The sequence below is a fragment of the Equus caballus genome, chromosome 7 (assembly GCF_041296265.1).
Source record: "Equus caballus isolate H_3958 breed thoroughbred chromosome 7, TB-T2T, whole genome shotgun sequence".
NCBI lineage: Eukaryota > Metazoa > Chordata > Mammalia > Perissodactyla > Equidae > Equus > Equus caballus.
In genome coordinates, this window is record NC_091690.1 from 39,769,099 (window position 1) to 39,913,277 (window position 144,179).

General features: G+C 43.4%; 1 protein-coding gene and 1 long non-coding RNA gene across 7 annotated transcripts; both read right to left on the bottom strand.

Moving 5' to 3' along the window:
* Positions 1-50,623: 50,623 nt before the first annotated feature.
* On the bottom strand, positions 50,624-108,402 carry SNX19 (sorting nexin 19). Of its 6 annotated transcripts, XM_001917928.6 has the most exons (11): positions 105,410-108,402; positions 103,558-103,696; positions 102,341-102,441; positions 102,105-102,224; positions 99,422-99,552; positions 98,081-98,177; positions 97,147-97,327; positions 94,562-94,691; positions 71,151-71,335; positions 70,194-70,281; positions 67,323-68,892 (listed from the first exon to the last, which is right to left on the bottom strand). In XM_001917928.6, exons 1-11 carry the CDS (start codon positions 107,099-107,101, stop codon positions 68,760-68,762), a joined length of 2,997 nt encoding a protein of 998 aa, XP_001917963.4. In that variant the 5' UTR covers positions 107,102-108,402; the 3' UTR covers positions 67,323-68,759. The 6 variants fall into 6 exon arrangements, with proteins under 6 accessions (XP_023500917.1, XP_001917963.4, XP_023500915.2 ...); XM_023645147.2 differs by lacking the exon at positions 71,151-71,335; XM_070272990.1 differs by lacking the exon at positions 105,410-108,402 and having other exon boundaries at positions 99,377-99,552.
* Positions 58,963-62,885, bottom strand: LOC138925002 (uncharacterized). The gene is made up of 2 exons (XR_011440571.1): positions 62,691-62,885; positions 58,963-60,033 (listed from the first exon to the last, which is right to left on the bottom strand). It is a non-coding gene; the product is annotated as an uncharacterized lncRNA (long non-coding RNA).
* Positions 108,403-144,179: the final 35,777 nt, after the last annotated feature.

Below are 144,179 nucleotides of genomic sequence, written 5' to 3' on the forward strand. Positions count from 1 at the left end.
AGATTAGAATGATTGCCATTAGGGTGCATCCAAATTGGATTGGGGAGAAATGAAGACCAGAGATGGAAGGGGAAGGCCAGAGAGTGGTAGGGTCAATAAGTTTGAGGTTTCATTGAGGTTGAAGGATATTTATCACTGGGGGTATGTGATCAAGTGAGCAGAAAGCTGGAAGATGGCTTCCCAGAGTGGGATGTTTGTGTTCATGAGTTTGAAGGTGGTTGCTCTGCTGACCCCAAGGTCCCGAGTGTGACTGCTGTGTGTGGTTGAAGTGAAATGGAAGAAAGGTCAGCGCATAAAAGACCATGAAGAATCAGAAAGGCCAGAGCGTTGGATCAGTAGTCTACATGCATGTTTACGTCCCAGAATGAGGACAGGAGTGAAGTGGGAAAGACGGTGGGCCAGGTTTAAAGACCGAGGGGCAGCGACCAGGTCTTCCACGGACGCGAGCACAGCGTGGAGGAGGTGGTACTGCGGTATGGCGCCATCGGAGGAGCAGGAGTGTGTGAAGGAGGGCTTCCCCCTTGTCGCGAAGTTGCGAGGATGTTCTTCCAAGCTTGTCATCCTTAATTTGTAGTTTGTTATGATATTTCTTTCAATGAGGACCATTTTAACCTACTTCCTTTCTAAGACAGTTTTCTCATAGGCAAAATAGAGAAAATAATACCCAACTTATAGAATTTTTGTGAGAATTAAACAAGATAGTGCAAATAAAACAACACAGTACACTCAAGAAATGTTAGTTATATTATTTTCCTCTATTTTATAATAAATTCTGTTTTTTTAGTTTGCTTTTATATTCTCCATAAGTGCTTCTAGCATAAATCTTTATTTTTCACATTGAGTCATCATCAGGCAAATTACTGATATTTAAAAGGCAGTGACCTACTGGCTTCAATAAAATTAAAAAATAAGGTTTGTAACCAGTGAGGATCTCGACTTAAGCTCCTGTACAATTATGTGTGTTTGGCGAAAGCTGAATGCTTTCAGTCCTATTTTGTTTAGGTATATATTGACTTTTCCTTTAGACTTTCAAATTTTGCTTTCACATGTAAAAGTCCCATGTACTTTACATCTCTGTTTTATGATGAGTTTTAATATTTATTGTGAATAATGGTCAGAAAATCATCATTCTTAAAGAGATTATTTTCCTATTACGATGTATTCCGCCCTCCCTCAGCCAAAGACTTCTACATCCTTAATTGGGGCAAAATATTTCTAGTAAATTCTAGAAGGTCGAGGACCTTCTGAGAATGCATCTATGTTGAAATGAGTCCCTGATAGCAAACAGCTTCCTAGTTACATTGTTGGCACTGAATCATGGGGGCGAGAGAAAAATGTTCCTACCATTTTCTGAAAGAGCCTATATTTATTGAGCACCTGCCAGGTACTAGGTATCGCAGAAAATCAAGCAATCTCTGAGGTGGAGGAGGTGGTGAGAGGCAAATGTTTTGAAGCACAATGTTGTGTTACAAAAGGAGTACTAAAACCAGGGGTGGGCAGACTGTATCAAGGTGGTAAACTGAGCCCATGTGGCTCTGTTTCTCTCCTGTCCTAGAACTGACAGAAAAGATGCAATATCACTGTTAGATAGTAGGAAAAATATAGATTGGTCTCTCACCCCTGGCACAGAGCTCTTGAAATCCTTGCAATTTCCTAAGTGATAAGTGATAAGAACAAGTAGGATCAGTTCTTATTCTAATATTTTTCTTTGATGGTGTTCCTGACACCAGCCTCCTAAACCCTTGTAAATTCCTGAATGAGAAGAGCACAGGAGCATCCTTTATTCTGTTGAAGTGACTCCAGGTGGGCTCCTGGATGGCTCCTGGAAGGGGGCTGGTCCCCAGAAAGACCAAACCATGATGAGAAGCCCCACCTCCCATCCTCCAGAGAGGGGAGAGGGGCTGGAAACGGGTTAATAATTGATCCTGCCTACGTGAGGACGCCTCCATAAAATGCCTGATGGAGAGGGCTCAGAGAGCTTCCAGGCTGGTGAGCACATTCCCGCCGGGAGGGTGATGCACCCCAGCGCCGCGGGGACAGAAGCTCCTGCGCTCGGGACCCTGCCAGACCTCAGCCTAAGTGTTTCTTCATCTGTAGCCTTTATCGTATCCTTTAATAAACTGGTGATTGTAAGCGACTGTTTCCCTGAGTTCTGTGAGCCACTCTAGCAAATTAATTAAACTTGAGGAGGGGGCCATTGGAACCTCCGATCAATAGCCAGTTGGTCAGAAACGCAGGTGATAACCGGAGCCTGTGACTGGCATCTGAAGTGGGGATGGGGAGGGGGAGTCTTGTGGGACTGAGCCCTTAACCTACGAGATCTGACACTACATCTGAGTAGATAGCATCAGAGATGAGTTAAATCGTAGGACATCCAGCTGGTACTGGAGACTTGCTTGTTGTTGTCAGGGAAACCTCCACACATTTGGTGACCAGAAGAGTCAGAAGTGTTGTGTGTGAGTAAGACCAAGGAGACTCATAGGGAAGAAACTCACAGTAGGGAAGAACTAGGTTTTTCCCAACTCAAGAAGGAAAAAGCCTAAGATTTTCCAATTTAATCACCAACTACAAAAATTCCTAACAGAACTTCAAATTAAAGAGATGACTTTAGTTAAATAGAAATTATTAGGAACTCCTAAAAGACAATTGGTAGATAGGAGCAAACTAAAGTGAGATGCCAGAGCCCCCAACATTCTCAGGAGAGGTGTCTAAGGAAAGATGGTGCCAGCATGGAAGAGGCAGCCAACTGGAGGAGCAGGGCCTGAGACAGCCACGGGGCGGCCAGGCAAGTTTCTGAAAGACATCCCAGCAGAGGCTTGGAGAGAGAAGAGTGTCCCAAAGGGACAGGCTCAAGTTGGAAGGATGTGAATTCTCTCCATATATACCGTCGGCACGTCTCTACAGCGGTTTTTAAAAATGAGGTAGATGTCAGGTGTAGACATGGGAGGATCACTGACATTTCTGCAGCACAGGTGGCGAGTCACATTTTAGATGCACCTCTATGTACATAAATGCAGCAGAAGGGGACTGGAGTTGGGGGCCTGTCAAGGGGGACTTAAGCTGTACTTTAAAAATTTTCTTTTACATTGAAAGTTTATAAGCATAACTGAAAATATGAAGGGGGAATTTTTCAAAGTGTCTTTAAGAAGGAAGCAATCACACTCAGTTGAAGGGGTTCAAGAGGGGCTGCGTGGAGGAGGCTGGATTTTCGTTAGGACTTGAAAGCAGAGACGGGAGGAGAAGAGCATGAGCGAGCACGTGGAGATGGGCGAGTCCAGGGCCTTCCTTGTCAGGAAGCCGTGGAGAGCCAGGGTTCAGACATGTGATGGAATATGGCAGTAAATGCAGATTGTGGAGACCCCGGGTGCCAGGTTTGCTTGCTCTAATGGTATTCTGTGAACGATGGAGAGTTTATTGAGGATTTTTGAGCAGGGCAGTAGCTTTATCATAGGTCTGATTTATGAACCCTAATCCCTCACAGGCGTCTCAGGTGGTGCGAACAGAAGCACAACTCTACATGGAACTAGTCAAAGGCTATGGCAGCACTTTGGCTCGATCCCCTAATGATTTGCTCTCCATAGCGCCAACAGGAATAAGGAAGGAGGAGGGACACTTGCAAAAGACTTTGACAGACTTTGGCCCCTGATTAGATGCAGAGAGTGACAAAATGGAGAAAGGAAGGACAGAGACAAACGATGTGTCAAATCCTGCAGTTGCATCCGGAAGATGAAGACTGAGATGTTTCTGGAATTTAATTACCAGAAAGTGGGAGGCGACCTTCGGCAGAGCGATTCCGTTGGGTGGGTGGGAGTCAGAATGCCAGGGCAGGGGAGGAGCCAGCGTCCTGAGGGCTCAGTAGGCTGGCTGCTCTGTCAGGGAACTTGGTGGTAACAGAAATGAGAGAGATGGCACTCAAGGGAAAATCCGTTTTAAGAATACTTTTATTTTTTAAGCAAGAGAGCTCCTTTTTGAAAGACCCTTGACCTCTGAGCCAACCCACTTTCCTGGTTTTCTTCTTATCTCACTGGACACCTTTGTTTTCAGAAAAAAACCAAGGCTGGAAGAGACTAGTGGAGGGTTGGAGTGACATTGTGAATTTCCCCAAATCTGACTCCCTAGCTTATAGTCTGGCCTGTGGACAATTCTGGGGCAGAATGGGACCAGAGGCACAGAAAAGACACAGGAGATGGAGAGGTGGATGGGATGACGTTCTGCATCCTCGCTTCCTCCTTTCTTCTCTCCAGAAGCCCTGCTCTGAAAAATTATCTTTAACATAACACACAGTAAGTCCGCTGTTTAGAGTACAAAACTACTTTAATGTTTCAAAATAAAATAAAACACAATAGAACAAAATGTTGGATTGAGAGTTTAGATGGGGGAGTTAGGAACTGAGATTTGTACCCCAAATTCCTTGCCACATTTCTTACAACATCCAAACTGGAGTCCAGACCCCCAGGAGCTAATCGTAATAACAGAGGCATTCAATTGTTTAGATTCCAAGTAGTATTTAACAGTGCAGCAAATTTGGAAATTGTAATTTTTTCTTTATAGAGTAATAAAAGGACTGCTTTGTTATGAGTGGATTGATGAGTACAAACCAGCAAATAGAAGTATGAAAGCAGGACAAATAAGTCTGGGCCTCATTTTAAAACAGTCTGAAGGTTATACACACCTGGTACAGGAGCATCATAAGAAGAAGCAAAGTCATTGAAACGCTAAATTCTCTGAAGCGGGCAGCAGCAGCTCCCTCATGAAGCTTGCCTTAGGACTGAAGGGCACACATAGGGTGGTCAGTCACATGAGGTGAGTGGTACTTAAGCTGTACTTTCTTTTGTGATAATTTTATTTTACTATTTTTTTTTTTTTTTTTTTGGGTGCAACCTTAAGCAATGCTGACATACAAATTGCATAAGGCAGAGAGTGAGGGAGAGAGACCCACTTCTTCCTCTCCGCCTGTCCTCCTGACTCCTGCCGTGCCCCTATGGCCAAACCCAGCCAGAACCCAGCTGCCACGGGAGTCTGAGAAATACAGCCTGCGGGGTGGCCCTGAGAGACAGAGCAGATGGGGAGGAATGCATGAGTTGGCAAATGGGCCAGGACTGGCACGAAGATGCCCAGTGCCACTGTTTAATCCCATTTAGCACACTTTAACAAATTTGAGTTTTCAACAGATTCTTACTCTGTCTTTCATTTCCCCTATCCTAAGGCTCAGCCTTTCTTCACTTGTGTTCCTTCTACTTTTGTTGCTTTCAAGATTTCTTGGTTAATGAAGCAAAACCCTTGTCTTCTGGGACACAGGCTCATTTCTCAGTTTCTGGGGAGAGTCGCTTTGTCTGGAACTAAAGAATGGACAGAGAATGCATGGGGGTCGTGGGGGGAAAGCCACCTCCACCCTAAGGGGGCTGTGTTTGTGCACGATGAGCGGCGGCAGCTCAGGTAAGGCTGACTCAGGAGATGAACCAGGAGACGGTCAGGAAGGAAGAGGGTAAGCAGAGGAGACTTCACCAACATCGTGAGAAAAAGAGCCTAGTCTCCCTGTCGGCCCCCTTTTTAAACATCCAGGGCTCCTTGGCTCTTCTCTCATCCCACCCCTCAACCCTTCTCCCAACAGGAACCCAAAGCTAACCCAAACAGGCGTGCAAGCAACCACACACAAAATCACTGCTTTGAGGGGAGACCATGAGCCGTTCCTGCCTAACTGTGAATTCACTTCAGTGTTCCTTTCCCAGGGGTACTTGCATTTAAAGTTTCGTCTCAAATTATGAAATGTAGTGCCTTGTATGCTATTGAAGAAATACTAGGTGTGGGGAGTCTATTTCACCCTCTAAGGTGTATCAGATGCTTGTCTGCAGGCAGGTCCTTGTATGGAAGGAGGTCAGCTGAGAAGGAAAACAGAGCGAGAGGGAGGCGATGCTGGCCATCAAAGGAGTGGGAGTCAGGCGATAAAGGGAGGTCATGTTGGCGCCTGGGGACTATGCTCCGCACTCTCTCTGGCCTTTTGGTTTTAAGTCAGAGGTCTCTTAAGATCTGAAAGTCTAGATGGAGTAGGATTTCTGCAACGGATAAGACAATGAGGTCAGTGAAGCCCTTGGTGACACTTCAGTGATACTGGAGTGGAGAGGGCTAGAAACCACGGCACTCAGAGTGCCCAGAGAGCTGAGTCTATCCTGCAGAACCAGAGCTAGCTTGGGAGCCAAGAAAGGCGGAGGGGAAAGAAAGGAGCTAAGCGATAAGGTTATATAAAGAAAAATAGAAGGGAAAAACATTGCATAATCCAAAAAGAACACACTTACATTTTGATTTCATGTAATATACTTCCTGCTCCCCAAGAAGAATTCCCTACCTCCCTCATGCTATGTGATACCAGGCAGGGCTAAACCCCGGAGCCCCGCTCAGAACAGCTCTCAGAAAAACATCTGTATGGATTTGATTTGCTGGCTTTCCTTAACAGAAGGGCCAGCTCAGCTCCTCCAGGGCCTTGTGCAGCAAAGTTGCTGACAGGCTCTGCAAGGAAACGCAAGAAGGGTCTCCCTCTGTTAAAAATGGGCTCTATTCTTCCAGACCTAGGCTGCAGAGTATCCAATGGGTTGGGAATGAGGGACTTGAGTGGTGAACACATTAAACTGGACGCTGCCCTAGAGAGAAGTCCACGAAGCACCGAGGGCCTGCCCCACGCTTGGCTCCCCCAAAGGAACGTGACCCAGGTGGTTCTTTCTGCAGGAAGTGGCTGGTGGGAAGGGGAGTTGAGTGAGACCAACCCTGTTGCCTGGGTCACGGTTGAGTCAAGCAACAAATTCTTAAATTGATGAAATAAACCAATCACACTCTCTCTCGGCCAGTGAGAACATGTGGTACACGCAGAGAAGATCAGGGCCAGACTCTGCCGCACACATCAGTGGGCTATGCTTCCAGCTCCCCATGAAGCCCTCTGCTCATCTCAGGTGTGCCAGTGCTCAATCCTAGCGAGTCGTACAGATGCTTAGAGGACTTCCTATGCTCTAGCCACACAATAATCCTCATCCCCAGAGGTAATCTGAGCATGAAGCATCCTTGCAATTTAAAGTCCACTAATACGATCTTTGTTTTGAAATTTCCACTGTGAGGTGGCCTTCAGCTACAGTGGCTTCTTGAGATCACCTTCCTCTCCCTATATGCCTAACTGGTTAATGTATCTATATCAGCTTCTACAGTGCTTTTTTTTTTTTTTTTTTGCTTTAACATCTTAAAAGCAACAACTGATCTGGAGCAGAAATTCTATGGCACACTCTAGATCATCCTCTCCAATAGGTGGTACTTTACAGAGAACCGCCATCTTGTTGACATGGAACCCTAAACCGGTAATTGCTTGGCCCAGCCCACTCTGTCTTGAGTGAGAGCCCACTAAGCAAGTTTCTTCCTTTAGCCTTATATCATCCTCCCTCATGGGAGTGAGCAAGTGGGTGTGACAATCAGAGGTACTGCATATTTGTAATCTTGACCTAAGTTTGCCTTGATATGACTTAGCCACTCGTGCTTTGGAAGAAAAACAGCCTTGGTGAGAAAGCCAGCCATGGAGATTGGAGATATTTACTTTGAGAACTTGTCTGGTGTGATGTCTGTTGCTGGCTTAAATGCTGGTGGATCTCAGGAGCTAAACTCCTCTCATGCTTCTTCCTATTTCCATCAGTGAGGAAAACATAAAAGTTTTGGCCATATTTATACAGCATATGAATCACATTTTAAGTAATAATTCTAGGATACATGACTAGAAGACTAGTGATAGCAAAGAAATCCCAATTAAGCATAAACAATAGATTACAGACGTGGCCGTGAGCTGGGCTCCTGAAGGTCGCTTCATCCATTCCCTATTTCCACCTGTCCTGAGATTTCCACACACACACACACACACACACACAGAGGGAGAAAGAGATTGGGAATGCATATTGCTTTTAAATGAAGAATCTACTTTTCTGTAAGTCTAACTGGTTAGAGCTTAAAGGAAGGATTTATGTTCATATGAATTGTGCAGAAAGGAATTTTAACAATAGAGAGGCAGTGAGGGACAACATAGACTGAGATCATAATTCAGAGAAGGAAAGGCTTTCCAGAAGGGATTAGCATACACTGCAAATTCTCCCCATCACAAGAAAGCACTTCTGTATGCTGGAATTCTCTAGTGACTGCACTTAGAGACACTTATTCATCCGGTTAATAAGTAATCCATTGCTTGCCCTTCAGTTGATAATAATAGAGATCTGAACTGCTGTGAATTCACATCTTGCTGGACTTCCAGTCAACCTCAGCACTAGTGACATGCTGAGCTGGATCGTTTAGTGTTGGGGGAGCCCTGTCCCATGTAGCACCCCTGCCTCTATCCACGGGATACCGCTAGCACCCCTCTCCCAGTCACGACAACCAAGAAGATTTCTGGACATTGCCAAATGTTCCTGGGGGAGAAAATCGCTCCTTTCCCCGGTGCTGAGAACCATGATGTAGAGGAATGACATTGTTTCTCTCCAACGTTTCTCAACAATTAAGTTAGCTCTTTGGGGAGCTGCAGAGGGACAGAAGACATCACTCCCAATAATGCTAATCACCAGCAGGCTAATGGGGGAGAAGTGCTGACCACGTGTGCACCCTGAGTTAATGATTCCAGTCTGGAGGGGTGGAAGGTCACCATGGCAGTGGTCCCTCCCACTCCACCCCGAACACCTGGGTGTCCCACCAACAACCCCAATCAAGTGCTGAGTGGGCCAGAGCTTGCTGAGGCTGTGGGAAAATAGGAATCCTGGATCCAAAACACTAAAACGACTCTGGCAACAGGCAGTGACTAGAGCAGAGATGAATAATGACACTGTCTCCCTAGAAGAACTGCTCTTATTTTTGTAGGAAAGCAATCTCCATGTGCGGAGGCCGAGCACGGGGGAGACGCCGTCTACATACAAAATGCTCCCCTAACATATGACGTGATCTCAAGAACTCTGAACAGAGGGATATAACATCAAAAAAACACTCTTGGCTATGTAGACATAGCTGATGCTTGCTCCACGTTTGAAAAAATGCTTCTGTGGTCAGTAACATCTGAATGTTGTTGGGTGAGGTAACCTAGGGTTGCCATGGAGACAGGTTTTCCGGCTGTGCCTGCATCATGAAACTTCACTGAGTTGCTTCTCATCTGCAGCTGAACGCCTGGATATTGAGGGAAGAGGGTCATGCACAAATCCCAGACACATCCTGAAAGAGAACAAAGCTGTGGCAACAGGAGACTCACCAAGCCCTTTCCATCGATGGACCTCAAAGTCCCATTTGTGCCTAAGGAGAGCAATCTGGGGACAGAAGTGGCTTCTGAGCACCTACGGAAGGTAAGACAGAGATGGGGTGGAGCAGACTTTGCGTGAAAACTGGGTGTGTGGGACTCCTCCCACTGGTGCTCAAGCCCAAAGAGGCATCTGCTTGGAACGCTGCCTTTGAAGTGGAAGCTGGCCCCCGATGCCAGAATGCTGGGTTCCCAAAAGACGAGACATTTCTGTTGCCACAAATAGACTAGAAAATGCTTTTGAGAATAATATTTGGCCGGATTAGTGAACTCTGAATTCTACTGGAATAAGATTCATAAACAGCCAGGCCATGATACATTGCCCATAAATATCATGTCAATTGTAATAAGACTCAACAGCAGTGTTTTTCACAAGGAGCGATGTCTAAGGTGACCCAGGACAGGTGCCTACACATTTTTAGATGAAACTCAGGCTCTCATTCCTAATGGCTTTCTTTCTAAGGACAGGCTCATGTCCAGGATAGGCTGGATCAGTCTCTGACAAGTGATATCTCATGGTTGATGTATCTGTTTCCAGTAAGCCAAGTTTTATAGACTGTCAGTGGGCTGACTACAAAGTTATAAAAGTTGGTCTCATAAAAGAGGAGCATGAATGGTTGACATATCACATTGTGTCTGTGTCACTCTGTGCTCTGGCAGATGGGCTGGACCTCCTTTACAGCAAAGGAGGTTCCATAAAAGCATCATAATAGGACTTTAATTATAACGGGGGTTTCTGCACCCCCTGGGGCTCTGGAGGGCAAGGATGATTGTGTAACTTCTGGTTTCCAGGGAAGTACATTTTCCTGGGCCACTGCTGAGAAGTGCTCTGTAAATGTTCCCAAAAGGAATGATGCAGAAGGGAATGGCTTCGGGTTTCTTTAACAACTGGAGCAAGAACTGATAAAATATTTGAAAGAAATAATACCTAAAGAAATAGACTTCAAACTAACATTCTTTAAACTTTCAAGACTTCACCTAACCGTAGAATGTTTCTGAAAATGTGATGGCTTCAGTTTTCACTTTATGGTATATCTAGTTGCCAGAAGAGATAGAGAAAGAATACCTGTAACTCATTTTAAGAACAACTCCAGTCTTGAATACCACCTTATCTGGGATTCAAGCCTGCTTTGCAACCTGCCCAAGATAGACTTCCATCTCTGGTTGCTCTGCCTCTTTTCAAAGTTTTATTCCAACCAATGTTCTAGCCAGGGACTCAAGGGAGAGAATCACTCAGCCCCTGACACAGGAACAGAACTATCCATCACTTGACTCAGGACAGTCCACCCAGCACCTCAGGCAGGGACAGAACTGTCCGTCACCTGATGCAGGACAGGACCACCCGACACCTGATACAGGACAGACCACCCATCACTTGATGGAGGGACAGGTTCATTCAAAGCCTGAAGAGAAAAAGAATTACTTGTAATGATGAATGGGAAAGTCATCAGGACCTGAGCCTGCTCCAGGGACCTGTCTTCTCTCCTTGTGTCTATTTCTCCCTTGTCATGTGCTCCTTCTCCTCTCTCTACTAGCTGGCTTCCTCACCCTCAGCAGCCACATGGCCAATTTGAACACGGCTTTGGGTGCTCCAGCTTTGACTTAACTTCCATGAGCCCTTCATTCACCTCTGCCACTAGTGCCACAGTCTCCCACATGCCCCAGCCCTTTACCACCATCCCAACTCACCTTTTCAGGACAGGCCACCACAGAGCTTTGGCAGTCTATAGACCGGCTACCATAGATCTTTTGCCTGCCCCTCAGGCCAGGATAGGGCGGACTCTGCAGGAATAAGAGAAAGGTGCTCCCGCGGCAGCCAGGCTTGTTGGTGGAGCATCTCCACTTGGAGGCGCTGTGCTCTGCAATCAGAGATCAGCCTCTTAGCCAGCCATTGGATACCAAGATCTTAAAGACATCACTCCATCCCCTCCACGGTTCAGTTCCAGTGTACTCTTCCAGCCTTCCTTCTAGCCAAGTGAAGCACCTGCCAGTCCTTGTGGACCCTGAAGCTCTCTTGCCTCTGTTTTTTTTCTCCAGATATGGGAAAACTGCCGCATTCCCCAGCCCTAGTCATCTTTCAAGGTCCATCCTTTCCGCAAAGCTTTCTCTGATCCTAATGAGAAAAAAAAGACAAAAAGACTGCATATCCCTCCCTCCCGCCAAGGATGTCTGCTTGCGATGTGGTATTGCGGCTCTTCCCATCAAAGGGTGGAGTTTCCTCCTCCACCTCTTGAATCTCAGGCTGGACCACCTGGCTCATTTTGGCCAATGGAACATTAGCAAATGTGACTCAGGGAGGGGCTGGAAGAGTGTCTGTGCATCAGGGCTTTCTCTCTCCTGCTGCTAGGAAACTCATTTTTTCCCCCAGGAGAGTGAGGCCAGACTATGCACCTGGAGGACAACACGTCATACAGAGAGAAGTCCCCACTGTCCCAGCCATCCCAGACAGGTGTGTGAGGCCATCCCAGGCCACCCAGCATACTGAGCCGACCCCAAATGGAAGAGCCGCCTGGCCACCACAGAACTGTGAGAAATAAGAAATAGGCGTCTTCTGAGCCACTCAGTTTTGGAGTGGTTCGTTACGCAGCAAAACAAACTGAAGAGCCAACTGGTCACATTTCCCCATCTTGGAATCTCTCTCCTTTTTTGAATCCCCATGGTATTTTATCTATTTTTCATTAGACATCTGTTACTTTCTGTATTTTCTCACAATCGCTTATGGAAATGCTTACCGTCTACGGGAGAATAAGTTTCTTGAGAGTTGAATTCACGCTTGATTCATTTTTGTACTTTGCCTGCTCCCACAGTGTCTAAGTACACCCTGACATGGAGCAAGCACCCAGAGCGTTCGCAGAGTGAATCGGTGAAGGAGGAGCATGACGGGACAGTGAGTTAAGAACACAGATTTTGGAACGCCTGGGTTAAAACCCCAGCTCTTCTACTTCTTCACTCTCTCTCCCTGGACAAGTTATTAAGCCATTTTATTTTGCCTCAGTTTCCTCACCTATAAAAGGGGGATAATAGCAGAACCTACATCATAGAGTTGTTATAAGGATTTAATGAGTCGACGTAAGTTGTTTGTTAAATAAATAAATGAGAGGCATCCAGTGCTGTCTCTAATCCATCCAGCACACCAAGGCCACACTCACTGGCATCTCTATTCCCCACTTCCACCAAATGTCATCTTTTTTCCTTTTTTTTTTTTTTTTTGAGGAAGATCAGTCCTGAACTAACATCCGCTGCCAATCCTCTTCTTTTTGCTGAGGAAGACTGGCCCTGAGCTAACATCTGTGCCCATCTTCCTCCACTTTATATGTGGGACTCCTGCCACAGCATGGCTTGACAAGTGGTGCGTAGGTCCGTGTCCAGGATCCGAACCAGCAAAGCCTGGGTCACCAAAGCAGAATGTGCGAACTTAACTGCTGCGCCACCAGGCCGGCCCCCAAATGTCATCTTTTTTAAAAAAATTAATTACTTATTTTATTGAGCTATAATTGACATATAACATTGTGTAAATTTAATGTGCACAGTGTGTTGCTTTGATACGTTCCTATATTGCGCTATGATTACCGCCGCAGCACACCAGTCTCACCTCGAGCCTCACCTACCTCCCAGCAGGATCGAATTGACAATCAGGTAACGCAACAATCCAGCATAAACAGAGAAGGCTGGGCTCTCCCTGGCTCGCTCCGCACTTTGGAGCACAGGGACATTTAAAAGGAGAGAGTTGTTAAAGGCATGGCCTTTGGAGCCATTTGGACCAAGGCGTGAGTCCTTGCTCTGTCACTTCCTACTCAGCGACCCTGGGAAGATTACTGCACGTCTCTGAGTCTCCGTTTCTTCAGCTGAAAAGTAGGGGTTAGGATACCTCCCTCTCAGAGTTGGTGTGAGCAGACATGTGCATGGCTCAGTACAGAACAGCTGTCACCACGCCTCCTCTTCCTCCTCCTGTTATTACTGCTACTTCCGTCGTCCTGGGTATGAGATCTTGCCTGAAGGAGACACTCATGCCTGGGACATCTGCCAAAGGCCTCATTTTAAATTCGACTCAGTTAAGGACTGCCTGGAAATACCATCTTTACCTCCTGTAACCTGTTTTGCAATGGCTGTTGAGTTCTACCTCCATATATGGTAGGCATTTGCACAGCTGTCAAACATGGGCACACCTCCTCCATCCCAGACTTAGCACAAGCTGTGAGCCTGGACTGGCTGCACTGAGTGTCGAGGGGAGTATAAAAGAGAGCGGCTTTGGAGAACATGGCCTCAGACTCTTCATTTAACCTTCTAAATATCTTTCAAATCTGCCCATTTCCATGGCCACCACTGTAGTCTAAGCTCCTATCATTTTTTGCCCAGACAACTGCAATTGCCTCCATCCGCCTTGGGATACACCGAGAAAACAGAGCCTACTAGGACTTCCATGCTGGTCGTTTATTTAACAGGTAATCCCAGGGATCAGAAGTGAGGGACAGGCAGGGTGGGAGGAGAAGGACAGTCGCGTAAGAGTGTATTAGTCAGGTCCCCACTGTGGGCACCTAGGACGCATCTGGGACTTTTGAGGAGGGTGTCCTGCGGGCTGCCCAGGAGGAGCATTTACCCACTGGCTCCTGGTCTCCACGAGCTGAGGGTTGCTCCTGGAAGCGTGAACTCCCCTGAACTCCCAGATCGTACTTGTACGTGCACCCACAGTTTCCACCGGCCTTGGTGTCTTTGGAGAAGCCCTGGGCAAGGACATTCTTGAGGTTGGGGCTGTTAGTGTGAGGTGAGGTAAAGCCCAAGTGGGAGCATCTGCCATTGCCATAGCCGGACTCAAAGGAGATGCTGAACAGGTGTGGGCCAGGGCACCCAAGCTTTCCTGTACAACCTCCTAACTGCTCTAGCCTCATCAGTACTGGCTCCTTGCTCTTCTCTGCACAGAAGCTACAGTGATTGTGTTTTTAAAATGTGGAATGGATCTGTCTCATATACCCTCTCAACCGTCAAGGCTTAAAGATCACCATCTTCATATGGCCTTTGCCCAGCTCTGCGCACTGCTTCTGCCTCTTCTCCTCCTACCCTTCACCTCACTCTCCGCAATTGGGCCACCCTCCCTGCTTGCCATTTCATCAAAAGTGCTGTGCTACAGTGACCACAGGGCCTTTACATATGCAATTCCTTCTTTCACTAGGGTTCTTTCACTAATTCCTATTTGTCCTTCACCTTTTCGCTCAAGTATCACTTCCACAGATGAGCCGTTCTAACCCCATGTCTAGGATGGGCCAGCGTCCCTTGTCAAGTGTCTTCGAAAGCCACATGATCTCCCTTCAGATATAAGGAACTGATGTCAGCATTTGCCTGGGGTGGGGCGAGGGGGACGGTAGTTGGAGGAAAAGGCTGGGAGAATCACTTACTTCTCACTGCATACCCTTTGGGACCTTGGAAAATTTATACCATAAAAGCTGGTTCTTGTGTTACTAGCTAAATATATTAGGTAATTAAAAATAAATCAAAGTAATAAGACAACTGCAAATATCCTAACTGGTTGATTGATCTTTCTGGTTACTGCACGTCTGAAAGACTGCTCCTGTCGGATCCCCGCCTTTCCCAGGCTTCCTCTGCTCCCGGGTCGCTTCCTTGTCAAGCCGCCTCTTGCTTTCGTGGGACATGTAGTATTCTCTTCCTGAGACAAGATGGGTTGGGAGAGCTTATTTCCCTGGTTCTTGGAGTGTATGTTTGCCCTTTATTCAAGATTTATGCTGCACCCACTGCCCACAGGGCTTGCGCCGGCCAAGAGCCTGCAATGCTGCGCAGGGCGAGGCGTCTGAGGATACAGCTCCCAGCACCCTCTCAAAGACACAGATGTAGATGTTTCAGTCACCTGATTGGAACGGATCGCAAAACTTAGGCAATAAATTTGACTTATAAACATTCTGGCAACTAAGACAAAAAAAAAAGGGACAGTTTTCTCATTTGGAAAAATTACATCCAGGAATGTGTCTGAGTTTCATCGGTTCAGGAAGAGCTGCCAATTTTTAACTTTTCTCTCAAAAGACTCGGCCTGCCTTCCTGAATCACAGTCCATTTCTTCTTCTTTTAAAACAGCTTTGTTGAGGTATAATTGATGTACAATAAATGGCACATACTTAATGTATTTAACGTACAGTTTGGTGAATTTGGACATTGCACACACCCGTGAAACAATAACCACAGTATTGAGGTAACAGATGTCCCTGTCACCTCCAAAGTGTCCTGGTGTCCCTTTCTTTGTTTGATTGTTTTGTGGGTGCAGTAAACACACTTAACATGAGATCTATTCTCTCAACAAATTTTTTTTCTTTTTTTTTGCACCGTTTTATTTTTTTTTTGAGGAAGATTAGCCCTGAGCTAACATCTGCTGCCAATCCTCCTCTTTTTGCTGAGGAAGACTGGCCCTGAGCTAACACCCATGCCCATCTTCCTCTACTTTATATGTGGGATGCCTACCACAGCATGGCTTGCCAAGCAGTGCCATGTCCGCACCCAGGATCTGAACAGGCCAACCCCAGCCGCCAAAGCAGAACATGCAAACTTAACCGCTGCGCCACTGGGCTGGCCCCTCTCAACAACTTTTTAACTGTGCAATACAATACTGTTGACTCTAAGCCCTATGCTGTGCAGAGCATCTCTAGAACTAATTCATCTTGCATAACTGAGACCGTCTACCAAATTGAACAACTTCCCATTTCCTCCTCCTCCTGGCCCTGGGTAACCACTGTTCTCCTCTCTGCTTCTGTGAGCTGGACTATTTGAGATGCCTCATGTGAGAGGAGTATGTGTCCTTCTGTGATTGGCTTATTTCACTGAGCATAATGTCCTCCAGGTTCATCCATGTTGTCACAAATGGTACCCAATGTCCATCAGCAGATGAGTGATAAGGAAAATGTGGTCTATACTTACAATGGAGCATTATTCAGCCATTAAAAAGAAGGAAATCAGTCTCTTTCTTCTCTACTCACTCCTGGTTTTGAGCTCTCGCCCCTCAAGACACCCCATCCTTCTTTTCTGTCCCCTCACTCTCCTTTGTCTCGGCGCTCTCTTGCTCTCTCTCCCCTTGTCCTGTCCCTCCTTTTCCTCAGCCTCGTCCTCTCTCCGTTCTCTTTTCCGTGACCTTTTCACACACACTTCCACAAGCTTCCTACTGCTTTAAGTTTCAGCATCCCAAGTGCTTCCAGCAATCTGAAGGACTGGAAAGGGAACAGAAAAGAACTCAGCTGTCACTGAACATTCCTTCTCTTCCCCAACCGCTTTCCCCAAGGTCGTCAGAATATTTCAGGCCCCAGTTCAGCTCTCCGTCTCTGTAAACGCGCTTCCGTTATCCCTACAAGAGCACGTGAGCAACTTCCCCTCGGGCTGCTTGGGGAAGGGGAGTTGTCCATCCCATCTGTCTGCTTCCCCTACCCCACCGTCCTGTCGGGCACCTCCCAGCGGGGCACACCAGGGGCCAAAGCCAAGCCCAAGTTCCCGGCTGGCCCAGGTTGGATGAAGCACCTCCCTCCTGCTCCTGCACCCCGGCTTCAGACAGCTGCTCCCCACCAAGAGCACATGACTGAGGAGCCTCTCCCACAGAAATCTGCCTTGGCCCACGTTCTAGGCAGAGAAGTCACTAATGATTGCAGTTTAAATGGCTTTGGCAGCAACAGAGCACAGAGGTCTTTTAAAGAAAGTCATCCCTTATCTGTCAGAGAGCAGAGCCAGTTGTTAATACTTTATTATAGTTTATCTCCAGAGGTGGGGGTGGAGCCGGGAGCCGGGGGAGTTATTTTCCATGTGTAGATAGACTCAGTCCTGAGGCTTGCGGAGGAGTTGATATGTTACCGACGGCCAGAGTTGCTTCTCTTTTTACTCTAGAGAGGAAATGTAAAAAATGAAACTGTCCACTTACAGATCAGTTGCATCTTGTGCTGTTCAATAACGTGGCCTAGGATGCCTGTGAACGGGCCTCGGTCCGAGAGAGCTCTGTGCACACGGCCTCAGACCAGGCAGCCCCCAACGTGGAGATTTCTGTCCACACAGCCAGGGCAATGAGCACTTGCTTGGGGTCCTTCCCAAATTATCCAAGGCCAAAGGATACCAGCTGGTGTCCCCAAATCCATACAAAGTCTTCTGCCATTTTTCCTTCTTGCTTGGCTCTCTTTGGAATATGTGTCCGAGAGGAACATCCTGGGACCTTTATAGACAAGGCCTGTGGATTGCGAACTTGGGGAGAGAAGTGAGGAAACAGGAAGAGGTCGGTGTGGGTGCAGGGAGAAGGAGGTGATGGTAATTTAGCGGAGTGATGAAGGATGGAAGGGGGGTGGTGTGCATAGCTGTGGGCAGAACTTAGCCTTGGAGCCCAGTGTGTCGGATCTGCAGGGGCTCTGGGACCGGGCAGGGGATTCAGGACATTTGAGGTAAAGATTTTCCAGTCTGCCGGAGTGTTGCTCTCTCTCTGCACCTCATCCCAGCTGGCTGTCCTTCATTTCTTTGTGCATTCATGCATCAGAAAATAGGAGCATCTGTCAGGTGCCAGCTGCTGGGGACACAGCAGAACAGAAGACAGGCATATTCCTCTCCTTTAGGAGCATTAGGTCCTCTTTGCCTCTCTAAGGAAAGGCACTCCGGGTGAGTCACTCTACTCCGGAATCTAACTCTGCCCTCGTGCTCCGATGGAGGCTGCGCCGAGCTGCCAGTTGGAAAGAGTGCTTGTTCCTAAACACAACTACCGTGGGGCACAACAGAAGGTGGGGATGGATGCGGCTGGGGAAGGGGGGGCTACAGTAACCACGACCTGCCAAAAACTACCCTTAAATGGAAAAGATCCAGGCAGCTAACGGCTTATTAAGTCAGGTTGCTTGACAAACCAATGAATCCAGCCTGGAGAAGAGAAGGCATGAGTGGGCATGGCATGCGCCAGCTGTCTTCAGAGATCTGAAGGACGTCACGGGGGGAAAGGGTGGAGGTATTTATAGTGATTCCAGAGAACACAGTTTGCAATCCTGGCTGGAAGCTATAGGAAAGTTAATTTTGGCATAATGTAAGGAAAAATTATCTAAAACAGAGCTGTCCAGAAATGCGTGAGCTGCCCCTTGGGAGAATGAGTTCCCCGTCCCTGGAGGCAGACAAACAGCATCTGCAGCCCCTTCTGGTCATGTTGCAGAAGAGATGGCTGCTGGGTAGAAGGTGTGCCCACATGATTTCCAATGTCCCTTCTAATGCAACACTTTGAAACTCTGTGAAACACTGAGCAACTTTGTTTTAAAAACCACTGCCACTTATTTTCAGTTTTGGGGTTCCCTTCACATACGGTTTTCTGTGGAGTGGGAAAAAAGTTCCCAAGGCCTTTTCCTTCTTTGCTGCCTCAGAAAAACCATCCCAGGGCCTCTTTCACTTGAGCGTTTCCTCAGAGTAACTGTGCAAACAAGGGCCAGGGCCTTATAAACAGGGAAAAGGCACCAGCTTCTCAGGTCCCATAAAAGCACAGACTGTCCGTGTCCCTGGTTTATTGTTCATTTGTGGAAGGTACTCTGAGGTCTTCATTAATTCGCATTCTCTTTCTCGGTTTGAAGAGGCAGGAATTAAAGGCCAGTGGGTGAGTTGCAACGAGACTTGTGCAACCTGCCCTTGAGGAAAGGCTCCTGGCTCAGAGAGAAGCTGAAATTACTCAGGGAATCGGGGGCTGCCCTTTGGGTCTCCAGGGGCAAGCCCAGGCCATCCTGGGAGGGCAGTGATAACAGCAGGGGGCTGACTCTGGAGCCCAGCATCCGGCCTGCTTTTCTGGAAGTTGGCTGAGCCATGTACGGCCACTCTGGAACGCAGCCTCTGGGCCCCTCCGAAGAAGGCATCTCCGGGCACCACGGGTGTGCTGTCTCTCGGGGCTCGCCATGGCCAATGACTCTGATTGCCAACTCTCCTAGGCAGCCTTTTGGTACGGTGCTTGTCTCTAGTCCTGTGTGCTGGGCCAGATCCTACACACGGCTGCCACCTCCTGGAATTTGCCAGAACCCCTGCAGCTCCCCAGAGGCTAGGCCTCTTCTCGTGAGGGCAGGGATGGGCACTGCATAGCAGGGCGGCGAGGAAGGAACGGGCCATGGTGCTCTTTCCTCTGGAGCCTGACGCTGGCGGTGGCTCTAGCTCCGGATGGCCATAGTTCACGCCAGCGCAGCCTTGCCCGGGACAGGCTGGCCTCCCCCTGGGATAGACTCTCTCTGCCCTAGAGGCTTCCAAAACCAAGCCAGACTGCAGGAAAGAAATGGCGCCCTGACTGTCACCTTTGACTTGTCACGCCCCTCCTTCTCAGGCACATTATGCCCCAAGGTGCTCAAACCACTGCATTGGTCCAGAGTCGAGGTGCTGTTACAGCTACTCACAAGGCACGTATGCACCCCGACGCCTGGAACCCCCGGGATGGAGGTTCCCCCATGGAAAAGGAGAAACACTGGCCCTTTAGCAAGACTCTCAGTGACTCCAGAGCCACAGGTGAGCAGCGAGGCTGACAGAACATCTTCTCCAGCTCTATCTCCAAAGCGCAGCTGTTTTTCAACAGTTCCCCAGGAGGAGATCCAGCTGTTGGTCAACAAACTGCTTGGTCTCCCATCGCCCTCAGGAGTGGGCTCAATGCTCCGGAAGGAATCTTGTACCTCGTGGGCCCTCTGGGCGTGTCTCCGGCCCCCTGGTGTCAGGCTCCTAGCCCTGCAGCCTTAACCCTCAGGCTCTGGATGAATCCTCACGTTGACTTTTGCTAACTTATCACACACAACATAGCCCCTGGGCCCAGATGGACTGGATCTCGGAGCAAACACCAAGCACTGTCCCCCAGACCCACAGGTGAGTGTAGTCAGAAAGCCTCTCAAATACCCAATGACCTATTTGCAAGTGGGCAGCCAAAGGTGACCTGGCCAGCGCAGCTGGTCCGGGCGGGCTCAGGTGGCCCGGGGAGGCTCGTTACTCTGCTGTTTGACCCGGCTTATGTTGGGCTGGGGCTGCAGCCCAGGCAGCAGGCCCGACCCAGCTGCATCCTCTGGCCTCCACACAAGCTTTGTCATGAAGCTTGGCAAGGTACCGTTGAATTCTTCTGTTGCTTCAGAGCAGTGGTCAGGGAAGGCAGGCGCTCCGGCTGGCCTGTCTGGAACAGGTTGAGGCTCACAGGTAGAATCTCAGGAGCTGTCGGGGTTTGATGTGCGGGGAAAGGAGAGGGGCTGAGCACGGTCTAGCAACTGCACTGAAGTTCAAACACTCGAAGACGTATGCAGAGGTTAAGGAATCCAGCTTGGGCAGGAGATGTGTCCAGGCCAGTCTGGAAAGACTGCTTAAGCCTTGGCAATGGTGAATTCCCTGAGGGCAGTGACCACATCATATATTTATTTGAATTCCCTCACGTAACCCAGCATGGTACTTTGCTCATAGTAGACAGACTAGCACAATGGTCAAGAGGGTGCAGCCTGGACTCAGGCTGCCTGGCTCAGAGTCCCTGCTAGGCCATTTAGCCTTGTGGCTCGGGCAGGTCCATCGCCCTCTCTGTGCCTCAGTGTGCTCTTCTGTTAAATGGACGTAATAATAGTGCCTGCCTTACAAGATTGTTGTGAGGATTAAATGAGATGATAAGCAACTAGAACAGTGTCTGGCACATTTGCTATTACTATTAAGCACACAATAGGAGTTGGTTGAACGAACGGCTGAAATTCAAATCGACTTATACTGTAAGAAGGCTAAGTTCTTATTTCGGGCCCCTTATCTCTAGCACTTAACTTTACCCTTACCTTTAAGCACTTACTTTACCTTAAAACTCCCCAACTTTTTTACACATTGGGGAGTTTTAAAGTTATTTACATCATGTAACCAGGACAGCTCCGAGGAAACGAGCCCAGGTGTCAAAGGCTCTCCCGGAGGCGGCCAGCCAGCACCAGCCGGTTCCTTCCGCAGCTCCGTGCTCGGGGGCTGACGGGCTCAGTTCTTTGCAGTTGGTGGCCTGTAGATGCCCGGGGTGCTGCATCACGATGCCTGGCTTCTCTTGTGACCAGAGAGTTTGTCAGGGTCGGAGCAGCTGCCTGGGGCCTTGGACCAGAATGCAGCTCAGGTAAGTCTGCTTGGGAGTTCGTAGTTAGCCCTCGGCCTTGCTGGCCAAGTGCTCTGGCCACCTGAAAAAGCTGGCTGAAGCTGACAGGAAATCATAGGCTAGGTGTCCAGGGAAGGGCCCGAGAGTGACCATCCTGCACTCATGTGGAGGGGAGGACGTCCCGCGGAGGCCCCCCCTCCTCAAAGGGCCCATGATAAGAATCGTGACAAAGGGGTCGGGGGCATGCCAGGCCTCCCTGCCCCTTCTCCCTGCGCTGAGCTCCCCATGGTGCGGGCGCTGGCCTTGCCACTCCTCTGCCAAGTCCCTTGGCTTCCCTCAGCCCTGAGCCGCCTGTGGAACACGAGCAGGATGATCGCTGGCCCAGCTGTTAGGAATCATTCTGAGGATGAAACAATTAAGCTGGGCAAGAAGCCCACCACTGAGTCCCGGCCCCTCATTTGCACCATCGCCCTTTCTTCTACTTTATCTCTTTCCTGGTCACCTTCTCTGTCCATTCATGGGCCGGCTGAGAACACTGACCAACAGTGTACTAGGGCCAAAGGCACTGGCTCAATCCTGCAGATTTGGAGATTCCAGGGTGCTGGGGGAAGGCATAACTGGATTCTAGAAGCATCTCTCCCATGGGAGGCTGGGCCAAATTCAGCCAAAGTCCAGGCCATCTGTGCAAGGAACAACACAGCCAAACAGCGTGCTTTCCCGGAGCTGGCCTCCCTGCTCTGTGCAACAGACTCTTGGTGCTGCGGCAACAGATGTGGAAACTGAGGCACTGCTAAGGAAGGCTATGGGCAGCCTGGCCATCCACCCCCAGCAGCCCCTCAGGCTCTGTGGTCTGGTGGGCTCAGCACTGCATCTGAAGAGGTTCTTCGGACAGCTTGGCCCTCCCTGCAAAGGCAGGACCAGCTGGAGAAGGATGTGGAGCTAGAGAGCCCTGGGGCTCTGCCTTCCAGCTGCGGGGCCGGGGAAGGGATGACAGGGACGCCTCTTGTCTCTTCTGGTCCCATGCCTCACACAGCTCCTGAATCCCTCTGAACAGCGTCTGTCTCCCCACAGCCCCTGCCCTTCCACTGCTGTGCCCAGTGTCTAGAGCTGAGCCTGCACACAGTGGCCACGCAGCAGGTACTCCTCGATGGGGCTGACAGTGCCATCCCTGCTGGCATCGTGGGGAGGAGCAGGGGGGCTGCCAGGGCTCCAGAGCCCTTCCTGTTTCAGTTCCAGAACGGCTGGGGGTGGGGGTGGGGGATCTGGGAGGTGAATGCAGGGTGTCTCCAAGGTTCTCAGCCTCCCTCCTCCCATCCCCGCCTGTTACTCCACAGTGCCACCCCAAGCCCTGCGACCCCGTTACCACAGCTTCCCTCTCATCTTCCATCCTTTCTTCATGTTAAGATGCTCAGTTTTGGTCTCACCTCAGTTATTTGCCTTAAGTCTTAAAGTCTTAAGCTGAAGAAGTAAATCTCTAAGATGAGTGATTTCAGGCATCGACAAGGGAGAAGAAGGCCTGTCCTGGGCAAGGGGTGACAATGGGGACTTCCAGGGTTATAGAAATGCTCGCGAGACCCAGCTCCCCAGCCCCCCAACCAGCCCCACCCAGAGCTTCCTGTGTTATCTGTGGCACTGGGGGGAAGTGACTCAGAGGCCCAGACAGGGTTTCCAGGGAGGCCCAAGCTGAGTGTGAAAGCTGAGGACAAGGGTGCAGGGGGAGCTGGACGAAAGCAGCCCAGAAGTGAAATTCTTCTCAGCATATCACCTTACTGCAGCCGTTCCACTGGGCAGTGAGGGAGGGCCGTGTGCCCGCTGCTGCCGCAGCTGCCTGGGTGTGGCCTGGGGAGGGGCAGGCGGGACTGCGAGAACAGATGCTTTCAATTTAAGGCAGCATTTGGGGAGAATACTGTTCCACATGCTTATTTTTTTTGGTCTCCCCTCACCCCCAACTTGATTCAATCAGCGGTAGACAGAAAGACCTGTTTCCATAGCAACGCCACTGTGAGTGAGAGAGAAATCAGCCACACAGAGCAGGCTGGGTTTTCATCTGGAAGAGGACACTTGGTGGGTAAAAATACGGAGGCCTAGCAAACGCTGAGTGGGCTCTGAGCCCCCACATTCCCTAGCGGTTGACCTTTCACCCACGTGGGACCCCGGAAGAGGCATGGAGCAGAGGCACCAAAGAAGATTACGCCAGTGAAACACACCTGCTCGTTACCTGGTTTCTATTAAACCAGCCTGGGCTCCTTGGGCTCTAGGCCTGCTGGCTTGTGTTTATTTTCATGGCTGATTAACCCAACCAGACTGATGAGTCTGGATCTTTTTCTTTTTCTTATATTGCTTCCTGTTTAGTTGAATGTGTTCAATATTTCTGTGCATATTCATTTCCCATCGGATGCTGCCAAAGAAGACTATGGTTGTTACTTCATTGTCCAAGGCCATGGCCTGAACATTGTTCACAGTCGAAGGATTCAATCCAAGGGGAGAGAATCTTTGGAAGAGATGCGCGGTTTCAGTTCAGCCTCTACACCCTGTTGGACTTGTAGACGTTGAGTTTCTAAGGAGGAATTGTGGGCTGGACCTGGTGTCACAGTCCTTGGCCAGAACGAGTGTTCAGAAAGATGTTTCCAGGAGGCATGCTGCTTCGAAAATTTGGGCTTGAGGATTTGGGATAAAGCGACCCTCACAGCTCTCCGAGGATCTTGTCCTGCTGGTTTCCTTGGAGATCCATATACCAGCCTCGCTCTGGGCCAGGCAAGAACTAATGGCCCTGGGTTTGGAAATATCCCCAAATATAATCTCCTCCAAGAGTTTTGCCCTTCACTCAGAACTCCACTGGGCCCTTTAAAGCAGATTGAATCCGTATGTTTCTGATTCATTTACACTTAACTCATCAGAAAGTTCCGTTTTTTTGTGAGTGATTTGTTGTCTTAAGATGCCTTTACAGTCTTGTTTAGAAGCATTTCTTTTCCCCTTAGAAACTAGAGACCGTGTCCTGTCAAGGCCTGGGGGTAGGGAGCAGTGGTGGCCCACCCGTACCTTCAGGTCTGAGTTTGTTTTGGTTCACGAGAGGAAATGCAATATTTCAGCAGAGTTGTTTGGTTTCAGTGTCAAAAGTTTTCCCTTTTTGCTCTGAGGATAGGCTTGAGAGCAGATACACACACCCCTCCTCCTGGGTGGAACTTGTGAGTGCTGTCTCTGAGTAGCAATGTAACCTTGGGCAGATAACTTAGTTTCTTTTCTCCTTCATCTGTAAAATGGGGATGATAACACTCCCTGTCTCACAGGGCCGTTACGGTAAGAATGCGTTTGAAGCTGTTATAAAACCATGAGTCATCAGAATTAGCTCAAGTTCCTTTAAACAGTGCCAAATCCAGGCATTGCTCTGTCCTTTCTTTCATATGCCATCCCTCTGATCTACTTAAGTCCAATTAATCCTTTAAGACTCAGTTCAGACGTCACCTATTCTAAGACCTTCCCTACCCACCAGCCTTGACCCCCCCAAGAACATTCCATCAGTTTCTCCTCTGCGTCCTTGTAACATCTTATACAAGCTTCTATCATCAGACTAATCACTTGTTAGCTGTTTGTTTATATAAACTGAATTCCCCTTTATGAAACTGACATGTCCTTGAGGACAATAAAATGATATTCATCTTGTTATTTCCAAAGCCCTGGGCAGAGTCTGACCCACAGAAGGTGCTCAACAATAGTCTGAAATTAAGGAGATAAAGGGAAAAAGGGACACACTGCTGCCCATTCTTTTTGTACTCAGAATGAATCCAGTTAACTCTATCTAGCTTTGTAAAAAAGTGAAGCTGAGTTGAAAGTGATTGGTAAGATTTCCCTTTTTGCTCTGAGTACTGCTAAGTTAATGCAAATCAGAGGGTAACTTCCAAAATCCATGAGCAGCAATACGCTTCTTCACTATCGGCTTCTTTGGTCACTTTCAGTCTTTTGAGACAAAACCAGGGTTCCCCAATGCACAGGCTCAGATGTAGTGATCAATATCGTGGTCCTACAATAGAACTCCAAGCTATCCCTCTCTTTAAGGTTTATCAGGTATAAAGGGAAAAGGAAAGTCCTTTCCCATTTTATGAAGGGTTTATTGTCAATACTGACCCTTCTTCTTCTCTCTCAATCCATGTCCTACAATTACAGCCCTGGGGAAATAAAAAGTAAGTCCATACGGATTCAGCATCCAGTGATTGAATGTTGGATGTAAGAGTCACTGAATGTGGAAAGTAAGGTGTGACTATGCTAGACACTGTGGGTCTTGGGGCATATAAACAAGAATTGGAAAAGATAGTTGCCTTTAAGGACTGTGGCGGACACAGGATTAGGATGCACAAGTAACTGCAGGACAAAGAAGATTGTGGTAATTGCTATAACAAAAGAACAAAGTATGAGTACGGAGGAGGGGGAAATTAACTATGATCACTGTAATCTGGGAGGGAGCAGAGGGGATGACATTTGACCTGAACTTTGAAATAGAGCTAAAGCTTGTCATATGGTGACGGAGAAAGATTATAGACAAAGAGACCAACCTGAGCATGGCTTATGAGGCAGACATGTGCAGAACATATTTTATGAACATCAAACAGACAAGAATGGCTGGAGCATATACTGTCTGGGAGGAACATAGTGAGAAGTAAGGCCAGAAAGTTAGGCTTGAGCTTAAAGTTAAGGAATCAAGACTTTATTCTGCAAGCAATGGGAACTATTTTTGGTCATGGAATGACTTTATCAGAACAATGGTATAGAAACATAACTCATGGCAAAACGTAATAATAATAGCCAACCTTTATTGAATATCTGCTATATTGAAACACTGTTCTAACTGCTTTATATGAATTAATTCATTTCATCCTCATTTCAATCCACAAGATAGGGCCAATTAGAGTCCATTTTACAGATGAGTAAAATGAGGCACAGATAATTTAGGTGACCTGCCCAAGTTCAAACTGCCAGCAATCAATAGAAGCAGGATTCAGATCTTGATTTTTCACTGTGGAACTCATGTTCTTAACACTTAATACACACAGGAAAGAAGCAGGAAGCAGGGAACTCAGTTAGAAGTGATTTCAGTCTCCATGTGAAAAGCCCTAAGGGCCAGAATGGGAGCAGTGATTTTATAATAGAAAGAAGACTGATGCAGTGGAGGCATTGACCCAATTTGATGTAGGGTAGTGGGTGGGGGGTGGTGAGGGAGAGGAAGGAACCAGAGAAGACTTTTCAGGCTTGGGATTTGAGCCACGAGAGGCAAAGCAAGTTTCACGGAGAAGGTGCAGAGTTCAGTTTTGGATATATAGAACATGACACTTATGTGGAAATATCCTGCAAAATGCTGAAAGTGTGGGCTGGAGAAAGTTTGGAGCTACCGACATTCAACCACTGAGGGGATTGTTGAAGCAAAGTGGGTCATACCATAGGGGAAGCATGGACTCTTTGAGGCCTTGGAGCATAAACTGTCCGCCATTTTCATTTTCCTTTTTCTACATACTTAAGGTATCAAGTTAGGTTGTTGATTTGAGATCTTTCTTCTTTTTAAATGTAAGCATTTACAGCTATAAATTTTTCTCTTAGCACTGCTTTCACTGCATCCTGTAAGTTTTGGTATGTTGTGTTTTTATTTTCATTTGTCTCAAGGTATTTTCTAATTTCCCTCGTGATCTATTCTTTGACCCATTGGTTGTTTAAGATTGTGTTGTTTAATTTCCACATATTTGTGAATTCTCCAGTTTTCCTTCTGCTATTGATTTCTAGTTTCATTCCACTGTGGTTGGAAAAGATAATTTGTACAATTTCAATCTTCTTAAATTTGTTAAGATTTGTTTTGTGGCCTGACATATGGCCTATCCTGGAGAGTGTTCCATGCGCAGTTGAAAAGAATGTGTACTGTGCTGTTGTTGGGTGGGTGCTCTGTAAATATCTTAAGGTCCAGTTGGTCTCCAGGTTCATTCAAGTCCTCTGTTTCCTTATTGATCTTCTGTCTGGTTGTCTTGTCAGTTACTGAAAGTGGGGTATTGACGTCTTCTACTATTATTGTAGACTCTGTTTTCCCCTTCAATTCTGTCAATGTTTGCTTCATATATTTTGGAACTCTGATTCCTGGTGCATATATGTTTATACTTGTTGTATCTTCTTGATGAATTGACCCTTTTATCAATATATAATGTCCTTCTTTGTCTCTTGTAACAGTTTTTGACTTAAAGTATATTTTGTCTGGTATTAGGGTAGCCACCTCAATTCTCTTGCAGTTACTATTTGCATGGAATATCTTTATCCATTCTTTCACTTTGAATCTATGTGCGTCCTTAGATCTAAAGTGAATTTCACGTAGGCAGCATATAGCTGGATCATGCTTTTTTGTCCATTCTGCCAATCTATGTCTTTTGGTTGGGGAATTTAAACCATTTACATTTAAAATAATTAGCACTAGGGAAGCATTTGCTTATGCTATTTTGTTCTTTGTCTTCTGTATGTTTTGTAGCTTTTTTCTCCCTCATTTCCTCTATTACTGTCTTCTTTTGTGTTTAGTTGATTTTTTGTAGTGATATGTTTTGATTCCCTTTTCATTTCCTTTTGTGTGTATTCTATAGCTGTTTTCTTTGTGGTTGCCACAGGGATTACAATATAATGATCGTAAAGTTTTAACAATCTATTTTTAATTGATACCAACCTTACTTCAATTACATACAAAAACTATACTCCTTTACAACTCCATCGCCCCCAACTTTATGTTATTGAGGTCACAAATTAATCTTTATATATTGTATATCCATTAACATAGATTTATAATTATTTTTATGCATTTGACTTTTAAATCCTGTGAAAAATAAAAAGTGGAATTATAAAACAAAATTAGAATAATACTGGCTTTTATATTTGTCCATGTATTTCCCTTCACAAGAGATCTGTGTCTTCCTAGGGTCTTTAGTTACTTTATGGCATCCTTGCATTTCAACCTGAAGGACTCCCTTTAGCATTTCTTGTAGGGCACAACCAGTGGTAATGAATTCCTTCAGTTTTTGCTTATTTGAGAATGTCTTAATTTCTCCCTCATTTGTGAAGGACAATGTTGCTGGATCACTTGACAATTTTTTTTCTTTCAGTACTCTAAATATATCATTCCATTGCCTTCTGGCCTTCAAGGTCTCTGATGAGAAATTGGATGATAATCTTACTGAGAAACACTTTTACATGATGAGTCGCTTTTCCCTTGTTGCTCTCAAGATTCTCTCTTTGCCTTTGTAGTTGTCTTTCAATAGTTTGACTAGAATGTGTCTTATAGTGTGGATCTTTATGATTTTATTCTACTTGAAATTCATTGAGTTTCTTGAATTTGTAGATTCGTGTCTTTCCTTAAATTTGAGAAGTTTTCAGCCATTCTATCTTCAAATAAGCTCTCTGACCCTTTCTCTCTTCTACTTCTGGGACTTCAGTAATGCATACATTGATCTGCTTAATGGTGTTCTGTAAGTACCTTAGGCTCTATTCACTTTTCTTTATTCTTTTTTTTGTTTTCTGCTCCTCAGACTCAATAATTACAAATGTCCTGTCTTCAAGTTCATTGATTCTTTCATCTTCCTGTTCAAGTCTGTTGTGGAACTCCTCTAGTTAATTTTTTAAAAAATTTTTTGTGAGGAAGATTGTTGCTGAGCTAACATCTGTGCCAGTCTTCCTCTGTTTTATGTGGGATGCTGCCACAGCATGGCTTGACAAGCAGTGCTAGGTCCACGCCCCGTATCCAAACCTGTGAACCCTGGGCTGCCAAAGCAGAGCACATGAACTTAACCACTATGCCACCAGACTGGCCCTTCCTCTAGTTAATTTCTTCAGTTCAGTTATTGTATTTTTCAGCTCTGGAGTTTCTGTTTATTTCCTTTATATAATTTCTATCACTATATTGATATTCTCATTTTGTTCATATATCGTTTTCCTGATTTCCCTTAGTTCTTTGTCCGCGTTTTCCTTTAGTTCTCTGAGAAAATTTAAGACAACTGTTTTTTCCTAGATACAAAGAGCAGACTGGTGGTTGCCAGAGGCAGGAAGTGGAGGTTGGGTGAAATAGGTGAAGGTGGTCAAGAGTACAAACTTCTAGTTATAAAACAAATAAGTCCTGGAGATGTAATGTACAGCATGGTTATTACAGTTAATAATACTGTGTTGTATATTTGAAAGGTGCTAAAAGAGTAGATCTTAAAAGTCCTCATCACAGGAAAAATGTTTATGACTACGCGTGGTGATGGCTGTTAATGAGAGTTATTGTGGTAATAATTTTGCAATATATACATACCTCAAATCATTATGTCATATGCTTGAAACTAATATGATGTTTTATGTCAATTATATCCAATATCAAATCAAATCAAATCTTTGGTACACACATTGGACAACCTTACTAACATCTGAGAAATTCTGAATTCCAAAACACAAATGGTCCCAAGAATCAGATAAGGGATGTGGACCCATATTAAAAGCAGTTGTCTCTGAGTACTAGAATCATATACTTTGTTTCTTTATACTCTTCTATATTTTCAATACTTTCTATATAGTACATATATTACTTTAACACACAAAAATATCTTAATAAGATACCTATTCATCACAGATATTGCAGGACATCTACCTACCCATATTCTTTTAGCAGTTAATCCATTATATATACGTGAAAGAAATTACAGTTCTCTAAAAGTTGTACTATAAATCAGACTTTGCACCAATAGAAACTTTCTTCCACTTTAATTATTCCAAATAAGGATGAAGTATTGCATCTGATTTTTTCTCCTCCAGTCATTTATTTCCTTTAAGGAAGAAGTTGAAGCCAGCATGCTTGTTTTAGAAGGAAGTCATGTATCAGGTGACAATGCTTTTCAAACTTTTCTGCCAAGAAGAAGAAAATGAACAGTACTCCCAAGGGCCTGAGGGCATAAATTCTATCTACTTGGTTCTCCATTGTAACCTAGACGCCCAACTCAGAACCTGTCAGGAGTGAGTAAATGAGTGAAAAAAATGAATAAGCTAATAACTAATTTTCTTTATGGAGCATTGTCCAAAAAGAATCTTGCTTGCAATACTTTAAGGATCAAAGAAATTCCTCATAGACGCACATCTTATTTACATATCTCTCTGGGAGTTAATCAGTAACTCATGGAACCAGTAATTTTCTCACTGGTTAACCTAGCAAAAGAAAAAGAAGAAGACAATTGTTTTAAAGTCTTTGTCTTGTATCCAATGCTTGTGTTTCTTCAGGGATTGTTACGCTATTTTATTGTCCTCTCTTGAATGAGCCATGTTTTACTGTTTCTTTGTATGCTTCTGATTTTCTTTTGTTGAAAACCGAGGATTTGAAAAAACAACCACTTCTTCCAGTTTTTGCAGACAGGCTCTGTGCTGGGGAAGTCCTCTAGTAATTAGCCAGGCATGCTCTGAGCCTCTGTATCAGCCCAAGGAGAAAGCTTAAGGTCTTCTCTGCTCTTTTCTGAGCATGTGTCTTGTCTGGGCCTGTGTGTGGCTTTTCAATTTCCCCATATACACAGCTGCTTATAAATGTCTTAAATGCCCCAAAAGTCTCACCTGAGTTTCTACTTGGGGCCTTAAATGGTGTATTGAGTGTCTCCACCTGTAATGTCTTGCTCCAGACATCTGCAATTCTGTAGTTTACCTGTGACTTTCCCGAGTAGCACTCATGACTTCTCTCTGCCTCAGATTCAACTTAGGCAAAAGAGACCCGTCCTTCAAGCAACCCCCAGATAGGTTAGAACATTGCAAATAAGGTCTGCTCTGCTCCCTCCAGTTCGCAGGAGGGGACTCGGAAGTGCTGTGTGCTCCAAGCCAAGACCACGTCACACCAGGGAGAGGCTGGAGAAAAGCAAACAAAAGTACTACAACATTTTCTATTGTTTTTAATGTGGCATTTTCTTAATTGGGTGTTTGTTTGGTTGCTATAGACCTTTGACTGTTTTCCCATAGCTCATGCAAGGTTATTTTATCCAATTTTTGGTTATTTTTTTGATGTTTCCATGAGGAAACAAGGGCTTGGAGCTTCCTAATCTGCCACTTATTTTGCTGAAGTAATTCTCCATTATCATTTTTATGGCTCCTTTTCACAGCCCCTGGCTGCTGGATACCCTTGACGGACCAGAAGGAAGGCAGACAAGAGGGTCAAAGTCTAGGTCCCCTCGTATATGTTATAACAGATGAGTTTCTCCCACGAGCAGTGTTTATACTTCTCAGGAGCAACAAGCTATGAAGAAAGAGCATATTAAACAGAGGCTTTGGGAAGGCCAGCTCTTCCAATCCCAACCACTACTCTCAAACATCAAACAACTCTATCCTGGTATAACTGGACCAGGTGATGATTTTGCCATAGCTGGTACAAAGCATGTCTTATTCTGGACAGGTAGCTGTGAAAAGACTCACTTTTCCTGAAAGCAGAGCCTGAGACAGGGGCATTTATGCAGGAAACTCATTTGGGAGATGATTCTAAGTTGCAGAAATGAGAGATGAGAGAGAGTGACGAACAGAAGAAGGAAAAGTCAATGTAAGAATGTTGCATCAGTGCTGCTGCTGTGGACATTGGGGACTCAGTTCTGTTGGACTTCCTGAGGAGCATTCAGAATCATCCACCCCCAGGAATTTCCCGCGGGAAGGCTGGGAAGCCAAAGTATTTATCAATTGTGAAGAGTTGCCCTCGAGGGCACTAACTTCTCCCCCAACTCCTCCTCTGAGCTGCATATCCTGGGTCAGCGGGCTCCTGTCTATTTCTGAGGTATTGTCCAGTGGATATGGCAGCCGTGGACTCTGCCATTGGTCAAGGGTGTGTGTGAGCAGGCTAAAGTGTTGTTCTGTGACAACTGGAGATGCTAACGTGCGTTGGGCAGGGTCAAGGGTGTTCACAGCAAGGCAGTCAAGCTACGGACTCATATATATGTTTGTGTATTGTTCTACCAAACAAAACTCAAGAGTATAAATGTAGAATCTCTTTTCTTCCTCCTCTCTCTTTCCCTTCTCTCCTTTATCTTTGTTGAATTTCATCCATTTAACAAAGTCTCCATAATACAGAAAGCATAATAATACCATAATTATACCATTATCTCCCATAATAATACAGAAGTGAATCCCATGCTTTTCCAAGTCACTGCTATTATTTGAGTTGTCCCCTTATTTTCCTAGTTTCCTAGGGGCTCATAATCAGAGATATATATCTCAATCCCAGAGGAAATTCCTTAGCTTTTCTGGGTGATTTTCTGAATGTTGAGAAAGCAGGGGATCAGGATTCTCCAATAGCTGTGGGGCTGACTGGTGACTCTGCACTGGTTTGCATTAGCTCCTATATGGGAAATGCAGTACAAACGAGGTGCCCAGCAACCCTGTACATAAAGTGCAGCCATTCATTCTGACTCTCTTCCCTTAGGATTACTTTTGGCTGAACAGCAAGCTCTCTGGGCTCTGCAACTAGAGAACATCACTAATGTAACATAAACGCTGGGCAGCTGTTGGGAGCTGGAGATAGCTCATGATGAACAGCTGTGTGAGGTTTGAACTTTAGGGAAAAGCACCGCCACAGGCTGGTTTCCATTTGGATTTAGTGCAAATGAGGCATAATAACAATTAAACAGACGTATTTGGAGGGGAAGGAAATTTAAAAGGCATTTATTTGGTAAAGGAGAGAGGAAATTTTATGGGTGACAGTAGAGAGAACCTTTTCTAGAACTCAGAGAAGTATAAACTATTAAGAGCCATTAGCTTTATGAGAGGAGGGACTTGCACTTTTCCTTATGCGATTGCGTACTGAGTAGCCTACCCCAGCAGAACACAAAAACTCCTGTAGTTGTATGAGTGCGGCTATGTGGAAAGAGGAGTTGAGAGGAGAGGCTCTTTCTAAAGACAACTGGAGACACTGGGTTAGAGAGTTTAGGATGCTTGCTTGACTTGGATATTTAGTGGTAAACATCTAGGCTAACATGTTCTGGGAAAGGTTGTCAGGACTTGGGTCATTAAATCTTTGGAAAAGATTTTTTTGTAGGATCACTTGAAATTTCCTAGAAACTGCTTATATCACTATAATACAAGGAACAAAAATGATCCATGTGAAAACATTAATCATAGGAAGTTGGAAAGGCAAACACATTTGTGGCTGTAGACAATTGCAAATAAATTTTGGTTGCCTTCTTTAAGCAATGACAGCTGTGGGTCTGCTTTCTTAAACCCAAGATGGACTCTAAGAGAAGAAAGGGGAGGAAAAGTTTCCCTCAAGATTCTAAGTGTGTCTGGGGTAAGGCAACTATAGTCTAATATTTTCCTCCTCAAATCACTATAGTAATTTGAGGCTCATAATAGGGCATAATGAATGTGTGTTTAACTAAATATCTCAATAGCCCAAAGTCTACTTGGATTAAGCAAATTAAAATTGTGTTCAATCTTTCTATGGTGTTTTTACTAAGCTTTCCCATTGTGCTGAAAATTAATTTATAAGAGAAATTGACCAAAAATCTTTAAACAGTGAATGTGTATGCTTTATGGCATTAACTTAGCAAGAGAAAGCATGAGCTTTAGTGTTAGATTCCAAGTTTCTGGCTCCATCATTTACTAGTTGTTTGTGGAAAATTGTGTAGCCTCTTTAAAGCTTAGTGTCTTCAATTATAAAATGGGTACAATAACTATACCTAACCTATGAAATTATGGAGATTAAATAATACTGGTGGAAAACATAGCACTGTATTTTGTATAGAGAAAGCAATCAATGTGAGTTGTAGTTGATGATCAATATCCTCTTCTTCTTCCTCCTCCTCATCATCCAGACAGGGGTGAGTAAACTATTGCCCACCATTAGTTTTTGTAAATAAAGTTTTATTGGAACACAGCCATGTCCATTTGTTTACATATTTTTCTGTGGCACCTTTCACACTACAGGGCAGAGTAAAGTAATTGTGACAGAGACTGTATGGCCAGCAAAGCCTAAAATCCTTACTATCCGGCCCTTTGCAGGAAAAGTTTGCTGACCCCTGCTCTAGGAGCAAGAAAATGTGGGGAGGTGTATATTCTTTTCTTGAGCTTAAATTACCAGGAAATCATAGCTTTGATTGGAAGAAACTAGATGAAAGAAGCCATAAAGTGACAGAATATTATGTTTTCCAAAATATATTAAGGGGCAGAGATGAAAAAGTGCTAAGAGAGAAAGGTAGAATATTTCCACTTGAACAATTTATTCAAAGAGAAAGAACAGAGGTAAGATCTTTCAGCTTAAAAGAAAAGCCACAGAAGCAAGCAGAAAAATCCTGACGAGTACGGGGACAATTATTTCCATGGGCACTGAGCATGTCTTAAGTTATTTTATTGAAACAGAAAGTCCCGTTTCTGAGTCCCGAGGTGTAATACAGAGAGGATCATGGAGGATCCACAGCTGGGAACTATTTGCACACAGTAACAGATACGGTATTTGTTCCCAGTAATCTTTTTTTCTTTAAATCTGAGCATTAACACAGTCAAATACAGAGTACAGTGGAATTCCAGGTCTTCTAAAACTGTCCTTTTGGATTCACAGGAGAGCGAACAATCTTAAAACTCACTTGGAAAAAAGGAGTCACTAAAGGTGCAAACTTAACAACAGATTGCAAAGAGAGAATAAACAAGGACCAAAAACAACACCTTAAAGATTAGATAAAATCTGCTCCATGAAGATCAGCTGAGACGGGGGAAAAACAGAGGGGACTTACCTAGGGAGAGGGGTCTCTCAAAATGAGAGACCAGGCCAGGAGGAACCACAAAAACAAGGTTAGGGTTAGCATCAAGAAACTGGCCAGCCTTAGCCTGGCACCTCCATCCTTGCGGCCCTGGGAAGTCACACAAGAATTGAGCCAGGATCCTACTGCCCTTTGATTACAGCGCACATCTCCTGGCCCGAGAAGCCATGTTAGATGACCTTCTTGTTTCCTCTTGATCATCCAGAAGGAAAGGTGGGCGACCATTGATACCGAACTTCTTAATCTCAGATTCGTGTGCCTGATGCCCAGCAAGCCAAACGCTGCCACACTGGTGCTTGGAGTTGGAGAAAGATTTATTTGAATTGGCCCAAACGAGTAGGTGGGAGCCTGGGTTCACTCAAATCCACCTCCTCCAGAACAGAGAGCAGGGGGGTTTTCTGGAGCTAAGGGGTGTGGCAGGAGGAGCCTCAGGGAAACAAGGGGTCACTCCCGATAAGCCCCTGGGCAATATGATCTGTGGGCTTCATGGGCTGCTAAGGGCTGGCCATCCAGTGATCGGAACCTTCCCAAGGCATTCTCTTTCTTCTGCAAAACAACTCACAAACACTCTGGAAAACAAGCTCACAAATCCTCGAGACCACTGAGTCACCCCTCAAGTTAAACAGGAAAACAGCAAATTGGTTTAATATGTACAGTACCCCTCAGGTACCCAGCTTCACCAATGAAGCCCTGAAAGTTTGCTCCTCTCTTTTCAAACTAGCCCATATAATCCTACTTTTAAGGGCTAAGGACATGGGTAAACAGAGAGTAGGGGCCTGGACCACCATGGGGTTGGAAGTGGCGTAGAAAGAAAAGTTCCCAGTGTCTGTACTGGTACTGAGAGGTGGTGCGGGGTAGACATCAGCTTTAGATCTCCCCCAAAACTAAGACTGCGGTAGGACACACCCTGTGGGCACATGGTAATTGTTAGGAAGTTATTAAGAAATTGATATCTAGAAGCTCCCGAGGATTCTTTTCGGTCCCTTAGATTGCTCTGAGTGTGTAAATGTCGTCATGTTAAGCACCGAGGACGATGCCTGCAGTGCAGGTGCTCAACGCACGGTAGCTATGATGATTTTCATTGGTGAAACCCAATCGGAAACTTCGGATTTTGCTGTTTAATAAAGAAATTCTATTTGTTTCTTTACAACAAACAAGCAATAAGCACTTAGTCTGAAAAGTTAGTGTAGCTGTCAGATTCTTATCCTTGTTATTATCCTAATTGCTCCCTTTTCCTCATTCTGAGATGAACATCTCACGTGGCGATTTGCAGATAGGAGCCACTGCCCGGGAGCATCCGTGAGCTAAACGTGTGCTACCTCAGTCTGCTTTTTGTTCCTGATTCTTGAATGTCCGTCCTAAAATTCCCTTCGTGATAACTCCCTCCACCAGTTCTCTCTTTCTCAGAAACACTGTGCTTGCTCTTTTGTACATTTGCAGGATAAAAGAAATGCAAACGTTTAAATCACAATGCGTTTTTAAAGGCATAATGGGGTTAGTTTAGGTAAAATAACCCATCTCACATCATCTGCAGAAGAAATCTAATAAGTTTTGGAGTTCATTGGGGAACTGGAGAATATTCAATTTTACGAGAGTATTAAGTTTTTATTGAATTACATCTTTATTCAAGGCGCTTCCAGTTCATCCTCTGAAATGAGAAGTTTAACTCAATGATCTTTGGGCTAGTAAAATTTAAACCATGATGAGAATCTTTCGATGAATCAGTTATTTTAACAAAGATTCTGTTGGGCCAGATATTGGGTGTTCCCCAGAGATGAGGCTGGCGATGGCTATTGACTTCTTTTACAAATAGCCAAAGCAATTGTGCCCAGTGCCCCTAAGTGGCCCAGGTGCAGTGGAATGAATAGTAGAAGAGGACTCAGGAACACTGGGTTCTGGTTCTGGTTTTGCCCCTAATAGTTGAAGCTCCCAAACTTCTTTGAACTTTAGTTTTATCATCTGCTAAAATAAGGGTATAAGACTATTGGTAATTACAAAATGCCAGATCTGATGTCAACTTAGTTACTTAAAACTCTCCAAAGGAGATTGTTAAAAACACGTCTTCGCATAAATCTGAAAACAATTGTCCATCAGTAGGGGACTCGTTAAATGAGCTATGGTATGTGTAATCATAAGTGCCTTTTAAAATGCATGAAGTAGATCTGCATGCGCTGATATAGAAAGATCCCTAAGTAACATCATTAAGTGAAAAAAGCTAAGTGTGGAGCAACGTGTATAGCAAAATTCCTCTTGTGTAAGTAAAAATGCATATGTGGGGCATAGACTTGTTTCTGGTTTTGGTTGCCTGGAAGGTACACAAGATCCTGTTAGCCAGGTTTATCTTTGTCAGCTCTAACAGCCCTTCCTATTTAGGGCATTACTAATAACAAGGATAACGTTTCCGCTAAGGGCTGACTCACCTCGTCTGTTTTGATGTCCTGTTGCCTTTGTGCTCTTCTATTATCTCTAATAGATAAATTAATAGCATTTACCTATTAATAGGTTATAACTAGTAGGTAACTGGGTACTGTGGGGAGAACACTGACTGAGCAGTAAGTGGATCTGAGTTTAAATTACGTACTAGTTGAGTGGTCTTATGCAAGTAACTTCACTTCTCTGCATCTCAGTGTTCTCATCTTTAAATGGGGTAATAGGACCAGCAATAAAATTTCGTGGTTCTATTTTAACTTGTACAGAGTGTTATAATCTATCTAGGGAGATACAGACACATAGAAACACACTCAAACAGAAAAATGAGTAAAGAATGTGCACGAATGCTCAGCAAATACGTTAAATTACGTTCTTTGCTAGTACTTTTCTATGGGGAATAGAGAAGGAATAAACTGTTCTTGAGAAAGCTTATGATCTTGTATGGGAGAGAAAACATATTTGCATGAAACAACTAGAGGATAATGTGAGGCCACATGTGAAAATCCCTGAGCCTCTCATTGTGATGGAGCTCACTTTAAAATGAAACTCACCTGAAACTCAAGAAAACCAGATTCAGCAGTAAAAGGAAAACCCAAGTCCCTCGGCCACATTTGCACTGATCTGTAAAATAAAGGTTAGGCAGAGGATCGCTAAGTTCCTTGGCAGCAATAAAATTCTATGATTCTACAATCTCTGAGAGCGGGTTCAAACTGAGGGAATTTTTCCCCTGACACCAGATTCCTCCCTGTTTAGTAGAGTCTCCTTTTCCAATTTAGGACTCTGATAACCCTGTATAACTCCTGTGCGCAAAATTCCCTGAAGACAAAGCCAAAGAGAAGGCCCTACATTGTCAGCCCCATTGCCTCTCTTGGCTTGGCTATGTCTGGGCAAGGCAGTGGGAGAGGGAACTTAGCTGGGGGCAACCATGTGGCTGTCTGGCCTGCCTAGTCACAAAGGCCCCAGTGAGCGTAGGGACCAGCACATGACAAGGGCTCTGGGCAGGTCAGACTTGACGCCTAACTTGACCCCATTGGCAGCTGGAGTCTGATAAAGAAGTGATTGAGTTTGGGATTTCTTCCTGACAGCTTAACAGATGGCTATAATTAGGGGCCTGCACTGAGGGTGTGGAGATACATAGACTCCATTGTAGGGAGGCTAAATGCTAGAAAGGTCAAGGCCAAACTATGGTATGAAAGAAGCTCAAAGTTTTCCAATACGTAAGAGGGGTGAGTCTGTAGGGGAGTGGGTTTACTGAGCATGACCAGTATACCCATTTCCTGTTGGTTCCTGGCCCTAGAATTGTCATCAATGGTGGGTCTTCACAGTGGAGCTTCGATCCCTCAAGTTGTGGTTTCAGAGACCAGCTCCATGAAGGTGGAGCAGAGATCACCTTTCCAGCCTGGGAGGTTGATGTGGAAGATCTCAGAAAGCAACGGATTTTCTTTTCTTCTTCTAGAACCATGTCCCCCATGTATAATAATAATAGCAATGACAGCAATAACCAAAACACATGCATAGATTTTTTAATCTTAAATTTAGTCAATATTTGTCAAGTCTATTTATGCTTCATTGTGAAAATGATGATTAATGAAAGTGGCTTTAATCCACTTTCCGAGACTTTTCAGGCCTTTTTCTAAGAAGCAAGAAGTCACAGTGTGCCAGCCATAATAAGATCCAACTTATAATGATCAAAAATACAGTGAGTAATGGCAATAATGTTCTCAGAAAGGAAAACAACGGCTCATGATTTGGACAGAAACCCAGGGAGTTAGTGAAACTCCCAGCCGTGTTGCGGTTACAGGCTGGACTTGGACACGCTCTTACCTGGTCTCAGCACCGGGGAGTTCATTTCCTTCTTAAGTTGGTGAAGTAGACAACTTGAAGGAGATTCACTAATCGAAGGATTAGATAATCCCTAGTTGGAAGGGATTTTGGAGGCCAGAGAGGCCACAGCTTGAAATTTCCCTCTGATGTTCTTGTCAAGCAGCTGACGCTCCTCTGCTGTGAGGACCCTTGCCGTTGGAAGCTCTGCCTCTGTGTGCAGCCTACTCCAACCTGGGCAGCCATGAGTTTTTAAAGACCCCACCTAATATTGAGCTAAAATCTGTTTCTTTCTATCTCCCACTGATTGGTCCCACTGTACCCCTTGGGGTCACACAGAACACAGCTAAGTCCCTGCTATATGTACCCAGGACTGGATACATGACTTTTAAGGCCCAGTGCAAAATGAAAATGCAGGCCCCCCCCCCCTCCCCCGTTAAAAATTATTAAGAATTTTTAGATGGTGATGGCAGAGCAGCAAGCCAAGCATGGACCCTCCTGGGTGCAGGCTGCACAGGTAAGCACACCTGTATTGTTTTGTTTCTGAATGACTGGACTTGGCAGAGTGCAAACAGAAAGGAACTTTATTTTTCCTCCACTTTGTGTAAAACTTTTTCAATTCCTTCTTCCTTCCTGCAGGTCTTAGAGAATATTCTAGTCATTTTCAGATATTAACAAGTCCAGAGCAGTCTTTTATCAAACTCCAAACTCTCTTTTGATGCTGACCTTTGCCCTCCCCTGCCAAGGCCTGGTTGGGGCTGGGAGCCTGCAGAGACCTGTTTCTCCTCTTCGTCCTCCTCGCTGGTCTCCCTGTCCCTTCTCCGTCTTCATGTTGCCAAAGGCAGTTGGCAGAAAAGGTCTTCCTTACTTGGTGGGTACAGATGTGATGTGGCACGAGTGCCCACTCTGTTGAGATCCCATGTGCTGCCTCTTTCTCTCGTGGGCACGTTGCTGGTTCCTCTGAGCCCTTCCCACTGAGGACTTCAACTGCAGTTTTCTAGCAGTGCCTCCCTTGGCTGGTTGCTCGTGACATTCTCCCAGCCCTTGGCTGCTGGTTCACCTCAGCCTCCTTCTGCCGGGGTCACCCACCCTTTGGGTGCACCCCCACTTTAGTGGCTCCCTCAGGTAGAGAGCGCTGTAAGCTATTTCATAGCTGGGCTCTCCCTTGGGATCCATATTTGGACCTTGGGAAAAGTGTATGCTTGTTCTGTCTTTGGTATAGCTCACTTCAAGGCACCTTTCTCTTCATGTTGACGACACAGCCCTCTCCCACCCTGAGCCATAGCCTCTCTCCTTCAGACTTTCTGCCAAATGTGAGTCAGATACCAGCTCCACAATCTGCCCTAATTCCAAGGGACATATGTCAACCCACTGGGAAGTTCTGTAAAGCTCATCTCAGTTGGCCTAAGCAGTGGGGAATTAGGAGGGCACTTCAGCCCACAACTGTTTTTTCTAGAGAAACATCACCATTTATTGCTGCCTCCTAATGGATTCTCAATCTTTTCTACCATCTGGAGATGGGTGACAGGCTAATGCAAGCAGAAAAAATTCTTGGCCTAGCACCTTTCTTCAAATCTGGGGTGTTGATACCTCTTGTACACAGTGTAGGGTTTAACAGAAACTGAGACAATAAGAGAAAGTCCCGCTTTACCCTCCGGTTACCAAGTTACATACTCTGTGGCCTTTGAGGATAACACCTCTTGGGCTGAACCTCTGTGTCCCCCGCAAATCCCTTTGCTGAAGCCTCAACCCCAGTGTGACTGTATTTGGAGTCAGGGCTTTTATAAAGGTAATTAAGGTCAAATGCCATCATAAGGGAGGGGCCCTCATCTGCTAGTTTTAGTGTCTTATGGGAAGAGACTAGAGAGCTCGCTGTCTCTCTGCCATGTGAGGATACAGCCAGAAGGGGCATCTGCAAGCCAGGAAGAGAGCTCTCACCAGGAACACAATCAGCCAGCACTTGGATCTTGGACTTCCAGCCTCCAGAACTGGAAGGAAATAAGTGACTGTTGCTAAAGCTGCCTGTCTGTGGTGTTCCATTCTGGCAGCCCGAGCTGGCTAAGACCGCGACTCCTCACCTTCCTGAGTGCTCCTTGTTAGTTTGGGCATCTTCCGTTCCTTTAGCCTCTCCCAGCAGATCAGAATCTGTCTGCTCACCTCCCTGAATGGCTCCAGTTTGTTCACATGGTGTAGTCACATCTCCCCCAGGACTGTGCTCTAGCCGAGGTGAAAATTGTGTTGCATCACCTCCCCCTTGAAACCTTCTTTAATTGCTCATAAAATGTAAATATGTGATAGTAGATAAAGGAGAGCTATGAAGATGGGCTGGGCGCAGAAGCAGGTAACTGGGCTTGCCCTCTTGTTGCGGTTATTCAGATGGTGGTTTTCCTCTTTTGCTGAGGTTGTGTGGTAATATTTGTGTAAATTTGATGCGATGTGACCACATCCAGCATTCAGGGTGGTGCCCAGGTCTCAATATGCTATAACAGGGGGATCTGATGGGCTGAGGGGAAACAGGTTTCTCAGCCCCTGAACCCAGAGGCTGTAGCTCTGTGTGTGTTTCCTGAAAGTGCATTGACTCTATTGGCTTAAATCTGTCCTGCTGACTCATTCATTTATCATCTCATTTTCTCTCAATGCTACCTTTTCTAATTCTCAATGCTACCCCCCTTTTTTTTTTTTGGTAAGGAAGATTGGCCCTGAGCTAACATCTGTTTCCAATCTTCCTCTTTTTGCTGGAGGAAGATTGTTGCTGAACTAACATCTGTGCCAATCTTGCTCTGAGATAACGTGTGGTGGACCCAAACTGAGGAACATTCTGTAAAATAACTGACCAGAATTCTTCAAAAGTGTCAAACTTGTGAAAGACAAAGAAAGACTGAGGAACTGTCTCATAGATTGGAGCAGACTAAGGAGGCATGTCGCCTAAATGCAGTGTGGAATCCTGGGCGAGACAAAAGACGTTAGTGGGTCTGATTCTGACACCAACTCTGATGTATGTGTTTTTTCCACACCACCAAGGAGTTAACTCAATCCTGACAGTATCTACCTGGAGAGAGCATCAGATCCCACAGGTGAAGGGCTCAGTCCTACAAGACTGACTCCTCCCCACCTTCAGATGCCAATCACAAATCCAGGTTGTCACCTGTGCTCCTGACAGGGGGGCTTAGATCTGAAGTTCCTGGGACGCTCTCCTTGGGTTCCATTGATTTGCTAGAGTTGCTCGCAGAACCCAGAGAAACATTTACTTACAGTTAGTTCTATGCTGGATACTTTACGAAAGGATATAACTCAGATGGAAGAGATGCACAGGGCAGGGTGTGTGTGAAAGGGCACGGAGCTTCCATGCTCTCTCTTAGAGCAGCACTCTCCCAGCATCTCCACGTGTTCACCAAGCCAGAAGCTCTCCTAAGCCCATCCTTTTCCATTGCTACAGAGGTTCATTACATAGGCATGATTAATTCAATCATTGGCCACTGGGGATTGAACTCAATCTCCAGCCCCTCTCCCTTCCCAGGAGGTGGTGGTGGGGAGACTGAAAGTTCCAAGCCTCTAGTCACATGGTTGGTTCCCCTGTCACCCAGCCCCATCCTTAGGTTACATAGGGGCTTCCCGCCCCGCGCCCCCCCCCCCCCCGCCCTCTCCACCCCCCCCAAGAAAGGCAACTCATTAACATGACAAAAGACACCTTTATCACTTTCCTCAGAGGAAATGTCAAGGGTTTGGGGACCTCTGTGCTAGGAATAACCAAATAAATATATATTTCGTATTATAAATCATAATATAACCGTGGAAAAATTGATGAAATTGAAATAAGGTCTGTAGATTAGTTAAGAGTATTGGATTAATGATATTATCCTGGTTTCAATAATTTTATTATGACTTTTAATTTTTTTTAAAAGTATGATTTTTGGTGAGGAAGATTGGCCCTGAGCTAACATCGGTTGCCAATCTTCCTCTTTTTTTTCCCTCCCCAAAGCCCCAGTACATAGTTGTATATCCTAGTTCTTCCTAGAACTAGAAGTATATCCTTCTGATTCTTCTATGTGGGATGCTGCCGCAGCATGGCTTGGTGAGCGGTATGTAGGTCCACGCCTAGGATCTGAACTGGTGAACCCCAGGCTGCTGAAGCGGAGCACATGAACTTAACTGCTATGCCACCAGGCCGGCCCCCATACTATGATTTTATAAGATATTAATACAAGGGGAAGCTGAACGAAGGATATATGGGAACTTTGTATTATTTTCGCAATTTTCTTTCAGTCTATCATTATTTCAAACAAAAAGTTTAAAAAATACATTTAATGAATACCTGTCCTGTGCCATTCTCTGGGCTGGGGAGACAGTAGTGAACAAGACACAGACCCTGCCCTCAGAAGCTTAGAGCTTGGTCTGCAGAAGGACAAGGAAACCTGCATTTCTAGTAGAGACTTGAGTTAAGACAGGTGTATGCACACAATACAACAAAGAGCATGTAAGGGGGCAGAGAAAGCGGAAGTGACATCCAACCTAAACCCCAAAGATTAGGTAAGACCTGTACAAATAAAAGGAGGGAAGACTGATCTGTCACTGTGGAAGACACACCTGGGGAGTCACCGAGGCAAAGAGGACGAACTGTGCAAAAGCATTTCCTTTGGAGAAATGAAGTCCTGAGGACGCTGGAGGCAGGAAGGGTGGGTGTGTGTTTGGCCTTTATGGCAGTGACATTGAGAGTGGAGCAGTAAGCAGGACCAATTCATGAGTGGCCTTCTAAAGCCCTGCTGAGGCTTTGGGAATGGGAACCCATGAAAGGTTTCAAACAGGGTTTAGAAGTGAGATTGAAGATTTAGTAAAGGCGCTCTGGCAGCGGAGCGGCTGATCGACTAGAAGAGGCAAGACCAGAGTCAGAGAAACTAGAAAAGACTGAGAAGTCATCCAGTGAGAGGACAGCGGCCTGAGTGGGCGTAGAGATCAGCAAATGATTCAGTATCTTTGTGACTTCCATTTCTCTTCTCGGAAGAGGAAAGGAATTAATGTGAGTGCCTACTATGAGTTGAGTTCTATGCTGGGTACTTTACTCACATCATTCACTTCTGTTCCTATAAAAAGCAAATGTGGGGGCCGGGCCTGGCGTAGTGGTTAAGTTCGCACACTCCGCTTCAGCGGCCTGGGGTTCGTAGGTTCAGATCCTGGGCACAGACCTAGCACGGCTCATCAAGCTGTGGCGCCATCCCACATAAAATAGAGGAAGATTGGCACAGATGTTAGCTCAGTGACAATCTTCCTCAAAGAGAAAAGAAAGCGAATGTGAGTGGTACAGTCGTCCTTATCTTATTTGAGGTAACTGGAGGGTTTATGAAGTTCAGCGGTGGACCCGGTCATAGAAGAGTGCACGACAGAAATGAGATTTAGCCTGGGTTGAGATGACTGCAGAGCTCATCCTTCTTTATGGGAAACATCACATGGAATCTGATATACTATCAATCCTGCCAGCTTCATGTCACTGGCAAACTGTCACGTGTAAGATTTACAACCTAAAGAAAACTTGTCTCCTCTAGTACCCCTTTTGGGGGTCAACCATGCTACTAACACACAAAGAGCAGGTCCCTGTCACTCCTCTGGAATGCCTGTTTACCTGGCACTGTGCTCGGCACATACAAGCAGAAAGTTTGTTCTGCCCCTTTCACATATTGTTCCAGTTAGGGATTTATTGAATGACTTTAAATTATTTCTTATTCATATTTGTGATACAGTTATTCTTTTTCACACTCATCTGTGCTTCATGTTCAACTTAGTCTGGGTTCAAAGTATTTCACAAGACGGTATTTCACTTGGATGATAAATTAAAGAGACCAAAAGGCAGGAACATGCAAAACAAATTAGGCCTCAAATTATACAATTTCGTGTCACGGTTAAGTCTACGAAGACATTCTTGTGTTGTCTCTCCTCTCTGCTTGAGGTCATCATAACATTTTGGTTTCTTAAGTGAGGTTCTGGAGAATTATTCACAAGACGGCTCTCTTTGAGTTCTGATGACTCACCTTCCCTACCCACAAAGAAAGCCCTCTTTCCCTCTGATCATTGAAGCCTCCCCTCCAGGCCACACCTTTTTCCAGATCTTTTCATTACTCATACTTCCGTAGGTCCACACCTCTCTCTCTCCACAAAGGTGCCCACCACGCCTCACACCCTCCGCCTTCCACTGACTCTCAGAAAGGAACACACACCTCTCTCAGCACAGTTTAGATCCAAGCTTCGGGAATCCACTTAGCTCCCAGAGCCCATGATGGATACAGTTGCAGGTAATTTGGATTCTGTCCAGCACGGCAACAATTCCGGTCAACTTAGTCTTCATGAGAAGATGGGACCCTGTCCTTCCCCAACCCCAACTGCAAGCAAACAATAACAACAAATTCTACATGGGTTCTCTTGGGACAAAGCCAGTTATAAAGAGAATGCCCTGGTGGACATTTTAATCCTCATAAGTGAGGTATTTATCACCCAGAAGTACAGCCATCCTACGTCGCCACGTTCTTTGGGTTATCTCAGCAAGACCCCAACGCTGAGGTGACTGTTAGTTCATGGGCCAGTCATTTGGGTGCACGACAAAATAAGATTTGATACAACAGTCTGGGCAGGTCCTAGGCAAGAGGAGAAATCTGTTTTAACCCTCCAAAAATCGACTTTTAATGGTACAAACATTAGGTACCAGGTCGGCAGTAGGTGGGCAATTTTGTGCGGGAGGCTCCCACCTTCGGAGCATTCCCGTTGTTGTCCTCATGCGATGTAGACCTTCAGAGTTTCCTCTCACCTCCGTGTGGTTTGGTACAGGTGGGGATATCACAAGGAACTTTGATGTTTAGCAGGGAGTAAAGTATGGTTTTCTCAAAATTTCTTTGTTCTTTTGTTCCATCATTCATATAATCAGTGAACATTTGTTGACTTGGATACCAGGCATTCAAATGGAGGTGAGAGTCGTGCCTCTCAGTAGTTTAGACTTCATCAGAGGGAAACACATTTTAGCAGTAAACAAATAATCACAGTACACTTTATTACACGCAACTGTTGAGTTACATAACAGGTGCCACAGAGACGAGCACGTTCTGCTCAAGGGATCGTGGACAGCTTCCTGGAGATTGACTGATTGATCTATGTTTTGTGAGGAAGGTTGTCGCTGAGCTGGCATCTGTGCCCATCTTCCTCTATTTTGTATGTGGGACGCTGCCACAGCACAGCTTGACGAGTGCTGCTAGGTCTGTGCCTGCGAGCTGAATCTGTGAACCCCAGGCTGCCAAAGCGGAGCACTTGAACTTAACCACTACACCACTGGGCCGGCCACTGGAGATTTTTTTAAAGTAGCAGTTTGACACATTCACCAAGAGATAAGGTGAGAGGCGAGGCATGAGAGGAGGGTATCTTAGGCAGAGGTAGGGTGATCAGCCATCCTGGCTTACCTGGGACTGAGGGGTTTCCCAGCATGCCAGACTTTCACTGCTAAAACCAACACGGTCCCAAGCAAACCGCGAAGATCCATCACTATGGGAGGGGGAAAGAGATCCTCTTTTCCTTTTATCCTCTGCTCTTTCCCTCTGACTTCCTCCTCCTCCCCAGTCTTCATCTCTTTCTTCTTACAGAGGAGCCCATCTGATCCAGAGAATTTTGTTCCTGGGTTCTGGAAGCAGTGATGCTACAACTAGCCAAAGAGGCATTAAGCAAGTCCATTTAGACTCTCCCGAGGGAAACATCGGACAGTATAATAATAATAATAATAATAAAATAATAATAACAATGATACTCTACAATGATACAATAATAACGATGATACTATTTGCTTTCTTCAGAAGCACTCTAAGTGCTTCACCTTAGTAGCTAATCCCGTATGGTGTGGAGGTGCGATTATATCCAGCCCCGTAGTTTATTTTCAAAACCCATCAGCCACAAGAATTCAGTGTGGTCACAGTATTTATAGTGGCTCTTTTTCAGTGTCTGATTCGCTACCTCTTCCTCTTAACGAATCTTAGTGTTGGTGGAAATACATTTATACCCTCCCTCTTTTAAGAACTAAGTATGGAGTCAATGAAACAGAGGGTCTCTTTAGTCCCAACCCCCCATTTTCATATTTACAAAAACACGTCTCTCTATTGTATTTTCAGATGAACTTTTCCATCTTTTCACCTATCAAACCACATAAACAATAGAGTTTTGGGCAGATGAAGAATGCAGCCACTCAGAAGTTTCAAAAGTTGTGCCAAAGCATATAACGAGTCTATGGTGGAGCTCAGCTTTGGCCTCCAATAACTCTCACAGCAAACAGCTGACCCATTATCCTCGGCAGGAGTGACTATTTCCTATTGAGAAACAGAAGGGCGTGGGATCAGCTGGGCTGCCTGTAGGTCCTTGAGAGCAGAGGCTTGAGGGCTGGATTCATGGGGGCCTCGAGCACAGGCCTGGCACGAATGAGTCCTCACCAAGTAACTGTTGACGTACTGATGAGTCTGCAAGGAGAAAGAGTCAAACTAAAGACCAAGGTTTCTAACTCTTCAACAAGCAAACCATGAGCAGGGAGAATGCTGTCAACAGAGCTTCCCTTTTTAGACCAACAGTTTTTATAACAATTTTCCCAGGATCCCGGTGCCTTCTTGACTCCGCAACACTGTGGTGCCCTCACGAAGCTTCCGTTTTCCAGGAAACAGAAGGTATTCCCATTTTCCTATTCCTTATTTATTCAGTAAAGATTTGGGGAGAGAGTAGATAAAAGTTATGAGTTCTAGCATCAAATACACTTCGGTTCCACTCCTGGCTCTGTCACTTACTAGCTGTGTAATCTTGGGAAAATTGTTTAATAACTAACTCAGAGCCTCTTCTTTATCTGTAAAATAATGACAACACGGACTACCTCAAAAGAGTACTACACAGAAACTGGGGGCTTGGGGGGTCCTCTGTTCATCACAGCCACTCAGGAACCAGGCGGAGGGAGCAGCTACCACCTCCAAGGTTGCCAGTTGGCTGAGCCAAAAGGAAAAGAGAGCTCTGAAGGGTCTCTCATTAGCACTTTAAATGGGCAACAGGCCCACTTACATCTGACTGGCTAGAACTGGTCACATAGTGCCACCCACAACAAAGGGTCTGGGAAGTATAATTCCCATGGATGACAGGAAGGCAGGGAGCTGGAAATATCTGGCAATTAGTGCAATGGATAAAGCACCAAGCACTAGGTACCTAGCATGTCCTAAGTGCTTCATCCATGTTACTTGGATTTTGGATCTGTTATATATAAAATATTGTACATGTATTGTTTTAGTATATTCAGAAGTGTTAATGGCTGATAGTTAATGTATTATGTTTTCCTTTTTGGAAGTAACTACAGTTTAATAGAAGATTCTCGGAGACATGATGTTAAATCTCAAGGAAGGAATCTTGCCAGTAACTCATGGTAGAAAGATTCCGAAGGTTTCCCGGAGGAGGCAGGCTCTGGCCTGGCTCTGGACACTGGGGAGGATCTCAGTAACATGCAGGCACGGTGATGGCTTTCGGCACATGGCAGAGAGCACTGCGCTCTTTCCTTCGGGCCTGGGAATTTATTTACCATTTGCTCATTTATTGATTTATTCATTTACTTATTCATCAAACGTTTACTGAATGCTTATATGTGCCAGGTAATGGCGAGGTGTCATTGAAGAAAGCAAAGACGCTGCCTTCGTGGACTTGGCATTTTAGTAGAGCAGACACTAAACCACCACAACCAGAATGAGCACATGTATAGCAAGGAGACGGTGGCAACTGTCATCTGTGCATGAAGCAGAGGGAGGGGCTGCCGAGCGGGGAGGGTGTTGCTACTTTATTTGGGTGTCAGAAAAGGAACTGAGGGAACAGGCTCTGTGGACATCTAGGAGAAAACATTCCAGACAGAGGGGCCAGCAAGGGCCCAGGCTCTGAGGGGAGAACCTTCCGGGCCTCCATGAGGAAAGAGCAAGATGGTGGGGGGAATGGGCGCTAGGAACTGGGTATCGGGGCTTCAGTTCTGGTTCTGGCACTGATTTGTGCTGACTCTTGGAGCTGGCAAGACAGCAACATGGTTGTGAGGATGGGTTGGAGCTAGACTGCCTGGGTTTGAGCCCTAGCTCTACCCCTTAGTAACTAGATGAGCTGGGCAAACTACTTGACCTCTCGAAGCTTCCATGCCCCCCTCTGAAAATCCCTCTTTGGGAGATTAAATGAGTTTGGAGCACCAAAGTGAGGCCCTGACACGCTGTGAGCCCAATTTGATGTTAGCTATTTCTATTAAAGCAAGTTGTTTCCCTCTGTGGGGTTCAGTACCATCATCCACAGATTGTGAACTTCGGAGAGATGGTCTCTAGGCTCTCAACTCAAAGATTCTTTGGAAATCTGATGCTAATTTACATGTTATTCTGCGGACCATTTGCATGTCCTTGGTTCCATTCTCAGGAACTGCTAATTTTTTTTAATAGCCTGCCTCCGTCACAGTCCTCTTGCTGCATTTAGCTTCTTTCCAGAGATGTCAAGTATGAGGTCCTTCATTTGTCTTTGCTAGACTTCCACTTCTCCCTGCTCCACTGGTGGCTTTATTCTTTCCGGGAACTTTGCGCAGCACTTCAGGACACTTAGTTGATTAAAAACATTCTCTCCATAAGCTTCAGTACTCTGGCGAGGGATCTCTGCAGCAGGAACTTTAAAAAATGAAACTTCAGGCTTTTTTCTGTTTGGAGACCAAGTCTCTGGGAAGGATGCCATTTTAACTAAGGGTACACCAAGTCACAGACACTCACAGATGGCCCTCCCTGCAACATCACCCCGGATGCCAACAAAGCATCGTATGGCCCACCGAATTACTGCCCTGGCCATGCTGCCCCGTACAGTAGGACATGTGAAAACCTCTGATTTCTCTAGAACTCATGGCGTACTGTATGCTCCATCAATGTCAATGCCGGTGACCAACTGGCACTCATATTGGAAGGTCAGGGGGTTTTAGAACAAAAATTGAAACCAGCAATTGGGTGTCTCTCTTTCTGTCAATGACCGCCTTGTGTGTGAGACATTCACCCCTATCTTTAGGCCTTCCAGGTCACCGAGTGGGTGAACGCACTGAGTACCAACGATGCTGGACTTGCCTTCCAAGCCCAGCGGCCAGGCCCGTAAGGACCCAGAGTGAAGCCGCCTGGTGAGGAGGAGAGATCAGAAAGCCCAGACGGGAGTGCCAGTGTCACTGCTTATGAACCGTGTGACCTGTCTCATGTTTCTCACCTATAAAATGTGATGTTTTGATGAATAAATGACAATACACACTTTTATAAATCCATTATTAGTTATCTTACATAAATAATGTGCATAAATATCTCGCTAAATATATGGTTGTTCTTCAATTTTAGATCTTAACAAGTCCGTATCCTAATGAGTTTATTGTATTTCTTGCTTAGGGAGGAAAAGAGAGAACAACAGTGCCTGGGGACCGCTCCTTGTCAAGGCGAAGCACAGCCTAGGGTGGATATCGTTCCAGCATCTCCCCAGTTCTTCTTCGCCCTCGCAGACTACTTTATTTAGCTCCAAGTGAGTGCAGATTTATGTACCTATAAATAAATACACACGTTAAGGACACCAGTGTTTTTGTAATGCTCCCTTTTTTAGAGCATGTTGACTACAAAGCCTGGAGAGGGACATCTGGACAAGGTCTGCAATCCCCACCCATTGGGCCCCTGTGTCTTCATCCAGGTCTGTTCTTACTACTGCACCCTCACAGGAGAGCCTCACTCACCCACCACGCTGTGTCTTACCTCGCTGCGCTTCTGCCTAGACTGCCCTTTCCCAAGCTTCTTTACCAACGTGACTCCTCCTCAGTTCTGAGACTCTGCCTAGACTCACCAAAAACCCCCATCAGACTGGGGGAAATCTCCTCGCGTGTGCATCTGAATGTGCCTGTCTCTACATATCCCTCTTCACTGTGACTTTCTGATCGTGCGTCTGCCCCTCCCTATCCTGCAGACAATGAGTTTGTCCAGGACTGAAGTTTTGTCTTTTTTATTCCTGAGTCCTAAGCCCACCTAGCACTACAAAATATGTTCTTAATTTATGTCGGTTGAGCACATGGAAGGTCAAAGAAGCTGTGGGGTAGAAAGAATAAGTGATTTCCTTGCAAAGTAGCAGTCCCAGAAAGAGAACTCAGGAATTCTGGTTCCTCACCTAGAGTTTTTCCATAGAAGAAGGCTAGCTGGAGCTTGATTTTGCTTCTCGGGGTGGGGATGCGATGTTTGGCTGGGACAGCGAAGCATCCTCTCCAGCGATCACCCTCTGCACGCAGCGGCGCTATCTGCCGCCCAGCGGGATGGTCACAGCCCACCCTAAGCCGGAGCCACTACCTTCTTGATAGTTAAGGCAACAGCGCCACCTCCTGGCCTCGATGCCACCTGTTGTGGCTTGACTTGGGAGGTCTTGGGCGCCCTCTTGTGGACTTTCAAAAGACCCAGCGCAAAAGCGACTTGGTTATAGCAATGTCACAGCTAACAATGATGCCCCCAGGGACATTTCCACCTTTGATGTTTGAGTCATATTGTGGACCTGTGCACTGGAACCAAATCTAGGCTTTATAACAACTTAGGATGCAGATGATCAGAGGCATATGATGTAATAAGTTGCCAGGCATAGGTGACATGGCATGCTCCCTGGTGACAAAAATGCCCAGAGAGCCCCTCTAAGTGGCACATACAGCAGTGAAAACGGTGGTAGGTGGTGAAGAAAGAATTGTGGAGAACGATGGAAAGGAATTGGGTAGCGAAAAGAAGTGGAAGGAAAGGAGGGGGATGCTCTTCTGACCCACACGCCCCTCCTCCAGAACTGAAGTCAACAACAAGGCCATTTAGGAACAGCAGGCAGGAGTGTAAAAAGCCCTTCCCCCAAAGGAGTCCTATGGCATTTCCAGTTACCCCTGTTTGAACTGTTCAGCGACATACCAGGCTCCTGAATCTTCCCTCGGCTCTGTCGTGTTATCGACAGTCATTGACAGCCCTCCAGGGCGCTCGCCCTCGGCTCCTGTGTCAGCCGTACAAGAATCTCAGTGTCTTGGGAATGCGAGAGCCCAACTTGAAATACACTTCCCTGAAAGGCTTATTTTGTTTGGGAAAAGTCTCATGCCAATCTGTCCTGCCAAGAAATTATTGCTGTTGAACTATTGGTTTTCATGGCTGTCAAACACAATCTTACAAAGAGAGCAAGGGGGCAGTCACTCTCAAGGGCCAACTCATAGAGAAGACTGTGACTGGGTGGGGTGGGACTTTCTTAGAACTCTCTGGAGAATTTTTTTAAAAAGAGGATCATCTAGAATGGCTGTTTGATGAACACTGACATCCACAGTGCAGCTGACCCATTCGCAGCAGCACTGAGTGGGGTCCACCCCATTTTCAATGACCCACAGTCAGTATTTCACAGGTACCCAGGGAGAAGGCCAAGTGAAGACCTGGAGCCCTGGCTACAGCTTAGTTTTGGGCATATGTTTGGATTTCCTCTTTATTCCAAATGCAGACAGTCCTGCTGGGTCCTGCCTAACACACAAAGGTTGGGAAGAATGAAGAAACAATGTCCCAATATTTGTACACATCTAGGCTACTGAAGGGATACTGGACAAAAGCAGAAAAGGCTTCCTCTTCAGTAATGATGCTCAAAACACGTGAGGCACAAAGAATTGAAATTTTATGCTACTGGCCTTTTCTCTTGTTTGTTTTGCTTTTGATTTTAATAAAAATTATTCTAATGCAAAACCAGTAGCAAATTGATAGCTCAGAGTCTGTTCAGATTAATTGTCACATCAGACCTTCTAGGAAGATTAGATCTTCTAGGAAGAAACTATTAGAAGTCGGAGATACTGATTTTCCAAGTGTTCATTCCATTCATTTTCTCTCTCTGGGACTCCGTTTCCTTCTCTGTACAGTTGGGGGTCAACCTACTTTCGAGGACCTTCATGGTTCTACTGCTCTTCAGTTCTTTGGAAGGAAGCCTAGTATCATCCCATAGTTGACTGCATGTCACATTACCGCCCATCATGGTCCTTACTTTACAGAGGAATGTTCATTTGCTCATTCATTTTCCCATGCCTTCATTCAACCAGTGGTGAGCACCCCCAATACTCCTGTCACTGCTGGAGACACCAGGACAAGCTGGGAATAAAGCAAGGTCTTGGTCCTCATGGAGCTTGCATTCTTATAGGGTTCACACAGAATAAAAAGTATAAATACATAGTGTAATGTGATCTAGTATAATATCAGTTAGTAATAACTGCTAGGATGAAAAATAAAGCAGGATATGGATTATAGGATAAGGAATGCTATTTTTTAGATAGGACAGTCACCTGAGAAGGTGGCATTTGGGCAGAGACAATGGAGTGAGAGAGTGAGCCACTGGATATTCAAGAAAGGACCATGCCAGGCAGAGGAAAGAGCAAGAGCAAAGGCCTGATGCACCATGCTCAGTGTGTTGGAAGGAGACTAGGAGACCGGGGACTTAGGGAATGAGTCTGTACCACTGGATTCCATCCTAAGTTTTGATGCTAAGTGTGATGGGAAGCCATTGCAGAGTCAGTATGTTGTTAACAGTCAGTGTTGTGAGCACGCTGCTAGGCACTGGGTGTACCCAGAGATAAAGTACAGCCTCTGCACTGAAGGACCCTTTAACCGAACGTGTGCTAATCCACATGTGTGATGGTGATGGTGGAAGGAGTCGTGTGACAAGGATCAAGTGCCCAGTGCAGACTTGTCCTGGAGGAGCTCCAGAGACTGGAGGCTGGGGCCTCAGACACCTCGCCCAGCAGGAGGATTCAAATCTGGACCTTGAAGAAAGGGCAAACTGAGCAGAGGAAGACTCCGCAGTCAAGGAAGGAGTGAGCAGAGGGGAAGATAGCAGTGGTCAGGACCTATTTGGAAAATGGCTTGGTTGTAACAAGTGTCTCATAGCAGAGCCCTAGGAAACACGTGGTAGAAACAGGCTAACCAAGGAGGCAAGGATGAGGCATGACCTCTCTTTCTAAGGCTGGATGAGAAAGTGCTTCTCTTCGTCCCCAAGATATTGCGTGAGCAAAATGTTTAGGACTCTGATGCTCTCTATTCCTCTAAGAAATGGTTAATGGTTTCTCCTTGGGACCTCATCCTCTCCAAGTGCCGAAAGGGATGGTTACCTCACAGGCCACCAGGCCCTCACCTGTGCTGTTGGTAAAGCCATCCTGCCCACAGGGGCCCAGCAAAGGAAGGATGGCAGCCTAGCACTACATTGAGCATGTCTTTTGTGGTGTGAATGGCTGCTCTGCATTCTGACCAAGCCCTCTAGATGCTCAAAGGCCTGTCCACCAGGGATCACCTGTCTGCAAACCAACATGACTTGTCCAAAAATGAGCCTATCTCCATCTCATCCTGTGTTTTCCTGTGTCTACTCCTGGGCAGGAAGATTTGCAAGACCTTAATTTACTAGGGCAGTGATTGGAGTCTGGGGCCTCAGACCGTCTGTCCACTGAGAAGTGTGGATGTGGAATACTCTCAGGGCCGGATTTTGAGCTGTGCCTGCCAGCAACACACTGGTGCCCGCCTGCTGCCACTGTCTATGAGATAATGTCTCTCCATTTTGGGATTGTGACATAGTTACAACAGACCTCAACGGCCAGTGCTCACATTCCAGGCCTGAGACCAGTGTGACAGCAGAGAAACCTGAGCCCGGAGGGGACATTCTCAGGCTCAAAAATCACAAACCCGACAGGGAAAGGCATTTGATCAGAAAACGACACCATTTGGGTTATTTTAATGTCCTGGATTTGAGCTGCCCTTTAAGTGGAGCCCCTTCTGTTGCAGGACTTTGGTGCCAAGTGACCCTGGCAGATGCCTTTCACTTGTTTTTTACTGTAGAACAAGGTCATGTCTGGTTTGAGGGCACTACAAAGGGTACAGACGGTGGGCAAGCGGGCAAGCCCCAGCTCAGGACTGTGTTTTCCATGCACACGATGTGAGGTCAGACAGTGGCACAGACCAGGTTCGGAGGCTTTGTGGCAGACGGCCTGGTGGGAGTGCAGGATGAACTTTCTCCCTCCCCAGTCCCTGTTCCTCCCCGCACAGATAGCTCCTGAAACTTCTACCCTTCTTCAGGCACTATGGTGTTGAATGCCATCCAGGCAAGTTCTTTGATCATCCTGAACTTGCACCTAAGAAGTAGGGACAATGTCAACCACTTGGAGAGCCCACTATATCAGCCCGTTAAACAATCAATCAATTCATGAATCAAGAACCATTTATGAACCTACCATTTACTGAGCATTTTGCTATGTGCAATGGAGAATACAAACCTACACACAACAAAGTCTGTCCTCTGAAGGAGTGCGTAATGAAGGTGCAAAAAACAAGGCTTATACTCAGGGACCCATAAACAAATGGCCAGATATTGAGTGGTTTGGCACTGATGATAATTGCAATAGGAAGGAAAAGAAGAGAGACTATTCCAGCAGACAAATAGCATGAGAAAAGGCCTCAAAGTAGTAAGAAGCATGCATCATCCTCAGCATTTTTCCCTCTGAAAACTGAAGGTAGAAGACCCTTTCCCCAGAAGAGTGGGAGAATCTGCCTTTAGGCTGTCTGTCATATTGGATGAGAGTGCTTGGTTTATAAATTTTAAAACTTAAGATGGATCAACTTAAGGTTGATACTCTGCTCAGAGCAATGGCAGCATGGTTTAATGGTGAAAGGACTACGCAGAGTTCCGGGACACCTTAGTTCTAGACCTAATGAACAGAAAGACTTTGGATGAGTTTTTCACTTAAACGTTGAAGATTAACACTGAAGACTCAGGTTCTAGTCTTGACTTGACTTTGTGAATGATAATGACCAACATTTATTATGCCTTTTGTGCTACAGCTTGTTCTAAGGATCCTAAAGATATTAACTCATTTAGCCCCTTCTCCCACACAATCTCTGTGAGGAGAGTACCATTATCATTCCCATTTAATGGATGAGGAAACTAAGGCACAGAGATTTGAAATCACTTACCCAAGGACAAGGAACTGACCAATGGCAGAGCTGGGATTCTAACCTGGTTGGCGCAGAGCCAATTTCTTTTTTCTTTTTTTTGAGGAAGATTAGCCCTGAGCTAACATCTGCTGCCAATTCTGCTCTTTTTGCTGAGGAAGACTGGCCCTGAGCTAACATCCATGCCCATGTTCCTCTACTTTATATGTGGGACGCCTACCACAGCATGACTTGACAAGCGGTGCCATGTCTGCACCCGGGATCCTAACCAGCAAACCCAGGGCCACCGACGCGGAACGTGTGAACTTAACCGCTGCACCACTGGGCCAGCCCCCAGAGCCAATTTCTTAATCCTGTGCTGTTGCCCCTTGAAAAAGTGGGCAAGTGATCTTGGGCAAGGTGCACACTCTCTGCATTTCAGTTTCCTCTTCAGTAAAATGAGGATACTAATAACGTCCCAAATTACCTTAAAAAGTGATTGTCAAGATCTAAATAAGATATTGGATATGAAATACTTTGTAACTTAGAAAGTCCTATGCTTTTGTAAAGTATTACATTCCTCGAGGGAATGATGGAAAGATAAAATGAGATGATTGATGGAAAATACTCTGGAAAATAAAAAATAAAAGTATATACTTTGATTATCAATACTACTATCATCCTGAGAAAGGCTAATTGGAGGTGAAAAGGTCTTTGAACTCCATGAAAATTTGGAGATGTGGCTTATTCTTCAAATCTGTATGGCACGCTTAATCAATTTGATTTTGGCAGGCTTAAAGAAGGAAAATGTAGGATAGGAACTTTTTATCCTAGGCACTCAGAGAAAGTCAAGACACTCTCTCAGCAAGAGTATCTCAAAGCTTCTTTCCTTCCTCACTTTCATAGGCTTCCTTCCTTCCTCAAATTCAGATCCAAATGAGGTAGAAGAAAATTTCTACTGAGATAAAAGTCAAGATGAAATATAATCATTTTCATGGCAAACATTCAGAGAGCATCATCACAGGTCCGGAAACTGGCCAAGAACTGGAAGGCACAGCTTTTGCTCTCTGATGTTATGGAGCTGACCAGGTCTCATCTGTTATCCAGTGCAGCCTCTCTGTACGGAAGGAAAGAAACCAAAGTTCAGGGAGGTGAGGAGATTTGTCCAAGATCACTGTGACCCATGACTGGAAGCTGGCTCTTCTGATGCCCAGGCGAATGTGTGCTCCTCCCCATTTCAGTGCTCCCCTTCTGGCTGAGTTTGGGGTGAGTGGAAAGTTGTTAAAGATCCATATCACGCCCCTGTGACAATTACAAAGAATGTCAGGTGATTTTTTTAAAGCTTATCTTTGAAATGGTCTTTCTCTGCCTTTATGTGCCTAAAGAGTTAAATAGGTACACTCTATATGGGTCTCATGGATACTATTAATCATCTGCTTTCCTGTGGCAAGGCCTACCTTCCTTTAATACTGAAATTAGCACCCATGTATGGTGCTGTGTGTCCCTGTGAGCTGAAACAATCAATTACAGCCACCAACTCCTAACAAGCCCCCACGAAGCTGACTTCCTGCTCCCCTCCCTCCCTGCCTTCCCGGTTCACATACTGGTGGCAGAGATCCTCCCCTCCTGACAGGAAGATAATCCAAATTCTTCAGTGTCCTTGCTCCCTTTCACTTTAGCTTATCATTATAAACAACACAAAATGTAATAAAAAGGGGAAAAAACACCTCTCACCAGGGTTTGGGTTGGGGATTGGAGAGTATGTCTGCTGAGGAGAAAAATCAGCACCATTTTTTGAACCCAGAATTCATCAGATTTCCCCTGTGGTGTTAAAGAGGCCCTTTCACCCCAGCAACCAAGAGGTTCCAGCTGGATATGTGCTTACGACATGGGTCATAGTTAAGAGCTGCCAGCTGGGGTGCGCTTCTGGGGACATTTCCACCTCAGATTAGACAGTCAGTCTCAAAAGGCATTAGAGTCAGGAGCTAGCTGGTTACTGTGGCAACAGGTCCATCAGAGCTTCACCATTTCAGATGAAGGCTGCTGTAGCGAGGAAACTCGCTCAAGATACAAATTGAGAAGTTGGTCTATTTTCACAGCACAGGTATGGTCTGGGGAAGATAAAAGCCTAAAGATTCACCTTTGCTCACATGGAACTTGGTGGTGTTGCTGTCAGCTGGTTTAGGCTAGGGGATTATGAGGGGTGTGGGCTCTGTTGTGCGTGTGTGAAGATGGAAAGAAAATTGCCAGATGGCAATGAGGATTCCAAGCTCACCAGGAGGAAAGAAAAACGTTACTCACTGACACAAGGCAGCTGCCAACTTCATTTATGGATCAAGCAACTGTGTACAGGCAAAGTCCGTCATGAGCCTATGTGGAGAGGACAGAGGAACCAGCCAAGGCTTCCAAGAATTTGAGACGATAGAATATATAAGGTGAAAATAGTGAGGTGCCATGGTGTGGTACTTAATGCTGGAGAAACTATCATAAACAAGACAATCTGCCTTCAAGAGGCTTACAGCCCAGCAGGGCAGACAGACAGGCATTCTGTGAGGGGCAAGTTAGGACAGACTCTTGACCACTGGAAGCGCTTCTCAGGGAAGACAGCTGGGTATGTTTCAAGCAACTTGTGCTAAGTCCAGCCAATTTAAGATAAACTTGTTTAATTATGTTTTATTTTTTAAAAAGGAACTTATTACATATTGTTTACCAGTGCAAACAGGCAAAAGGCATAGATCTGTGAATGGATGCAGTTAGCAACAGTTTTTTGCTTTTACACATCATCTTTCTCATTTGAGCATTCATTATTCAGCATTTTCTAGCCAGTTTTCAGTAAGTTTCTCTAGGAGGCGGAACTTGGAGAGGTGATTTGAGGGAGAGGAAAGCTTTAGCAATATCTCCAGAAGCTATCTTACATTTTTTAGTCTGAACTGCTTTTACAACAGTTTTTCCATGGAAAGCTTACCAAGTTACTAAACTCTCTGAGTCTCAGAACCTGGACTTAAAATCAGGGGAAGAGATTTACATGGGTAAACTCTCTAGTTGGATGCCTTAGCTTGAGCCGCCATAACAAAATACCATAGATCAGGAGGCTTAGATGACAGAAATTTATTTCTCACAGTTCTGGAGGCTGAGAAGTCCAATATCAAGGTGCTGGCAAGGCAGGCTTCATCCTAAGGCCTCTTCTCTGGGTTTGTAGGTGGCCGCCTTCTCACCATGTGCTCACGTGAGCTCTTCTTCATGCACGCGAGGAAAGCAGCTGCTCTGGTGCGCCTCCCTTTGCACACAAGGGCACTAATCCCCTCAGGAGGCTCCACCCCTGGGACCTCGTCTAAACCGAATTACCTCCCAAAGGCTCACCTCCTCCTGCCATCACATTTGCGGCTAGGGCTTCAACATACGAATTTTCGTGGGGGGGTGGCTACAAACATTTAGTCCATAACATTGTGTGAATAGTTTGGGACATGTAAAGAATTTATCAAAATGTTTAATCTTAGGGTTGGTGCTTATTCCGATTTCACACAAAGCAATACTAGGGCAATCTTCCTCATAGAATACTGAATGTGGAGTCAAGCACAAGAAATATTTAACCTTTCCATGTAATCTTAAGTTGATGTCCATATTAATTTATCAAAAAGACAGACGATTGCAGCAGTCAGGTCAACCCTCAAATATTGGTAAGCTGATATAGGAGAAAAATTTAGGGATAAAGAGAAAGCAATTTTGGAGCTGAAAAAGAAAAAGGAGAAATGACAGACATATGAAGTTTAAAAAAAAATGTTTTTTCTGTTCTTGTTTATTTAGTTTTGTTTTTAAGAAAAGGGTTTCAGAAATAAACACAGAGAGGGAATTGGGTGAGGCAAACTATTGGTCCAAGGCTGCCTGCTATGAAAGAGACTAGATGAGAAAGAGGCTAGATGAGGAAAATTTCTATCACTTGGGAAAAATCCACAGAAACTCTAATCTTATAAAGAACTCAGGTCACTCCACCCGAAGAGTGGGCATTCTTCCACACCCAAACCTCAGTGTGCAGAGCTTGCTGAAACATACATTTTTGCCTCAGTCTTCTCCAGATGGCTAAAAGGAGGTGCACAGCCCTGCTCTTTGAGCATTAAGGTCACAGATATTACCGCTGTCCACACATGCACACATCTCTCCCCTCTTATCTGTGCAGACAAGCTCTTGTCTTGTAAAGGCCATATGCCACTCACAAACCCACATCTGTACACGGTACACACCTGTACATGGGGAGGACTTCTGTTTCAAACATTAGAGCAACAGCTTTCTCTATCTCCTCGAAACGGATCACCGAAAAGGAAACTTTTTGGGTCCTCACCATAGGCAGGATGTACAAAGCTGTCTGGAACAGATCTGGTCTTAATTATTCAATGCTCTACACTGGAATAAGTGGTTAATCCCAAGGAGGTTTACACTGGAGACTGACCAACCTGCCCTAGGGTGGATACACAGCCACTCTTGGCTCTGGAGACTATTCCCCATCACGTGTTGTGCAAATGTGCACTGGCACAAGAAATGGGCTCCAGCCCACAGCAGCCGGGGTCCTTCTTATGCAGGCCTGCTCTAAGACAATATATGACTCAAGCACTAAACTGTCTAGAGTTTCCTTCTTTTCATGAAATGCAGCAATTGTTTCAATTCTCAGACTAAACTTCTTCCTCCTTTGCTCCTTTACCTGCTCTTGCCCTCTTTCAAATCACGGCCTGAAGGCTCGTTCTGGGACCCAGAAACAGCAGGTGATTTTATCCCCACAGGGCCAACACGCTGACCTGCAGCTAACCCAGATATCTTAGACTCATTAGTTTTCATTCTTATAGCAGCTGCCTAGTTTTGATCTGTTGTTTGGGCAAATAGTTGCAGCAGCAAATGTGGTGGAGAAGATCGCAAACACCTGTAAGAGCGAGGAGACATTTATGCTATCCTTTCTCTCCTTCAAGGTTATTACTTTGTCTTTGAAGTGTTTTCCTTGTAGTATCTTAGACATTGCTTAGATAAGCTGTTAGAGAAAGTGTGAAATGAAGAATTTTAAATCTGACACCAAAGGATTTCCAAGATAACTTTAAAGGAGTCAGGCAGCAAAATGGAAGAGAAAGTTGTCTTTCCCTTCACGGTAATTGCATTCCTTACAAATTTCTGTCTGGGGCAGGAAGTAGTTGAGAATATTTCCTGCAGGCAGATTATTTTTGTTTTCTGACTGCAGTGAGAGAAAGAGTAGGTGAAGGTGGGGACCAGGGAGCAGACAGGGTATGTTGGGTAATTTTGTGCCTGGATGATTTTAAAAACCATTTTCAAATCAGGACCAATTTTCTTTAAAAAGCATACAGTTTTAAAACCTTAGGCCCACATACTTAGACTGCAAACAGTACTGTTATAAAACCATGTGGATTTTGGCATAGGAAATACAAAAACAAACTTCTTCACTCGTTATTTGCTGCTGAATAAAGATATAGAGTCCTAAAAATGAAAATTTGCCTCCCCCTCATCCCTCTCGCCAGCTTTTGTCTCCAGCAAATTCTTCTTTCATTGAATTTATTCACATATTTTACCTCCTAAAAGTCAATAAGAATAATCTTCCTTAATTAAATGAGCTTCAGTATTTATTTTGTACCTACTATGCACTAGGTATATACATGGGAAGGTTGAGGAGGCGTAGGTATAGAAGGAGACTAAAACAGATAGAAGATATGCTCCTTGCCCTTGAAGAATTCTATTAGTGAAGTCCCCGTATATATGCACATTGATCTGACAGGCAGTGTAAATAATTCAGAGGAAGGAGAGAGAGTTTTGGCTGGCACAATCAGATAAAGCTTCATGGGGAAAGTGGAACTTGAATTGGCCCTGACAGATAGAGGGTGCCCACCTGTGTCCAGCTGGAGAAAAGAAGGTAATCTACGTGGCGGAAGAAGAGCATGGGCCAAAGGACAGAAGCAGGAGAGCAGGATGCAAGCCCCAAGATTTCTGTGAAAACTTCTCATCCAACCTCCTGCCTAAACCATCTCCATAATACATTCTTCCCTATGTAAGAGTCCTACTGCCAACCAAGCCCACGTGATTCTCCTACAGACATACGAAGCCTTAATGAAGGCTAATCTTGAAAGAGTTATTTGTAGTCATAGATAATAGAAGGTAAACTTCTGATACAACCACATGAAGCTGGAAAGGAACTGGCCTGCCATCACTGTTGAATTTGGACTCCATGTGAGTATTTGTAAACTCCAAAAGGGTTTTTGTTTTTTTTCTTAATAAGGCCCATCCTCCCTAATGGCAAGATATGAAAGGCAGACATCTTGCTAAATCATGGTTAACCTTTTAGCTAACTACGGGGACAGGACGATTCTTCAAGGGGCACGAGCAAAAGTGCTGCTTACCGGGGCTTACAGATCACTGAATCCAATTCAACCAGCACAGATAAGTCAAAGCTTCTGCAGACACGTTAGCGCCTTTATCTGCAACTGCAGACTTTCATGTTTATCTAGCCTGGCCTTTACCCTCATTGATTAATCCAAGCGTCTGGAAGTAATTACAGCCAACTCTCCGTTGCTTGTAATAACAGCGTGCAACAACTGCATGGAACATAAAGGGAAGGAAAAAAAGCCAGCGTGGATTATTTACACATAAGCCACAGACTTACCTGCTTAATCATTATAATACTGTAATATTAAAATTAGCTTGCATTTCCTAAACACACTGGTGACAAAAAAGTCTATTTTGGGTTAAAACAAATAGATAATGTCACTTCAAGATATGTTTTTTTAAGTTTGGTTCTTGATACTGTTTACTTTTTTCTTTCATCTTTCCCTCCCAACTTTCCACATCCCAGAAACAGTGCACTAGGGACTTAGACAGATGCACTGTAGGTAAGGTTTGAAGAATTAAGATATGTGGAGAAACCAGATTCTGTCATGTTGGTAAAGAGACATCAAAGCCAGGAGTAGTTCTCTGCATTCCCTCACATGCTTATTTTCAGTTCCAAGAAAGCAGAGTTCAAATGTCCTTTCAGACCAGAGACAAGTCAGAAGGGACAGGGAGGATGGCAAGGAGGCTCAGCAAGTCTGAGAATAGCACAGTGTATCTGCCAAGGTGACCTGGTGCCCAAATTTCCTCCACCACTTCAGAGCTGCCTCAGTTTCAAACTCTGTTGTTATCAGGTCACAGCAGGAAAAAGGTTCTGATGAGTTCACTTGTTTCTTGCTTGACACATTCTTCTGGGTTTGCCTTTTTTTAAAAAAAAAAAAAAAAAGCCAGCCAGTGCTGTTTTCATGTAATAAGAAATATCAGACAAGTCTTAGGATGTGGAAGCAATGACTGGGTTAGTCTCCCGTCACTGGCTCTCTCCTGAGAAATACTCTTTTGTGTAGCAGCATCTCCCATCCTTTATACCACAAAAGAATGGTGGAGGTTTGCTAGCTGGAATTCACCCTTCTATGCTTTCATTCTCTTGCCCATAAAGGCAGTGCGAGCAACTACTGCCCTAGGATTTCTGGCACTCCCAGTGGAAAGGAAACAGAAGAGCCAAGTTATGGCAGACCTTGCCCAGTTGGGCCTTCAACCATAAGAGCATCATGGTTTCCCTTCCTCCCCAGTTACCACTCCCTCCCTGGTTCCCATTCCCATTTGTATCCAGCAGGGTTGGCTAACCTTCATGTCCTCAACCCAGAAAAACACATCTTTCTCCAGCACAAAGGAAGACTAGGATAAACAGCAGGTTCGGAAGGGGCCGTGGAACCTGAGGCTTGCCAGAGGACAGCTTGGCTGGATGGGTTCCTGAAGTAATGCATCTCCAATGGTCCCTCACACAGCAGAGGAATGGGGGAATAATGTCACCAACATTCTCATAGCACAGCACTCGTACTTCATAAACCTTCTTCTTTATGATCTTGTTCAGTTCTCAAAATGGTTGTAATGTATTTGTCCCTTTTTCTAAGAGAAATTTAAGTCTCAAGGACGCTAAGTCACCTGACCACATCCTCACAGCTGATTAAGTGGCAGAGCTAGGATTTCTTTATCGCCTTAAGGTCATTATACTCTATAGACCCCTGAAGCTATCTCGTATATACAAAATAGCGGGTACAGATTTGAAGAAATTAAAGAGGTCAGAAAGTGACTGAGACAGGAGTAGGACTAAGAAGCGCTGTTTACGTGCCTTATCAAACCCCTTTGTATGCCATGAGCAGGAACTGTCAACCTTGATGAAAAATACTCCTCAGAAAGATTCTTCAGTGAGTCCCCATCGTGGAGAAGGCAAACAATCTCCTTAGCACACCGAGCCAGGCAGGCCCTCGCCCTTCCGACTCCGCGCAGCTTTCAAGCCTCATCTCACCACTCCCTTCCTGCATGCTGTGCTCCTACTAAGCTGCGCCACTTGCAGCTCTCCATGTTTTATGTTTTCGTTTAATTTTTTGTTTGATTGTAGTAAAGTACACTTAAAATTTACCATCTTAACCACTTTTAAATGTATAGTTCAGATCTTCAAAACTTTTTCATTTTGCAAAATTGAAACTCTGTACCCATTACACAACTCCTCATCCTCTCAAGCGCCTATGACCACCAAACTACTCTGAACTTGACTCCTGTAGGTACCTCAGAGAAGTGGAACCACACAGTTATCTTTTTGTGACTACTCTGTCTTTACACACATTGTTCATTGTTCCCTCCATCTGGGCACCCTCCCCATGCTTTCACTGGCTAATTCTTATTAATCCTTCCAGAGTCAGTTCAGATACACCCCAGGCTTTCCATGGTCCCTCATTCTCAATTAAGTGGCCTTCCTATATATTTAGTAGTGTATTGATCACACCCAATTGGAGTTGTCCGTGTTCTAACCCCTTGATACTCAAAGTGTGCTTGAAGATGTGCATTCTCATTGGCATACACATCTGGCAGCTTGTTAAAATGCAGCATACTAGGCCTTTAACAAAATCCCAGGTTAATCACAATCACACTAAAGTTTGATAAGCACTGTTCTAACTCACTAGGTAGAAAAGGGGTCTGCAAAGTACTCTTGGGCCAAATCTGGCCAGCTGCCTTGTTTTGTAAATAAAGTTGATTGGAACGCAGCCACAGTCATTTGTATATGTATTGTCTATGGCTGCTTTCATGCTACAATGGAAGAGCTGAGTAGGTGCAACAGAGACCACCATATGGCCACAAGGCCTAAAACATTTATTCTATGACCCTTTACCAAAAAAGTCTGCTGACTCTTCTACTGGACTATAGGCTCCTTAAAAGTGAGAACTTGGTCTCATTTGGTTTTGTAAGAAGGAAGGCAGAGATAACATGCATGTAGGCTTGAGAGCAGACTGAGAAGATTTGTATCTAGGCTGTGCCATTTCCTCACAAGTGACTGTGGCAAGTCATGACCTCTCTGTGCCTCATGTTCCTTATCTATAAAATGGGGATATATAATAGAACCTACCTTACAGGGTTGATGTGCGGGTTAAAGAAGAATGCCATGTGAAGTGCTTTAAGTGGCGCCTTCAGCAAATGTTGCCTCTTAGCTAGTACCACAACCCATATAACAGACATTGCCTATCAACACCCATTCTCTGCTTCTTCCTTGCTAACATCTAATGATTTTTTCTTAGGTACTTAATCTTCCTGAAGGGTGACTCCTCACTGGGGGGTAAATACCATTGCAGGCCAATCCTACTAACGCTGTTCTCAAGGTCAGTGGATTGGCTTGGGGGAGACAGTTCTGACCAATGAGTCACGAGAAGAGGATTCTTGAAGGGCTTCTGGGAAACAGTTTCTTTAAAAGAAAACATGGAAGAGATGTCTGTTCTTTCCCAGATATTGTTATGTATGAATATGATGCCCCAAACTGCAGCAACCATGAAGGGAGGTAGTCTGAGAACAGAGCTAACATGTTTAGAATGGCAGAGCAGAAAGATGGGAAGAATCTGGGCCCTTTATGAGGTCAGAAGTGCTGAATCCATCAATGCCTGGAGCTTACCTACTCAGGTACTGATTTAATGGAAGAAAATAAATTTTCCTAGTGTTTAACTTCAGTCAAAAGCATCCTACTCATATAGTCAGGGACCATGTTTACACATACCTTTACTTCACCCAGGACCTAACGACTGCTGTTAGGTGTTATGAGCAAACAAAGAGTGGTAGTTTGGAAATCAATGGGCTGGGTAGAGCAAAAGAATCAAGAATGTTCTGGGTTAGTGCGAGTCTAATTCTTCACCGTCTGTAATCACTCTCTCAGCTGGGAGTATCTCTTCCTGAGACCTGTGGCTTTCTCCCAAATGCTTATCTTCCTTGTTGCCCGAACCTGCTACCCAAACTTGCCAGGTCATTTCAAAGCCAGATGGGTTTTGATTATTTCTTTAGCGATATCCATTATTTCCCTTCTGGGCAGAAGGAAAGTCTGAGGACAGCTTATCTTTGGGGGCAGAGGGAGTAGAGGTGGGGTCTCTTACAAAGCATACAAAGAAGTTTTCTTTGGGTTGGAAGCATCAAAAGATTCTTTAGAATTTATAAGCACAGGGATTTTATGGTGTGTCAGCTTACGTGCTGGTTTTATGTCACATCTGAGCCAGAACTAGCAGCAGAGATGCACAGTGATATAGGTGGCTAAGTACATATGAGAGTAAAGTACGGGGGGAGAAGGGCACAGCAAACAAGCTGGCCACCTCCACCTATCCTGAAGAGTATCTTGGCCCCAGCCGAAGGAGGTGAAAGATCAGCTCCAGTAAGTCAGGCTGGACTGATTGCCTGCAATTCCACACTCCTGCAAACACTCACCAAAGGCAGACACACTGAGCTGCTTCTGCCTGTGAGCGTCTAGGGTGGGAGATGCTTTGAGAACCTTGGAGCCATGAAGTCACTGAAACAATCAACTTTTAAGGCTAGAGGGTGACATGAGACATTATCTCATTTCACCTCCTTGCCTTTAGGCACTAATAGCATACCTAAAGCCTCCCGATTACAGCAGAGCACATTTTAGGGTTAAAAGCCTGTAGAGGGGGAGAAAAGAAGTAAAAAGATTTCACAACTTTCTTCCATCAACCACTTTAATTGTATCCATACCACCTACTTCAGGGTTGAAGAGAACTTTGACGCTTGTTCCAGACCCACTCTGTTCTTGTCAATCTAACTCCAAGGGCCTCCTCCGAACAGGAGGATCCATAACTCAGTGAAAGCAGGGCACTCACAGGCAAGTGTGGAGCTCAAGGTATGAGGGGTGAGCAAAGGTCTCCCAGTGATACTCCTTAAACCTCTGTTGTCAGCTAGTCACAAGTATTTAACGTGTAGCACTTTCCTCACGACTTCCTGTCTCCTTTCCTACCAACAATTTCTCCTGATGGCTCCATTTTTCTAACAGACTCTGCAGCCTGACAGAGCTCCTTTGCCTTCATCACTGGTGTTCTTAAAGACTAACTAGATCCTTAAGGAACAGGAAGCAAAGAGCTTTTTGTGGGTAATCAACTCCCTGTAAGTTTGCTCATCTTATTGGTGCAGATTAAGTTCCCTGCCAGACTTGTGAAGAGAGAACCCCTCAGTCCCTGGGGTTTCCTTCTCTTTGGGCTTTCTCACCCACGTAGCAAGCGTCTCTCTTCCCTTCAGAAGCACTAGGCTGAATATGCAACTTGCCATGCAATTTTGTTGAAGGAAGACAGAGAGAAGGTCACAAAGGAAAAAACTCAATTGTTCTTGAGGGTGTTAGGAGTAAAGCTAATAAATAAAATCTGTAGTGCAACTCTCTTTCAGGAAAGGGTGTGGAGGATGGGGTGGATCTACCAAAAGCTCTGGCAGTCTGCTTTGAAGTCTTCTGGACAGGAAAAGTGTAGCCACCCAGGGCAGCAGCCTTCAACGGCATCCTCCATAGGGCTGATGTGTAGGAAAACAGCCAACGAGCAAGGAGTCCCTTGAGAAACGTTTTCCCTCCCTCTTTTGGAATTGTTGAGAAACTAGGTAAGACCCAGGGGTCTGGCTTTCAAGAATGGTCCTGAAGGAATGCGGAGTTTCCTGGTGGGAACAGAGAGCTCAGAAGATTGTCTTCTCCTTCAAGGAAGAGTGGCCGTTGTTTTTTCTTGGTCTATCTAGAGCCTGTGTGTTGGTGGATTAGGCACACAGATGCACAGGACCAGGCTATCAGCAAACAATCTTAAGGAGGAGGGGAAAAGGAGGGGCAAAAGGGGCTCATTTCTCTACCTCACAGATTCCTTTTCCAAAGGAAACAGGATCTACCCACTAGCAACAATCCAAACACCACAAAAAAGGTATGGAAATTGATACGCATGCAGTTGGTACAGATATCCCCCTGCCACCTGCTACAAATGGAGAAGAACTGGGGGAAGAACTGTGCCGCTGAGACCCCATGCCTTCCGAGCAACAGCCAGTTCCAGAGGACACAGGCTTCCTGACTGGTCTCTCGGCGGCAGAGTAACGCCCCTTTCCCAACCTTCAAAGACTGGGTGAATAACCTATGGCTAAGGGGAGACACCCATTCTCTTGAGGTTGCCTGGGGTATTGGAGGCAGAGGCGGTTACAGTAGACTCCTCAAGGGAGGCACTGAGATCCAAGAATTCCAGGATGATGTCCCAAAGGCAGTAAATCAAATGCCTGAAATAAATGAACAAAACAACTTAGAGGAGGGTCTGGCTCAGTCAAAACACATCAGATCCTCTGTATAACATTTATTTTCCCTTCCCTCCTCATCCATTACTGATACCCTTAGTGGACTCTGAACTTCAATAGCTTGATGAAGATTCTGCCATGAAATAAAATTCCATTGAACTAATAAAGGCTGTGATCCCAATATTTTGAAGAACTATCAGAGAGGAAAAATCCCTGTGATATCAACTTATTAAGAATTTTCAGAGCTTCTGATTACTGTTGTTTCTCATAATTAATCATTATAGATTTACAGCTTACCTTATAGGTAATGAGGCAAAAGCCAGGTTCCTTGAGGACTGGGAGTTAATAGATGCAGTCTGCTTTGGGACAGGCTCTGAGAGAGGTGGAGAAGTGCTCCATACTTTTCAGAAGCATTCTATCCCAAGGTCCCAAGGTACCAGCCAGGGAAATACCTACATCTTCCAGATTGTTCTAGGAGTGTTCACTCAGCATTTCATTTCTGGTCCCTTTAAGGGAATCCAACCTCATTATCTTGTTTATCTTGTCTACCTTACATTAAGCAAAAACAATTCCTGATCCCAATACTAATCATAGCTTTGCTATGAGGTCATGAACCTATGGCTGGAAATCACTAGACATCCTGTAATGCACAGGCCAGGGGATGTTCTCACAGTGTTTACAGGGCCTGGTAGATATTAGCAAGAACCATTAAGCACACTGAGAAGCCTGGAGGCTGACAGGGCATTTTCTGTGGTCCATGCCGGGGCCTGCATCGAGTTTTTCTAAACGCAAACAGTGGGGGGCCCCAACACTAGCTTACAACCAGATGACAACCTGCTCAGAAGCTGGCAGGGTGGGTTTTACTTAGTGTGCACGGACCTGGACATCGCAGCCTGCAGTCAGAGCCCAGGGCAAGGAAAGACTGCAGTCCCACTCTTCTCACTGTGGGTGGTTCACTTAGAAACCTTGGACATGGGGCCGGCCCAGTGGCGCAGCGGTTAAGTACACACGTTCCGCTTCGGCGGCCCAGGGTTCGCCGGTTCGGATCTAGGGTGCAGACATGGCACTACTTGGCACGCCATGCTGTGGTAGGCGTCCCACAAATAAAGTAGAGGAAGATGGGCACGGATGTTAGCTCAGGGCCAGTCTTCCTCAGCAAAAAGAGGAGGATTGGTTGCAGTTAGCTCAGGGCTAATCTTCCTCAAAAAAAAAAAAAGAAACCTCGGACGCCTGAGATCAGAGACAGCTTCACCTGTGCTGATGTTGGGTACACATTTTCAGCCTACCTGTTCATGACGGGTTGCTGTACTGACTCCAAGACTAGACTCCAGCTCAGCCGGCATTTGTTCACCCCAAGGATTTCTACTACAATATCTGAAGAGAGAAAAACAGATGCCGTTTTAGCGTTACCACTGAAACATTAGATTCTAAGATGATCTCCTCATGGTATCTGCTACCTCTTTTCAAATTGGGTATTTCAGGCGTACCTCTGAACTACGTAGCCAAACTAAACTCCTCAGAAAACAGGGAAAAGCTATGAAATGTTTCTTAAGTTAGGTATCTAAATAAGAATGGGCCTCAAGAAATAATTTTTGTAATGTGCTACTAAAGTTTAGGTACTTCTGATGTAACAGTTTAGGTTGGCGAACAGAGGTTAGTAAGAGTAAATAACATTGTCCAGAGCTAAGACTTCACCGCTGTTCCCTGCTTCCCACAGCACGGCCACAGAAAACAAACTGCCTTTCCTGCCCTCTAAAAACTAGACGGAGCGAAGGGAAAAAACCCTCTTCAGACTATTTTTAGCTATTGCTAAAGACCATGTACCTTACTCAATAGCTCTAATTTATCAAGGCTGAGCTCCTGTGGGATCTATTTTCTTCCCTGGTCCAAAATGCCATGAGCTCTCAGAGAACCTGAAGTCCTCGCCTGGTGGGAATGGCTCTGAGACCTGCTCCTGTGGTGTACGAAGAGCTTCCCCGGGCTGGCCCCCAAGTTAGTACCCCAAATATCTGCAGGATTCTCACCCACTACTTACAGCGTGGTCATAGTGATCCCTTCCATTCTCTCAACATCACTTGGGTGAGGCGTAAAAGAATTAGACTGAGAAATGGGGGGTCAACAGGTTTCTGAGTCTAGCCACATTCAAGGTCCTTTTACAAATGGGGAAGAGTGTGGGGTAATGGTGGCAAAACAGGACGGAGAGGGAATGGTTCTCAGTATAATCAATCTCATTGTCCAATTACCTGGCAGGATTCCCATCAGGCTCTGCAAAGCCTGTTTCTCAGTAGCCACCTTCTGCTCCTGGGTTCTTACAGGCCGTGGATACTTAGGCAAAACTCCACCGGGCCAGATGGCTTCCTGAAGAAGCCGGAGGCACTGCACCCAGCGCTGTGGACATGTGAGATTAGCTACTTGCACCTCTAGCCACCTGTGGTGGGAGAGAGAAGAAAGGTCAGACAGACCCAAAGGAAAGTGCGTAGTAAGGTGTGAATCATGTGAGCAGTCAGACCAGGGCAAAGCAAAGTTAGCACCAGCTCTCACAGATGAAACCAAGCCAGTTCAACAACTTGGGGTCAAGAATTTGAAGATGAGTAATAACAACAATAATAATGTTATTTACTGAGTGTCCACTCTGAGCCACATATTGCAGCAGGAGTTTTATAGAACAGAACACCACAGGGCCTCTGTCTCTTGGGCGAGGATGCACCTTTCAACTCTTTTCCAGTGGGAAGCATTGTAACTTCCCAGTAACATGTGCACATAGCCTTTATGGTTAAGGGTTTGGTGATTTTACACAAATCCAGTTGGTCTTCAAGTCCCCATGACCTGTCTTGAGGATTTCCCACATGTGCCCTTTGCTCATAACAGTCCTCTCAGCGACAAGGCCCTCTCCTCTCCAGCAGCAGAAATCTACCCTTCTGGCAAGACCTGTTTAAAGCCCCTTTCCTCACGAAGCCTTCTTGACCATTCCAGCTAGAAGTGCTCTCTCTTCCCTTGGACTTCCTTTGGCACTTAGTTTTACAGCACAGCTTTGGAACTGGTATTTACTTTGAAATATGAATTATTTTCTCATGTGTTTATAGCTTTACTTTTCCAACTAAATTATAAGCGACACAAGAGTTCTATGTCTTATACTTTAAAAAAAATTCCCACAGTGCTTGGTGCTCAAGAAATGTTTGTTGATTGACTGACAATTGTTCTTATTACAACAAAAAATTTCCCATTTGTCTTACTTTCAAAAATGAGTCAATAACTCTGAGGGGGCAGATACAGTAAATCTGCAGTTCTTGCAAGGCATTTCAACCTTATTCTTTATTTGTCCCTGCATGTTTTCAGTGATATGGTTACCGGCTGAGGTTCAGGACTGCTGAGGCCTCCTTAGTATGTACCCCAGTTGACACTGGCATGGCTGTGACTATAAAGGACAGACGTCAACCACTTCTACACATGCATGGAAGACTCTTTGGTCCTACACCACATGGAAGCTCATGCCATTGCTCCTATAACGGAGTTACTTGTCGCCCATCCAAGAGCAGAGGGAGCTGCCAAGGCAAACTTTATTTAACCTCCACTCTGCCAGACAGTCTGCATTCCACTCAAGCTAAGCATTCCAGCCTTGGGGGCTGCAATCCCCCAAGCCCAGGGCTCACAAATGATTCTAAGAATAGGAAGTCTGAAAGGTAATGGCAGGGCAAGAATGGCAGACATCGATGGAGATCAAGAGCGGCACAAAGCTGCTCTTGCCCAAAATAGCCATCACGATCGTATTTGTTATTATTAGCGCTGCATCTCCTTTTTATAGGGCTTTTCATTCAGCGAGCCTAAGACGCCTGATGAAAGGGATCCAGTAGCAAGAATTCCTGTTCCTGTTTATAGAAGAGGGTCACCAAAGGAGGTGGATGCAATGACCTGATCAAGTTCTCTGCAGGGAATCAAGTGACCTCACTCTCTTAACCCAAGTTTTCTCTTCTACACCTCAAGTCACATATACTTGTGTGACTTCTGCTAAGGTGAATGATGCATGCCTGGGTCTCATCTAAGTGATCTGAGGGAGAGGGGCAAGGTCTTGAAAACCAAAATCTTTAAGTCCCCCAAGGAGCCAGGAGACTCCTAAACAAGAACGCCAGCTAGAATTAGTTCTAGCTCACTTTCTCATTTACATACGCATATAATAAGCCAGTATGCCCTTACTTTTGTCCTCTGGAGCCAATTAATGCCTGCGACTCAACTTTTCAAAGGTATTTCAGTGTCCTCTCAACCATTCCTAGTCTAAGCATAAGATAGAACAGCAAATCTGGGTACCCTGGTCATCTTCTGGGCATGTCTTACGATAAAAGAGTCTAAGTGTTTTGAATTAATGTTAATTCACTCCAAGAGAACAAGATCTAACACTGCATTATGGTAAGGACGTCTTCTTTGTTCTCTCCATGGTGACTTAGTGACACAAGCACACAAGCTGGGTCCAAAACAAATTTTAGCATGTGGCAAAATATGAATTTATAAATTTATACAAATCCACAGGATTACAACTTATCAAGCACTAAATGGGAAAGTTGGGAAGAAAAATCAAAGTTTAAAAATATAAAAATAAGCCCTTGACGATGATGATGTGAGAGTGAGTCCAATCAAGTTGTGGGAGCTAAGCAGAACTAATTGACAAAGAGGACTGAAATCTCCGAGTAAAATATCAGCTGCTGATAAAACAAAGACACTGTCAAGCACTGTAAACCTTGAGGCACAGAACTGATCACCAGAAGAACCTAGAAATAAGAAACAGGACTTGTGGAAACTGGCAGAAATAAAACAAATTTCACGTCTAAAGAGAAGAAATAGTTCAGAAAGGGGCTTCTGCTCGCTAGGTACTGCAGTTTCACTCTCTTTGGTCTGTTTCATACCCCAAGGTAAAAGATGCCACACACACTTGTTCCAGGCCGATTTAAACAGTCACTCTCTTCGGGATTCTCCTCCTGCCCAAAAAGCCTGTGCCTAAGAAAACACAGGCTTTCTCCTGGACATTTGGGATTAGCCTGCTTTCATTTCCCAGCCCCTGGCAGCCTGTGGAGAAGACTAAGGGCAGCAAATCTTTGTGGTTCACAGAACTTTTGGGGTATGGTATCTCGTCATGAGTGATGAACATCCTAATCTGGAAGGAAAAGATGATAGAGCCCAAACCAAGAAAACCACCACCACTACCTCTATGGCCCAAACTGCCCTGCCCTTCATATAACATAACAAAACTCTAAAGCATGCTTTATTATTACACACAAAGCCTTTTTTAAGCAGCAAATGGCCAGATTTGGGGATTTTGTATAATTTGCCTTGCCTATCACCTAGCATAGAACCAATGACTGGTAACAATGAAGAGAGTGGGGATGTCTTCATCCAATAATCTCTTCTCTCCTTTCCATCTCCATTTTCTCTTCCTTTTATTCTATCATCCTCTAGAGTGAAGCTTCATACACACTACCAGCACTTTATCTAACATTATTAACTCTCTTAGTACTGCTCGATTTATTCTGAAACTGAGCTAGAGCACAGAAAGCAAAGAGATTAGGCACTGGACTGTTAAAAGAGAGACTGATGCTTTGACTTCTCCTTATTCGTTCCCTTCATCTCTCTATCCCACATGTTGTCTTTCTATTCTTAACCCAGGAGTGGGAAGGTTAAAAAGAAATCTGCATCCCTATAGCTCTCTTGAAGCAAAAGGAATGGAATTTATGTATCTCAAGTCCAATGTATCACAGGAAGTTTTCCAGCATCAGTTTCTGGAATCTGTTGGTACCACTACTTTTAAGCTAATAGAACTCTAAAGTTTCAAGGTGGATACACACACATATCCCTCTATTTATTATAAATTATTTATAAGAAATTATTTACTAAATACAAACGCTAATGTTTATGTAATACAAGACACATGAGGTAAATATGCTAAAATAAATGTGGTAGAGAACAGCCTCAAATAGCATTGGCTTTATTTTCTACTACTATTCTAGTTCTGATATTTGATTTAGAGATATCGCCGTCTACCATCCTACCTTTTTCCCAAAGAAAAGAAGAAGAAAAAAAGCCAAACCAGGTCTGTTCTGTCAGGCCGTCTCTGAATGACTCAGAGGACATGGGAGCTTTTCCAGGGGGCCCAGAAACAGCCAATAAAATGAGAAAAGAGCAACAGCAGATTGACACTGAGACATTCAAGAGCTTCTCTGATGCCAGACATGGAAGGAGGGAGGATACGGAGATTAGAGCTTTCCACTACAGAGGGAGTACATGTCTAGTCCATGTTCAAAGGAACCTGGTCTGAAATAGCTACAGATAGAGGAATGAAGCAGTGGCTAAAAAGGAGACAGTTTAATACTAGGGCTTAAGACAGCACTTCAAGGTTAGTAGAAGGTCATTTCCCATCCAAACAGCAGAATGAAATCTCATGAGTAAGGGGAGAAAGGTTTAGGGACCATGTCAAATCTAGTTAGCCCAATTCCCTTCATTGTCTTCTAAGAAAGCTGCTACGGCTGAGGAGGAAGAGTCCTGAATGGCTTAATGGGGAGGATCAGGGAGGAGGATAGTGAAATCATAATACAGAAAATATTCATAAGAGCAATAAAGAATATTATAAAAAAAAATGTCTGGTGCAGTCTAAATGGAAGAAAAGAACAGACTCATTCCTTATACCCTTCTTAACCACTGGGCTGTACCTCTGCAGACCACTCAAGGGTGATTATGCTCCAACCTCATCTTACCACACAAATACAGTTCAAAGGAAAAGAGAGAGAAAAGGAAGACCAGGTTCAAGCTTCTATCATTCTAAATAGATCTACAGTACACCGGAAGTGTCAACTCATTTTATTAACCTTAGAGCAGGGTTTTCCAATCTTGGCACTACTGACGTTTTGCACTAATTTTTTGTTGTGGAGGGCTGTCCTGTGCATTGTAAAATGTTTAGCAGCATTCCTTATCCCCCTAGATACCAGCTGTGACTATCAAAAATGTCTCCAGACATTGCCACACATCCTCTGAGGGACAAAATTGCTCCCAGTTGAGAATCACTACCTTAGACTTAGGGTCTTTTGGATACAATGTGTCAGGCCACTTTCACTATCATTTTAAAACTGGTAGACGTAGCACAGTATTTTTCAAATTGTGGGCTGAACAGCAACAGAGGCCATGTAATCAGCTTTGTGGCTTGCGACAATATTTAAAAACATCTAAACAGAAAACAGATTAGAATAGAAAATATAAAAATGCACCTTATGGTTTGGGACCCTTCTGTCTCATATGTGTATGTATATATGGATATATCAGAAGTGTATTTGGGCACGTGTGTATGTGTGCGTGTGTGTGTTCATAGTGGGTCATGATATAAAATGTATTTCTTACTGTGGATTAAAGTTTTTCAGAAGTTTGAAAAATGGTAATATAGTATAAGGAATTAGGAGTTCTAAGAGAAGCGGGGAAAAGCCAAAGCCACATTTTTAGCCGCCTGGAAACATCCCTACCTCCACCCACCCCCAAGCACCCAGTAAAATGTTTATAATGGCATAAACCATGAACACTGTGTTCTGTACCTACAGTCTTAGCACATTACTATGAGCATTTGTTCGTTCAATCAGTCGTCCCAATCTACAGGCTGAAGAGAAAGGAGATCTCAACAGTGATGGTGGATCCAGGGCATTTCCCATTAAACAAGAGCTTTTGCCAATTTCACACCTGATAAATGTAATACTTCTCTTCCCTCTGATTCCTTTCCCAGGCCTCCGCCTTCCTGCCATGGCCCCTTCATGTGTTTACAGACAGTTCCTCCCTGTCAGCTCTCAGTTCTAGGCTTCTCAGTCCTAAAACTAGCTAGACCCAGGATAGTCAGTGGTGTCTGAGAAAGTTCAGCATTGTTGCCCTCTGACTGTGTATCTGGGTCACCATCCTTTCCTGTCCCGTGTTGGGAAAAGAATGTGGAGGAAATGAACCTCAAGGGCAAGAAACTCCTGTCTCTTTCTCCCAATGACTTGTGAAATCTAAAACAGCTTACAGAGTCTACACAATTTCTTCTTTGATTTTTGCTTTCATGTTTTAAATCATGGATCCACATCTTTAAAACATGTGCTTCAAGGGAAAACTAAACACTATACACCACAACTTAAGAATCTGAGTTCCATATTTTTATATCAGCCACAAACAGTTCTTGTTTTTCATTAGGGGTGGACAAGTTACAGAGATAAAATTAATATGCATTAAGAGTTGAAGCATTCTTACTCAAGGAAAGGAGTTAAAGAAATCATCTGTTGAACCTTAGAGGTTATCTATTCCAATCTCAGCAATTCACACATGGGAACACTGGGAACCAGAAAGGGGCACTTCATAGTGAGAGGCTTAGAGGAACACACAACTTCAGAGTTGGAAGGAAAGCCGGTACGCCTGTCTAACCTCCTCCCAATCCTTGGGTAACGTCATGGTATAGCCAAGGGTTCTGGCCTGTGAATCCAGAAAGTGGGGCTTTTATCTTAGGTCTGCCACCAATTAGGAATGTGACATTGGGAAAGTTGCTTAATTCCTGAAAAGGCTAATTTCAATTCATTAGACATGCTTCTTAAATATTGGCACTGAAAATCTGTCTCCTTGTACTTCTAATCATTGCTCCTACTCCTTCCTCTGGAGTTAACAGAAGGTATTAAAGTTACTAAGTCAAATCTCTCTCCCCAAAGACAACACTTTGCATTTTTAAATTCAACTACTACGTCTCCCCTAAGTCTCTTCTACAAGCTCTACATCCTTGATTCTACCAACCTCAAAGTGGAGCCCACAGAATACACTCAATAAATGCCTGATGAATGGAGAGAAATGAACCATTCCTCATCCTGGTTCCATCCTCTACGTGTGTGCTGCTTTGTTATTCTCTCTCAAAATGGAGTGCTCAGAACCAAACACAATCTCCTGATGTGCCCTGATCAGCAAAGAATGCAGAGGATTAGTACCTTCCTTGATCCAGACACTATACTTCTATTAATGTAGTCGAAGACTGTGTTGGCTTTTTGGGTACGCACATCAAAGCACTGACTCATATTGAATTTGCAGTCAACTAGAACCCTAAGTCCACATATGGACTTCAACAAAAAATCACACGCCCCTCTGTTAAGTCCAGTATTACCCTTCTATACCTGCGCAATATTTTAAAAATCTGAATTCTGAGGCTAGCCTGCTGGTGCAGCAGTTAAGTTCACACATTCCACTTTGGTGGCCTGGGGATTGCCAGTTTGGATCCCAGGTGCGGACCTATATACCACTTGCCAAGCCATGCTGTGGCAGGCGTCCCACATATAAGGTAGAGGAAGATGGGCACGGATGTTAGCTCAGGGCCAGTCTTCCTCAGCAAAAAGAGGAGGACTGGTGGTGGATGTTAGCTCAGGGTTAATCTTCCTCAAAAAAAAAAATCTAAATTATGATTTATAATATTTGTTTCTATTAGTTTTCATCTTGTTGGTTTTAGACTATCAGTTTAATCTTTCTAAATCTTTTTGAATCTTGATTTTTGTCTTCCAAAGTATTAATTATACCTCTGAGATTAGAGTTAGTTACAAATTTACTGATGAAACATTGAACAGAATAAGAACAAGAGCAACATTCTATCATAGAAACTTTCCTCCAGGTTGACATCCATGTATTAGACACTCTTGGTATAAGTGAACATAAGTGAGGCCATCTGGTCACACCAAATGACCCTTTCCTAGTTAAAACCTTTCTAGCAAGAAATTATTAAAAATTATTATATGCTTTCATGATTTTACAGCCCTGATCCTGTGCACATACCCCTGCTGAGGTACTCTGATAGCTTTGCCCTTAACAATGTCAACAAATTTTCCCAAGGAACAAGAAGGCCTCCAGGAATAAGGAACACCTGTAGGATGTTCCTCATCACTGACAGAAGAAAAGAACAATGAAGGACCCCGGAGTCCATGCTTGAAGGCTGACATTTCTAAACCCCCTCCTTACTGCCCATTTTCCCTATATAACTCTCTCGAGATTCTGTGATTCTTTAGGATGGTTTTTTGAGACATTAGTCTGCCATCTTCAGATTACACTGGCTAATTGAATAAAAGCTTCCTTTCTCGATCTCTAACTCTTTGTGGTTAACTGCCTCAGACTGTGGCAAGCATAGCAAGCCCACTGCTCGGTAACGTTGGGTTAACAATACTCAACTAGCCATGAATCACTTAAAAGTACTACAGTCTAGGCCATGTACATCCATTTTTGTCCATATGGATACTATGAAAATATGGCAAAAGCTTGTTGAAATCCACATACAATGTAATGACTGCTGCATTCCTTTTATTTAATGGTCTAATAATCCTGCTAAAGAAAGAAACCATACTAATCAGACAGTGCACGTTCCCACTGAACAGATAGTGGTTTCTAGGGCTCATTATTTCCCTGCCCAAGTGTTCGCAAAACATCTATTTAATAATGTGCTTCAGAAATTTCCAGAGATGAACGTAACGATCAATAATCTGTATCCTTTTATTTTTGGTGAGAAAAACTGGCCCTGAACTAAAATCTGTTGCCAATCTTCCTCTTTTTGCTTGAGGAAGATTGTTACTGATCTAACATCTATGCCAATCTTCCTCTATTTTTTTGGGATGCTGCCACAGCGTGGTTGGACGAGCAACGCTAGGTCTGTGCCCAGGACGTGAACCTGTGAACCCTGGGTTACTGAAGTGGAGTGCACACACTTCACCACACCACAGGCCCGGCCCTGTATCCATTTTTTAAAAGGCAAGAATTTGTCCATTTCCAAGCCAACACATCTCCATATGGCAATTTTCTTAATGATCTTAGATTGTCAGCAAAAAATATAAATTATTTCAGTTCCATGGAATATAATTCATCTGGGTGGGGTACATGGGCTTTAAAAGAGGTTATATGTTCTCTTGTTACTATTTTCATTCCCATCCTAGTCTTCAATTCTAATTTAATCATGCTTGCTCAATTCTTCTTGTTAGACCATTTTCCTTGATGGAGAAAACAGAAATTAAATGGCCTAGCAAACACCAGACCAATTCTTGTTGAATAAATACTTTCTCAACATAACCAGTTATACTATAGCATCATGGTTCAGATTCGGCACTCGCACTGCTGCAGTACAGGTTAGTTTCCTGATCAGGGAATCACGTCACTATCTGTTGGCTGTCATACTGTGGTGGCTGCATGTTGCACAGATGCTGAAAGCTATGCCACCAGTATTCAAATACCAACAGGGTACCCATGGTGGACAGGTTTTAGCAGAGCTTCCAGACTAGACAGACTAGGAAAAAGGACCTGGCCACCCACTTCCGAAATAATTGGCCATGAAAGCCCTATGAATAGCACTGGAGCATTGTCTGATACAGCACTGGAAGGAGAGAGGATGGCGAGAAAAGACCAGACAGGGTTCCGCTCTGCTGGACACACAGGGTCACTAGGAGTCAGAATCTACTTGATGGTACTAACAACAAAAACAACGCTAGTTGATCCCACCACCTCAATATCTCATGAGTTCATCACTCTTTTGCCATCTCTACAGCAATGATCTTAGTGTAGCTCCTCATTACCTTTCATTTCTATCAGTTCAACTCTTTCCTAATTTGTCTCCCTGGTTCTAACTTTAGCGCTTTCAATTAATCCTCCACAGCACTACTTAAGTGATTTTTATAAATTACAAAGTTGATCATGTCACCATCTGTTTAAATTTTGTAAATGGTTTCCCATGAAACGGGGGACAAACTATGTTCTCTGAATGACTCACAAGGGGTCTGTATAAGTTGGCACCTGTTAAACTTGTCACTGTAATCTTTGGCCACTCTTGTTGCTCATCATGTATTCCTAATCATACCTGACTTCTTTGAGTACCACAAACATGCCATATTGTTTTACTGCTCTGCCTTCAACGCTCTGTTTTCCAGCGTCTGTTCTCAACTTCCCTTCATCCTTTAAATCCTCTCAGATGTCAACTCCTCTGTAAGCCTTCCCTGACCTCTGATTACTTAGCCCCTTCTCTGAATCACACATAGAGTTCTTTTAAAAGTCCTAACTGTATGTTCTAACTCCTTATTTATAAGACTGCACCTCCAACTGCAGATTAAACTTCCTAGGGTACGAATTTGGGGAGTTTTCTGTATTTTGATTACTTAACATAGTGTCTGACACAGAGTGGGTAACCAAAAAACATTAGTTACTGAACGAATTAATGCTGTTATGTGGGACAAACACTCGTCTTAAAAGCATGGCACACAGCTCAAAATAAGCTCTGCGGAAAGCAAACACCCCAATACTTAAAGCTGCAGAAGAGCAGAGAGAGCTTAAACATTCACACGTATAGAGGAGGACAATAAGAGATTAAAAAAAGAGTGGACAATCTAGAAATCCTTTGTATTTGCATTTTATATGTATTTATATAAACATTTGGCAGATTTACTTTCCTAATAATCTTTTATTTAAGCTAATATTAAAATTAAACTGTGCCAATACACCAGCCGCAGGGTGGATGTTGTAAGACGTATACTGGGTAATAAGTCAGCTGAGCTGGAATTAAGAATTCATCATGAATAATCCAGGCAATTCACTCCTGGTTATGCGTTCCCCTGGAAGGGAAGAGGAGTGGAAGGCAAGGGAGGGGGTCAGCTATGCCTCATATCTGGCACACTCTATAAACCCTAGAGGAGAGAGACAGCTGCCAGCAGCCTACGTCTTTGTCAGTTTTCCTGGCAAATAGGCCCAGAGGATAGAAGGGACTGAAAGTCAAACAAAAGCAAAGGAGTTATGAGGACTGAGAGCCACGCTTGTATTCTGGGAAGTGCCCCTGATGGATGGAGCAGCTTCTGTTCCAACCCATTACAAGAAACTAGTAAGAAGAAAAGAAGGTAGCAGAATGTTTGGGCAAAAAAATGACCAAAAGCAAAGGCCAGGTTACCATTCTAACAAATACAGAATGAGGAGGAGACACCTGAGGGTTCTATGTTCATGGGATCAATGAGACTGATTGCAAAGGGAGATCTCCAGAAATTTGTTCTAGATTTGAGTATTGTGACACCTGTAGGATTCCAATTTGAAAGCTTATTACATAAATCTAGTGTACCTCTGAAGACCTTCAGATCGACTTTTCTCAGCCCCATAGTATGCTGCTATCAAGGCACTGCAATACAGCTCTGAAAAGTCAAGGCTGACAGGCTTTCAAGCTAGGCAAAATCAAAGTCATGCTTTTTGGGTGACTGCCTGCTGTTCGTCTGACCCATGTAAAAGCAGCAGCAGGACATCTTTCTCACAACCAGCAACTCCTTCAGAGTCTCCGGAACAGGAAATGTCTCTGCTCCAAGCCAGAGAGATTCCACTGTCAGGAAGAAGCCATCACAATTTCACCCCAATGTTGGGCATAAAACTAGTTCACATCCTGGGGAAAAGATAAACCCAGTAGTCAGAAGAGTCACAAAGGCCTCACACAGTATGATGTAATGAGTGAAAATAACACTGAAAAGCCACAAACAGGTTTCAGCCTGGCCTGACCACTTAAAAGTTGAATAAACACTGAGTTCTGGCTTCCTTCTTAATAAAATGGACTAATTTTTGCCTTTCTTTCTTCACAAAGTTATCAAGATCAAATGAGAAAAATGAAAGCATTTTTGAAAGTGCTTGTGCGTTTGTCCATGTGTCAGAGAGACACTCCTCTGGAGCCTCTTAAAAAAGTCTACCAGGTCCAAGGAACTAAATGATGGCAAAATCCTTTGTATTTCATGCATCGGTTTTCCTTTTTCTAAAACTTTCTTTCCTCCTAGAAGGCTCAGGGATATAAATATTAGAGCAGTGAACCATTTTTGTACTGTGTTTAAAAAGACTGGGGAGAGACCCCATGAGGTTATGGGTAATTTGATGACTATAGTTCAAAATCCTTCTTAAAACTAGACCTCCATATATTAAATAATGAAACTTTCATTGCAGAGACTGCAGAAGCCAGAATGCCTCTCTTTCCTTCTTTCCTTGGTCCAGAGTGAACAGCAAGCCTGGCTCATTCTCAGTCACCAGGTAGTTACCCTGACCCTCTCCCTTCTCAGTGCCTAGGGCAGGGAGGCGAGTGAAGAAGAGGAAGGCTGATTAAAATGGCTACCCACTCAGAAGAATGTTGGTAGGGGGCAGAGCACGGAGAGAAACACTTAGAGCTGGAGCACTGGGAAGAAAAGCAAGACACAAAGGAGGGCAGAAGGCAGGAATTTAGTGGTTGTCTTGATAACCAGACCCCCTGTTTCTTCCAGTGCCTTTATCCCACAGGGAGATCTCCAGGCTCTGCTCTGGGCAAAAATCACCACTAGAGGAGAGGAGGAAGGAGGGAGGACTAGAGAAGGGAGAAGTGATAAGTACGTGCTCTACGTGATGGGGCTGACTCCCAACTTCTACAAATACTAGAGACCACAGAATCAGAGTAGGCTCAGCTGTGATTTGGAAGAATTAGGGATTGTAGCTAAGTAAGCAGACATGGCAGGGTTCAAAATTATGCTGTGAAAATGGCTAGAGTAAGTTGGATAAAACTAGCCTTGAAGAGAACAAAGGATAAACATGAGAAGCAGACGTCGAAGTTAAGAAAGCAAGAAAAACACTGGGAGGAATATGGGAAGAAGGAGAAGTGACTATAACAAACAGAATCACCTTGGGGTAGAAGAGCTGTCCAAAGGTATTTGTTTGCAGTTTCCTGTCTACAGGTGGAATTTTAAATCCTTTCCAAATAGAAGGCTGTCTATTATGATACTAAGGATATAGGACAAAGCAGTGGCAACTCCAGAACCTTCACATTAGCAGTGACTTTAGGGGTACCACTCGTGGTTAGAAAACAAGAGGGAGAGAAGAGTGGGTGGCTGAGGAACTAATTTTGAAGCTGTATTTACACAGCTAGCATACCATGTTTACATAGATTATATGTTTATGGAGGGGGGGCTAAGGTCCCCTCAAGACCACCTTTGGTGCCATAATTACATCGGCACTAGATTAAGGTATATTTCCTGCCAATTCACCCCTACTCCCTCCCTGCTCCAGTACCAAACAGGCCTGCTCCTCCAGAGGGCACTCGGTGAAGTCTATGTCTAATGTCCACGTCTAAAGACAGAAATCAAAACTGAAGCATTAACATGTGGCTATGTCTCCAAAACCAAGTTCATAAGGAAAGAGCCAAATGATCTCCATCCATGGCTGAAAGCAAGAGAAAATGCCCTTGATTACTTAACAGGTTGATAAGATTCCCAATATCAGTGCAATCTGGCGGTGACAATCTCTACTGCAGTGAGGTGTGTATCTAATACTCTGGTATCCAAAAAGGCTTTGAATATAGGACCAATTAGCTTATAGAAAGAACTGACAAAATTTTTCAACTTCAGATGTTTAGCTGGTTTCACCAACGTAGACTTTCTGGTTCCCTTTGGGTTCCTGGGTCAAAAGTGTTCGCAATGAATCAGCTCCAGCCCTGAGTCCTTGAGGAGTGGAATGCACTCAAAGGGGCAACTTCTGGCGGCATATACTGGTCAGAGAAGCAAGTGTATGCTGAAGACCAATCAGAACAGAGGAAAGAAGGGTGAAAGATGAAAGAAACTGGGCTCGTCTAAAAGTCAGTGGCACGAAGGAAAGGGTAGATAAGCAGCCTCTGAATCATGGAGCAAGACAGTGAACGGTTTCGATTACTATCACCATCACGGCAAAGACCTATACATAACTGCAAAATAAACACGGCCCCTTCAAAGAAGGTGAAGGGGTATTGTTTAACCTGCAGCGCCACCTGGTGCCCAGAGGGAGAATCCCTGTCCTAACTCCCCCAAGCAGCAAAAGCCTGGTGGCTTTCCATAATGTATTCAAATAAAACAAAAGGATCTCTCTCTCTGTCTTGTGGGCGCGCACACACACTCATTAAGGGGCTGGTTGAAAATATTCAAAGTATGTTTAAAGTTTATGTTTTATTTAAAAGTAGAAATAATGCACCTTTCCCTCTTTAAGAATGTTTCAGTGCCTGAAATATTCTTTCCCCTAAACCAGTCTAAAGGATACCTATCTTACAAGGTCTAGCTTTAAACACTTATTTTCTTCTATAAAGCCTACCTAACACTTACTCCCAAGAATCCTTCTGATTTTTTTTACTGTATTTATGATCTATACCTCATATTGTTCAATATTTCTAACTGATTCATATGAGTTTTGTCTTAGGCTGAAAGGGCGTTAAATTAGAAACAATGCCACACTAGGTCGGAAGAATTAATAAGTACACACAGGCATCAAATCTTACACAGACTTTTCAAAAATTATGTGTAAAGAGGTCACCATAACAAGAACTAAATAAAATTAGTTTCCTAGAAAGCAAAGGAAGAGGGTTGGGAATACTGGGTTAAGGGGTAGTTCCCTGGTTCTACAGAAACCGCAAGTTTCTGCTCTGGATATGACTGGGGGAGATTTTAAGTAAGTACGTGAGTAAGATAGGATGGAGTGCAGAGATAGATAACATAATATGAAGGAAGAGACCTTGATGTGAAGGATGCAGAAACGACTTTCTGTTTCTTAGAGTCTTTTCTTTTAACAGATCACAAAGCAAGCTCACTATAAGACCTCTACAAAAAACCATTAAAATGTAAATATATTATCTACTCTACATCAGATGTGTTACCACCCTAGCAAATAAGAGTTCCCAAGGAAAAGGAATATGGAGCTTGTAAAGACGGATGAGAATTCACATTTATTGAGTGCTACCACGAGCCAGGCATGCAACAAGAGACTTTCGTTTATTATCTCTTATCCTCCAACCAACTTCATGAGCTAGGCAACGTTATCACCTAACTGAGGCAAAGGGAAGTTAAGTGACTTATTTTAAGTCACACAAATAGTAAGCTTCAAAGCAGAATCTGAATTCGGATCTGTTTGAATTCAAAGCCCAAATTCTTACTTCACCATGTGGAAGGAAAGAGGTTGAGAAGGCACATCTGTGATGAGACGCTTCCAGAGAGGGCAAGCTTAGACCGGGACTCACAGTGTGTGGCCCACGACGGCAGGTGGCACTGTGTTCTTTTGGAAACGAGAGTGCCACCAGAATGGGAGGTAGCCTAAAGGGCTCAAGGGAAAAATCTCTTTGCTCAGGCCCAACCACAGCTCTGGAAATTGGAGTTGTCCTTTAAAGAGCTTGGGGAGGGATGTGAGAGAGACAGCTTACATCTGTCTTTCTTGTCCCCCAGCACTGCTGAGGAACTCCTCAGGTTCTCACTAGTGATAAGCAGAGGGACAGATTAAATTGGAATGGCATGTGAGGTCCATTCATTTGACACAAATTTAAGTGCCTTCCATGCATAGAGCTAGGTGCTTACAATAGAATGGTGAATAAGATAAGATGCTTACAGTCTGAAACAGTCCTCAAAAACTGTCTTGGATTCCTATTTGCAGTTACAGATGGGCAAGAGATGCCAATAATTTGATCTGAAAAAAAGGTTCTAAGGTTTAAATACCTCACAATATTCTGTTTGTTTCTTAACTGTTACAATGATCAATTCTGTATCTCTGTTAGAGTGTATGAGAATTTAAGAACGTGCATCACACACAGAAGTGCAAGAACACCTGTGCGCAGGCACATAACCAGTAAGCTACCACCTACCTTTTATAACCATAAGATGTATTCAAGCAGAAACTAACAGTACATGACAGGGAAGGCATGATGTCTTTATCCTAAGATGGGTGTAGAATAAGTGACACCTAAGAAATATGACAGGGAGGCCACTCATATATTAGGAGAGACTGTTGGGGCCCATTCGGGCCCAGTCTATAGAAGTCAAGAGCTTCCTTTTGTCAAGGTCTTGTGGAAGAAGCGTGGGACAAGCAGCTTTCCTTTTCCCCAAGGAAGCACAACACAACCTGAACAAAGCACGTCACTGCAAAAAATTAATTTCAGCATCTCTAAAAACAGCCTGAGTTGATAATCAGAGGGCCAGTAAATAATCTGACAGGAAAATACGAAAACTTAGTTTGAGATGATTTTCTGAGAAGTTTAGGGGCAAAGGAAGAAACTGTAAATTGTGTTTCCTGAGAAACTCTAAATCTTAACTCTGATAATCTTTTTCTGACTGGTAATAGGATGTAGAATAGAGATACCTAAAGGAGATTATACAGTCTTTGATCTAAGAGTGCTTTAAGAATAAAATCAGAATATGCAGATTGAAATGAATTTATATGCTACCATTATATACATGTGTCCCTGAGGCCAATTGGACGGAAAGCAAGAGAGATTAGATGGGACTAAGGCACAGGGACTTTCAAGTGAGGCCAATTCTAGTGACCAGTGCTTTGCGAGAAAGCTTGCACAGTGGGGAGGCAGCATGGAGTAGCAGAAAGTGCCTGGGCTTTGAGGCCAGGATGACTTAAGTGAAATCTTGAGTGTGGTACTTACTAGCTCTATGATTCTGAGAAGGTTATTCAATCTGAATATCTGTCTATCTCAGAACTGCACTGCACATTAGTGCACAGAGTACACAGCTGCTTAGCTGGTATAGTTAGTATTTAATGTCAGTTCCTTTCCTGCTGCAATTGCGTGTGCCCTTTTGGTGGCAGGCCTGGAGTTTCCCTTAAGATGTAACCAATGTCAGAAAGACCCTTTAGCCATCTGCTACTTAGATATGCCCACCGAGAAAGAGGTCCTTGAATGGACTCTACCCAGAGAACACCTAACATTCTGGAGTGACCTAAGAGAATAGAGGCGGCAAAAAAGTTTGTAGTCATCCATTCACAATTGTCTTTAAGGAAGATGAATGGTTCCACCTCATAGTGCAGCACTCTCCAACGGCACCACACTCTGTCCACAAACCTTCCTCCAACCTTTCCTGGGAGACAGTTTGTAGAGAAACCTCTTTTCTAAGAAAATAATTCCCTGGCCTGGCATAAGGTCCAGAGCTTGCCATTTAATTTTCTCCTGGGTCCACTCCTTGTTGGACTCCTTAAACTTGACACATTCTTTCTTTTCCTCTTCCTCTCTATATACTATATCCTGACTTCACATACTTTTCTACTCTCCTTTGCCCACAGATCACAGAACCTTCTTCTTTTTTCCCTACTCTTCTTGCCATGCTATTCCATTCCCACATGCCCTAAACACACACACATACACACTCACTCTTTAAGAAATCCTGACGCAGATGCCAGGAATGTGTCTGCTGCCCTTTTGACACAGAGTCTGATGCCATCTTCGGGGCCACGGGGAGGGCAGAGCCACGGGACGTGGCATTTGTGTACTCTACTGCTAGCCTGGCTCATATTTTTATTGTGGCATTGCTCTGGGCATCCAGGCATGGAACTGATCCAGCTTCTTCTCATTCCTTCACTCTACATCAGGACTCCATAATCATCTCACCCCTTACCTTGGCTGGGTCTTCCTGCCCAAAAGCTTCTACCATCAATGGAGCACAGTACATCTCTCTTCTTTCCCTCCAACCCCATCTACACCTGCGTACTTGTCCAGTTTCCTAAACCTGATTCTGATGCATGCAGGGATACTGTCAAGTTTCTTCTGTTTTCGGACATGAACAGTTTAGAGAGGCTGGATTCACTCCTTGGCTTAGACTGCTATAACCCCACGCCTCTTCCCCTCCCTTTGTCTCTAATTCCAAATAAGGAGTACTCCTTTTTACATAATTGGATGTTCCCAGCACAGAAGCTGACATACAGGTCAGGCGCGCATGCGTGCAAGACTTCCCTTTGACTTAACAATGCCTTTTTTGGGCATCTAACTTCTCTTCATCTCCCCTCCCCCACTCCCTCCACACCATCAACAATCAAGGGAGATTTATGAAGCCTGGCTCTTCCAACCTTGGCTTAGAAGGAGGGGTCATGAGGTTGAATTTACTCTCTCTTTTTTTTGTTGCAGGCTAGAGAGAGAGAAAGAGAGCACGCAAGAGCAAGAGAGTGCACGCTTGTGATTTGGCAGAAGTCCCAGGCGTCCAAGACAGTTTGTATATAAGTCTTTTAAGGTAGCAAGTAGAGTAAACAAAGCTGAAAGCAGACAAAATTAAATGATCTTCTTGGAGATGATAATGCTGGAGTTTGGAAAATGACATTTAAGAAGGAGATGCATCTAAATCTAGGTGGCTGTATCATTCCTGATGCCCAAATTGCAGTGTGTTCAAGATAACTACAGCAGCAGCAGTAGCTACCTGTAGCTACCTGTGGCATCAGTATCAACTATTCTTCTCTTTAAAGTGCAGAACTTAAAGAAACAGAGCCCAAGTACTCTGCAAAAGGATACAGCTTAGATACTTGTGGTTTCAGAGAGAGAACAAGCATGCTGCCTCCTGGGCAGCAGTGGAGACAGTCTCAGAGAGGTCAACACTGAACTGGGCTGGGACAATGCCACACCTCTTTAGGGGGGTAGCAGAGGAAGGTGGAGTGAGGAGGTGCTGCAGCTTTGGGGAGATATCAAATTCCAGCGTATTTGTTTACCAAAGCAAATAAAGCCAAAGAATGTAGCACGGCATGACTTCTTTTTAAAAATAAAAAATTCAAGCTGTCCAGGGGACAAGTAACATGGCTGACTTCAGGATGTTGCAGTGCCCTTTGTGTTACACGTGAGTTTGCGTACATGGAAGTGAGGCTTGGATTTTACAAACTAAACGATCATCTCCTCTTGGGGAATGTATACTTTTTGGAGTCAAAGATTTTGGGGATGGCTTTTATCCCTCCAAATCACAGGGCAAAAGTCTTATCCTGAGGGTTAGAGTTATTATAGCTGAAAATCAGACAAACCTGGGTTCAGATTCTGCCTGTGGTACTTATTAGCACCGTGATCTTGATTAAATAATCAGTTCTCTGTAAGCCTTAGCTTCCTCCTCTTTGAAACTGCGTTCATAACACCTCTTTTACAGGGCTTTTGAGGGGACTAATGATACAATATGCTTAGAGTTAGTGTTCAGCACAGTGTCTGCACAAAGTCAACTATCAATGTTTGCTGCACGGTAAATATCCTGAAGCTGATAAGATAATCAATGCCTACACTCTAAAACCTAAAATAAGCCCCATCTTTCCCATGTGTACCGTTCACACGGGAACTTACTGGTAAGAGACCTTGGGCCACAGGCATAAGATCCTTTGAGGCTCTGGAGGGCGAATTGGGATTTTTCTCCAGATACCCATGACTTATTGATTCCTATCTTAAAAAAAACTTTAAGAACACTGTGAACCCAGCACAAGATATTTGAGAAGAGGGCCAAGATTATTATTAAAAAGATGGAAATAATGACTTACAGGGAAAGATGAAAGGCCTTGAACAGGGAAAGATAAGACTCCATTTAATTCTACTCTGTGGAGGGTTAGGGTGAGGAGGTGTCAACCACCTGTGTTCCTATTTCCATAGCAGCTAATACAAAACAAAATGGACTTAAGGATAAAGTTTCATTAGATATAAGTAAGAACTTTTTGACAGGAAGGGATATGAGACAACTGAACAAGTACAAAATATCATCACCTGGAAATATCTAGGATGAACAAAGGTAAAAGACCACAGTTACAGAGTGTTCCAAAAGCAACTAGCCACAAAATTCTGTTCTTACACGACATTCATATTGGTTTCATTCAAATGCATTAAATATATTAAAAATTACCCCGCTTTAACAAATAGAGATGCCACCCCATTAAAAAAAAGTGAAAAGAGAAGAAAGTCAAGGGAAATTCAGCTGTAAGCTTTCTCCCTGATTTTGTTTATGGCATGATCTACATGTGGGTTTTGCTCGTTTCCATTCACCAGACAGCGATCTACCCAGCCAACCAGAGGTGTGGTTCTAGTGGAAATGTCAGGGAAGGGGGATGGAAATGTGAGGAACTTAGCCTGACCCAAAGCTCTTCTCATGAGGAAAGGCACTACTTCATTCCAGTAGCTCTCCCCCCTCATGTAACCAGGAGCACCATTAAACCTGGAAAATACGACTGAACTCTGTACTTAACCTATGCTTGTCTGTGCTGGAAAGAGACCCAGGTGGTCTGCTTCCTGATGTAAGACATGTGGATGCTCTGGTTGTTGCTTTAACAAATGAGCCCTATGGTACACAGTCACCTTGAAAGGACTCACAAAGCCTTTACTGTTTAGAAACTCTATTCTGTGTAACTCAGAGAGACAGGCACAATAGGATTGTGGTAGCTGCAGGAGACTGGTATAGGGTAGGGCATCCTCAAGGCATAAAAAATGGAGAGAATTTGGGGCCACCAGCTGGAGGAACTAGAAACAGAACATACTTTTTATCCTACTCTTTTTCTGAAGAGAAAATATTAAGACTTAACATTTACTGGACACTTTCTACACACCTAGATACCTAGAGATAGATGTCATTGTTATTCCTATTTTGCAGATCAGGAAACCAAAGCCCAGAGAGATTAAATACAGCATAGTAGTAGTATATTGTAGCAGATGAGAACTTGGGCTGTGGAACACCTGGGTTTGACTTCTGGCTCCACCAAACATTAGCTTTGTGATCACAGATAAGGCCCTCAGTTCTCAACCCCACTAAATTATAAAAGATGTCAGCGTAGAGACTGTGTCTGTTTTGTTCACTACGTATCAGCCCTTAAAATTTTTTCAATGAGTACAGGAATAACACCAAAACAATTCCCCAGTTGGATAGAGAGAAGACTTTTTTAAGTTGATGTGGCATGACTGCTACAAAATAGCCTGGACACATTTCTACCAGTCAAGCTAAGAAACAGCTTAAACTAGAGTGCATAATATATTTACTTCTTTACACCCCATTCACTCCATTTTATTCTTATCTATTCTCTATTACTAGAGAATTTATCTCATCAAACAGGTTGGAATTCTCACAGCCTGCAATTCCTTTGTATTTAATTTTCCTGTTTTAGATCTCCAAGAACCCTAGCTATGTAAAATACTACTTCAATGATCTTCCTGTAATTCCAAAAATATACTTCTCTCTCCTTTATCTGGTACTAGCCCAAGCCCTTTAATATTCTGAGTTAGTCAAACTTTAGGAAAACAACTTCTGACCTCTTTTATATATGAATCTCAATCTTTTTTGAATTTCTCCTGACTCATCTATACTTCTCCATTCCTACTGAATAATTTCCTATTTTCTGAAGCAAATTCATCAAGTAAATAACTTAGAGGAGAAAGAAGTAATCAATTATTACACAGTAGTTAGTTTTAGAATCTTCCCATTTTTTTGAAAACACTTAGAAGATCAGCAAAAAGAAGCCTAACAGAGGGTGAAGAGAAATGAAGGTTCAATTAGCAACATTCACAAGTGACTGAATAAAACATAAGAGTATACTTTCAAGTATGAAGGCATTGAGAAGGGAAATGTTTATTCTTTCATCCAATATTTAATGAGCATCTTCTATGGCCCTGTCTAAGTTGCTGGGTTTATAAAGCTGGCTCTGGCCCTTAAAGAACTGATACTGCAGGGCAAGGTTTCTCACCCTCTGCACTACTGACATTTTGGGCAGGATAATTCATTGTTGTTTGGGATGAGGAGGGTGCTGTCCTATGTAGTATAGGATGTTTAGCAGCATCCCTGGCCTCTACCCACTAGATGAAATAGCTTCCTGCCTACCTTCCCAGTTGTGACAACCAAGAATGTCTCCAGATATTGCCAAATACACCTAGGAGAAAACTGCCCCTCAGTTGAGAACCACTAGTTTAGGGAAAGTAGATCATCTCTCTAATTTACTGCGATAAGAATTATCAAAACTTTGAGAGTAGAGGGCTCCTCAGTTCTGGGGTAAAGTGGGAAAGGATGCCATAGAAAGTTTCACAAAATAAATGACATGTAATGCTAACTTTTTGAAAACATTTAGCAATAGGCCAAGCAGACAAGAGGGAAGTCCGAGACACACAGAGCAGGAGATCAATGAGTAGAGCAAGACACTTCAGGCAGAGACAAGGGAAAGAGCAAAGGCCTGAAGGAAGAGAGTCCGCAGAATGTTTAGGCCACAACGGTTGGTTTGCATGGGGAAGAACTGGAAATAAGGCTGGGACCAGATCATGCCACATAAGAAAGGAGTTGGAATTTTAATATAGTAAATAAGCATATATTTTAAACACAGTGGAGCCCTTTTTCAAACAAAACCTTACCTAGATCCCCAGTCTATTAAACTGATCAAAGTGGAACTGGTTTGATTGGATCATGGACCACTTAGTTTTCCCCTTAGCTTCTAAGCTGGCTTCTGAAGCACCTCTGTGGAATCCTAGAACTCTGGGTAACATACTGGAAAAATCACTTCTGTAGGCAAGAGGATATCATTGAAAGATATTAAGTACAGAATACATGTTCATATTTGCTTTTCAGAAAAAAGCACTCTAGTAGCAGAGGTGAGTATGGAGGAGGGACAAGGGGGAAAGCCTAAGGCACACAGAACGGTCAGCATTTTCTGTGTGGGTTTCTCTTGGAGACCAGTCTTCAGGCTATAAAATGTAGGAAAAAGCACATTGGCTTTGGAACCGTATACATTCAGCTTAAATTCCAGGTGTATCATTAATGTGACCTTGGGCATGTTAGTTGACCTTGCCAAGCTCTATTTTCTTACTGCGTAAAATGGGTCACCAACCTCACCTGGTGGCTGTAATAAAATATACATAAACAGGCTAGGTGCTGGCATATGATAAGCACTCAACAAATATAAAGATACATCCTCTTCTTGCACTTAGTCTCTTTCTGATTAAAGCTTATTAAGCTTCCCTGACGCTATGTAACTCTGAGTGTGGGAAGGGAGATTTAATTGCTTGTTGTTAATGGACTTTCTACTTGTAGAATAGATACATAATTCTTTTTTAAAAGAAGTTTTTATTTTTGAAGTGACCTATTAGCACGAACCACATGCTAACAGAAGAGGTCAGCGTTTGGCTGCTTCTTACTTTGGGATCTGCCAGGATGTCTTATGAGAGATCAAAACAAGAGTGGCCAAAGCTCAAGTACTATGTGTGTCTGTCTGGTTCAGAGAGAGTATCTCTGGCCTTCCTCAGTTTAGCAAAGCTTGTATCAGTTTCACGGTTAGGAAGTCAGCAGCTAAAAACTCCATCTATGTACAACTCTTTCAGGAGATGCAAGTAGCGTTGGGATCACAAAGCCGAATTATAAAATCCAAGTTTCAAATCCAAGTATCCTTCCATTTCTTACCACCCTGTGTCAGTCAGTACTTCTTCAGTTGTGAATATCTACACCCCTTTCAGAGAAAACAATCTATATTTTGGGAGCATTGATCTGGTTTTCTCCTTGTCTTTCTCAATGTTTATCATCAGAGTGACCATATAGTGTTAGTTACGAAAACATGTCTGCTGTAATAAGGTGAAAGGTACACGGCTTAGAGGTATAACTGGTAGAGAACTGATTCCAGAGTAGGAGGAGTTTAGGTGAAGCATTTTAGGATCACAGCAGTGTCTGTAACTCAGTGGATTCTGCCAGAAGTCTTACAGAAGCAGACCCATTCAAACTTTACACAACAAGGCAATTAATAAAAGCTTTCTGATACTTTCCAGGCAGTCTTCATCCCTGTACCCCTATAACGACACTCCATCTTTCCTTAAGGCCACAGGTTGCCTGGATTCTACACTGTCCCTTTCTAGCGGAGAATGCACCATCACATCCAAGCCCTGTCCAATTTGAGAGTCTAACGTGAAGGAGAACTTAGTGGTCTTTACCTCTGAATCAGGGTCCCAAAGATAAGACGGAGAACTTTCTGCATGTTTTCCGTACACAGCCATTTCCACTGTTCCATTAGTAGCAAGAGGAGCAGATCCAGGGCTGTGTCAGCTAATTCTGTCTCTGTTCCTGTGGAATGAAAAGGCATCAAAAGTAACTCAGAAAAGATACATACTTGAGGAATATATTACAGTGCACTGGGTCTTTTCTACCTTTTCATCAATCATCTTGTATTTTTGTACTCAAATCAACAGATGTTTACATCATATCTAAAAAGTTCAGTGATAGGCTCTGTATTTCTTTATAATTTTTTTATGTTCCTTAGTCACTTAGTAAATATTTTTTATCTTCTAAAAGATTTTGCATACCTAGCTTTTGTTTCTTTTGTAATTTCCCCAAGGAGTTGAACATATTTTGTTCCAAGTACGTGCTCACAACTGGTGACTAACTGGAACTGGCAAGGCCCAGTCTCTTCCATCCTTACATTCCACTTGCCTCCACAAGGCATCATGGAAATGTTGTGGGCAGCAGATCTGGAGGAAGATTTGGGATTCATTTTCCCAAAAGAGTTGCTTTGAAAGCATCTCCATTACACAGAGATGTTGGTTTGTGATCCAGGAGGCTTCAGTCTGATTTTGAGATAACGTGGTTCTAGAAGAGCACTACGCCTCTGGTAAAATGTCATGACAATTACTGATTTCTTTCCTATTTTGAAGACTGGAAAGGCCACAAATGAGCTTATACCCATGCTAAACTGAAGTCTTCTGAACAGATGTATTTTATGGGTGGAAGCATCTGTTCTCTAACCCTGCTCAGGGGGTCCCAGGTCACCTCTGATTTGCTTCTTAGGAGACTTCCCAAGGAATACACAATGTTCCAGATGGAATCTCAGCTATCTGGTGCTACTACTGTGATTAAAATTATAAGTAATCATCAACAATAATTTTATTAGTCTAGGACCACTGGGTATTCTCTGGGCCAGCTTGCCCAAGCAGTCTTCCCTTAAGGGTTCCTCTGGAAAATGAATGACTTCAGATTTGGATGAATCTGCTAGAAATGAATCCTACTTTCATCTTAATCTCATCTAATATATATTTTCTTTTTCCTGCACTGTATTTCAAGGTGACATGGGAGCTGATATGTTTGCTTTCTAGTCATTTGCTCAAAGATGGGATATTCAGTTCCTTGGGAAACAGCATCATCCTGAGCTTTAGTCACCCTCCTCAATTCAATAACTCAGGTTCAGCATTTACCTAGAGCTGCCACCATGTGGTGACAATTAGTCATAGCAGTAAAAAATAAGACGGCAAACAAGGCACCAAGTTCTTTTGAAGAAAATGGTAAATTTCCTATCATATGATGAACATTTTGAGTCTCTCAGGGTTAGAAGAAGGGCTTTAGAGATATGATGTTCAAAATTTACAGGCTTGATTTTTGGCTAGAAGTATACTGCTTTACCCATCCCATCTTATTTATAATTTCTTATAGTTCTCTGACGTTTTGCTGTCATAATACTTCACTTAGCCAGTGAGAGAAGTGTGAAGAGATGGGGTTGTAAACTCCCTTTTTCACACAGTTAAGGTGAGGTCTATAGAGCAGAGGTCAGGCGACTGTTCATGGGCACCTGAGAGAGAATGGTGAAATCAGCCCTTTTTTTCTTTCTGAACCCAAGATTTTGTGATCTTTTATTTTCAGCGGGAACCTTTGTCTTGATGGAATTGAAAAGCTTTTTTCTGATAAGTCCTAGCTCAGCAAACATACCAATATCCAGGGTTCCTAATTTTTCCTCTGTTTAAAACACCTGCACTTCTGGGAAGCAAACCCACCCTGCCTCAAATGCTTACAAGGAGAAAGCAGTGTCCTCTCTTCTTCTCCCTCCTTGCTCTACCTTGGGTAACTAGGTGGTGTCATTTGCCATGGCAGTAAATAAAACAGAGGGAACATATCCATGGAAAAAGATGAATTCCATTTTGCACATGTTGTACTTCAGCTGCCCTGTGGTATATCTAAGTGGAGATTTCCGAAAGGCAATTGGAAATACAACATCCAATTTAGGCATCATCAGCACATGTGTTAGAGTTGAAGCCAATAGTACGGATGAGATCACACAGGGCGAGTGTGCAAAGAACAGACAGCCAAAAATAGAGCTCCGGAAGGCCAATAAGGGAGCCAACAAAGGGAAGTGAGAAGAGACCACAAGAGAGGCAGAAAGAAAACCAAGAAAGTGGTACCACAGACACTAAGGGAAGAAAGTTTCTAGATAAAGGGAGTAATCCAAAGATATGCCAAATCATGCCAAAAAATATCTTAAATAAGCAAATGGTATTATAAGCATGGATCTTATCTTGCTGGATTGGAACTCCCTGTTTTCACGCCCTGCTCCTCTGCATGACTCAGTTCTGGGGACTATGTGTATCTTTGGTATCCCAGCACTCAGCACAGGACTTCAGACACTGGTGTTTAACACATGGCTTGATTAGCTGAACAGAAGAGAAATTAAAGCTATGAATCCCAACTATGATAAGTCTCAAATGGATGCTACCCTGGCTCCCTTCTCTGTGGGAGCAAGGATGTTGTCACTTACCTGGATCTCCGTGGCTGAGGTCTTGGGCTGGCACAGCTGCATCTGACAAGTAACCATCCACACATCCTTGGGGTATTTGTTCAGGATCCTTCTCTGGGGTTTCCGCTGGCTGCATTTCTAGTAGCTTTGTCTGTTTTTCAATAAAAGATTCCATCCCAGCCATGGATAGGGTCTCTGACTCCTGAAGAAAGAGCCAGTGGCACATAACATAAAGATGCAGAAAGCAGGAGAGCAATCGCAGCACTTTACGTCTTCCCCATTCCTTCCCTGTGAAAGTATCGTGAGGAACTCAACTGACCCTGTGACCACCTTTGGAAAGTTTTTACCTTTTACCCAGGTTGCAAATAAAACAGTGCCTTTGTAGTCTAACCCGCCACAAACAGTTTTGGGTCATATGTTCTCTTCCAGGAAGTGGCTTTCTTTCTCATTCTGTCATCCATTATCCCAAACCCACGACCCCTTAGAAGCCAATTTGCCAACCCAGAACTAGTAGAAATTCCAAACCACTCAAAGAAAATACTTTCAGAATAAAAATTGGAGATCCAGAGGCTGGCCTGGTGGCACAGTGGTTAAGTTCGTGCACTCCACTTCAGCAGCCCAGGGTCCGCCAGTTCAGATCCCGGGCACAGACCTAGCACTGCTTATCAAGCCACGCTGTGGCAAGCATCACACATATAAAATAGAGGAAGATGGCATGGACCTTAGCTCAGGGCCAATCTTCCTTAGCAAAAAGAGGAAGATTGGCGGTGGATGTTAGCTCAGGGCTAATCTTCCTCAAAAAAAAACAAAACAAAACAGGTACCACTCCAGACGTTGGCTAAGTCCTTTACTAAGTCCTAACTCCCTTCTGAATTTGGAGAAAGTTTCAACTGCCTATAATTGCAGGATCAATACCCCAGCTATTAATTTTAGCAGTTCTCTAGGAACTTCTTACCACATTGCCTTCCTGGAGACAATAGAGAATCTTCTCATGAGCTTCAGTCGTATTCAGTGCTGGAGCAATTTTACTGGATGAGAACCTCAGTCTGGACCTGGTACAGAAACAAAGAGCACAAACAGAATGTGATTCATGGTCTTGATAACCATACAAAGGGCTGACAAGTATAAACACCTCAAAACAAGAACACCCATACTTATCCTTGGGAGCTTTCTGTGGTTCGAGCTACCAGGAGAGACCTGGCCCTGAAATCCCCCAAACAATCTATGTCCTGGCAATCCTTAATATGTAGTGCAATTCTTACACTAAGCTACGTCTACAATGCATTTGTGAAAGGGCTGTTGCTAATGTAAAATAGGGACCACTGTGCCACAGCTGTAATCCCCATAGGCTAGAAGAGGGGCTAGCATATACTCTACGTGGCAAAGACCAAGGTTTTTGCTATTGTTGTTGGTACCCTTTCTGCACATCCATTTATTCCCCTTGTGTTCCAAATAAAACCAGAGAAGGTTTGCAAGTGCTAACCTCAATGTTTCAAGGAATAGAGTTCTCATAAGCAGAGGCATCATGGTCATCCTTCAGAATATGGGCCTGGTAAAAAAAGGCTAAGAACTGGGAGTCTGCTGTTGCTGGCCCATGAAACATGAACCCAGAGACAAAGATAGACAGTCAGACAGACACACGTACGTATATACACTCTCCACCTCCACCCTCACCACCCCCAACACACACATTCTCTCGTAACAATGGCCCAGATACAGCTAAGAAGTTTTCAGCCAGGGTAAACATGGTGCCCTTCCCTTGCACGTTTCTTGGCTTTGAGTGCTGCCAGGGAACTTCTGGGACCTCAGTGCAGGAGAGAGTAGCAGCAGTAACCAGTTACTAAAATAGGCCCTGCAGGTGTCCATGATAGCCGTTTCCTGTTTATTGCTAGCACATACAACTTCTGAGCCAAGATTTCCAGAAATGATGGCAAACAGAGATTAGTTATAAGCCTTAATCCTTAATAGGAAGAAACATTTCAATTTTCCAGGAAAACAGAAAAGGAGATTATCCACATTCTAGAGTTTTCCTTCTAGTTGAAAATCCCTGGCGAGTTTGGGCTCTGGGTTCCTTTAACAAGACAAACATTCAGCAGGGCTGCCCATGCAGGATCTTAGGTTCCCCTGGGTAGAGCACTGAGGAGTCTGGGGCGTGGCTTCGCATAAAGACTGGTATGTATGACGTATGACACACCTCCTCTCTTCTAGGGCTTGAGTGGGGATGGGCTTTGGCTAAGGATTGGGGATCAACCTGAGAAGTGGGAAAGGGTTCCTGGATGACTGAAGGGCTTCTCACTTGCTGGCCTTCTTGCCTTCTGTCTGGGGCTTGCTTTCTGTCTCGGCCTCACTCAGCTCCTCCGTGGGGCTCTGGGGTTCAGAGCGAGGAAACGCTGTCTTCAAGGTGTCCACAATAGCACTCACCACCATCTGCAAGGGTCAGAGGTGCAGGGTCAGATAGAAACCACCAAAAGAGCAGTTGTCTCTCAGTGCTTTCTGCAATCAGGGCGACTAGATAGCCAGGCTATCTAGCAGAGCCTTATCCAACAACACAGTCAGGTACTAGCTAATGGCTTAGGGTCAACTATCCTTCCTTTTTTCTACAGCCATAAAAATCTTCTTCCTCACACAGTGAAGACAAACAATGCCATGGGCAAAGAAGCCAAAACAAACAATGGGATAAATAAAAGCCTGGGAACTTAGCAGGCTGGTGAAATACTTTTCATTCAAAGTTTCTTACTTTGTATATAAAAGAATGATTTTTAGTTTCCAAGTTGACAATACTTTCACCAAGATGTAAATAAGTGGAAGTTATATGGGTAGGAATATACAGAGAAAAGAAAGAGTGAAGATTATCAAAATAAGAAACAGTCCAGAGGGCGGGCCTGGTGGCGCAGAGGTTAAGCTTGTGCTCCACTTCAGCGGCCCACGGTTCACCGGTTCAGATCCAGGGCATGGACCTACACACCGCTCATCAAGCCACACTGTGGCGGCATCCCACATGCAAAATAGAGGAAGACTGGCAGAGATGTTAGCACAGGGCCAATCTTCCTCACCAAAAAACCCCCAAACAAACCAGAAATACAGTCTAGAGGCATATATAACATACACATGCTCAGCATAATTCACACAGAGTAAACAACTGTTTCTCCAGTTAATTCAAACAATTTTTCTTCTTTAAGACAGAAAGAATAACAAAAATCACTCAGGTCAAAACTAAGGAATCTGGAGTTGATATAAACTTCTCTACTCACAACGACTAAATAAAACAACCCTCACTGAAAAGTAAGAACGATCTCTTTCTCAGAATGGGAAAAGGATGTATTTGCTGAAAAGGACAATGCACAATCAAATGAAACCCTAAAATATCAAAAAAAAGAAAGAAACATTTACTTTCCCTTTGGTGCCTCTTGCTAATTAACACTGCTAGCTGAGAGCAGAACCACGCCTTCTTTAACTCAATCTTGTGTTGACCCTCCACAAGGAGCAGAACAACTAGCACAGGGAAGACAAGGCTGAAATGGTTGAGATGGACTGCAACAAAGACTGCGGGATAACAAAGCATGGAAAGAACACAGAGAATAGCATAAATGTAGATAACGTAGCTTGGGAAATATAACTTGCTCTCTAGGCTTACAAAATTGTAGTGTGAGGGGAGGGTCCTTATCGGTCTTGTTCACTGTTCTATCATGAGCAACCAGTACTGTACACGGCTTTAAACAGGTGAGCAGTAAGTAGATGCTGAGAGAATGACTGAATGAACACAACTGCATGGAGGAACACATCTGCAGGGAATTCTGGGGATTTTACCTCATTCATCCCTTTCTAGTTTGCAGTTTTTTTCCTCACAGAAGGGAATGTCTCCTAACTCCTACCACATGAAATTCTACTTCATCATTTTATCCCCTGAAGTCTAGATGAGAAGGAGGTCCCTCTTCTACCAATGACTCAGTTTTCTAACCTTTTAAAACACATGCCATCTTTTGATAAACATAAACCTCATACTTCTGCCCTGGAGACTCGAAAATCAGTTGGTAATAACTGCTTACAGGCTCTAATGTGTTACACAAATGTCCTTCTCCTATCATCTCCAAGAGTTCTGAGATATCATCTTGAAGAAGGTACAATTTTCTCCACACTCTGTTCTCTAGCAGAGAATCACTCTGCTGTTAGTGACATCGAGTCGATTTCAACTCCTAGAGACCCTGTGGATAGCAGAGTGGAACCCTGCCCAATCTTTTTGCACCATCCTCTCACCTTCTGGCACTCTATCAAACAATGCTCTGCTGCTATTCATAGGGTTTTTACGGCCAATTCTTCCAAAAGTGGAGACCCAGGTCCTTCTTCCTAGTCTGTGTTAGTCTGGAAGCTCCGCTGAAACCTGTCCACCATAGGTGACCCTGCTAGTATTTGAAATACTGGTGGCATAGTTTTCAGCATCACAGCTGCATGCAGCTGCCACAGTGTGACAAGCAACAGACAGACAGGCGGTGTGGTTCTCTGACCAGGAAAGTAACCTAGGCCATGGTGGTGAGAGTTCCAAATCTTAATCCCTAGACCACCAGAGCAAGCTGTAGAGAATCCCCCAATGAACTTAAACCCAGCTTAGTGTCCTGTCTTAGGGCTCTCTTTCCTGACACTGGGAATGACCTTCACCTCCAGAAGAGACCTTCCTGCCCCTACTTATCTATGGAGATACAGATCTATCCTAACATCTCTCTACTAGAATAACAATGTCTTGATATCCCCAGGAGATATGTGTACACTTACAGTGTCAGGAGTATTGTATCCTCACAGTTGCTCACTGTAATTCAGCAAGTTGATGATCCAACCAATATGTGGCAACAGGTCTTGAAAATTCTAGTCCATATTCTATCGACTCCCCTGTGCTGCCTTTCCCCACCTCCCACCTCCCTTATTTTTCAAGCATTGCCTCCACTCTGACGAGAAACTAAGACTGAGCACGGTGGCCCTGCTAGTACCTTGTCTATTCTGGAGACCATGAATGGTTTCTTGACAAAGGCAATACGAGCATCTGTGTTCAGAGCAAGGAACTCCTGCATCTCCTCACTGTTAGCGATCTCAGGAATGGCACAGAGTTGCTGCAAAAGACACAAGAAGGACTTCAAAGAGAAATTCTGGTTCCCACATCTCTCCACCATGGCTTGAGTGTCTTGTGGTTAGAATGAGAACACAGCCATAACAGAAGGATGCTGACCTTTAGGAATGATTCCAGGAGGCTCTTACGGGCTTCTACCCTGTCACTATCCATGTTTCCAAATGGAAGATCTGGAAAGAGTTTTTTAGGGCCCTTCACATCTTAAAAAAGAAAAAAAAAGGGTTCATTCACTTAACATTCACTGAGAGCTATTTCCACATAAAACACATCATATATGTAAAGAAAACAGAACTGTTGAATATATTTCCCTGAGATTTTATTTCAGGAGTTCCAAATATAAAAATAATAACAATAAATTAAATAAATACAAACAATAACTCCAAATAGAAAAATAAGGACATAATATATACAACCTTCTCTCATTATTAATGTAAATATTAAGATATAAGAAGCCACACATTACAGTGGTTACAAAGAGGGCTTTGAAGTCCAACTGCCCAAGTTTAAATTTTGGCTCCAATGTGTACTATAATGACCTTACACAAGTTGCTTAATCTTTGTTTCTATTCCGTAAAATGGGGATAATCGTTCTATCTCATAAGTTATTATGAGAATTACATGAACTAGTATGTGTAAAGTGCTTAGAAGAGAATCTGGCATCTATTTTCAAGTATGGCTCAGTATTAGCTAATGTTATTAAGCTACGTTACTAAGCTTTGTTATTAAGCTAATGTTATTAAGAAAGAAAATGCATAATTGAAATCCATAATTTATGCCTAAACTTATTAAAATGTTTGAGTGGTCACCAGCATTTTTTAAAAAAAAAACAAAGTAGCTGCTTACTAGCTTATATTTTAGAGTTAAATTTTATTACATTTTCTTATTGTCCCTGTGCCTTATGGGTGTCAAACAGCACACAAAAAAAAGCCTGGTTGTTAAAGAAAAGGTGGCAAGGATTTCTGGATAATATTTTAATATTTAAGAGTAATCTATGAATGTGGAAAAGTTAATTTGACTCCTCATGCTACCTCATAGCCACAGATGGCAATGTGAAAGTTTCTTTCTCAAGTTTAAACTAGATGGGGCCCTAGAACAAAGCATTCAGTAGCAAAGGAGTAACTCAGAAACAATGTGATCAGTGCTGTCCAGCACTAAACCCTGAAACATCTGAAAGCAACCTGGGGAGCACGGCAGGACCTTTGATGCTGCATTCTCCTCCACCCCACCCCACAAACCAACAGGCCTCCAGCCTCTCAGATCAGGGTGGCTGGATGTGAAAAGCAAGCAGGCAGGCCAGGGCTGGGGAAACTCCTGACTTTTGATGAACTTTCGTAGATCCGATTTCTCCTCCAGACGGGTCTGCAAATTCAGGAATTCACGGTAGCGGCGATTCACAGTGTGGTAGGCCAACTGCTGCAGGCCGCTGCTGTTCTCATTGTCAAGAGCTGTCTCATACTGTGGAATGAACAAACCAGTTTACTGCATCAGCTCCATGGCCACAAAGTAAGAGTAGAGTAGGGGTCAAGGGAGGCAGACGTTCCTATTCTGCTCCTGAACCAACGAGATCTGTTGCTGCTCTAGGTGGTAATGAATAACTCGAGTTCCAAGGATGAAATAATGAATGAGACGCATTTCCCAACATACATGGTCCCAAGTGAGAAATGAATTTTACTGCTCTTCACTCCTTCCATCTCAAACCTCCTTCTCACAACACTTTCCTTACTTATAAAAATGGCTACATAACTGTTTTTCAAATCCCAAAGACAGCATATAAAACAGAAGGTACAACACCAATAAAAATGACACCCCCTCCTTCACCCCTAAATTGTGGCGCTGGAGATTATAAGGGGATAATCATTTTGCCATTATACTCAACCAGTGTTTATCTATGTTAGTTGGGGGAAGAACAAATAATCCAAAACAGCTGATGAACAAAAATCATTTGTTTGCATGAAATGCATTAAAGGGACATGCATTTTGTTTTGCTTTGGGCAGATTATTATTCTTGCAGCTAAACTGAATTTTTTTTCCCTAAGTACATCATCTGCATGAATAGAAGTCATGTGAAGACTGGAGATGTTGTAAGGAGTCAAAGGTGGTCTCCATAGGCTTGGAAGGCCGGAACGTGGGAAAAGACAACTTGAGATGTATGTTCCCCCATATATATGAGTTTGTGCTCATTAGGAGTAGGTTATCGTTATTGTTTGGTTGAAGTATACTATACTGTGGGCAAGTGATGGAAGAAACGATCTCCTTTTTGGTGGGACTCGAGGCTGGTGTTTAGAACTTTTTAGAGTCAGAGAGAGAGAGCTGACATGAGCAAAGTAGTCCCTTGGACCAGTACTGAGAAGAAAAGGCCTAGGTAAGAGACACAGGCGGAGTTCAGGGTGGGGCTTTTACAATGGGGGCACTTGGAGCTGTGATGTTTTCTGTGGAATATTCTGCTCCTTCAGGGGCACTATTCAACACTGATGCATTCCAAAACCTGCCTGCCCCTCAAAATCACCTGGGCTGCTTTTTAAATATACAGATTTTGATGGGCTCTCATGGATTCTGAATGAGAATTCCCAAGAATAGGTTCCAGGATTCCATACTTTTTAAAAATACAACTCTCCAGGTGACTTGGAGGCAGCCTACCTTAAAGACAGTTTTAGGGAACTGCTGTTCTAATCGAACCAGCCATCTGATACATGAACCCCCTTCATATCATCTCTGCCAAGCAGTTCCTACTTCTGTGCTTAAACATCGCTAGGAATAAGGAACTTACGGCCTTTTAAGGTGTCTAGAGGGGAAACAACCTTCCTTCCCAAAACAGAGTACAAAAGGCACTAGTCTTAAAAAAAAAAAAAAAGGAAAGAATTTAGCAGGGAAGAAGTTTGGGAAGAGAATTTCTGGACAAGACTCTATACATTGGGAACCCCTGAAAAACATGACCCTCAGTATCCTAACAATGCTGAGATTCTAGGATTGTTTGTGTAGGTATTGCATAGAAGCCTACTCTGCTTTGCAAATGAGCTTCAGACTGTTCACATATAGATAGTTGTTGAATCAGACCCAGCAAACTAGGTTAGGGGTGGCCTCTCTCCCTGAGAAAACTAGCTTCACTGACTCTGCTTTCCAACCCCAATCCCAGCCCAGAGTGGACGACCACACTTCTAATCCTGTTACCTTCACTGTGTAGAGTGTGTATGGGTGGGATCCGGTGCCACTGTGCTCTCGAGCAGTAATGGTGCCAGTGATACGAAGGTTCTGGATGACAACTGGGCCATCTGGACTGCTCAGGGGCTCAAAGCTGAAGGTGGCTGAGCTGAGAGGACCGGTTGGAGAGGAGGAAAGCAGAACTTGTGGCAGACTAGGATCTGGGGAGCTCACATCATTGGTGAGATCCTTCTCTAAGCAAGAGGGTCGCGGGGGGCAGGTCCTTTCTGGACTTGCCAGCAAAGCTGTAAGGGAGGTGACATCTCCTTGATCTACCTCTTTGTCTGCTGTGTCAATCTGGATCTCTGGGCAGGAATTCAGCATGGAGACCAGGAGGCCTGTGTCTGGACCCTCCTCGGTCTCTGCTCCTTCTATTCCTTCAGCTCCTTCACCGTCCTTAGGCTCTAGAGACTGGGAACCGCCTAAGGCACAGAGGGCATCCTGGATCCTCTCAGAGAGGAAGTTGCCTGGGGTCATGAGCATGATGGTTTCTTTGCCCAGTTCAGACAACGGAGACTCCAGCTCAGCGTCTTCACATAAGAAGAGGGGGCCTCGAATATCTGGCTGTAGGAAATGAGATGAGTTGTTTCCTACTTTTCTCTCTTCTGGCACTCCACCCAAATCTGCCTCTACAGCTTCATGGCCTTCTTCAACCTCGGGGGAGGGGCGTGAAGGCCCCTCTGGCTCCCTACAGTTCAGGAGCACCGGGGCTCCTGCTGGAGAAGGGGCTGTCACTTCTGGTAGATTCTGTACCTCTACAGTCAGCGGCAGAGATGTGGGCACTGAGGGCTGTTCCAGGGCACTGGCTGTGCAGGGTGGTTTCACCACTCCTGCTGCATTATTTCTGGTCTTGGAAAAGATGCCCACGAGCAGAAGGTGGATCCAGTCAGGGTCTGACAGCTTGCTGACCAGTGGTAAGAACACATTGCAGGTAATGAGCTCCACCACCACGTGGCGCCCGGTCCGGGTCTCTAAGTGGGGCTTTGGCACTAGTCCTTGCAGCAACGAATTCACAAGGCCGCGAGCGTGGGCGACCTCGGCACCAGGGCTCTGCACAGCAGGGTGCGGGGCAGTGGCCCGGCAGTAGGCCTCCCAGAGCTGGGAGGGCTCCACTGTGCCGCTCTGCTTCCCTGCGGTGGCCTCCTTCGCCTGAATGTAGCTCTGCAGATGACAGCCGCAGAGCGTGAGCACGCTCCGGGCGAGCGCTCGGCCGTCCACTGTGCCCATCCTCCTCCGCAGCTCCCGGACCAGCCCTCTCATGGCCGCCTCCATTTCCTCCTCGAAGGCTGGCTCCTGGCTCACTGAGCGATACCAGGAGGACACAAAGTCCCGTAGAATCATCCGGATGGTGCGGTTGATCTCCTGCTCCAACTGCTTCTCCGCCTCGGGGCTGGGAGCGCAGCTGGCCACCGGGATGAGGCGTTCCAGGCGCAGTCGCCCTGAGGCCCCCGCCACGGCGTCCGAGCCCAGCCAGGCCCCCAGCACCGCCAGCAGTGCCGACAGGAGGCACAGGAGCCACAAGCGGACCAGAAGGTGGACGGCCAGGAGCCAGCAGAGCACGACCCCCGCGGCCAGCAGCTTCCGGCTGCTCAGCAGGTGACTGAGGCCACTGCCGGACGTGGCTGCGGTCGCCTGGAGCGGGGCCCCAGCCTCCGCCTGCATGGCTGAGGGGACCAGGCGCTGCTCGACGACCGCCCTCTGGGTTTCAGACCGGAGCCGGGAGCGGGGCGTCCACCGGGCCGCTCCCCGGGAAAACTCGGCAGACTTCAGGATGCCCCGCCCGCCACAGAGCCGCTAGGCCCTCAGCAAACACGTACGGACGCCGCGGGCAGCGGCCGCACACCGCGGGGCGCGCCCAAACCCAGCCCGGACGTGCACCGGGCGCAACGGTGACCTCCCCGCCGGTCTTGGTGAGGCCTCCGCCGGCCGGACGGGCAAGCCCCGCGCCCCGCAGCCCGGCGCCGCTCAGGGCTGCCAGCCGGCGGCCGCCGGCGACAGCTTCCGGGTCGACGTCGCGGAGCGAGGCATTCTGGGAGAGCGTCCGCGCGCCCCGAGGCGCGGCGCTGCCGGGCGCCTCCTGGTGGTGAGGAGCTGCCGTGACAGCACCAGCGCCGCCTGGTCCCTGAACCGAGTGCAGGCAGGGCTCGTGCGCGCCTAAGGTGGGCGGAAATTCCCCCAGAAATTTGTTCCGACCGAGGATGGCCTTGCGGGAAGTTGATGTGGATTAAGGCTGCCCCAGCTAGAGAAGCCCAAGGTGACCTGGCCTACGTGCCAAACTATATGACCCAGTGGACTTCATGAGGATTTTTAGGCTGCTTAATTTTAAAATGGCTTATGATGAGGATTTTTAGGCTGGTTAGTTTTAAAACTACAGATGAGATTCAGGCTCCAAGGAGTGGAATTTGTTTTGCCCCTTTGTTGGGAAACATTTACATTTCTAAGGGAAACCTCTATCTGTGAAGATGCCTCCCTCTCTGTGCCAGGAAGAAGGGGGAATGGTCTTATCTCTAGAAGCTCTTAATGGGGAAGGCAAGAACTTAAGTTGGTTGCTGTCTGGCAATCTCATGTAACTGGTTTAGGGTGGTGGCGTCTAACCTTTCTAACCTTTACTTAATCCGATTTGATTCTTGTCTAAAAGTCATGGGATCACCCAATGACCAGACCCCACCCTCACTGATACCATTTTAACTTTTTTTCATGTTCTTTCCTTTGTCTTGTAAAGAGATGAATCATATACCTATGCCTTATAAAATTAGCCCTAACCCTCAACTCGGGGCAGCAGCAGGAGCTCTGACTGCCTGTGGGTCCTGTCCCCATGCCAGCGGGGGCAGCAGCAGCGGCTCTGCCTGCCCATGGGCTCTGTCCCCATGCCAGTGGGGGCAGCAGAAGCGGCGGCAGCAGAAACTCTGACTGCCCATGGGTCCTGTCCCCATGCTATTCTACTCTCTAAATAAAAGAGCACTACTGCCAGATCTTGAGAGTCTAAGAAATCTTTCTTTCGACTCCTAGGCTCACCGACCCCGCATCAGACTTTTTTTATGGTATGAATTAGGACTGCCCCAGGGAGAGAAGCCCGGGGCATCCTCACCTGCATGCCGATCTATATGGCCAGATTCATATCTAAAGTTATATGACCGCACAATAACCAGACCCCATCTGCACTGAAATCATTTAATGACTTTTTACATCATCTTTTCTTTTTTCCAGTAAAAATAAGTCACGTACCCATGACTTATAAAATTAGCCCTAACCCTCAACTCAGAGCAGCAGGAGCTCTGACTGCCCATGGGTCCTGTCCCCATGCTATTCCACACTATTCTCTAAATAAAAGAGCACTACTGCCAGATCTTAAGAGTCTATGAAATCTTTCTTTCGACTCCTCGGCTCACCGACCCCGCATCAGAAGTGACCCTGAAAGACTCAGACTTTCAGCTCTAATTACTAAGTGAAGTCTGCAAACACCTTTTACCTCTTAGGCAGACTGTCAATGATCCGGTTTATTTTAATCCCATGTGGGCATTATTTCATTGGCCTGATACAGTTTAACATTCACTCTGCTTCCCCCAGCGCCCTCCTCTAATTCCCCAAACACAGCCCGCCGAACTTATTTTCAGGAATTGCAGAATACAAGGTGTAAAACATTAACACAGAGATAGATTGATTCCTTAAATTTCATATACTGTATAACAAAATCATATCTGCGATTTAGGATTATTTCCTGATGGCATTATCCAGGCAATCAAATATTTTGAGCCTCTTCTATGTTCAGTCACTGTGTTGGTAGTGTGGAGCAGTAGAAGCAGTCCTTGTCCTCAAGGACCTTGCAGCGAATTGGGGAGAGAGTTCTTGGATCATGAATGGATATCTAATAATGCAAGTCGGTATGGGAGAGAGCAAGATGAAAAATGTTATAGGTGTTCAGGGGAAGGAAAGATCACTGTGGGTTGCAGTGGTTAAGGGGGACCTCATGGACAAGGTAGGCTTTGTGCTGAATCTTCAAGAGTGTGAGTTTCTTTCTATCCCTTTCCATCTCTTCTTCCCCTTTCCTCCCCAAATATATAGGAAAAGAAGGCAGAAGCTGAGATGTACTTTCAGACAATCTTCAAATATATTTGCTTTGGAATGTGCCCTATGTTTGTTTTTGGTTTTAGTAAATTTGCCTTCAGTTGTCTACAAAGACAGAACCTATAGAAAGATTAAATATCTGACAGTAACGCTGACACATGTGTGAGAGTGTTTTTTGCCAGTTTCATGTAAAGCCAGCTTCTTTCCCCGTCTTAGTCCCTAGGAACTCTGCTGCAATGTGGCTCTCCTTTTTATTTTGGCACAAGATGTGCATCCTTTGTATAGAGCTGCTCATGAGTGCTCATCTTCAGCATTCTCTATGCTATTAGCAGCCTTTCATCACTATAGCGTTAGTCCCCAGATGTTTAGAGGAATTTTCAGGCAAACTCTCACCAAAAATGTGCCAAAAAGAAGCAATATTACATTTTCGTCTCTCATCTGCATGACTACTGTTGGGGGAAAGATTTCTTTTGAATGCACAAGGGACCATCATTTAGATGTGGGGCCTAGTTCATGACTATTGCTTCTAAAGCTAAAAGTTTGGTTTAGGCTCAAAGCATCCACGAAGCAGAGTGTGGTCATCCCTGAGATCCCAAATGCTGGTCAGTATTTCCAGCATTTCTGAGCTCTCAGAATTCTGGCCACTTCACTGCTGCTTTCCTTTACTACTTCTCTCTGTAGAAAAAGAACATAAGAAGTGGGTGCTGCCCGTCTTTGTCCTCCCAGACCATCCCATTGTCCTCAGGGGCAGTTAGAAGATCACGATGATGCTCAGGAGAAATGTTCCTGCCGCCTAACTGAGAACTAAAATGGATAAGTGGGTGAGGGAGAGACTAATGATGATTCTGAAACTTTCCTGTGACAGCTCAGAGAAGAAGTTTACTCTGCAGCATAATCTGGAATGTTCAGGGCAGTAAGAAACTGACCTTGTAAGTGGGACCTGTGCCACCTGACCAGATGGTCTGGGGCACCGAGGTATCCAAGACTGGCTTCCTGATTCTGAAGTGGATTTGATGAAGCAGGACTTTCAGATGAATATGCCAGTGCACTTGTTATTTTTGACTGGTGTGAGCTTCTGCCTAGGGGTCTGGGGCAAGCCTCAGTCTCCAAACAGATTAATCACCGGGAGGAGGTGAGAGGCAGGACTGATGTTTGGTGGTGGTGGTGATGGTGTCTGTATGTGGTGGGGGGAGGCTGGCTGTTTGCCACATCACTCACCATCTTGCTAGGTCTGTCTTTCTTAACCATTTCTCAAAATATTATAGGCATAGTGCTGGAGTGCTGGGGATAACAAGACAGGTAAGATACTGTAATTCACCTCACTTTCACTTTCAGCACACTTAAAGGAGAGAGATACATAAATAAATAAATGTAGTTAAACATTTTTATTTGTGGTATGATAGTTGCAATAGAAGTATATTCATAAAATGGGAACATAAAGGAGGAGTGGTCCATAGACCTTTAGACATTTGGCCCATAAGACATTTAATCCATGCCAAAAGGTCCTTGACATTTGGTCCTGTTCAAAATGTCCATGAGCATATTTGGTTCATGCCAAATGGTTTTGAACAGGACCAAATATCAAGGACCTTTTGGCATGGACCAAATGTCTTATAGACATTTTGAACAGGATCAAATGTCTGCTAATTGGAGAGAGAGCAAGGGGAGGATGGAGGGAAGGCGTTTTAGGCAGAAGCAGCAGTGAGAAACAAGCAGGGACAATGAGAGCAGGGGGTCTGCAGCAAGAAGACATGCTGGAGGCAGACCATACCACACCTCAATTTGCTGTCAAAAATAGAAGTCAAGGGGCTGGCCTGGTTGTGTAGTGGTTAAGTTCGTGTGCTCTGCTTCAGCACCCCGGGGTTCACACGTTTGGATCCCAGGCATGGACCTAGCACTGCTAATAAAGCCACGCTGAGGTGGCATCCCACATAAAACAGAGGAAGACGGGCACAGATGTTAGCTCAGAGGCAATATTCCTCAAGCAAAAAGAGGAAGATTGGCAACAGATGTTAGCTCAGGGCCAATCTTCCTCACACATGAAAAAATAGAAGTCAAGGTAACTTACTAAAGAGAGGGGTAATGATGAGGCAGGTGACTTGAGAAGAGTTGATGGTTTGGAATTGTTGTTATGAGAAATAGAAGGAACTCTTGACAGTCGTGTAAAAGAATAAACAGGGACTGAGGACCTTGTTGAGGCTAAATATCACGAGTTTGTAGTGGCACCAATACATGTGATTGAGTTATTTCCTCCTGAGGTATTTAGTACCCTCAGTACAGGAGAGAAGAAAGCAGGAAGTCGGTTTGTTGCAACATTTGAGCTATCAGAGTAGGTGAAGTGTAAGGATAAGTGTTTATTTAGTACCTTGACATCCTGAGAACAGAGGTGTTAAACTTTAAAATCATGGCATGTAGGTATCTAGGAAAGGAAATGAGGCCAGGAGAGAGAATTAATTGTGACAATACGGTTAGGTATACTGGAAGAGAGTGAGTGAGCCACAAGAACAAAAGTTTACGGTTATAGATTGGTCTGTTGGAGCCTGTGTTGGTTTCCCATTGCTGCTCTACCATATCACCACCAACTGAGTGGCTTACAGCAACATAAATTTCTTCTCTTACAGTTCTGGAGGTCAGAAGTCTAAAATGGGTCGGCAGGGCTGTGTTCCTTGTGGAGTCTGTTTTCTTGCCCTTTCCAGCTGCCTGCATTTCCTTTACTCATGGCTCCGTATTACTTCTGCTTCTGTTGTCACTTCTTTTACTCAGACTCTCCTGCCTTTTTCCTATAAGGACCCTTGTGATTACAATGAGTCCTCCCAGATAACCCACAATAATACTCCCATCTCAAGGTTCTTAACTTAATTGCATCTACAAAGTCTCTTTTGCCACATAAGGTAACACAGTCACAGGCTCTGGGGATCAGGATGTGAACATATTTGGGGGCCATTATTTGGCTTACTACAGAGCCGAAGGATTTAGAGACGAGAATATTTTTGTGATTATGAAGTCTAGGTGTGGCCAAGTAACGAGTTCCTGAAGTAGGGTATGGAAAACATGTTAGGGCTGAGGAAGGAGTTTCGAATCTGTTTTTGAGGAGGATGATCTACGCGGGATTGGAAGTCACCAATGCCAAGGTAGAGAGCACTGTGATCTTGGTACAAAAGTTCTCAGTAAATGAGAATGATGACAGGGAGGTTGATAGATAATGTAATGAGAAGAGTAGAGTATGGTAATGCCAAAATAGGAGGAGGAAATTTTGCTTAAATGGGAAAGCTAGTTATCTGAAAGAGGTCCTGAAGAGCTGGTATGTTACCAGGAGCATCGCCACACTTTTCCTTATATGTGGCGTTGGACAAGAAGTAGCCACCAGAGGGCAGCAGAGAGTATGGTATCTTAAGGAGAAATTGCATCTCATTTATTTATTCATTTATCCATTCATATATCTATCCATCCATTCATCCAACAAGCATTAAGCTAGGTATTAGGAATTCAAAGATGGATTTTTTTATGGTTGCTCTTCTTAAAGGATTCACAAATTAGTACAAGAAACAGGCACTGATACAATGTAAAAGTTCTATAAAAGAAATATGTCAAAATATGGGAATGCAGAGAATTAGGGAAAGTTCCACAGAAGAGGTGACATTTGAGCTGGCTTTGAAGGATGGGTTAAATTTCCCATGAAGACAATAGGAACAGGTGATTCTAGGAATGGAAAACTTCAGGAATACTGAGTAAGCTCCTGTATTAGTGTGCTAGGACGGTTATAATAAAATACCACAGACAGGGGGGCTTAAACAGCAGAAATTAATTTCCTCACAGTTCTGGAGGTTGGAAGATTAAGGTGTTGGCAGGGTTAGTTTCTCCTAAGGCCTCTCTCATTGTCTTGCAGATGGCCATCTTCTTGCTGTGTTCTTACAGGGCTTTCCCTTTGTGCGTGTGCATCCCTGGGGCATCTCCCTCTTCTTTTAAGGGCACTAGTCCTGTAGGAGTAGGGCCCACCCATATAACCTCATTTAACTTCAACCACCCTTTTAAAGGCCTATATTAATCAGGGTTTTCCAGAGAAACAGAACCAGTGGGACACACACACACACACACACACACACACACACGTAGATGTGGCTTTATTATGCAGAATTGGCTCGTGCCAGTAAGGCTGAGCAGTCCATGATCTGCCATGGGTAAGCTGGACACCCAGGAAAGCTGGTGGTATAATTTAGTCTGAGTCTGAAGGCGTGAGAACCAAGGGAGTCAATGTGTAAATCGCAGTCCAAAAGCCAGAAGAGATGAGCTGAGATGTCCCCGCTCAATCAGTGAGGCAGAAAAGAAGGGGTGAATTCTTCTTTCCCGCCTCTGCCTCTTGTTCTATTCAGGCTCTCAATGGATCACATGATGCCCCCCCACATTTGAGAGGGCAGTCCACTTTACTGAGTCCACTGATTCGCATGTTAATCTCTTTCAAAAACAGCCTCACAGACACACCCAGAATATATATGTTTAATCTGGACACCTTGTGGTCAGTCAAGTCGATAAAGTAATCAACATTAAATTAACTGTCATAAGGCCCTATTTCTTAAAGACAGTCACATTCTGGGGTGTATTGGAGGTTCAGACTTCAACATATGAATTTTGAGGGGGAGCAATTCAGTTTGTAATAGGTCCTTTCTATGAGTTATCTGAACGGTCACATTTTGATGATGAGGATACTAAAAAGAGGATGATGATTTTGTTGACACAAAATAATTAATACTTTTTCCATAGATAAGAGAGATAGGTGAGTTTTACTTGAGCCAAAGTGAGGATTCTGACCTGGGAAGGCCTTTTCCAGGAGGGAAGAAAGCATTTCCTGAGAAGCATGGGTTTCAGTACAGTCTTATAACTTTTTAGAATGAAGAATATACATTAAACATGCCCAGGATACATATTCATCAAAGTTTCAAAGAGGTATTCAGTTGCAATTTAGCAGGTCAACATGACCCTGATTTAGTAAACGGAACTTATTTTAGGAGTACTAATATGGGCTTTCCTGATAGGACATTATAGAGGCGTTCCTGGCTTTCTGGCAGGGGAAGTATGCCTTCTTATTTTAATGTTAAAGCAGATGTACAATGTATGTTTGGTAGGCCATAAAACAGGCTCTTTTTGGTTCAAGCTGAATCAGTTTTGAATCAGAATAGTTACCCCATTTACTCCAATATGTGAAAATCTCTTGTCAATTTTTTTTATTTCCCAAGATTTGTTTTCATGGCTATAAAAAAGGAAATAACACTGAACTACAAGTTAAACAGATCTAGACTTAAATTCCACGTCTGGCTATACAGAATACTGCGTGCTCTGATGGACCCTCCCACTGCAGAACAACTAGATGCTGAATAGAAAACTCTTTTTGATGAATTAATGGGCTCATAAGAAGACAAGAAGTAGGTGATGAATTTAAGGTACACTATCCTGTCCCATTCCGAAAACAAAACAGAACAGAAAACAAATTGAGCTGAGGTGAAAGTGAGAATAGTGGGCAGTGGGCGCATGAAAGGGGCAGGGTGGCCCTAAGTCCTCAGCAGGCTGCAGTCCAGGTCCTGAGCCTTGTTTGAGCAGAAGGAGGTGGAACTGAGCTTCTAACTCCCCCCTTAGCCCAAAATCCTTCAGGGGGTTTGAAGAGGGTCCAGGTTGGCGAATTTCCCTAGCTCCAGAAAGACATAGATGCAACTCCTTTCTAGAAGAAACTATTGTTATTTTAAGCCCCGCAATTTGCCACAAATTTAATGGAGAGCAAATGTGAACTCTAAACCCAAAGCCATCAGTATATGTCAGCTATATACCATATATTTCCGCCTCTCATCTCGCCGTAATTTGCCTCCTCACCCAGAAGCCCAAAGCCCCATCCTTTCCTTAGCTCAGGATTGTATATAAGTCTCAATCATCTGGCTGCCTCCTTGAGTCTCATGGTTTTGTGGAACTCTTGTGTGTACATATGTAATTAAAATGTTTTTTTCTCCTGTTAATCCCTTTTATGTCAATTTAATTCTTAAACTAGCCACAGGACCTGTGAAGGTAGAAGAAAAGTTATTCCTCCCTTACACTACTGAAATAAAAATCTTAATAGATGCCTTTAGCAGTTGATTATATATAGCTGGGGAGAAAATTAATGACCTGGAAAATATGTTTAAAGAAATTACTTAGACTGCAGCACAGAGAGCAAGGGGATAGAATATATGAAATGGAAATTTCATATGTTGAAATTATGAATAGGGAAATATAAGAAAGGCAATTTAAGAGATGGAGGATAGAATAAAAATTTTAGTATTTATATAATCAGAGTCTCAGGGAAGATAATAGAATGAAGAAGACGAAACATTTAGAGTTATTGGCATAGAATTTTCTAAAATTGGAATGAAAATGTAAATCCACAGATTCAGGAAGAATTAATAATATAAAAGTAGATCAAAAATGCCAAAAGTTGATTGTTTAAAAAGACTAATAAGAAAAAAATAAAGTGAAATTGATTGAGAATAAAAAAGAGAGAAACATAAAATTAACTCAGAGAAAGGAGACGTGATTACAGATATAGGAGAGATTAAAGAAAAATTTTATGACAGAGATTCTAAACTCTAAGACAAAATGGGAAAAATTTTAGAAAAAATACATTACAAAATAATCTCAAGAAGAAATAGAATGTCTGAATAGAGCTACATCTATTAAGAAAGTGAAGAATATTTTTAAAGTTTACCATAAAGAAAACACTGGATAGTTTTACCAACCAATTCTCCCAAACATATTCCACATAGAATATGGTCATTACAAATTTATCTAATCTTATGTAAACTCCTTAAGAGGATGAGAAAGTGCATACTTTGCAACTCATGAGTATGGTATAGATTTGAAATCAAAATTGGACAAGACAGAAGAAAGAAAGAAAATTTATAGGCTAGCGTCTCCCATTGACTTAGATGCAAAAATATCTTAAAGTATTAGCTAACTAACTCCAGCAGTACATAGATACAAAAAAGATAATGTGAGGGTGGTTAATATTAAAAATTACATAGTTTTGGGGCTGGCCCCGTGGCCGAGTGGTTAAATTCGCGCGCTCCGCTGCAGGCGGCCCAGTGTTTCGTCAGTTCGAATCCTGGGCGCGGACATGGCACCGCTCATCAGACCACGCTGAGGCAGCGTCCCACATGCCACAACTAGAAGAACCCACAACGAAGAATACACAACTATGTACCGGGGGGCTTTGGGGAGAAAAAGGAAAAAATAAAATCTTAAAAAAAAAAAAAAAAAAAAAAAAAAAAAAAAAAAAAAAATTACATAGTTTTCATCTTCTACATTAACAGTTAATGGAGAAAATCCACATTATCTCAGCAAATGCAGAAAAAGCATTTGATAATATTCAATAACCATTCATGATCTCAAAATAAAAACAAAACAAACAAACCTCATAATGAACTATTAAAGGAGAGCATTTTCTTAAGTTACAGTATCATTCTGAATGGAAACATAGAAGCATTTTCCCCATGCAATTATTTTCTTATATTTAATTTTTTTTTTCTGCTTTATCTCCCCAAATCCCCCCAGTACATTGTTGTATATCTTAGTTGCAGGTCCTTCTAGTTGTGGCATGTGGGACACCGCCTCAACCTGGCCTGATGAGCAGTGCCACGTCTGCATCCAGGATTCGAGCTGGCGAAACCCTGGGCCGCCGCAGCGGAGCACGCAAACTTAACCACTTGGCCACGGGGCCAGCCCCTATATTTAAATACTTTTAACAGCTCTGTTGAGGTATAACTGACATAAAATAAATTGCACATACTTAAAGTGCACAAGCTGATAAGTTTTGACATCTGTAACCCATGAAACTACCACCACAATAATGATAACTAGCATACCATCATCTTCAAAAGTTTCCTCCTGCCCTCTCGGTGATGTTGTGCCCCCGCTCCTCCCAGCAACCACTGATTTGCTTTCTTTCACTTTAGATTCGTTTGCATTTTCCAGAATTTTATATAAATGAAACCATACACAGTGTCCTTTTTTTGTGGCCAGCTTCTCTTACTCAGCATAATTATCGTGAGTTTCCTCCATATTGTTGCATGGATCAATAGTTTATTCCTTTTTATAGCAGACTAGCATTCCATTGTGTGGATATATGATAATGCATCTATTCATTCACCTGTTGATGGGCATTGGATTGTCTTATTTCTATGACTATTACAAATAAAGCTGGTGTGAACTTTGGTGCGCAAGTCTTTGTATGGAGATATCCTTTCATTTCTCTTGGAAAATACCTACAGGGTCCACCCAAAGGCTCCAAACAGCATTTCTATCTGCCACTGATACTTCAGGCACCAAGTATCACTGTTCCGATGGATCAAATAGCCTAAGTGGCAGAGCAGCTTGCATGTCAGCCTGGACCTGTTGTAGAACCTTCTCGTGTTCTGAGCCCCACTCAAAACTAGCAGCTTTTCAGGTCACCTGGTAAATGGGCCAGAGTAACACACCAAAATAAGGAATACGTTGCCTCGAAAATCCAAAGAAAGCCACTAGGCATTGTGCCTACGATATATAGGAATATCTCGACATGTGCCACACCACTGGACTTCTAGAAATTTCACTGAGGTAGAAGGCATCTGAATTTTTGTTGTATTTATTTGCCACCCTCTGACATGCAATTATCTTACCAACAAGTCTAGAAGAATTGCCAACTCTAGCTCAGTAGATCACCCATGTCATCAAGGTATTGGAACAGTAATGTCTTGTGGAAGGAAAAGGCAATAAAGTTCCTGAACACTAAATTATGACATAAGGCCGGAGCATTCATATACTCCTAAATTAGGACAGTGAAGGTGTATTGCCAGCTGAAAGTAAAATGCTTCTGGTGGTCTTTATTAACTGGTATCAAGAAAAAAGCATTTTCCAGATCAATAGCTGCATACTAGGTGTTAGGCATGTGTTAATTTTTTCAAACAAAGAAATCGCATCTGAAACAGCAGATGTAATTGGAGTGACCACCTGATTAAGTCTACAGTAGTCCACTGTCAGTCTCCAAGATCCATCAGTCTTCTGCACAGGCCACATAGGGGAACTGAATGGGGATGTGGTGGGAATCACCACCCCTGCATCCTTCATGTCCTTAATGGTGGCACCAATCTCTGAGATCCATCAAGGAATGTGGTATTGCTTTTGGTTTACTATTTTCCTAGGTAGAGGCAGTTTTAGTGGCTTCCATTTGGCCTTTCCTACCACAAAAGCCCTCACTCTACAGGTTAGGGAAGTAGTGTGGAATTCTTCCAGGTGCGCAGTATGTCTATTCCAATTATGTGTTCTGGAACTGAGGAAACAGCCACAGGATGGGTTTGATGACCCCTGTGTCCACTGTGAGATGAATTTGAACTAAAACTCGATTGATCATATGACCTTCATAAGCCCCTATTCTGACTGATGGGCCACAGTGACATTTTGGGTCTCGTGGAATTAGTGACAGTTCAGAGCCAATGTTTCATAATCCGCTAAGATCTAATTATTTTCCTTTTCCCTAATGTACAGTCATCTTGGTAAAACTTGCTCAAGTCTGAGAATTGATTGAAGGGGCATGACTTTCTGTTTTGGCGATTCAAGTTAGACTTCTGTTTACTTGACCTAAAACTCTTTCACTTACTTTAGTAGATTGCCCATCTATTTCTCTTCCAGGGACAATGATCAACTAGCCAATGCCATAGGTCTCTGTGAGTCAGATTATTCTGATCACTGCTTTGACTCTGCTGTCCATTATGATAATCACACCTACCCTGTCTTTGATGATTAAGTGTTACCACTTCACCCCCTGCTATATTGGAATCCAATTATCTCCATTGTATTTAAGTGTCCTGGGTTAGAGGCAGCAGATCCAACTGTAATTTCTGGCCTACAGAGAAAAGTGGCTACAGACAAGGATGCTGCGTCTCCCCTCACAATTTATTTCCCATAGTTGTAGTAAGAAGCATGTCACCTGGGCCCTCCCACCGAGGTTAAGCATGCCTTATGTGATAAATTCATTGTAACATTCTAATTTCCTTTGGATACTTTTCTCTATGGTATACCAAAGCCGTCTGGCATTTCAATTCCATTTAGTGTTGGCCAAAGTTTGGTCATGTTCCAGCCAACCAACCAAACAAACTGTTAGAACCCTTTCTAACCCCTGGAGCCATAACACTGAATCTAGAATCTCTGCTCAGTGGGCCCATATCAATAAATTTGACCTGATCCAATTTTATGTTCCTTCTACCATTGTCCCACACTCTTAATATCTATTTCCACATGTATTCCCCAGATTTCTATCTGTATAAATTAGGAAAGTCATATAGTTCTTTTAGAGTGTAATCACTCCTTCTAATGGGCCACACTTTGTATCTCACCCTTGAGGGCCTACTGGGACTTGAATCTTGCTATAGATCTGGAAGCAAAGAGGGGTCACATAGGGTAAGCCTTGAGGAGAATCAGCAGTGCCCTGCAAGGCAACTACCTCAGGAAAGGCCGTTACAATTTCCTCAGGCAATGCAAGGTTAACTTCTTCAGACAGGGGTGGAAGGGCTGCTTCTACTGGCAAAGAAGACTCAGAAGAATTTAAGGGTTCAGTATCTGCAGCTTCATTAGGATCTGCCCGTATGTCACTATTCCAATTTTTAGGATCCTGTTCCTTTCCAGACAAAGCCCTTAGTTTAACAGAATATACCCAAGGAGGCTGAGAATTCAATTTGCTTTGTAATTCAGCTACTTGTAGAATGAGACTCTGAGTTTGATTTTCAGAAATCTCAGCTCTGCAGCTATAGGAGTTATGGTTTTCTTTCAGAGATGACACAGACACTTTCTGTTAATTTATGCTGAGCTTGAGCTGGGAACTTGAAGCCGAGTATATTCTTTTCTTTTCCTACTTTCTCCAGTGCACTTAGGAACAACCAGCCAATCTCATTACACTTATTAGTTTAGCTAAACTAGTTATCAAAAACATGGTCACCCAAAACCTTGCCTTTTATAAGTATTTGATTTAGGAGTATCCAATAAGGATATTTTGTATATCTCTATTGCCACATCATGCCACAGACTATCAGTGCCTTCTCTACCACTGGAAATAGAGTCATTAATGCCTTGAAATATGGTCAGATTAAGGAATCAACTTCAGAAACTCCCAAACGATTTCAGAAAACTTATCCTTAAGATTCTATTCCTCTCTCTATATATATATTCTACATATATATAGAATTTAAATAATAAGTACATTATAAATAATATATATTTATGAATATGTTAACCAAACAGTAAATATATATTTCTATGTATAAATTATCTATCTATCTATGTATCAAGAGAAGTACTTTAAGGAATTGCCTCATTCAGTTGTGGGGGCTGGCATGTCTGAAATCTGTAGAGCAAGTCTCAGGGAGGAGTTAATGCTTCAGTCCTGAGGCAGAATTTCTTATCTGGAAAATTTTAGTTTTTGCTCTGAAGGACTTCAGCTGACTGGATGAGGCCCACACACATTATCAAGGGCAATCTCCTTTACTTAAAGTCGTTTGACTGTAGATGTTAGCCACACCTGCAAAATATCTTCACAGCAACACCTAGATTAGTGTCTGATTAAATAACTAGGTGCTATCACCTAGCCAAGTTGATGCATAAAACTAACATTCACATCATGAAATACTTTTTCTGTATCTAGTGAGATAATCGTACTGTCTGTTAACAAGTTTCATTGACTAACATTGTAATGCTAACCCAACCTTGAATTCTTGGGCCGAGCCCCATTGGGTCATAATGTGTTATTCTTTTTTTATATTATTAGATTGATTGGCTAAAATTTTGTTAACTATTTTTGCATCTATATTTATGACGGATATATATAGTTGTAGTTCTCTTTTCTTGTAATGTCTTAGGTTTGGATATCAGAGGAATGGTGGCCTTATAGAATGACTTGGGAAGAAGTCCCTCATTTTCCATTTTGTGCCACTATTCTTTTTATGTTCTGCCAAAAAATTGGCTAAAGAGATCCCTTTCAAGCTGTGTTTCGACTTTCTTTTGATTAGTGCTAGAATGGTATGTAGTTTTCATGTGTTTACTTCTAACGGATTTGTGTTGTATTTAAAGTGGGTTTCTTGTAGGTAGCTTATAGTCAGTTCTTGCTATTTTATCCATGTGGATGTTTGGACCATCTATAGTTAATGTGACTATATGGTTGAGTTTCAATCTACCGTCTTGCTGTTTGTTTTTCATTTGTCCCATCTGTTCTTTGTTTCCTTTCTCCTGTTTTTATCCCTTCTTTTGGATCAATTGAACTGTTTAATGATACATATTTTCTTCTTTTTCGCCTCATTAGCTGTAATTTTTTGAACTGTTTCATTTAAGGTTTATAGTATACATCTTCAAGGTAATACAGTCTGCTTACAGGTAATATTATATCAGTTTACCCATAGATTAAGAATATTACAACAGTATGCTTTCATTTTTCTATTTCTGATCATTGTTGGTATTGTTGTCATGCATTTCATTTCAGCATATTTTGTAAACCCCAAAATACACTTTATTATTTTCGCTTTAAAGAGTTAACTGCCTTTTAAAGAGATTTAAATAATAAAAATATATTTTATATTCCCCCCTTGTAGTTACCACATCTGATGCTATTCGTTTCATTGTGAGGATTAATATTTCATTCTGGCATCATTTTCTTTCTGCCTGAAGGATTTCATTAACATTTTTCCAGTGCCATTCTGCAAAAACCTTTCACATTTTTTATGCCTGAAAAAGTCCATATTTCACCTTTGAAAGATTTATCTTTGAGTATGAATACAAGGCTGTTGACAGTTTCTTTTTTCCCAGTATTTTAAAGATATTGCTTCACTTTCTTTTGGCTTTCATTGTTTCTAATGAGAAATCTGCAATCATCTTCATCTTTGTTCCTCTGTATGAAATATACCTTTTATCTCCTGCTGCTTTGAAATTTTCTCTTAAGCTCTGGCTTTAAGTAACTGATTATGATGTGCTTTCTTATAGTTTTCTTCATGTTTCTTGTGCTTGGGGTTTATTGAGGTTCTTGGATCTGTAGATTTATAGTGTTCATCTGTTTTGGAAAAATTTTAGCTATTATTTTCCAACTATATTTCTGCCCCTAATTCTCTTTTTTGGACTCCAAAAATACATAAATTAGGCCCCTTGAAATTGCCAGAAAGTTCACTGATGCTCTGCTCATTTTTGTGTCTTTTTCCCCTCCATGTTTTGTATTGGATAGTTTCTATTGCTCTGTCTTCAAATTCACTAGTATTTTCTTTTACAATATCTAATATACTGTTAATGCTACCCATTATATTTTCTATTTCAGACATTGTAGTTATCATCTCTTGAAGTTCAATTTGGGAATTACAGAAAGTTTTTGCCATCTCTAACATGTTGAATATTTCCTCTAGTTTCTGGAACATATAGAATATAGTTTTAATAATACCCTTGTCTATTAATCCTATCATCTGTATCATTTCTCGGTTGGTTTTTATTGAAATTCATTTTTTCTTTGTTATATTTAGCATATTTCTCTGTTTCTTTGCATGCCTGGCAATTTTTAATTGGATGTCATAAATTGTAAATTTTACCTTGTTGTATGCTAGATATTTTTTATTCCTATAAATATTCTTGAGCTTTTTATCTTCTTCTTCTTCTCCTCAAAGCCTCCAGTACATAGTTGTATATTCTAGTCGTGAGTGCCTCTAGTTGTGCCATATGGGATGCCGCCTCAGCGTGGCCTGACGAGCAGTATCATGTCCGTGCCCAGGATCCGAACCAGCAAAACACTGTGCCGCCGAAGCGGATCACGCTAACTTAACCACTCGGCCACGGGGCCGGCCCCCATTTTAAGATGCAGTTAAATTACTTGGAAACAGTTAATGTTTTGGAGTCTTAATGTTTCAACATTGTTAGGTGGGACCAGAGCAATATTTGGTTTAGGGTTAATTTTGCCCTGTTACTTAAGTAAAACCCTTCTGGGTACTCTACCTGATGTCCTTTGAATTGCTAGGTTTTCTAGTCTTAGCTGGTGGGAACAGGTACTATCTCATGCTGTGTCGGTGCTGGATACTATTTCCCCTAATCCTTTCAAGTGTGTTTTCCCCCTGGCCTTGGGTACCACCCTTCCGTGCATGTATTGAGCAGCACTCATTTGAAGATTTTAGAGGCATCTTCTGCAGATACTCAGAGTTCTCTCTTTGCTCACCTTTCTCCTCTCCAGTACTCTGTCCTGCAAGCTCCAGCCATCTTGGCCTTCAGACTTCTAAAGTCTTCTCAACTCAGAGAGGCTACCTGTTTTTGCCTGCAGCGTTGGTGGAAACTCTCTTCAGGCTGTTAGCTGGACAATTGTAGAATTTACCTTGTTTGCTCTTGTTTCTCAGGGACCACTTTGCTTTGTTGTCTAATGTTGGAAAGCATTGTTTCATATATTTTTTCTGATTTTACAGTCGTTTTAGGAGAGGGGGTAGGTGTGATCCCTCTTACTTCCTCTTCCTCGGTAGTGGAAATCCTACTTGATCCCGTTCCTCTTTCGTCACTCTTTTTTCCTTTTCAGACCTCAGATGCAGAGGGTTGTTAATCATTCTTTGCAGTTTATGGCAAGTAACATTAGTATACTTAAGGATCTTCTGTTATTTTAATTTTCCACCTTTTTCTTTTGACCCCTACTCTCATTTCTTGCTCCCACCACGGGTGGCCATTTGACTGTGTTAATTTGTATATTTTGTTGAAGTTCTTGCAAATATGTATTCTTGGATTTTTTGGATATAGTTTACATTTATATAAATAGTATTAAGGCATAAATAATCTTTTTTTTAAATTTAGCATTATCTTTAAGGTCTATCCATATTACCATTTATTGTTAGTGCTGTCCAGTCAATTCCAACTTCTAGGGACCCTGTGTACAGCAGAGCAGAACCCTGCCTGGTCTTTTTACACCACGCTGTCACCTTCTGGCGCAGTATCAGACAATGCTCTGCTGCTATTCACAGGGTTTTCATATGTGAAATGTTTTGGAAGTTGGTGACCAGGTCCTTCTTCCTAGTCTGTCCAGTCTGGAATCTCCCCTGAAGCCAGTCCACCATTGGTGTCCCTGCTGATATTGAAATACTGGTGGTATAGCTTTTAGCATCACAGCAACACGCAGCTGCCACAGTGTGACAACCAACAGGTGGGTTGTGTGGTTCCCTGACTGGGACGAACCTGGACCACAGCAGTGAGAGTGCTGAATCTTAACCACTGGACCACCAGGGCTGGCTTTCCATATGACCAAGTATATGTCTAATCTACAGTAGTAGATTACAGTAGTAGAGTAGACATAGTAAATCATTGTATGTATCTGCCACATTTGTGTGTTTACTCTCCCAGAGACAAACACTTTAATTTCCTTCCACATCTTATCACCAAATAGTACTATGATGAATATCCTTGTACATTTTACCCTATAGATTTGAGTGAGAAGACTGTCATAGTTTCCCCCTTATGGCATCTAATTATTCACGTATCCTTTTCTTCCCACACAGAGAGCAAAACTCTTCTTTAAAACCCCAAAGTCTCATCCAGCTAATGCACTTGGTTCAAATCCAGGTTATCTGGATGATGCTTATTTCTTTCCATCAGGTCTTATTTTAGCTTCTTGTGGTTTACTGATGAAAAAATAAAAGGCAAAGTACCTTAATCCTAATACCTCACACTTAATGTAAAATAATGGATTAATGTGACTGCTAATTGTCTCCAGGAATTCGTTCTACCTTTGTTAGAGACAAGGTGCTCACTCTGGACTTCTAGCTAGCAAGAAATTTACAACTTAGAGCCAAAAAAGAGGTCAGAACTATGTATAAAGAATAACAGCCCTACCCTGCCAGGCTAAGACCTTGGGTTGCCTCTTAGAGTCCATTTTTTTTTGGAATATTAGCTCAGAACAAAATAAACTTCCTTTTAGGTATCTTTTTTCTATAACAGCTTAGCCTATATCTTTACTAATAATACAAATAAGAAAAAGATAATTACAATGAAAACACCCACTTGGAAAGCAAAGAATGGAAAACACCAAAGTTCATCAAATCTTACTGGGCAGGAGTCTACCCTGGCAGTAGAGCAGTTTTCTTAGCACAGCTGGCCACCCCTGGTCCTGCTCCCTGGAAGTAAATCCGTTGTCATTGTTCCTTGCCCTTGCCCTCTGGGATGTCTTCCCTTTTCCACTATTCTCCACAGCCCAATTCCTGCTTGTGCAGGTTTGGGGCCCCAGTGTGGCTTTAAGGATTAAATAATCTTACACTTCTCAAGGCCACGGTTTGGGTTTTTGCTTTAATATAATGCCTCACAAACTAAACAGTTTTTAATCTTTAAGTTTCTATTCAGTTCCACATAAAAGTAAACACATCTAATGATCTCTTCAGATTGTAGTTTTTACATCTGTCAAGTCTCTTTTAGTTACTAGCGTTTGTGCTCAGCTCATAACTCTCAGTCAGTTTAACGGTAGCTATGCTGAGGCCATTTGTGAAGATAGTCTGATGTAGGAAGGCATCAGCCTTAATCTGATATTTGCCATGAGATTATCTCCCATTCTCTGGTTGGGGAGAACAGTTAATGGCAGATTCTTGAGAAAGGCTTTGAGGATCAGTCTCATTGCCAGTTGTTTGCGGATGCAGAATCAGTTGACTTTTCTAATACAGCCAAATCCAAATCCTCGTCTCAGTCAATGAGTTTGCACCCAGTCTTTAAGGTTATAACATGAAAGTTTCACATATCATCTCTGCTCACAGCTTATTGTCCTGAGCTTGGTCATTTGGTCACACCTAGCTGCAAGGTAGAAATGATCACAGCTAAAATTCATAATATTCTATTAGTAAAAAGAAGGAAAATATATATATATATATATATATATAGTATTACAGTTAGCAGTCTCTGCCACACATGTGGATTAGAAATAAGAAACAAACCTGTTATAGTTTTCAAATGTAATGACTTATCTATATAGAAACTGCAAACAACTTATTGACAAATTATTAGATATAATGAGAGGGTTTATATAAGTGACTGGCTAAAGAACCATATATAGAAATTATTTACATTTCTATATCTTATCAACAAAACATGAGAAAACAATATTCAAAATAAAATTTACAATAGCAAAAGATTTTTAAAAAGACACTTAGGTATTAATCTGACCAATATGTATAAGAACTATGTGGAGAAGATTACAAAGCTTGATTGAAATACATTAGTGTTCAATGTTCACTGAAAGAAATTCTCAATAATATAAAGATATAAATTCTCTTCAATTTAATTTATAATGCAATTCCAATAAAAATCTCCACAATGTTTTGAGTGGAATATGACAGATTGATTTTATAATTTATATGGAAATTAAAAGGGTCAAGAATAGCCAACATACTACAGGAGAAGAAGAACAAGGTAGAAGGACTTGTCCCACCAGATATCAAGTTTATTATAAAATGGTGGTGATTAAGACTCAGTAGGGGGCCGGCCCTGTGGCCGAGTGGTTAAGTTCACATGCTCCACTTTGCCCGCCCGGGATTTCACCGGTGGGCGTGGACATGGCACTGCTCATCAGGCCATGCTGAGGCAGTGTCCCACACAGCACAGCCAGAGGCACCCACAACTAGGATACACAACTATGTACTGGAGGCTTTGAGGAAAAGGAGGAGAAGGAGGAAGAGGAAGAAGAAGAAAAGAAGACTGGCAACAGATGTTAGCTCAGGTGTCAATCTTTAAAAAAAAAAAAATGACTCACTGGTATTGGCACCAGGATAGACAAATTGTCTAATGGAACAAGACAGAGAGCCCTGAGACAGATTGATGAATATGTGTGACCCAAAAAGCTTTCAGATCAGCTGGAGGAAAGGAGGGGCTATTCAATAATGGTTCTGGGACAACTGATTTTCCACACCAAAAAAATGGCGTAAGATCTCTACTGTGCAAACAGCACAAATCCCTGCTGTACAAAGAGGACAAATATGAAAACAAAACTTTAAAACTGTTAGAAGAAAATGTGGAAGAATATATTTCAAACCTCAGGGTAGAGAAATATCTCTTTAAAAAAAGAAAAATCACTAACAAAGATAGAAGGATTGATGAATTTTATTACAATAGAACTTAGAGCTTCTGTTCATCAGAAATGACTTCTCTTCAGAAGTCATGATGAAGAAAGTGGAAAGACAGGCCCTATACCAGCAGAAGTTATTTGCAACACATGTAGCACATTTATATCTATAAATATAAAAAACTACAAACCAATAAGAAAAAAGCCCAAATACCCGCAATAAACAAACTGGCGAAATAAATGAATAAGCATTCCACAGAATAGAAAATCTGGACGAGAAAACATTTAAAATTATTTTTAAACTCATTAGCAAATCAGAGAAACATAATTCAAGACCTCAATAAGTACATCCATTAGAGGGGCAAAAATCAAGACATCTGACAGTACTCAACGGTAGAGAAGAAGCGAATTAACAGTGCCCTGGTGGGTACGAGAATCTTAAAGTCCTTTGGAAAATAATTTGGCATTCTCAAATTCAACATTTATGCACTTAATCGTCCATCCATCCCTCTCCTAGGTGTATATCCTGCAACAACCTGCACCTGAACACTAGGAGGCATGTACGATTGTTCAAGGCAGAATTTTTCATAATGTAAAACTAGAAACATCCTAAGTACTCATTTATGGAATTTCACCTACATGGAACAATTTGGATAAATCTCAGTGACAAAACAAGTCTCTAGAACAGTATTTCTCAAACTTTAATTTGCGGGCATCTTGTTAAAATGAACATTCTGTTTTAGTGGCTCTCGGCTGGCACCCCAGGTTCTGCATTTCTAGCAAGCTTTTGGGTGATGCTACTGCTGCTGGTCCACGGATCACATTTTGATTAACAAGGTCCTAAGACTACATATGTAAATACCTTCTTTACGGAGCTCAAAACCAAGCTACACCAAACAGTGTGTTATTTAGGTAAACGGTGTACGTATAGGATAAACTAACAAAAACGGCAATCGTAACATTTAGAATAGTGGTTACTATTTGGGGGAACAGGACGGGGAGGAGTGTATTAGATAGGTGCAAGGTGTTGGTAATGTTATAGCTCTTAAGTTGTACGGTGGATCATGGATTTTGTTATATTGCCTAGCTCTGTAATCTTGACCTCAACCTTTTGACACTGATTCACAATCAGTAAAAAGACAGGATTAGGGGCCGGCCTGGTGGCACAGCAGTTAAGTTTGCATGTTCCGCTTCTCGGCGGCCTGGGGTTCACTGCTTCGGCTGGTTCGGATCCTGGGTGTGGACATGGCACCGCTTGGCACGCCATGCTGTGGTAGGTGTCCCACACATAAAGTAGAGGAAGATGGGCACGGATGTGAGCTCAGGGCCAGTCTTCCTCAGCAAAAAGAGGAGAACTGGCAGTAGTTAGCTCAAGGCTAATCTTCCTCGGAAAAAAAAAAAAAAGACAGGATTAGGTTAGCAGGCATTTTCAATCCTCACTATGCACCAGAATCACTTATGAAAGCACCAATACTTACTTTTTTTTTATTAAGATTTTAAAAAAAAATGTCCTTCTCCCCAAAGCCCCCCAGTACATAGTTGTATATTTTAGTTGTGGGGCCTTCTAGTTGTGGCAGGTGGGACGCCGCCTCAGTACGGCCTGATGAGGGCTGGTAGGTCCGGACCCAGGATCCGAACTGGCAAAACCCTGGGCTGCTGAAGCGGAGCGTGCAAACTTAACTGCTAAGCCACCGGGAGGGCCACCAATACCTATTTTTAATGACCGGATATTCTGATTTAATTGGTCTGAGTTGACACTTGGGTATCAACGTTTACTAAAACATTGTCATGCAGTGCTAATGTGTCAGTAGGTTTGAGAACCACTGTAACAGACACCTATAATGTCTCTCTTTTTGCTAAAAGTCTGTGATCTGAACATACAAATTTTTTTTTTTCTTATTAACTGGACTTCTTGGAAAGTGTCTCCTGGTTTGCTTAAATATCATGTTCTTCAGCAATTAAAATAGGTGTTTTTAAACTGCAATCTTCCTGACCAAGAGAGACGTGACCTCTGGCTCACTATTGTTTTCTTATTCTTCAGCACAATGCCCAGCAGAATTGTCACTTAATGCACATGCACGTCCGAAGGTACAAATGAATGATAGTCCACTGAGCTCTGGTTCACTGAGTATTAGCCAGAAGTCTCCTCCAGGCCAATTTTCATCTCTCCTCTGGGCTCCCACAGCAATTTACATTTACTGCCTTCAGGCACTTCTTCTTTTTAAGGCACTGTAAAACTACTTCTCAGTACAATTGTTTGTTTGCAGGTCTGTCTCCCCCACTGCACTGTGAGCTCCTCAAGGCCAGGGTCAGAGTTGTACTATTTTTAGACCCTCAGAGCTTAGGTCAGTGCCTCCATAACTGTTTAGTGAAGTAGTAGATAAATGACTTTTGAAAAATTTTCTACAACGTATCATGACCCTTTACTGCTTCAGTCTTGGTCATAATTTAATTGTTCAGTAATCAGGCCTTTAGAAGCATCAGTCTAAAGAGAGGGTCTCGCTATTCAAGCTCTGCAGAAAATACACAATGTTTTAGAGCAGTTTTAGTTGGACAGAAAAATTGGGCAGAAAGTACAGAGCATTCCCATATGTTCTCTGTCCCCACACATGCACAGCCTTCCCTACCATCAACATCCCACACCACGGTGGTACATTTGTTATAATCGATGAATCTACTTGGACACATTATCGTCTCTCAAAGACCATAATTTCCATTGGGGTTCACTCTTTGTGTTGTACTTTCTATGGGTTTTGACAAATGTGTAATGATGTGTATCCACCATTATGGTAGCATACAGAATAGTTGCACTGGCCTAAAAGTCCTCTGTGCTGCACCCATTCATCCCTCCTGGCAACCACTGATTTTTTATTGTTTTCATAGTTTTGCCTTTTCCAGAATGTCATATAGTTGAAATCATACAATATGTAGACTTTTCAGATTGGCTTCTTTCACTTAGTAATATAGAGTTACGGCTTCTCTATGTCTTTTCATGGCTTGATAGCTCATTTATTTTTAATGATGAATAATATTCTATTTTCTGGATATATCACAGTTTATTTATCCATTCACCTACTGCAGGACATCCTTGTTGCTTCCAAGTTTTGGCAATTAGGAATAAAACTGCTATAAACATCTGTGAGCAGGTTTTTATGTGAACCTAAGTTTGCAACTGCTTTGGGTTGGAGTGTGATTGTTGGATTGTATGGTAAAAGTATGTTTATCTTCGTGAGAAAGTACCAATTATCTTCCAAAGTGGCTGTCCCATTTTTCATACCCACCAGCATGAATGAGAGTCCCTGTTGTTCCACATCCTTGCTGGCATTTGGGGTTGTCAGTGTTCTGGAGTTTAGTCATTCTAACAGGCATGTAATGGTATCTCATTTTTGTTTTAATTTGCATTTCTGTAATGATATATGATGTGGAGCATCTTTCCGTATGCATTGTTTGCCATCTGTGTATCTTCTTTGGTGAGGTGTCTGTTCAGGTCTTTTGCTCATTTTTTAATTGGGTTATTCATTTTCTTATTGTTGAGTTTTATGAGTTCTTTGTAGATTTTGAAAAACAGTCCTTTATCAGATGTATTTTTTGAAATACTTTCTCCCGCTCTCTGGCTTGTCTTCTCAATCTCTTGCGATAGATTCCTTTGTTATTTCTGATATCAATCTGAAGTCTGCTTATTTGTCTTTTTATGCCAAAAGTGGAGAAAAGAAAAAATCTAGTTAACTGAGGATTTAGGTTAACGTTTTCCCGGTTGACTGAGGCTTTACTCTCTTTGGCTTTGGCAGGCAGTGACACGCCCATTATTTCCCCATCTCTTAAGTGTAGGCAACACAAAAAAGACTCTCATACCTTCACTCCCTCTTTGTGCTTGATGTCACTCTGTCTTCCGTGCCAACAGCCAAAAACCTGGGTGAATACCAGTGAAGATGAGGCCTCTTCCTTCTCTCTCCTACAATACTTTAGACTTTCATGGTGGCTAATAACCACTGAAAAGGGACTAAATGTACCAAAATAGAGGCATAGACTTGACTCAGCAAAAAGATGAGCTGCACTGTGTATTCCTGTTTAGCAGACTGTTAACTAATCACTCAATGGAAAAAAGACTTCTTTGGAGCCTAAAGTTAGAGAAAGGAAGAGAGAGAGGGGGAGGAAGAGTGAGTGTGCATGTGAGCCTTGTGAATGTGCCCAGCGTTGACACTTGGGCGTCCCTGGGAGGTGAGAGACGACTCATGGAAGTAAATTCTTTGTGAAAGACAGAAGTCTGATGACAGACAGTCAAGAGGCTGTGGATCTTGGCTCTGTTTTGGGTCTGAACACTCACTGGTGCTGGCCGAGCCCAGACAGCGGTGAGAAATTTCCTTAATAAGCGACCTGAGCTTTGAGAGGGGAGCCTGGCAACCTAGGGCATGTTTTCTGGGTTTCTCAGGGAAGCAGAAGAAATGACCAGGTTTCTGAGAGCAAAGTGAAACGGCCTTGGGAGGACAGCTTCACAGTGTCAGGGAGGGGACTGAACGTGGCTCTGGGGTGGTTTCTGTCCATTCCTCCTGCCCGCTTCAAGGGTCCCCCAGATCAATCTTGCCTTTGAGCTCTTTAGTCTGAAGTCCAAGGCCCTGTGTATCTTGTTCCAGTTCATCTTTCCACCTAAATGCATCTCCTCATGTTTCCCTGCGTGGATCTGTCCTGCAGAGCCGTCCGCCTCGCTGCCTTCCTGTCTCCTTTCTCCTCTGTTGGCCTTTAACCGTTTCCCTGGTCCCTCTCATTCCTCCCCTAATTCTGCCCAAAGGGAGTTAAAGAACACAAGCATACTAGAAGAGGAAGGACTGTTCTTTTGTAGTATTTGGAAAACAGCTTTAAACATGTTTCCGTATACTGAAGCTGGGAGAGGAACTGTGAATTTACTGTCTTCTACCTTTAGGCAGACCCTCACTGAAACCGTCGCCAGGAACTCCCAATTCTCAGAAAATATCCTCTGGAAATGTAGCAATACGCACTTTTGAGAGAGGACACAGTGTGCTGGTTAAGAGCGCTGGCTCTGGGCACGTACGTGAGATCCAGTTTCAGTGCCAGGATTTGCAAACTCCGTGCCTTGGCCAGGGCTCAGTTTTCTTGTTTGGGGATGTTGATAGCATTTACCTTCTAGGATTGTAACAAGGCGTAAGCAAGTTGATACATGTAAAATACTTCATATTTAACAGGAGGATAGAATCTGGTACACAGTAAGTGCTGTGTAATATACAAATGTTTGCTATTATTTTCAGCAAGAAGCTTGAAATTTTCTTGTCCACTGGACAACATTTTTCAGGCTCTTGGCGCTTGTTACATTTTCAGATTCCCCTTTGTCAGGGTGGTAAATGGGAGGGGAAAGGGTGGTGGTGTGGCTTTGGTGAAGAAGTAAAAATACTTTCAAACGTCGAAGTTTGGTGCTCAGCCCCAGGACAGACACTGAACCTAGAAGGCTCAGGCTGGCTATCAACAGGTTTCCCAGGAGCCTACTCCCTGTTCCATCATCCATGGAAAGCCATTTTCCTGCTGTAGCTGCGCTCAGGTTTGTCTTCTGTAGCTGTCTGCAATAGGGGCCTGTCAGGGGTGAAATGAAAAATTTCATCATTATTTCTAATTTTTCTCAATGTCTCAGTCATTGAAGGTTTCACATTCAGGGCCATTTGGGTGTCATCAACACGTCAGGTTTAAAGAGGAAAGATGATGAATCGTGAATGTTTATGAGGAAATGACAGCAATTATAATGATGGTAATGAAGAGGGAAGTGAAGAGATTGGCCCACTGGGATGCTTTCCTGAGCCTAGGACTGTGGAGGAAAGTGCTCTGGTGGACTTGGGCATTACCATCTCACCAAGATGGATGGAGCGTCTCACCCAACAGCCCTTTCAGATTCATTATTTTTTAGAAATATGCCTTGTGGAACTAGGTTTTCAAGTTTTACATTGAGTGAACAGCTATTTCTTATGTTAAGTTATTTCAGCTGTAGAATAGAGAATTGTTGAAATAAATGGCTGGAGAATTCGAGTTGCATTCATTTTTGACATTGGAACTGACAAATAGCTTCATTCCCCCGCTGAAATGGAAAGTTTATTACTCTGAGACATAGGCGGGTTCTGGGGAGAGGGGGCGTCCGCATTTTATTTTACTGTAACTCTTCTAAGATGCTGTGATAGAGTAAAATAAAATGCTTTTCTGACATCCTACGGGGAGCCATCCCTTGCCCCATTCTCCACATTCGACTGAAAATAAAACCAATTAAAACAGATTCATTTATAACCAGTATAAAACCCAATCTGACAGCTGGTTATTACCACATGAGCATGGAGTTCTCAGGTGGCATGGAGCTGTTGGTGGTGGAGGGGGCATGAGAACTCAGCGTCCTGGTGGGTTGAGCTGCAGCACCTGCCAGTCTGAACCTGCTTATCAGGTGCTGGGCATCTCCAAAGAGAAATGATCGATGCTGGGGACAGACTCATGGGGTTTGGAGAACAGCCTTGCCAGAGCCCTGGAAACGGTTCATATAAAAATTATAGATTTCTCCTTGACATTTCCTCAGCATTGGATGCTTCTCACCTCCCTGCCAGCAGGAATCACTGCAAGGAGGGATGCAATGAGTGTGGTGTTTAATGAAGCCTTGAACACAGCAAGGCGTATGGAAGCTGCAGGCTTGCCAGGGTTGCTGGGCTAGGCTCACCTGGGTACTCCTGTGGCAAGTCAGCCTGATCCTTCTCATGGTGTCATCAGAGAAAATGGAACACAGCTGCTCATCCTCTCGACACCATCCCTTCCTGTCTTAAAGTCCTTGATCACTGCATCTGCTCACCTTTTCTTCTCAAACTTGTCAGAGGCCTGCACATCTAACAGACTTCATGAATTACAACTTATCCACTTCCACACTGGGGGACAGCCACCCCACTAACTCCGTTGACTTCATGCTGATTACTAATTTATGAGAGCCTCATGAAAGGGCCTTCTGAGCCCTGGCAATGTCCATATGGAAATCGCAGGCTTCGTCATATCTTCTCAGCATCATGCGCCCCTCATTCTTCTGCTCCCAGGCAGGAGTTCCCAGTGCAGAGGGTGGTAATCAGTGCAGCCTTACGTGTGACACCTGCAGGTATTTCGGCCACTTTGAAGTTTGAGCTGTGAGAGCTGGGAAGCGGTGTCAGACTCTGCGAGCTAAAATCTATGTTGGAGCTAGAATTTGGCCCTGACCATTCCAGCACAACATTCCCCATACTTCTGGGGCCCCCTATTCCCCAAAGCTTGAGAGAAGTCTTCCGCAATCTTAGGGCTCCAAAAAGCTCCTGATCAGAGGATTGTGGGTGCGCACAGTTTACTGAAGGGCAGTTCTTTCTTACGTGACCTCAGCTCGGTTCCTCAACAGAACCCATGCTGGTTTCTTACAGAAGTTCTAGACTCTTAATGGTAGTATGTAATCTCTGATAGCATTGCAGATAAAATTAGAGCAATAGCTGCACCTGTGTCCAAACTGCCTCTTTTCTTTCCTGCCGTGCACATCCTGATGTTCCTGGGTGTAATTCCTTTCTCTATGTCTGCCTTATTTGAAAGCTCATGCTTTTTCCATAGTATCTCTTATTAGAAGAGAATCGGGAATTGAATCCTATGGTTAAAGGAAGAACAGGTAGGACAGATAGAGCTCTCTAAGCCTGGGCCAAGTAGATTTTCTGCAATCATTCGTCTGTGCTAGGTGATCCTGAGGTGTGAGCCAGAGCACTGAGGCATAGCTTTAGGGGGCTGCAGAAGCTGCTGTCCTGAGTACCATCCTAGATGTATGCACCAGAAAGGACCTAGCAGCAATTAAGCCTCCTCCAAAGAGCAATCTGAATGTTATTTTTCTTTAAGAATTTCAACATTCTATGAGTTAGCTGTTGAAATGTTGATGGTATGCTGATGATTTCATGAGCTGAAATTCCCAAGTTATCCAGCTGCTGTTGCTAATGACAGCAGTTATCATTTTTGAGCTCTTACTATGTGCCAGTCATTATACCCAGCATGTTAATATTTCATTTTATTCCGTCTTCACCTAATTTGAGTTTTCTATACCCTCATATTCACTGAGTGGACTAGATCAGTCTCACTGTCTAACAACTTTGGTTATACTTGCTCTAGGCCCCATGATGACATGGCAGCTGGGGGCTGTTGGGTGTCATTTACAGGCTAAAAGTCAATAATGATATAGACCCCAGGACATTCAGATGAGAGAAAAGAGGTTTAAGCTCGATCAGTTCACCAATAATAAGGGGGACATAATTCAGCTTCTCTGCTAAAGTGGAAGGAGAGAGTTGCGAGTTAGCATTCATTCTCTGTTGGATCCTGCTGGCATAGACTTACAGCGAAGCCTTATTGAGCATTTGCATTCTTCTCATGACCAGTGAACTGTGAACACTGTGGGGCAGCTTCTTTGGGAAATTGTGTGTAAGTTTCTGGGGCATGGTGGGGAGATTAGAGGGGACAGGATAAGATGAAGTACAAATTTTTCAGCCTGATCCACAAGGTCAGGTTCACCGCAAATGAATGCATCATTCTACTTGGTGGTTCTGTTCTGTCTCTGTGACATGCCTTACCTATTCTTGTCTTCTGTCTTTGTACATTGTTCCTCTAGCCTGGATGGTCTTTGTCCCTCATATATAATTTCTGGTTTCTACTCCTAGCCTTACAAACTCATATTCCTAATATGTGAAGCCTTTCAACTCCAACTCAAACTTCCTCCCTCCCTCTCTCTTTTCTTTTCTTCTTTCCTTTCTTCCTTCTCTCTCTTTGATTCTTATCTGAACCGTAAAACATTTGGTCACCACATTGTTCAGCAGAGAGTTTAAATATGACATTATGTGGGCTTTGTAGCAAGATGGTTTGGGTTTCAATCCCATCTCTTCCATTTTTTAGCTATATTACCAAAGGAAAACTCCTTAACTTCTCTCTGCCTCAATTTCCTCGTCTGTAAATAGGATTGGCATTAAAAGCATTTGTTTCACAGGGTTAATGTTAACATTGATTAAGTTATTATAAAGAAAGCATTTAGAATTTTGCCTGGCATATGGTAAACTCTCAAAAAATCAACCATTATTATTATGCCATCATCATCTTGTTTGTGTTTATGCTGCAACGAAAAGAAGCTCATTCAGGTTACTGTAAGAAAAGGAGAATTAATTGTATGGGTACAAAAGGGGTTGGCATTGGGAAGGCATCAGGACGGGGAGGAGCTTTAGGGACTGGCTGCTCTCTCCATTTTGGTCTCACAGACTCAATGGTCTCTTGGTCAAGGTTTCTGCTTTTCTCTTTGACTCACACTCCTGATCAGCTGAAGCTCTCCATATTCCCTAGTGCGAAGCTTAAGAGAAAGGTAGTCTGATGGGTTTTCCTAGTTGCTATCACTGTTCTGAGTAGAGCTCTTCAGTGCAGGCTGCCTCAGGATCACTCGAGATCAGATGACCCATTATGGAAACCCACATATCTGTCAGACCTGAGAGAGTATGTGCAGCCCGTCGAACTGCAGTGATGGACGAGTTATGTCAAACACCAAGGCACTAATTGAAGTAAGCTTCCACAGAAAATTCCATTAAAACATTTCCAGTGTTCAGAGGGTATAAAGCAGTTTTCATTTCCCTTGTGGGAATTATCTCTCAGCTTTTCCCGAACTAGCTAAATGCAGTCTCATTCTTCAGTTATAACAATTTGCCCCATAATTTTACATATACCTAATAACTTTGCTAACCACAAAGCAAGCCAACAACCCATAGCAAAAGACTAGTGGGACTTGGGGAAGAATTTCTGCTTTTAAAACATCCTGGAGGGAAGACTTCAATCCAAATACTTTAAAAAAGTGAAGTGTACATGCATAGAGATGTCAGATAAGTCAATTATGGCAACAAATTTCCGATGGATTTGAATTCAAAGTTTGTGCTGGACATAGAGACAGTCTCACTGAGATCCTTGTGTATTTGATGCTAGTAAATTATCTGAAGTTGGCTCTAGCACTCTAGTAGGAAGGTTCTATTAGATTTTTAATATCCATATTGTCAAGGAATTTTCTTGAATGCCAAGATTCAATCTTGAATGGTAAGGCCAGAATCTTGGGACCAGAGTCTTTATGATACTAGAGAAAGTCCTGGCTGCTTATTCGACAATGCCCGGGACACCCAGGCATGGAGACGCTTGCAGTTTCATCTTCTGCTTAACCAGCAACAGTCAGTTAATTTTGAGGTTTCATAAGTAAATGTTCTGAAGTTCTCTCACCTTCCTGAGGTTTGTGTTTGTTTCAAAATGTATTCTTGTCCAACTTAAATCTGTTTAAAAGATCACATAAGCTTGAATTTATAACTAGAAAAGAGATATAACTTTTCAAAAGAAGCTGAACCATAAACACCACCAGGGAGCTGCAGTTTTAACATTTAAAAGGTAAACTTAAGCAATGTATTGAAATTTCCCGCATCTGATAAGAACTGTGAGCTGTGGGAGTGGATTATTGGGCAGAACCAGAGGTTGGCTTTCCCTCTGTCCAAAGAAACATGCAGAAGAAGGGATTGTGGCATGGTATTTTTTTAATGGTATGTTTATTTTTTTATCCACTTGAAATTTTGGCTATGATGGTGGACTGAGGGGTAATTCACTGCTGGTGGACTAGTCAAGCTGCTGGAAGTGTTATGAGGGTAAAGAGGAGAAGAAAAGAGCAGTGAGGGTAGAGTTGTGAGTCTGTGTGTTTGCTCAGGGAAGATGGAAACACCCAAGGGAAGCAGGGAAATAAAATAGTTGGGGGTGATAGGATTAACAGAGCAAGTATTTTATGTATTTTTATTTATTTATTTATTTTGAGGAAGATTAGCCCTGAGCTAACATCTGCACCAACCCTCCTCTTTTTGCTGAGGAAGACTGGCCCTGAGCTGAACATTTGTGCTCATCTTACTCTACTTTATATGTGGGACGCCTACCACAGCATGGCTTGACAAGTGGTGCCGTGTCCGCACCTGGGATCCGAACTGGTGAACCCCGGGCCACCGAAGAGGAACTGTGAACTTAACCGCCGTGCCACCGGGCTGGCCCCTGGGCACGTATTTTATATACTTCAGACTATTCCACGGCATAGTAGATTTATGTTAGAGATTAAAGCCCAAGGCATCTCTAGGTGAAAAAATTATGGAAAAGAATGAGAGATTAATACAGATTAAAAGGGAAGTTTTGAGTGAATCCAAGATGTCTTCTGTAATGAATGTAACATTCAATTTCACACCCAAACAGCCATCTCAATGTCTATCAGGGTTCCATCCCAGCCTTCCACAACCTGGGTCTCAGGGAGCTCAGGAAAGGATCTTTAACAAAAGCCTTTTAAAATTATACATTCTTGTCAGGAGAATTAAAGACTTGATAGAAGAAAGAGTGCAAAGAGAAAACTGAGAAAAATGCTAAAAATTCAGAATTGTGCATCTATCCACAGAGGGGCTTTTAATGGAGGTATACAGATTTAGTTGAATTGAAGAAATTATTCAGCTCAGGTCTGCAGGGAAAACCAGGGGTAGATTAACAATGATTGATAAATTAAGTGGGTAATTATTGCTATTTCTTACAATTTTTGCTTTAATTGCATTTCCCTTTAAATATGTAAGGTAGAAGTCTTATGCTGAGTTCAGACAAGTCATTTGATGTTTGGCAAACTAGCAAAGAATCTACTAGATGTAGTTTGGAGTGAGAAACTATAGAGATTCCCAGGAGGGTGCTCATCCTTAGAGAAAGGGAGCGCAGCCTACAAGCTTGACCTATGTTAAAAGAGAGCCTCCATGTCTGAAAGGAGAGTGATTCTGAGTACAATGTAGTGACAGCCACTCGGATTTGTAGGAGCACAGAGCACGCCCTCCTTGCCCCTGATTTCTGCTCTGGGTCCTTGGAAGAGAAGTGAGTGTGCAGAAGTAAAAACAGAAAGAACCATCTCACTTACAATTCTTTACGACTTTGAAGCACTAGCAGCATGACTTTGGTATCACTGACGAAGTCTACTCCAAAACGGGAGTGGAGGCTCGCTTGCTGCATAGAATTGGACCATTTTGCAGCATTTTTTAAATCAGTTTCATTTATATATAATTGACATATAATAAGCTGTACATCTCAGTTTGAGAAAATTTTATATATATTTTATATGTGTGTGTGATTACAATAAAGATAATGAACATATCCATCACCCCAAAACTTATGCCCCATTTTAATCCCCCTCTCACAAAACTCCCAGACTTCCCTTTCCTCAGGCAACCACTAATCTGCTTTCTGTAATTATAGATGAATTTGTACATTCTAGAAATTTCTAGAAATACAATAATACAATATTTATTCTTTTTTCTGGAATTTTGCATTCAGCATAATTATTCTGAGATTCATTCATGTTGTTCAATGTATCATGTATCAAAAGTACATATTTTCCTTTTTATTGCTGAGTAATATTCCATTGTATGAATATACTGTAATTTGTTTGCCCATTTACCTGTTGATGGACGTGTGGGTTGTTTGTTGATTTTGGCTATTGCACATAAAGCTGGTGCAAACATTTTCATACAAATGTTTGTATGAACACTTGCTTTCATATCTTTTGGATGTATACCTAGAAGTGGAATGTCAGAGTTATCTGATATAGGTGTATGTTTAACTTTTTTAGAAATTGCCAAATTTTTGTCTATGGTGGTTGTACATTTTTGTGTTCCCAGCAGCACTTTATGAGTGTTCCATGTGCTTTATATCCTCACCACCACTTGGTATAGTCAATCATTTTAATTTTAGACATTCTAATGTGTGTGTAGTAGTATCTCATAGTTTTAATTTGCATTTCCCTATTACTAGTTCTGTGAACTTCCTTTCCTGTGCTTATTTACTATCCAAATATTATCTTTAGTGAAGTGTCTTTCAAATCTTTTGCCCATTTTTAGTTGGATTGTTTCTTTGTTTATTTATTTTTAGTTTATTTATTAAGTTTTAAAAGTTCTTTATATATTTGGGATACTCATTTTTTATCAGAAATATGATTTGTGAATATTTTCTCCTGGTCTATAGCTTATCTTTCATTCTCTTAACAGAATCTTTTATGGAGCAAAAGTTCTTAATTTTGATGAAGTCCAATTTCTCTTTTTTTTTAAATTTTTTTAATTTTTTAAAGATTCTTTTTTTTCCTTTTTCTCCCCAAAGCCCCCAGGTACATAGTTGTGTATTCTTAGTTGTGGGTCCTTCTAGTTGTGGTACATGGGATGCCGCCTCAGCGTGGCTTGATGAGCGGTGCCATGTCCGCACCCAGGATTCGAACCGACGAAACCCTGGACCGCCTGCAGCGGAGCGCGTGAACTTAACCACTCAGCCACGGAGCCGGCCCCCAATTTCTCTTTTTTTTGTTTTTTGGTATGGATCATGCTTTTGGTGTTGCATCTGAGAAATCTTTGCCCAAACCAGGGTCACAAAGACTTTCTCCTATGTTTTCTTCTAGAAGTTTTATAATTTTAGTTTTACATTTAGATGCATAATCCATTTTTAGTTAATTTTTTATGTGGTGTAAGATATGAATTGAAGTTCATTTTTAATGACCCCCCCCCCCCGCATATGGCTATCCAATTGTTTCAGCAAATCTGTTGAAAAGACCATCTTTTTTTCCGCTAAATTGCCCTTGCACTTTTATCAAAAATTGATTAACAGGATATACATGGGTTTATTTCTGGACACTCTATTCTGTTCCATTGATCTATTTGTGTTTCTTGAAGCCAATACTATGTTCTCTTGATTACCAGAACTTTAAAATAACTCTTGAAGGCTGGTAGTCCAAAACTTCCAATTTTGTTCTTCTTTTTCAGAGTTGTTTCGTCTATTCTAGGATCTTTGCATTGCCATCTGAATTTTAGAATCAGCTTGTCAATTTCTTCAAAATAATGCCTGGTGGATTTTGATTGATATTCCATCAAATCTGTAGATCAATTTGGGGAGAATTAACTTCTTAACAATATTTAGTCTGCTAATTCATGATCATAGTATATTTGTCCATTTGTTTAGGTTTTCTTTAATTTCTCCCAGCAATGTTTTGTAGTTTTAAGTGTTTGAGTCTTGAACTTCTTTTGTCAGATTTATCCTTTAGTATTTCTTATTTCTGATGCTATTGTAAATTAAATTTTTTATAATTTTATTTTCTGATTTTTTTGTTAGGGTATAGTATATACAATTGATTTTTGTATATTAACTTTGTATCTCACAACATTGATAAATTCAATTATTGTTTTTTCTAGTTCCAGGAGCTTTACTGTAGATTCTACCAGATTGTCTACATAGACAGTCATGTTGTCCACATGTAAGGACAATTTTACTCCCCCCATTTGGAACCTGAGTAACTTTATATTCTTTTTCTTTCCTCATTGTACTTTCTGGAACTTCAAGATGATGTTGAATGTAAGTGGTGAGAGTGGACATCCCTGCCTTGTTCCTGATCTTAGTGGAAAAGCATTCAGCCTCTCACCGTTAAACATGATATTGGTTTTAGTTTCATTGTAGATGCTCTTTATCAGGTTGAGGAAGTTCCTGTCTATCTCTAGTATCTTGAAAGTTTTTACCAGAAATGAATGTTATACTTTCTCAAATTTTTTTTCTATCTTTACTAGGGTGATATTTTTTAGTCTAGTTATATGGTGAATTAACTTAATTGAATTTTTAATGTTAAATCAACTTGTATTCTTTATATAAACTCCACATGGGGTCATGAGTTATTATACCTTTTATAGAATATTACATTCAACTGGCTGAAACATTGTTAAGAATTTATTAAAATTTTGTTAAGAATTCATGAGGAATATTGATCTCTCGGTTTATTTTCTTGTAATGTCTTTGCTTTGGTACCACAGTAATGCTGACTCAGAATGAGTTAGGAAGTGTTCTTTTCTCTTCAACTTTCTACAAAAGTTTGTATACAGTTCATATTATTTCTTTCTTAAATGTTTGATAGAATGCTCCAGTGAAATCATCTGGGCCTGAATTGGGAATGTTTGCAGGAAGGTTTGTAACTAAACATTCAATTTCTTAATAGGTATAGAGCCATTCTGGTTATTTATTTTTTTCTTGAGTGAACTTTGATAGTTTATGTCTTTAAAGGAATTTGTCCATTTCATGTAGGTTGTTGAATTTATTTATATAAAGCTATTCATAATATTGCCTTATGATCATTTTAATATACATGGAAACTGACTGATCTTTTCATATTTTTAATGAGGTATAATTGACGTATAACATTATATTGGTTTCAGGTGTACAACACAATCATTTGATATTTGTATACATTGTGAGATGAACCTCACAGTAAGTCTGGTTACTGTCCGTCACCATACAAAGTTACCTTTTAGGATTTACTCTCCTGGAACTTTCAAGTGTGCTGTACATTACACACCCATGACTTATTTATTTTATAACTGGAAGTATGTACTGCTTGACCCCCTTTCACCTGTTTCACCCACTCCTCAACCCTCCTCCCCGCTGACAACCACCATTCTGTCCTCTGTATCTACGATTTTTGTTGTCTCGTTTCTTCATTTGTTTTGTTTTTTAGATTCCATATATGAGTGAAATCATAAGATATTTGTCTTTCTCTGTCTGACTTATCTCACTTAGCATAATTCTGTCAAGATTTATCCATATTATCACAAATGGCAAGATTTCATTCTTTTTTTTTTTTTAAGGAAGATTAGCCCTAAGCTAACTACTGCCAATCCTCATCTTTTTGCTGAGGAAGACTGGCCCTGAGCTGACATCCATGCCCATCTTCCTCTACTTTATATGTGGGACGCCTACCACAGCATGGCTTGCCAAGTGGTGCTATGTGCACACCCGGGATCCAAACTGGTGAACCCTGGGCCACCAAGAAGCAGAACATGCCATCTTAACTGCTTTGCTACCGGGCTGGCCCCGATTTCATTCTTTTTTATGGCTGAGTAGTATTCCATTATATATGTATATTGCATATTTTTAATCCATTCATTTATCAATGGACACTTAGATTGTTTCCATATCTTGACTATTGTAAATAATCCTATGATGAACATAGGGGTACATACATCTTTTCAAACTGGTTTTCATTTTATTCAGATAAATACCCAGAATTGGATTATGTGGTAGTTCTATTTTTAATTATTTGAGGAACCTCTATACTATTTTCCATAGTGGCTGCACCAATTTAGATTCCCACTAACAGTGCGCAAGTGTTTCTCCAGATCCTCACCAACACTTGTTGTTTCTTGTCTTTTTAATAATAGCTGTTCTAACATAGGTGAGGTGATATCTCACTTTGGTTTTGGTTTGCATTTCCCTGATGATTAATGATGTTGAGCATCTTTCCATGTGCTTGTTGCTCATCCACATGTCTTCTTTGGGAAAATGTCTATTCAGATCCTCTGCCCATTTTTAAATTGGATTGTTTGTTTTTTGCTATTGAGTTGTATGAGTTCTTTATATATTTTGGATATTAACCCCTTATAAGATATACGACTTGCAAATATTTTCTCTCTTTTAGTAGGCTGTCTTTTCATTTTGTTGATGCTTTCTCTTGCTGTGCAGAAGCTTTTTAGTTTGACGTAG

What these genes read in the sequence shown, in the direction of transcription:
- SNX19 (XM_001917928.6), bottom strand. Translation starts at nt 107,101, where the DNA reads ATGCAGGCGGAGGCTGGGGCCCCGCTCCAGGCGACCGCAGCCACGTCC. An exon ending in GTCTCCAGGAAGGCAATGTG is followed by an intron (nt 97,328 to 98,080) that starts GTAAGAAGTTCC and finishes CTCTTTCTTCAG; the next exon opens with GAGTCAGAGACCCTATCCAT. An exon ending in CAGCAACCCGTCATGAACAG is followed by an intron (nt 68,893 to 70,193) that starts GTAGGCTGAAAA and finishes CATTTATTTCAG; the next exon opens with GCATTTGATTTACTGCCTTT.